The sequence below is a fragment of the Cavia porcellus genome, unplaced genomic scaffold (assembly GCF_034190915.1).
Source record: "Cavia porcellus strain 051 isolate PalLab524CR breed Dunkin Hartley unplaced genomic scaffold, mCavPor4.1 scaffold_11, whole genome shotgun sequence".
NCBI lineage: Eukaryota > Metazoa > Chordata > Mammalia > Rodentia > Caviidae > Cavia > Cavia porcellus.
The window spans coordinates 45,391,237-45,513,132 of NW_026947494.1; the positions used below are offsets into that span (position 1 = coordinate 45,391,237).

At 37.4% G+C, this 121,896-nt stretch overlaps 1 protein-coding gene and 1 non-coding gene across 7 annotated transcripts; both read left to right on the top strand.

Annotated features, from left to right (window-relative positions):
• The first annotated feature begins 24,110 nt into the window (after positions 1–24,110).
• LOC111756998 (small nucleolar RNA SNORA2/SNORA34 family) lies at positions 24,111–24,247 on the top strand. The gene has a single exon (XR_002791384.1). It is a non-coding gene; the product is annotated as a small nucleolar RNA SNORA2/SNORA34 family (small nucleolar RNA).
• A 25,271-nt stretch (positions 24,248–49,518) lies between these two features.
• On the top strand, positions 49,519–117,678 carry Map3k1 (mitogen-activated protein kinase kinase kinase 1). Of its 6 annotated transcripts, none has more exons than XM_063258188.1 (20): positions 49,519–49,659; positions 88,820–88,970; positions 90,680–90,880; positions 93,690–93,890; positions 94,244–94,360; positions 94,605–94,753; positions 99,938–100,059; positions 100,664–100,745; positions 100,855–101,038; positions 102,326–102,604; positions 103,959–104,080; positions 106,065–106,156; positions 107,231–107,420; positions 107,732–109,013; positions 109,371–109,523; positions 110,146–110,308; positions 111,083–111,214; positions 112,086–112,228; positions 112,824–112,955; positions 115,102–117,678. In XM_063258188.1, exons 2-20 carry the CDS (start codon positions 88,827–88,829, stop codon positions 115,249–115,251), a joined length of 4,038 nt encoding a protein of 1,345 aa, XP_063114258.1. In that variant the 5' UTR covers positions 49,519–49,659; positions 88,820–88,826; the 3' UTR covers positions 115,252–117,678. The 6 variants fall into 6 exon arrangements, 5 of the variants coding, with proteins under 5 accessions (XP_063114258.1, XP_063114257.1, XP_063114254.1 ...); XM_063258187.1 differs by having other exon boundaries at positions 49,578–49,728; XM_063258184.1 differs by lacking the exon at positions 49,519–49,659 and adding an exon at positions 50,287–50,807.
• The last annotated feature ends 4,218 nt before the right edge of the window (positions 117,679–121,896 follow it).

A 121,896-nucleotide genomic window follows, 5' to 3' on the forward strand; every position in this document is an offset into this window, starting at 1 on the left:
AGTACATAATACAACAACCCCATATCCTTTATCGTGTCATTGAACCGTTGATCTGATCCCTAAAATAACCCTGAATTCAGATTTTTGTTTTATGTATGACATGTCCCTTTTTATGTGGGTATTCTGATTTGCAGCAGAAAGCATGCTTACGAGGATTATGCAACATCTTTGTTTAACATAAAAAGAAACTGAGACTCATAGTAAGGAAGTAACTTTTTCAACATGCAGAGAGATTACATGACAAAACCACAACTCAAATGCTGGTGCTCTGATTCTTGAGCTGAAGCACTTCCCACCAAATCTTAGAGAATGTACTAAGTGTAATCAAAAGGAAATAGAACTAGAGAGAGGCCTGGTAGGCTTTGCAGGGAAGCCACTGCAAACCCTCAGAAAAGAGAACTCCTGCTAGTGACTCCTGACTAACAGGATAAGATCCCAGCCAACTGTGAATGATTCTTTGGCCTTTGTTCCTGACTTCTAAGGAAGTCTCCCTCGTGTCCCCAGAAAGCCAGTTAAAACTAAGCATTGACCATGTCACTGTCCTTGTTACACAAAAATAACATTACTGTACATGACCAAAAGTGAACCAGATTCTCTGCATTTTTTTCCAACTTCCAAAAATAGTTAGGACTCACTGCCAAAGAGTGTGGAGCTTGAATTCCCATGAAAAAAACATCAGTCCATGGCATTTGCTCCAGTGTAGAAATAATTAAATACACACTAAAAAACAGAATTCTCAATGCTCTCTTACCCATCAACCTGTTTTCTGATAACTTAAAAAATGTTTTTCCATCATGTGGCACCATATTGTAGTAAAGAATGCACTAGACTTGGAGTCAGAAAAACTGGATTCTAATCTATAGGAAACATTTGCTATTCTTTTTAGTTACACTATCTGGCTTTTTTTTCTTCTTCTTCTTCTGTTTTGAGGAGTCCATCTTAAGACACAAAACCTATTTCTTTTTGGATAAGCTCAAAAGAGTAGATGCTTACTTTGCAGACACTTTTGAAGCTAGAGTTTGGGCACTTGACCTAAATTTTACTGCAATAGATAATTGCATGTGTGCTGTAGTCAGGAGTTGAAATGAAAAAAGATTTAATGCAGGGCACACAATTTATAGAATTATAATACTCACTCAAAGAGTCAAATGCAAATGAGTGAGAAATCTGTCTACACACTAGAGAACCAAAGAATCCAGCTGAGGGCATGGATCCTACGGTAATGTCCTGCACCAGTCCATCTAAAGACTTAGAGCCCATGGCCATGTCCTCCACAAGTCCAGTTGGAGGCCTAGAGCCCACGACAATGTCTTATCAAGGATCTACACTGGGAAGGCCCAAAGGTCAATGGTGGGAAACTAGAAAGTCTGTGCCAGTGGGGTGAATGATCTGCCAGCAGGCTGAGGAGTCTGCACAGGAGCCAGGAAACAGCACTCAAAAGGCCATAGCTCCCCGTAAAAGAGCCATCGCCATCCTCAGCAACAGTGAAGTCTCAAGATCCTCTGGTGACGAGACAGCCAGCTTCATATCAGGAAATCCAGTGCAACAAGCTCCTCTAGGACAATCAATAGCATGGCATCTTCCTCTCCAGTTCTCCTTCCATGCTGTTGGTTACAGTCCTCAAGTGGGCCTTCCACACCCAGAACCACACTGATTCAGTTCAGTTAGGGGCTAAAAGTTAACCCTTGTTGTCAGTGTACCATAATGTGCCAATGACTTGCACACAGGATACACAGATATTTAGTTAAACATTCTGAATGTGAGTGTGTCTGTGGGGCTATTTATAGAAGAGATGAACATTTGAGTCAGTAGACTGACTAAAGGTGCTTGCCCTCCCTGATGTGATAGGATTCATCCAATTCTCCAAGGTTTGAATAGAACAAAAAGATGAGAAAGAGAATTTTCTTTGTGGCTGACTTTATACCAATATATCAGTCTTTTCCTGTCTTCCAACTGTAACTAAAACATACACCATTCATTAGCTCTCCTGATTTTCGAGCTATCTGACAGACTATTATCAATAGTTTTCATGTGTCCGGTTTATCAAGGATAAATCCTGACACATCTCAGCCTCTGTAACCATGTGAGCCAATTCCTTATTTACATATTCCTTCTCCGTAGGTCCCATGCCATTCTCTATTTCTCTGAAAAACCCTAATATATTCACCTCTCCAAAGTATCACCTTCAAGCTTTCAACAAAGTGCCAATGGCAAAGAAGGATGCAGACAAAGATGTTGCCCAAGAGGGAAAGGGAAAGAGACTGGACTATATAGTATCAGATGAGATTTGACCTGGAATTACAGGAAACAATCCTGAAGCGAAACAGAAAAGGCAAAATTGTAGAGCTTCTCTCTCAGTGTTGAGGCACTGTACACCATTGATTCACAAGTTAAGGTTTGACTCTTGGCCAGATAGGAAGGTGCATGAGGAGAAAAACAACTGTACCACCACTGTATCCCTGGCACTGCCCAGTCACTGTCTTGGCACTGTATGGTATTAACTGAAACAACTTTCACAAATCTCTATGACATATGTCACCAACATCATGTCCATTTTACAGATGACCAAGGGAAGTAACTTGCCTAAGTTGAAGCTAGAGATGGAGTAATAAAGTGCCTAGAGATCTTCTTAACAATATCCATTGCATGAATAAAATCTGCTCCTGATGGGAACCTATGGGCCATTTCTTGAAAATAGAAGGGTTTTGTTTTAAGAATTTTTTAATTCTTCTCAAACCATGACTTAATTGGTATAAGAATTCTAAAGAAATTTCAGGCAAATAGGAGTTTGATAATAACCAAAGAGGTTTGGTTGGGGACTGACCTTCAGATTTGACTTTGCAAAGAGGTACAATATTGAATATCTCTCTAGTGATAAAGAACTAAATGACTGGTCCCTTGGTTGGAAGAATGCCCTCCGCCAACCCTCTGATTTCCATACCTCAAGCCACAATAAGCTGATAGAAATGGTGACCAACCAGGCACTTAGCAATGGCTCTGCTCTCTTGCCAGACTTGCTTGTGACACTGTGCTTTTGACATTAGAGGGTGAACAGATGAGCAAGAAAACACGCAATCCCCTTGTTGCAATTTAGCTTCTGATCTTTATTTTCTGGATGTGCCCATTATGCAACAAGAAAGCTTTAGTTGAAAAAGCAGTAGAAGTCTAAAAGTTAGACTTGAGCAAAATTGAAAAAGCAGCTTAGTTTACCAGAATCCTACTTCCTCAGGCCAGCTTGTGGGTATTTCATTAAAAAAAAAGAAGAAGAAGAAGAAGAAGAATAGGCACAAACAGGTGCTCAGCAGCCTTTTACTGGCCCAGAAACTTTTTCTGAGTATCCTAACAGGCTTCATCAGACAAAAACTAATACCTCTAAGTATGTGTTATATCTCAGTCCCTGTCTAACTACTTTATAGGTATTAACTGAAATAATCCTCACAAATCTCTATGACATGCATCATCATCATTATACCCATTTTACCAATGACCCAGGAAGGCTTACTTACCCAAGTTAAATTAAGAATAGAGAAATAAAGTCAGTACTCTTAACTATTACCCAATATGAATACAAACTACTGCTTCCCAGTATAGGTCACATGGCCTTTACAGCCAAAAGAGGAACCAGTGCTAAGAATCAGTGAAGAAAAAAGGAGCTAGGATAGAGGGCAAATTTAAGGGCTTTAAAATAAAACACAAAAAATTATTTCATTGTTATTAATTTTTGATTATAAAATTTTATGATTATTAGAGAAAATATGAGAAACATTAACCGTGTATATGAAAAAGAAAATAAACACCTCTAAATCTCACTTAAATCTTTTACCTCTCTATCTAGAGGTCTCATTCATTCATTTGTTCATCTCTGTAACATTTCTGTATATACTTGCCAAGTGCTATGCATAGCACTGTGGAACAAACAAAATCATGCAGGTCATATCAACTCAATTTTAGTTTAGAAGAAAAAATGAAATGTTTTATTATGTAAAATTTGAGGCAAGTTGTGATTAAAAGTTATATATGTGGAGCACAAAGAATATTTAGAGAGGTATAACTATTCTGTATGATACTCTAACAGAAGATACATGTGATTATATATTATTCTAAACCGAATAGACAACCTCAAGAGTGAATCTCAGTATAAACTTTGGACTTAAGATGATACAATGTGACAATGTAGGTTAGTTGACTGTAACAAATATATCACTAAGGTACAGAATTCTGATAGGTAGGCTGTGCATATATATATCTAAATAGATAGACAGATAGACAGATAGATAGATCAGGGTCAAGGGACAGAGAGCATGCAAAATTCTATATTTTCTGCATTTTTTCTGTGAACTAAAACTACACTAAAACAAGTTTTATTTAAAACTCAAAATACATCAGTTTTTGTAAAAAGTGATAGAAAGTTAAAAAATGTAAGTATATATTGTAGCCCATAAATGGTCATAAGAAACTCTAGATGAATTAATGCTTTCATTTCTCCACACTACCAAATGAAATGAGTCCGTCTTTAAGTGCTTATGTTATAAATAAGAGCATCAAGGTTCAGAGAAGTTAAGTAATTTATAAAAATCACTAGCTAATAAAGTAGAGCTCAAATTTAATCTGAGTAGTAAGCATCAAATACCATCCTGCTAGTCATTTTGAGCTCTGCCCCTGTGGAGGTTCGGCCAGGTGGACAGTGGGCCAACTTCCAGCCAGGCAAAGGATTGGTGGGGAATGGGAAGAAAGAGTGGCATGAAGAGGCAGGAGAGTCCTGGGGAAGGTAAAGAATGAGCAGTAGTATTCCTTTTTCTGTTCTTGAAATAATACAGAGCTGGGTTAATACCCTAGAGTTTCTTTGGAGTAGGATGCTCTATTTCTGGTTGTTATGCCATTTTAGAAAGAAAAGTAATATAATGGCTGGCACATGCTCAATACTCCCAAGCACCACAGATACCTGTATCTCTAGGGTGGAGTTGGAGATGTTTGTTGCACCTTGCCTGGCACCTTCCATCTTCCATCCTCTCACAGTCCTATCTCAAATCAACCATCCCCAGCAATAGTTTCTCTCAGCTTTTCTCCCGCTAGGGCTGCCACAGCATTCTCCACACCCTCCACCCTGGTCCTTCCATTCTTTCTGTGGTTGGCCCTTGTGGTCTGAATGGGACAAGTTCAGCCTGAGATAAACCTCAGGGAGGGGTAAAGTTAAATGTTGGCCTGACACATGACAAGTCGTTCAGCAGTAACTGTTGCTTTGAAGCCTTTTATGTTGTAAGTGACCTTCTCATGGAACACAGGCTGGGTAGGAGGGCCAACCCCAATAGGCCTAGTTTTCTCCCTATCTCAACAGGAATTAAATGCAAGATTCCTTTCTGACAGAAATTTTTGTATAACTGAGTAAACATTAGGCCACTTCACAAGTTTGTCTAAGACTCTGTCTCAATACATTTTCACAAATGATCTGTGGTAGCTGGGCTTGAAAGATGGCTGCCATCCACTGCTGCCTGCACTGCAAGCACAAGCCATTTCTCCATGGACAGGTAGGTAGAGTGCATTGCTCCTCATCCTTGAAAGTAGGCTGGCCTGCGCCTGTTCTCAACAATAAACTATAGTGAAAGTGACATTAAGCCACTTATAGATGCTGGTCTTTAAGAGAACTGGAAGAAATCCACTTTACTGGAAAGAGTTCATAGGGAACATGAAGCCATCTCGAACCTGTGCATGAAAAAGCCATGTATAATGTCCAGTTCCAAGCACTGCAGTGGCACCAGCTCCAGACTCCCATGTAAGAACCACTGAGCTCAACCCATTCAATCCACAGAGCCATGAAAGGTGATAATAAATTACTGTTTTAAGTCATAAAATTTTGTACTGCTTGATTACATAGCAACAGATAACTAAGTTATGATCACCCAGTAATTTTAGGAAGGCATAAAATAATCTGAAAATGTAGATTAAAATTAATGAAAAGGATGCTTAATATGTCACTGATAATCATTACTTAAAAAAAGACAAAAGCAGAACAATAATTAAATTTTATGTGTGACCTATTACATAGCATTTAAGATGATTTTCAATTTCATAAAATGTTTCTTTAAAAAGGAAAGAAATGGAGTCAACAAATTATCAATACTGCACTTTGTGACTACTGTATATAGTATATACACATTTATGGATGGCTGAAAGTAAATTTGCCAAAATGTTATCAGCATTTTTAACAGATGATGGGAATGGGATGGTTGCTTTTTGCTTCTTTTTCTAAGTTTTCCACATTGGAATTGTGGTTTTAGATTTCTTATAAAATTAACTCATGCCCATTATTAGGAAAAAATTACAAAGTGCAAAAGACCAGAAAGAAAAATTGATAATCAACCCAGGATTACCTTTTAGGAATACTTCTTTCAACATTTTAAAGTTAGTATTTGGATTTTTTTCTCTTTATATATTTCCTTGTATAAATATGTCTTTTAAGAAAGCTAGGATGCTGTGCAATATTTGTTATTTTCTGTTTTGCTTTTTGAACCAATTTATAATAAGAAAATAAATCTTAAAATATAAAAAATATAATTTTTCTCAATGTCTCTGTGTTATCTTTCCTCTTATATACATATGTGCAAATACAGACAAATAATAAAATTATTGGAGCATGTATACTATACTCTAAAGTAACGGTGTAAGAATTGTTCCACTGAGTAACAACTCACATATTAGTAAAGTTGACCTTTAGCAAATTAGAGGAAAAGGCACCCATCCTGGGCACAATAGATACAAGCAGGCTATGCCCAGCCAGCCCACCTTAGTTAGAATTCCTCATCCTTCACCTCATACTGGCTCTCTGACCTTGGGAAAATAACTACTTCTGAAAGCTCCCATTTCCTTATTTAAAAGCAGGTGCTTTTTATTAATGTTGTACAGAGTGAATTAAGTCATCCATGTGATGAATCTAGCAGATTCAGTTAATACCTAAGTGTGATGACGCAATTCTTCTTTAGTCCTGTATAGAAAGGACAATTGCATTTGATTTTACCTGAACCCTACCCAGCAACCAGCATGATCCTTGCATGTATTCTGCCCATTTCATATTTTGAAAGATTTTAGTTTAAGAAAAGGGAAAAATTCAGCAGGTAGTAGGAATTATACACTTAGGTGCATAGAACATATATCATAAAAAGGAATAATGTTGATATCTCCTAATGGGGTCTGTTAATATCCCATGATGGTATTAACAAAGAGTTTGGAAGTGAGGAAAAGATGAATGCTGAAGTTGTTACACTGTGTCAGGACTTAGATATAATAACAGCAGGAGGAAGGAGGATGGAAAAGAAGGGCAGCTACAGTATTTCCACACTTTGCCATGCCAAGCAGTATGATCAGGAAAGTTACAGAACTAATCATCCCTAGAAGTACCATTATCCATGTTTGGAAGACTGGGTGCATAGCTCAGGCATATGGCCCTGGTTTTGATTTTTAGTACCACAAACAACAACACAATGATATAAATGAAGAAACTAAGATTCAAGGAAATTAAATAACTTGCATACATATGGTAATGGTAAATGACTGAACCACAGTCTGAACACACTACTTGAGCCTAAGCCTCTGAACTCAACCCCAAGGACGACCTTCCCACCAATTCCATGAAGTAAGCATCACCTTCAGTATTACCAGAGTTGGTATCTGTGGTGGTCAGGGTGAAGTGCCAGCTCCATTGTTTCTGCTGGTTGCTGGTCACACCCTGGGTGTCTGGGTGGGTCATGATGGCCGTGGAGGACTACGTCTGGCTGCTACCTCTTCCTCACTGTTCCTCTGCTCTGCTTCCCAACCAGCAGGAATAAGCAGCTTTGCTCTGCCACATCCTTCCTCCATGATGCTCCTGTCTTGCAGCCAGCCCGCGAGGGACTGAATCCAAATTAACTGAGAGTCACACCTTTCCTCCTTCAAGTTATGAACATCGGGTACTATGTCCCACTAACAAGAGTGCTGATTAATACAGGCCCTCAGAGAGTTCCATGCTGGAATTATCAAAATTGTTCTGGAATGTGTACTTACTCAGACCCCACATAGATTATTTCCCTGCTCAAAATCTGATTTCATTATAATTACCGGCACACTGAAATTACCTAAAGGGGCATTTTATTGTACTATTTCCCTTTGCAGAGATTCTAATGCACTAACTCTAAGTGAACCCAGCAATAAGCTAACAAGAAGCAGTACTGATCTTCATGGTGCCAAGGCAACTACTGTTTCTGAAGGGACTCAAATGATTTCCTCTCCCCCTCAGGTCCCCAGTGATTTTCGCTCTGTCCACAAACACTTGCAGTTCTTGACTTGAGTTTTCACTTTTTTCTCTCTCTCTCTGCCTATGCGAGTAAGTATGTTTCTCTGTTCTGTTTCCAATCTTCTTAAATGATTTCTTGACTAATCCACCTTTCTTCTCTTTTCAAAGTTTCCTTGAAACTTTGGGAAACAACTCTTCCTTTGGTTACAACAAGAGAAAATAAAGGATCCTCAAAAGCATCAAACTTCTAGGAACCTGTCCTATCAGGGATTTTAGGAATGAAGAAAGAAGACTTACCCAGTCCCTGACCCCCAAAACTGCCTGGCAGATGTCTGTCTGGCCTTTTAACATGGGCTTCTTGGGGAGGGAGCATCACTCCATGTTGGGACTTGGCTAAATCTGGGGAGCTGGAGCTTTTGTTTAGTAAATGTTATATTTTCCATGGTTCATGGAAGACTTATATTATGTGGTTCAGTTCTTAAAATCTCTAGCATTCTAACCCTAGAAAGGAAAACCTAACTGATTTATTCATTAGTAAAATCACATTAAAATATAACCCCAAACTGATGTTTCTATAATTTGTTATTGTTTCTTAAAATGATGTATCATTATCAGTTTTTTGACTGTTCACATCTTCAAGTTTTATATTCACATACAAAAGCAATTTGGAGAATGTTAATTTCTTTAACCTATCTGGGGCCTTATCATCCCATTTTCATTGTTTATCTCCCCTTCCAGTAGCTCACAGAGGCCTCAGTCACTGTAGAACTTTTAATACTTTTCACTGATAAACCCACAGAAAGAGGCTTTTATTTGAGATGAATTAACATTTCTCTCTTCCCATCTTTGACAGTGTAACATCTATGTGACCACAAGGAAAGCTTTAAATAGCTCAAACTCCAGTCTGCCTCTGGTGGGAACCAGGAAAAAGAATGATTATTTTGTCTGAACAACCTGAAACAGATTCCAGCCTCCACAGAATATTTTTACAGATTTGCACCCCAGAAGGACTCACCACTTAGAGCTGAAGGTTAGAACTGAAGCCAGGAATTGCTACACAGCTTCTTCCTCTTGAAAGGGCTTGGGCTCACTTCATCTATCATTATTAGTAATTTACCTTTTGATACAATGGAGACCAAAACAGAAGTCCCAAGGGACCAGGTCTCCCCAAGAGGTCCTGAGCAAAAGAATAGAGTTTACCTGTATCTCCAGAAAACAGAGCCATATCAGTAACAATTAAAGACAAACTCTTTGGGCAGCCCAAGGCTATTTTTCTTCTAAACTGGCTCAAATAAAAATATGGCTTTATGTTAAACAGTGTTTCAAAAAGTTTTACTAAATGAAGCAAAAGCATTGGCAATTAGAAAAGTAGCCACTTAGGCATAACATACTGATTTGAAAAACAAAAGACAGTTGAGAATTCTGAAATCCTCACTTACAAATTATGTAACTTCTTAATAACTTTTGAAAGTCACAGATAAAAGTATATTTATTGTAGTCATTTATTGTAGACAATAAAACAAATGTGGTACACGTGAAACAGAATAAATTGATATCAAATCTGTAAAGCAGGAGACAAACATGTAGCATTTAAAGATATTTGTTTCACATTATCTCACAGGTATGCAAATACCTATCTGTGTGTGTACATGCACAATTTTTTTCTGGATTGATAATTATGAATAAAGTTATATTCACATTTTACTTTATATTCAAGTTAAAGCTGTTCAAGTGAGCTTATTAATCATATGCAAAAAAGTTTCTTTGTCATTAATGAGTGTTATTTGTGTGAGAATAACATCATTTTACATTTTTCTCTGTATTTTTTATTCTTTTAAAAATGTAATGCATTATTCTAAAATTAAATATCATTACTCATTCCATTTTTTCAAAATTGGGATAGAGAACAAAGTCACCACACAAAAATTAAGAGTTAGTAGAAAAATATTATGCAAGGGATTCTATAGGCATCTATACAGATTTTTCCCATTAGCATTTTTATTTCACTGACCATCCATGACCAGTAGATTCTAGTTTTGCTAACATTTCATGTTCTATTTGGGGAAAAAAGTTATGAAACAAAGTACCTCAAGATCCTTTAACATGGAAATTTTTCTGAATACCAAGTTAATATGTGATTACATTTTAAGTGGAGGTATAGTAAAAAAAAAAAATGTTACATGACTTCTACAGTCAATTTTAAAAATAGTGGATTTTAAGCAAAGTATTGCTTTAGCATCCAGAGCTGTTCCTCATAGCTATGAGCACTTTTTTTACTTCTCTATTGCTCACAAAGTATCATTGTCTATTTCTCCCATTGTCTTGCCCTCAGGACCCTTGGCTGAAGAACCAGCAGCCTGTGCCTTCCGAGTCTGAACTCTCCATCGACGTGCAGGGTAACTTCAGCCTCAGCCAGAGGACAAGCAAGGCAATGTGTGTCCAGTGAATGGCTGAACCCGCTCTGCTCCAGAAGAAACACCCCAATTGTCCTTCCTAAGCAAAAATTGCCACCATTCCCCATAAACAATCAGTTGTCCATTGACTGCTATAAATAGACTTTAATACACAACCAGCTGTCTGAAAGGGAGTTTATAACTGTTGACCAAAGACACAGTAGGGAAGGGAAATGAGAGATTTCCTCATGGCAGGAGAATGGCTGGTCTGCAGTCTGCAGTAAATAAGGTTGCACACAAAATTCTCATTTAAACACGTCAGCATGCCTGGATTCAAGCTAAAATTATGGGGATCACACAATGAGCTTCGTGTGGGAGGCTTTTGCAACAGATACTGTATTATTCTCCCTCCTGGGCATCCTTCAATTCAAGATTGTAAAATAAATGGCAATTGCCAGCAGATATCTTGTAAAGTGATGGTCACAAGAGATGTCTCGGATAATGCAGAGCAAGATGCACTAGTCTGGCTGTGATAAGAACGAACTCTTGCCCCATCCCGTCCCCATTTCCTGTTCTGCTTTCCTTTATCTTTCCCCAGATGACTCTTCTTTTTCTTTTCTTTCACAACCTCTCTAATTGATAGCCACTTTCTAGAAGAGTGTTCTGAGTAGTTTACTTTAACCAGGTCCAGTTTCTGGGGCAAGATGATGTCTCCAAAATCTGATCAGGTGTGACAGAGAACAGGGCCTGGAGCAGCCAGCCATGGGCACATGACTTTCCGTCCTGCAGCGTGTCCCACCCCTGGCTGTTCCGAGTTCTGACCAGCCACCCAGAGACACTGCCTGTGGCTGAAGCTGAAGGTGGATGGGTGGGTTGTTGCGAAACTCAGTAAAACCAAGCAGGGAATAACTAAAATGCCTGAGAGAAACGAGTAGGAAAATAAAGGCAAAGGGCACAAATGAAGACACAGGAGTTCTAGAAAGACTTGGACTATTTCTTCAGTCAGTAGAATAAAGAAAGGTAAAGAAGAAATAAAGAGGTGCTGTTTTAGTAGAAAAGGGTATATCTTGTGCATTTTTAAATGGATCTTTTCTGAAATATTAGTGTGAAAGATGTGTTGAGACATTGAGTTTTCCAAACATTTTCAATTTTTACCCTTAAAAAATATAAAAACTACTACAATTTTTCAAAAATTCACGTAAATGATAAAAGCCTATCATAACTGCTTTAGTATCCAGAGTTAGCAACAATCTTATGATCTTAACTTACACTTAAATTAACATGAGAAAATGTATTAGTATTATTAGAGGACGTTTTTCCTTCTGTTTCAAAGATACACAGTTTAATGCCAGAACCTAGTTTTAAAAATCAGAAGTATTTCTATTGAAAAGTTAAAAAAAAACTTAAACTCAGAATATAAAGAAGTATCCACCTTGGAAATGTAAATAGAAATAATTTAGAAATCCCCTGCTACAAAGGTATAGCTGTCTAAGCTTTGTCTCGGTAAAACTCAGTCCCTGTTCTGTGAAATAGCACAAGATTAAATGAGTGCAGCATAAGGGATTAAGTGAGTTATTAGAAAAATGTCTTGCTCTAGCACACAATATTATAACTCATTACAAATTCCAGTAACTCCTTTAATACTAACCATTGCTTTCTTCTCTTTTTCTTCCAGGATAGTTTTGTATTAAAGTATAATGCACATGCAGAAACACGTCAGTAAACCAGTTCATGAAGTTTTACAAACTGAATCCATGCAAAAGTCTCTATCAGAATTAAGAATCCGAAATATATTCAACACCTTAAGAGCTCCCCTTTTTTTCCTTTCAGTTACTATGGTCCCACTTCACACGATTATGCTTACAATATTAATTTTGTTCTTTCTAAGCTGTATATTAATTGTGGCAATTCACAAAAAATTTACCCCCCACCTTTCTTTTTTGGTACTGAAGGGTCAATCTAGGGCCTTTATACATATCCCTATTTCTTTTTTAATTTTGATACAGAGATATCCTAAGTCTCTAAATTGCCCAAGGTAAGCCTGAAGTTGCAGTCTTTCACCTCAGCCTGCCAGAGTGCTGGGACTGCAGGTGTGCAACCCCATCTCTGATCTGTCTTAACCATTTTTAAGTGTACAGTTCAGTGGCATTTAAGTATGATGACACTCTTGTGCAACCATCCCCACCATTCATATACAAAATTGCTTTCATCTTGCAAAAATGAAACTCCATATCATTAAACAATATTTCCTCACTTGCCTCTTCTAGCCTCAGGCAACCATCATTTTGCTTTCTGTCTCCAAGTAGTTGATGATTCTAGATATGGGTGCTACTTTATTTAACTTATACCCCCTTTCTACTTGGTTTGATAACTGCCCCTCACATAGATCTCAGCTCCTTTGAGAAGCTGCCCCCAAAGCACAAAAGCACGCCTTGTTGGAATGTGTGTAATGGTAATAGAACTGGATTTTCCCAATCGGAACACAGGTCTGAGGATGAGGTTCTGACATTCTGCTTTGGGGAACCCCTTCGCTGGAACTCTAGTACAAGCTGAGCAGCATGGGGGTCAGAGGGACATCAGCATCAGACCCATAGTTGTATCAAGGAAACCCCCAAGAAGGGAGCTGCATCAAAACAGAGAAGCCAGTAATGTCATAGGAACTGAGTTCCTGTGGGGAAAGAAGAGAAGGTTCAGGAGGCTACTATCACAGAGAGTCCACAGAGAAAGCTTACCATATACCACCTCCCATCCAGCTGCTTAGTCCCTCCTACTCAGCCTTGCAGGACAGACAGTGACTTAGCAAACTCAGCTGTGTTCACCCACCCACCAAACAAGCCAGCTGTAGATTTTACAACAATCAGGATGGAGCTTTTTCTACACCCATCACCTCCCACCCCACCCCCAGTGGAATTCCAAGAATGACAATCGTAGGACTGACAACCTTCCAAGTCTCCATGATCTAGGACAACTCATTTGCCCTATCATGTCTTCTCACACTCTCTAATTGCCCAACTGTGTGCTCCATACTTAGAACATCCTTGCACACAGAACGTTAGGTCATTCTACTCTCCAGACCTACAGAGGTGAAACTAGAAAACAGATTCATCTGCCAGACCAGTTGGGTATTGCTGCCTCTCACTGCTTACTCTGTCCCCATGGGACCCAAATATCTGTGATTACTTACATTCCTCACCCCTAATAACCCCCAAGGAATGCTACTAGGCAACACCTGGATCATTCCCTCTCTGGCAGCAACCAAACTTCTAGCTACTTACCTTTACACCTGAGGGTAAAGCCACTTTGTCTGGCACAAAAAAAAAAAATCTCATTCACAGGAAAAGGCAGAATCAGAGTGGAGTAGTCCAGTAGTTCCACCCTACCAAAGTAGATGAACCAAAGACTGAGAGCTGGAAGCTGACCCTCCTGCTGCTATTGCTCTTCAATGTGCCACTTTCAGATGTTGGGCTGCTCATTTTTCTGTCTTTAAATACCCATCCTTTAGTGTGGGCTCTGAGCTAACTCCTACAGGTTGGGACCTATCACGAATCCAGGAAAAACTGAATTCAAGTGAGACAACCTGCCACTCCCAGAATAACTTCAGCACCTACACTTGCTTATGGAGAGGACATGCAAAGAATGATAATATATAATATTTCTCAAACTAAACTTCAAAAGCACAAGTGCATAAGTAGTAGACAGATGCATTTATACAGAAGATGTGCCCTGACAGAACATGTTGGTCCAGGGGCAGACAACAAAGACAGGTAAGGACAGTTTACAACTTACAAACACTGTAACATAACTTGTATGCTCCAGTGTCTGCATCAGCATCACCTGGTGTTTGTTCAGATCTGTGAACTCCATTTCCAAAGCTTCTCATCAGTCAGTGTGATCTGAGAATTTACCTCTCCAGCAAGTTCCTCCAGACAATGTGGATGCTCTGAGGAGATCACACTTTGAGAACTACTGATTCAGTTTATTTATCCCATGACTGATATGCAGAAGGTGCTCAAAAGTGTATGTTAATTCATTAATAAAAAAAACCTAGTGTGTTTGCAGCTCTAAAATTCTTTTTAAAATATCCTTTACATTACCCACATAAGGAAAGTAGCATTTTGGATTCATGCTCCCAACATTCTTTTGTTTTGTTGAAGGAGAGAGAAAACACACATCTTCAGTAATTAAAAATAGGAAAACTATAAGAAGCCAAAACAGTCCTCTTCACACTTTACAACACTTACAAGTGATTATCATGAGCATGATATATATACATATGTACACACACATACATATATATATATATATATACAGACACATATATGTGACTAGTGTAGAAATAATGTCAAACATATGACATTAAACATACTTCATTAACAAATTGACCTGCATTTCACAATATTTGTATTTCTTAAAAGTCCAAATCACATAATGTGTACACAATCAAAAGAAGAGAAATTTAAGGTTTATTTATTCTCACTAAAAAATTTAAGCATGTGTATGTCCCAAATTATGTAAATAGCATGAGTAATGATATTCAATACATTCCATCTTTATATATGCTTCACTAACATAACCTAATGAACCTACACAGCAAATTTTAAAATAAGCACTATTACCCTTGTTTGCTGGCCAGGGAAGCCGAAGAAGAAGATAATGACTTGCCCAAGGCAGAACTCAGTCAGCTCCCTGTACAGAGTAGAGTCCTTGTTAAGGCAGTGTCTTACAGTTTCTGTCTCTTAAAAATCACAAGATACAAAACAAAAGCAAAGGAAATAGACAACTCAATTTAGAAAAAAAAAACTTTAGTAAAACAATAGGTAGTTTTTCAATCTAAGGACAGAATTTCAAAAGCTAATAATTTGTATATCCCCTAGGTTCCCGCTAATTCTCATACCTCCTTTATGTTATTTTTCTAGTCAGTGAAAGGCTTATGATAACTTTTTTTGAACTTATATTCTTTGGTCTTTAATGAGCAGGTTGTTAGGGAACCCTAACTAAATATGTAGAGAGCTTATGGAGTTTCTAGTAAATATAAATCAGCACCAAGCTATAATAGCTAACCCTTAAAAAGTGATCTCCTGGTTTGAAACTAGAAAAACTTCAAGACACTTTGACTCACACCCACACTCTAATAAAATGTGTGTGACTTTCACAGTAATTACTTCTGTATGTAGCTTAAGGTATAAAAACTTCTGAATAAAAACAGTGACTATGGAATTCTCTAATAAGTCGCATTACCTATTTATTGTAATGTAATGAGTTCCATCGCGTACCATATAATTTTGTCTGTTTTCTATTGCTTTATATTCTTTCCAATGAAAGATAGTTTTATAGAAGTTGAATTCTGGACTGTCTTTCTTATAATCATATTTGACTATGACTATTTATGTTTAGGCTGATTGGTGTTGCTCTTTGGGATTCTGTCAGTCATCAGATAAAATTCCTATTGTTTTGTACCATTGCCTACCAAGCTGATCTCACTCTGGGAACTGTGGTTGTCTAGTCTTTATTTCCCTTTCTTCAGAATTATTATTACCAGTGTCCAAAAATTGTTACTGAATTGCATCACTATTGGAATACTTAGCAAAGCTAGCAGTTTTCAAAAATACTATTTATTTTAATGCATAGAGATAGGAGCAGGGCTTAGAAACTTAAAATGTGAATAAGTTGACCCTCAAAGTAGCATCAAATCGTCTAAGAGCATCTTAGAAATGTAGAATCTCAGAATTCTCAGACTTCACTGTACATTTAAGCTAACAGAGGCTCTTAAAAAGATTTTCCTTCAGCAAGCCTTGGAAAGGGCCTGGAGACTGCAGTTTAGGAGCTTCACAGGTGACACCTACGCAACTAATCCTCAGGCCACTCTGAGTAACAAGGCCTGAGGAAAGAGCCCTGATAATTTTGCACCTGCAGTTTCTTCTGCTACAGAGATGTATTGGGAAAAGTCAATGGTTGATAATAAACATTTGCTTAGCACACTGTTTGTGACAAGCCCTTTCTTTTATGATTGAGTTATTTGATGTTGGGCAGACCATGGTATTTCTCTTCTTATTATTAAATAAAACTAGTTCTTCAGTTTATGTTCTGATAATTTTTACATTTTATACATTCTTCGTTAATATTATACTCATTTTATACACTCTGTGTTAATATTGTACTCACTTTATACATTAAAACCAGTCAACAGTCATTTGAAATAGTTCTTCGTAAGAGACACAGACTCAAAAAAAAAAAAAGACATAGACTCAAAGACATAAATATATGATTCCCAAGGAAAATAAAGCACTTGTCTGTTAAAAATGATTTAAATCTTGTTATGATTTACTATTAATTAAGTCAAAACCAAGTTTTAAAAAAAATTCTGATGGTCTTCATTTCTAACTTGTTAGTACAAACCTTGGAAAATCACCTGATTTCCTCACCATCATCTATAAAGTTAAAAATCAAGTTTCCTCAATACAAGGTTGCCAAAAGATGCTAACAAAATACGTTGGTCCCTTTATACAAATGGCGCCTAGGGTAAGCACTCTAGGCATCCCGTGGGAACTTGTTAGAGAAAATCTCAGACCCCACTTAACCTACTAAAAACCCAGGGCAAGACCCAAAAATCTTTACTTTTAGCAATTTATATTTTTAACAAGCCCCCAGATTGTTTTGCTACACGGTAAAAACCTCTGCTTTCTCTATAAAGTGTAATTACAATAATTCTCAATCAGATTTCTCCAAATTTTAAAGGACTTTTCTGTTCAGTTACATTAGTTTCTTAGGATTGTGTGGTACAAAGAATTTTTCAACAGTATTAATGTCCACTAATTCCCAGGACAGGAAGGACTGAGGCACTGTAGAATCTCCTAGTACAAATACATTAATACAAAATGAGGTTCCAAGGAATAATAGAAAGTCTCAAGATGCAACAAATGACATGGCAAACAGACAAAACAGTAAGCAAGGGTGGACAGTATGTCCCAGTGACTGGGGTTAATGCTCACATGGAAACAAGAGATCTGACCTGGGCAACACGAGACAGAGAACTAAAAGCAAGATTCTCCTCTGAGTACAGGGTTCCTTGGTAAAAGAAGAATTAGATAAACTCTCTGCCCAAGGAATCTGGTCTTTTCCTCAAGTTCTGAATAGATAAAAAAAGAAGGATCCTGAGGAATATTTCAATCCTCAGTTGAGCCACGTATGAATGTGGAATCTGATTTAACACACTATAGGATGTAGAGATCCCAAAGGGAAATCCTGAAAGGTCCTGGCACCAGCAGAATACCTCTCTACAGAGAGGTGTCACAGATGATCTCAGAAGACAGAAAAGCTAAAGGAAGTGTGCAAAAGGACATTTTCAAACCAAGACTCTACCATGGAAAACACTTCGGCCAAGGGACCTACTGTACATTGTACCTTAATCCAAAGGAAATTGAATCTGGGAGGAATTTTTTTATAATAATAAAAATCAGGTTATAATTTTACTTGACCTAAAAATGAGCATAAGGTAGGAGAGAGGTTACTCCAAAGATAAGTAAATGATCAATAAGCACGTAAAAAGATACTCAACATCATTAGTTATTGGAAAAATACAAACAAAATCACAATAAAATACTACTTTGTGCCCATTAAGATGGACAAAACTGACTGTCAAAAACACTGACAGCAATAAATGTTAGGCTGTAGAGGATGTGAAACTGCCCCTATGAATGTGAATGATGCAGCCATTTTGGAAGATACTGGCAAGACCTCAAAATGTAAAACATAGAGTTATCATATGACCCAGCAATTCTTCTCCGACATATAAACCTGTGAGAGCAGAAAACATACAGTCACACAAGACTTCTTCATGAATGTTCATGGCAGCATTATTCATAATAGTCCAAAAATGTAAATGGCTCAATTAATGAATAGAAAAAGCGGACTTCCGGGAGAACATGGCGGACAGATAACAGCAACTACCAGAGGCTCTCTGAAAGACTCGGCTCAGAAGCCAGGAATGGTGCGGACTAAGGAGACATAAGCAGGTGGAGATATGCTCTGCTGACTCAGGAACGAACTGGGCTGAGAGAAGCCAACTTAGAATGCAGTCCTGGTGCTAAAACAGGAACAGAAAAGACTCGGTGTGGAGGCTGGAACCGCGCCATTGTAAGCCGCGATTTGGGTTTCCCGCCGCGCGGCGGCTGGCTGCCTCTACAGTGGCTCGGCAAGGAGAGAGACGCGCAGAAGCTCTGAGAACGGCAATCTGCGAACGGCAGGGAGGCGTGCACTGACTTGTGGTGAGGTGAGTGAGAGAAACTGACACTCTACCACAGTTTGACTCCAGCAGAGGACTTTCTGGGCCCGAGCAGTCCTGCGGGAGCAGGGCGCGGTGGCGACTCCTGCCACACATCCCCCTCTCGGGCGGGATTGGTGAAAAGTGCCTGGCCTGCCTGACGCTGCCGGCGGACCTGGTAGGCTGTCCCAACCCAGATCCCAGAGCCTGACGGTGGCCGGGAGGGGAGACGCGTAGGCTGCCTGGTCCATAACTCCCTGGTGCGCAGCGGTGAGCGGGAACACCTAGCTGGCGCAATTCGATCAGGCTGTGGCTGACTGGGAGAGAAGCTGGGCCTCTTATATAAGCTTGCATATATAAGGAACAGAGAAGAAGAGGCAGAATGGGAAGAGGCAGCAACAAGAAAGGCTCCTCGGCCCCCAATTCTGAGAAACAGGCAATAGCAGACACCGCACCAATACACATAAGGCACCATATAGAGAGCCTCATAGACCAATTCAGGAATGAAGTTATCAATGACCTGAAGCTAGAAGTATGCAGAATAGTTAGAGAAATGCTAAGTACCACCCAAGAAAAAACAGGTGGTGGAATGGAAGAACAGAAAAAAAGGGGAGAATTGTTTGATGGAGAAAACAGAGAAAGCATAGAATACGTGAAGCAGGTTCAAAGGGACTACCAAGATACTAAGAAGTCTATAGAAGACTGGCATAACAGCTTGAAAGAAACTAAGGACAGACTATCTGAACTGGAGGGCAGACTTGTAATATGGGAGAATGAAATGAAAAACTTCTTAAAAATAACAAAGAAACAAATAGCAATAATACAAAGACAAGAAGATGATAAGAGGATCCATAACTTAAGGATTAAGAACATAAAAGAAGAAGTAGGGACACAAACAAGTGAACTACAAAAGCTATTCACAGAAATAATCCAGGAGAATTTTCCTAATTTAGCAAAGGGTAAAGATACTCAGATGTATGAGGCATACAGGACCCCAGCTACCTACAACCCAAACAGAGAAACACCCAGGCATATAATAATAAAAATTCCAGAAATTCAATACAAGAACAGAATATTAAAAGCTGTAAGAGACAAGAAACAGACCACTTACAAGGGAACACCCATCAGAATTACAGCAGATTTCTCTGCACAAACCATCAAATCACGAAGAGCGTGGGGGGAAATAATTCAAGCATTGAAAGATAATAATCTCCAGCCAAGATTGAGATATCCTGCACAACTGTCCCTGGAAATTGATGGAAAAACAAGGTGCTTCCAGGATAAAGAGGAACTGGGGGAATTTGCAACCACCAATTCAACTCTACAGAGAGTATTGCAGGATATTCTAAAAAAAGAAAAATACAAAGAATCCAGAAATAATGGCAGAGAGGCCACAGCGAATGGAGCAGAGAACAAAATGAAGAAGACAAACTGACAGCTACTGACAGAAAAAGAGCTTAACAGAAATGAGGCAGAGAAGATTGGATGATAGGAACAGCTATTTTGGAGAAAAATGACATCTTAATAGGTAATACTGATTTAGTATCATCTTGTTTTGAAGTCTCATCTAGCTTTTGTCCTTCTGTCTCCAATGGTCTAAATAGGCTGTATCTTATTGGATTTTATTATGTATGATAGTATAAGCAAAAACCTTTTAAAGACAAGGAGATTATACAGAAACCATTGTTCATTTTCTGTTAGTCGATTCTAAATACTCTGTAATGCTGTCATTCTCTTGAATGGTTTTACATTGTTTTGATATACTTAATGCTACAGTATACGAAGTTGTACTCAAGGATTTCAAAGAAAGAAACAATATGGTAACTACTTTTAGGTTAGGATTATCTGGTGGTGAAACACTATTCTGCTTAAATGGTTATGCTTTGATCTGCGCTGTTTCGTTGTTATGCCCTCTTTTATCTCAATCTCCACTCCATTATTTACTTTTTTATCTTTATCCTTTTAATTAAAGAAAAAAAATAGCAGGATATATTATAGTAACCCACTTTGACTTTTCATTACCTTGATTTAAAGCCCTGTATTACTCTCACCATCTGGTTTTTAACTGATGTTCCCCTATTCGGTTTTGCTGGATAGTATCAGGTTCGAAAGTTTAGGCATCAGCTGTGAAGATAATGAGATTCATTATGACGCCCATTCTTGTTGACTTTTATCTACTTTTGAAGACCTACAATGTCTCCAATGTTTTGGTTTTGTCGGTTTTATTCTTTACTGTTTTGTTCAATTGTATTATAACTAATGATATAGGCAATTCTATTAGAGATAGCAGGAGGCATTATGGTAACCATTGTTGATCACCTTGTATTATGTTTTTACATTATCTATAATGTCCACCCTTTTGACTTGACCGATTCTGTTCTGTTATGTCACATTTGGTTTTACTCTCTTCCAAAAAAGTAATAAGAACCGTGGGAGCAATGAAACCCAAAATGTGTAATAGTCATGGTACAAAACAGAGGAAAAGAAAGTGCTCCAAACTATATAACTGCATGTATATTTAAGTGTATAAGATAGAAAATGATATCACAGAGTTTTATTGGATCAATGAACAGAACTGTTTGCAGTATCATTGATGGAATGTCCACTTTACAAGCTTTAATTTTGTGACTTGAACAATTATTTCTAAGATGACAATATGTAATCCATTAACTAGTGATTTCCTACTGTTCATTTTTTTTCTGTAAATCTGTATAACTTGTACCCTTTCCCTGCTTTTTTTTCTTTTCTCCTTAAATAAAATTAAAAAAAAAAAAAGAAAAACAAACAAACAAAAAAAATGAATAGAAAAAGCAAAATACAGTATGTTAAACCCATATGATGAATCATTATTCAGCCATAAAAAGAAATAAAGTACTGATTCAGGTTATAACATGGATAAATCTGGAAAACATGCTAAGTGAGAGAAGCTAGTCATAAAGTCATGTATTACATAATTACATTTACCTGAAATACCCAGAATAGACAAACCTATACAGAAACAAAGCAGATTACTAGTCAAACAGAAATGAAAACAGACTCCTAATGTGTATGGGGTTAGTATGACAGTGATGAAAATATCGTAAAATTAGTGGTTATGGCCGCATGATTCTGTCAATATATTAAAAATCAGTGAATTTTATATTTTTAAACAGTGATTTTGGTCTGGAGTATAGCTCAGTGATAGAGTACGTGAGGCCTTGAGTTCAATCCCCAACATCATACACTTACTACAATGCACGTGTACACATCACACACACAGAGGATGAATTTTATGGCATATGGAGAATTAGATATCAAAAAAATTGTTTCATTTACACATACTGACTCCACACAAGAAATGTAAACATTATCTATTATAAACATGTACCAAAAAAAGAAAAGAATAAAGAATAGGTGGAAGGGAACAAAGAGAAGGAAAAGAGGATGAAAAACAAAAAGAATTAAGATATAACATGTACATTTATCTACCAATTCCCCGTGAGAAATGTAAACATCTTACAGATATGTACTAATAAAGAAATAAATTTTGATTGTGTCCAACTTTTTAAAAAGTTATCATAAAATAATACAGAATAAGAAAAATAAGAGGATACAAATCAGTAGACTCTAAAGGGAAATACATGTATTAGAAAAATAAAAATTAATCAACTAGTTTTCAACTCAAGAAATAAAAGAGTGACACAATAAACCAATAAAAGTTGAAGAAAAAAATAATTTAGGAAGAACAAAAATTAACAATAAAAAACAAAAGTGCCAAAACCAACTCTGGGTCTTTGAAAGTTCTTGCAAAGACAATTAAAATAAACAAGGGCCTGCTATTATTGACCAAAAAAAGCCCAAATCAACATTAAGAATGAGAAAAAAATTTCACTACTGATAAAATATAGATGGTATGAGAATTACAATACCTACTTTAAACTACTAGAAAACTGGTAATTTTGCTAGAAAAAAAAGTGTCTAACCTGCATAGAGGAAATTATGTACATTTATTCAAGGAAAAAAAGAACACAGATAGTTGAAGGAAATCTCTTTATATTTTCCTTAGTAACTTTCCTCACAGTAAAAATGTAAGTCCTTTTTCCTATTCCTTAGGTGAGATTTTGGAGATTTGTTTGTTTCTTTGGTTGGTTTTTGTTTTTCCATAGAAAGGTGATATACATCTGAATTCCATGTGTCTCATTTTCTCCATTGGGTGGAGATAACATACTGAATTCCTTAAGCACTCCTTCTTGTCCCTTTTAACTTTAGCAAACATGAATTGCCTATTTTGCAAGACAAACTTTATCTACATTTCAATGTATTCTAACTGAACAGAGAAAACATTAATGTCAGCAAACCATGGTTTCAAACATCTACTCATTTTTGTCAATAATAAAAGTGGTATTTTGATCACCATTTACCCATCTTCTATTGAGCAATTTGGAGGCTAAAATGAGTAGTTAAGTAATGTTCTCCTAAAATCGAAAAACTACATAATAACTAAACTTCAGTGCTTATTATATCAATGTACTAGTATAAATATATTTTGTTAATTAATATTCTTAATTCCAAAAAAAATCCCTGAGATAAGTATTATTATACATGAGAAGAGTAAATGAAGGGATCTATGGTTTCATGGTTTAGAAGACCAAATAAGTAAATAGTAAATAAACAAGTCAATTAGCTCTATGTAATCTATAAACTCTATAAATTCTAATCAAGATCCCAACAGGTATTTTCACTGAACCTGATGGTAGATCCTAAAATACATGCAGAAGTCAGGAGAAATAAGAAGAGACAGCAAGATGTTGACTAAGAACAAAGAGGGTACTCCCTCCTACTAGATATGAAACTTAATAAGATAAATGAGTGTGGCAGATAAGTAGATCAGTGGAAGAGATTAACAAGTCTGAAAAGAAAACCAGGGCCTGTAAAATTCTGTGCATGAGACAAAAGAAGCCCCTGAAATTGATGAAAGAAAAGGTGGTCTATTCTAATTAGCTACCCATACAGAACAGTAAGTCAAGCCTTGTTAAACTGGATACAGTAAATTAGGCTTAATCTCACAATATTATAGATTTAGCTTATTCTGATCAAAGATATGTATTAAGGTATAGAAAATAAAGCTTGAAAAAATGGATTGCATTAAAATTAGATGTCTAAGCAAGAAGATGCACACAAATTAAAAAGCAAAGCACATATTAAGAGAAGATACCTGGCCCTGAATCAAGGCTGACAGCTTCCTGACGCTGTTGGTTTCAAGCAGGAGCCTAAAGAGATGTCTTTCTATGGTCTGTTGGTCGTTTCAGAACTTGGGCAGTGAAATGGTCAATTCATTAGAAAGAAATCGCTTGAAGCAACCCCTTCCTGCCCCCGTGAGTGGCTGTGAGCGTGGCAGGCTGCGGTGGCCCAGGACGGGAGCCACTGGCGTTTACTGAGACCCGAGCCATGCTGGGACCTGGAGCACCAGAAAACCAAGCAACCCCTCCCCCTCTGCCTGTTTTGTTTTGTGTTGGGAGCCGCGGCCGACACCGGTCGCTTTACTTGGCGGACGTGAGGCCTGTAGGAAGGAGCAAGGCCTGAGCTAAATTACCCCTCCCATCGAGTGAGCCAAGTTGGCGCCTGCTTCCTGCCCCCTGATTGCCCTGGCGACTTAAACAACCCGCTCTGTAAGATAGTCTGCCTAGCAACAACTGATGTTAGCCAATCAGCCCGCATCGCGCGCTTTGAACTGATTGGCCACTGTTACCCTATAAAAGTAAATGCCTCTCCCGCCACGAGAGAGAAGCACGGAAAAGAGAAAGAGAAAGTCCACCGGTGAGAAAGGACTGGTGACAGAGCAGAGGCCTCGCGGGGCCCACGCAGAGACAAATAAAGGCAAGATTACACACCGTCAAAATCTGTCGCGTGTTCTTCCTGCCGGCCGGGAGCGACACCGACAGTTTTGTTGAACTTCAATATACATGAAAGTATGGACAGCTATTTTGAAGAGAATGAAAGACTACAACAGCCATTAGTGACTTTCCTATTGTCTGGTTTTGAAGACCTAAAATGCCTCCTCATTCTGTTCAGATCAGTTTTATACTATGTTGTTTTATATGAATTCTCTGTATGTGAAGACATGGACAACTGTTTGGAAGAAAATAAGAGACAATATGATAGATAGTGAAGATCTCAGGTTGTCTAGCTTTGAAATTTATATCTCTTATGTCCTATTTTGTTCTGTTATGTTGTGTTTAATTTTACCCCCTTTAAAATTAAAGAGAGAGAGAGGGAGATAAGATGCAAGCCACTGTAAGCTTTAGGATTCAGTATCCCTGGTAAATTTCTTGGAATCCTATAACTTAAAGACATTTAGCCATGTTTTTAAATCAGTGAAAACAGATAATTAATACATGAATGGCCAGTAAATATGTGAAAAGATTCTCTTTCTCATCAACATCCAGGGAAATGCAAATTAATATGACATAAAATAACACTTCATACTTAATTAATGTGATCATTATCTATATATAAGTAATAAACTTAATTAAAAAATGATTGCCCAAAGAAAGTCTAATAATATAAACAACTGAGGAATGTGTGCTAAAATGAGCAGCCTCAGTCAGTGTAAATTGCATAATACAGCAATATCTAGTAGATTTGAAAATATACATACCCTGAAAACTGGAGATTCCATGTCTAGGAAAATAATCTCAAGTCCTTTTCCCAAATCTTCATACATAATGAATACAAAGATATTTTCAATAGCATCCTTGTCTACGGGGAAAATTGGAATAATCTAAATGTTCATGGATATATCAAAAATTATTTACACAGTGAAACAGTATATCTTAAAACATGAGATAGTTCTACTTGCATCAACATGATCAAATCTCAGCTTTTCAAGGCAGATTTATGTTGTGTTTATGGATACAAACATATGTAGTAAGAACTAAAAATTTTGTCAAGAAGAGTATATACCAGACTCAGGATGATGATTATCTTTGGGGCTCAGGGAAGAGAACAGGACAACGTGGACGTCATCTATCTCTATTACATTTTATTTATTTAAAAGATATTTGAAGTCAGAATAACAAAATATTATTGCATTAAAACTATTTGTACCTGCTCTCTACTACTGCCACCCAATTTTATAATTTTATATAGTTTAATATTTTTAAAAAGAAAATAAGTGCCACTCATTTCCATGTCCCAAAATTTTCTAAGTAAAATTGTCAGTTAAATTTCATTTCCTTGAGTACATATGAAAAGAAGTATTTATTAAAAACTAAAGAGTAGAAAGCTTTCCCAATTGTCAGTATGATACAAAAGGTCTATAAAATAATAAGAAAAGGAAGACATCAGTAAACAAAAGACAATGTATGAACAAGATCTTTTTAGTTGTTTATCAAGTAAGGTAAACAACCAAGCAATTTTCTATATCCTTTTCCTATATAGAAATGGACTTATAACTATAAAAAAAACAAAAGAAGACCTTATCTTCTTCCTATGAAGACAGAAATGGTTGTACAGTTCTTGGGGGCACTTTTGTTTTGTTTTGGTTTTGTTTTGTTTGTTTTTTGAGACAGGATCTCACTATGTACTTCAGTCTGACCTCAGACTCACAGTGATCCTCCTGTCTCAGCCTCCTGGTGCTGGAATTACAGGCATGTGTCACTATGCTTGTCCTATTTTTTAAAGAAGACGTGAGTGACTTAGATATTTAAAACAGGATAATGAGATTTGGGGGCACACTATTAGTAGACTGCTCAATGCCCCTCTTGTTATTGATTTAAATTCTTTTACTTATCCCTTGTTATCCCTGTTTCATGCCCTGACCCCTTTTCCTGTCATGTTTAATGTATATCGAGGTGTTCTCATGTGTTCTTAAAAAATAAATTATTGTTTTGTCTGTGTATTTTTGTAGCAGCTTCATAGAGTTAATTATATATATAGTTAATTAATATATAATACAATTCACCTACAATTGGAGTTTTAGTATAGTCACAGACTTTTACAACCATCTCAATCATTTTTTAATATTTACATCATCCCCAAAAGAAAATCTGTTATTATTAAAGGGTCACTAACTATTCCTTTTTGCCCAAACTCTGGCAACTACTAGTCTACATTTAGGCTTTACAGACTTGCCTATTATAAGTATTTCATAAAGTCAAATCCTAAAATATTTTCCCATCTGTGTCTGGCTTCTTTCACTTAGCATACTTTCATGTTTGTATTTCAGCATAAATCAGTACTTCACTCATGTTTGTGGATGAATGGTATGTGATTGCATGGTTTTACAATATTTTGGTTTATCCATTCATTGATCGGTATACATCTGAGTTGTTTTGACTTTTAGACTATTATGAATAACTCTGCTATAACACATTCATGACTCAGGTTTCATGCAGAAATATGCTAGCAATTCTCTTGGAGATATACATAGGACTAGAATTACTGAGTCTTTAAATATTTTGAAGATCTGCCAAACTGTTTTTCAGTGGCTGCATGATTTACATTTTTCAACAGTAAGTTCTCCATAATATGGGCAACACTTGTTATTATGTCTTTTCATATTAAAACCATTATAGTGGCTATGAAATGTGTGTGTGTGTGTGTGTGTGTGTGTGTGTGTGTGTGTGTGTGTGTGTGTTACTGGAGATTGAACACAGGGCTTCCCACTGAGCTACAAACCCAGCCTTTTCTTATTTTTTTATTTTTATTTTCAGACAGGGTCTCACTAAATTGCTAAATTGTCCAGGCTGGACTCAAACTTATGAACCTCTGTCTCAGCCTCTCAGGTTGCTGAAGTTATTATGGGCATGTGCTTCCATGCCCTGCTGTGGCTTTAACTCACACTTGCCTGATGGTTAATTGTGATAGGTCTTTTCATATGCTTAATGGCCACTAGTATATTTCCCTAATTATTTTTTTGCCCTTTTATTATTGAGTTTCAGGAATTCTTTATATGCTTTAGATTCAAGTCCTTATCAAAGTTATCTTTTCAATTTCCTGACAGTGTCCTTTGAAACACAAAAGGTTTTAACCTTAATGTAGTCCAGTTTATCATTTTTTTCTTTCTTGTTTCTGTGCTTTTGATGTCATATCCAAGAAAGCATAACTAAATCCAATATCATGATTTCTTCTAAGACTTTGGTAGTTTTATCTTTACATTTAGGTGTTTGATCCATTAAGAGTCATTTTTTTGCATATACTATGAAGGAGGGACCTAATTTCATTCTTTTGTAGGTAAGTTGATAGTTGTCCCAAATCCATTTATGAAAAATACTATTCCTTCTCCCATTGATTTTCTTAGCAACCTTGTCAAAAATCAATTGACTCTAAATATAAAGATTTAACACTCACTTCAGAAGCCCAGATTTATTTCTGGTTTCTCAATTCACTCCTTTTATCTACGTGTCTAACCTTATTTCAGTAGCACATTATCTTGATTACAGGTGTTTTTGTGGAAACATTTGAAATCAGTAAGTGTGAGTCTTTCAACTTCATTCTTTTTCAAGATTGTTTAGTGAACATAATTTTTATAATATATTTTATTTCTTACATATCCTTTCTATTGTTGATTCCCTCAAACAAAGTCTTACTGGTAATTTAATGTAAAAAAAAAATCATCTGTTTCTCTTTGTGAAGATAGCCCAGTTGTATCTTTTTTTGGGGTTGACATAAAAAACAAGACTTCCCTTACTGGAACTGATCAAGGTAACTCTCTTGAACAAAGACTTTTCTGTGATTGTGGCAAATCTTCCTCCTTCCTCAAAGTCTGTTCTTAGATCAAGCCTCTTCTATTTGCTTTATTTTTTTAAACTCTTGGGACCTTTAAGACAATTGTTCTACCTCTGATACTTCCAATTGAACTGCTCAAACTGAAACTGAGCACATATTTCAATAATAGGCTTTCATGGAATAATTTTTAAGTTGTGTGTATATAAAACATGTACACAGAGACAAGCACAAACAAAAGTGGTACAGCTGTACACCTAAATATAAGTATATGTCTAAAACTACCTATATATTTAATTTACACAAATGACATGTTGTGAGATACATGAACATACAAATATGTACGTATGTATTTTTTTACTTTTTGCCATATAAGTTTCTACATACAACTCCTTTCTTAATTGGCAAAATGTGAATTTGGTTTCAATCTCTGCAAAAAAACCATATCTTTTCAGATTTTAGGTTACCCCTATAAGGTTTTGTATGTGGAAGAGCACAGGTTCCTTGGTGCCTCTGCTCTGGCTGTACCACTAACCCTGAGACTAAGGTTGTCTGATATTGTCTCCAACTGCTAGTAAATATTCTGACAGTAAATCCTTGGGACCAGAGATCATATTATTTCCAAAATTTTAAGTCATTTAATATATTTCTCAAGAAACTTTTTTTAAAAAATAGCAACCAAAATAAAGTCTTTCCAAAAAGCTAATGACTAAAAAAAATCATAATAAAGATCACTGTACGTACAACTAAGATAGCATGTTATTTATATACATACTTTGCTTTATACCACTTTGAATTTTACAAAAAAATTGAAGTATTCAATTCTTATTAGTATAACATTGCTTTTTCTACATACTAACTCGACATTCTGAACTAGCCTAGTGACCCCACAAATTTCAGGCAAGGACAACTGTGGTGGATTAAAAACTGGTCGTCAACTTAACACCAGCAGAACTGAATCAGTGTGGTGCTGAGTGTAGATGGTATACCTAGGGACTGTTGCCAGCATAAAAAGGAGAAATGGAAAGGAAGAGAGTAGCATTGTGGATTCTCCTGAGCACTGCTGTTGTTTGGAGCTGTTGGTTCTCCTGGAGGAGCTTGTCATGATGACTTCCCTGATGTGAGCTCCACTATTATAGTCGGAGGAGCTTGGGACCTTGTCACTGAGAATGGCTGTGGTTCACTTTGGCGAAGCTCTGGTCCTTACTTTGAGCATCGCTTCCTGGCTCTAATGCAGAACAAACAATCTTCCGACATAATCCTTCTAGTACAGACTTTCTAGTTTCCATCACTGACCGTTGGGCCTTCCCAGCGCACATCAATAAGACAGACTTCCATGAGTCATTGTAGTGGGCTCTAGGTCTCCAGCTGGACTTGTGGGAGGCATTTTCTTGGGCTCTAGGTTTTCAGTTGAACTCATGAAGGTTATTGCCATGGGATCCAGGCCCTCAGCTGAACTCTTTAGGTCTTTAATGTTGTGGACAGATTTCCTGCTTTCTTGTATTTAATTCTGGATAACTATTATAAATAATATTAAATTATGTGTCCTTAATTATATAATATATATAATATAAATGTGTCCTTAATTATATAATTATATAATAATTATGTAATTATTCTCCTTGCAAACATGGACTACAACAGCAATCTTTAGTAAAACAAATTTTTCATCTCCCATCAGAGAAATTGGGAAAAGGTCTGAAGAGAGGTTTGATGGGGAGTTGATGAGAACTTAAGCAGATGGTCAGAAGGTGGCCACAGTGTTGCATCATGGGATAATAAGTTCACTACAGTTTGGGTGTTGGGTGTCTCCCAAAGGCCCACGGGTTAAAGGTTCGGGCTCCAGAGCAGCCCTGTTGGGAGATGATGCAAACTTTAGGAGATGCGGTCTAAAGGAATGTCTTTAGGTTGGGGGGACTGTGACCTTGAAGCATCTTTCTCTTTTGCTTTCTGTCAGTTTGCTCCTCCATATACTCTTCAGCATTCATCCACTACCTCCACCAGGGGCTTAAAAGTAATGGATTTGCCAAATAAACTTTTCATCTTCATAAACTAGTTATCTAAGGTATTTTGTTATGGTAACAGAAATTGGACTAACCAAAGTTGTTGAGAGCAGAACTAGCATGTTTGTGGAAAGGACCAACACAAGCACATTCCATGGAGTATTATGAAAGCAGTTTCATTGCTAACCTTGTAGTAAATGTATCAGTAGGTTTCACCTATGAACAAAGATGGAAATTTGCAGATATAGCAATGCCAATGCATGAGTGAAGTTGTTTCTTTACTTGACCCATTGACATACTCTTTGGCACTAAACATTTGAAAGGGAATGTTAGAGGGATAATCTTGATGAATACACTTATTCCTGCTGTGTATGTAGGGGTTAGGAAAAACCTTCAACTTCTAAATAGTGAATTAATCACTATTCCTGAGAAGCAGGACTGCACTAAGACATTTAGAAACATGGACCACTACAGTCTAATAACACTGACTTCAGGGAAAATAATAATTGATTTCATCGATTAACTATGAATGGTGACCATAATCACAGAAACACTGATTTCTTACATACATTTACAACTTAACTCTAAAAGCAGGTAGGCAATGTATGATGAGAAGGGAGGGAGGAAAAAAGACCAAATCATCTTTTTGTAGTAGAAAAATAACAGAGAATGCCTGGAATGAAATGATCAAGATGTGGCAATGCCACATGCTAAAAAACACATAGAGATAAACATGAAAACAAGTAGCTAGAAGGGATGCTCGTGGTTACCTCGGGGCAAGGCGGACGTGGAAAGGCAAGCAGAGAACTACTGTTTTCTGTAACAAAATTTATGGAGCTATTTGTGTCTTGTAACTATTTTTATTGATAAAATTTTTAAAAGAGAAAAGAGGCTGAGAGAATGGAGGTGGGCCATAAGTTATTAAACTACCGTAATACTTAATGAATAACTAAACTTTGTCAGAAAGGATGGAAATGGGAGACAACTGAGAAGTTTCTCAGGAAATCAGAAGGGGCTCAATGCCTGAATGTAGACGAGAGACCCTGAGATGGCTAAAATCTCAAACCATTTAACTGGAAGGATAAGAGATATTCAGAGAAAACAATAAGCTAACATTATTTGACTCATGTTATTCACCTCACACAATTAGCACAATAATTTATATACTGTGGGGTTTTTCTAATTATGTGATTAGACTTTATCACATATTTTTTCAAGGATACCATATTCACAAAATGCTTCATGTCCAGTTCATTATTTTAGCCACGATATAAACAATCTTTGCTTAGCATTATTTTTTTTCAGTAGTATGGATTAAACACAGGGCCTTGCACATGGTAAGCAAGCACTTCATCACTGAGATACAACTACATTCTTTTTATTTTATCTTGAGACAGGATCTCTCTAAATTGTTAAGACTAGTCTCAACCTTACAGTCCTCCTGCCTCAGCCTCCTATGTAGCAACAGACATATCCTGGCACTCCCGGTTTGATATTACTTTTGATTGCCCTCATAGTTCCAAATGGGAATATAATAGATTGTCTATAGTCCATCCATAGCTTACTGATGACTGTAAAAAAAAAAAAGTAGTAAGTGATTTCTAGAGTTACTTTACAAATACTTTAAGTATATGACTCCATGGAGAAGTTTAATGACTAACATATTTGCATTTCCTATGTTCCAGGCATCGTTTTAAGTGCTTCGCATATTTTAACTCATTCACTCTTCATTCAGACTTAAAAGTAGGTACTTTTATAGTCCTATATTCATATTTTACAGATGAAGAAACTGATACACAGAGAGATTTTGTTCAAAGTTCCATGACAACCTATGCAAAGCAGAGTCAAGATTTAAACTCAGGCAGTATGCCTACAAAGTTTGTACTCATATATATCACATTTTTGTATGAACATGGTCTCATTCCATTATGTCGTATCAGAAATAAAAAATAACATAGCATATGATAACATACATTGTGGCTCAAAGAGAGAATGTGAAAAATATTAGAGAAGAGAGAGGCCATTATAAATGGAATTGGTGGGAAAGAATTTCCCAAGGAGAGAGGATATGAGCAGCCATCTGTTATGAGTGGATTTATCAATCAGTCAATTCGCCAGATGAAAAATTTACTGAAACTTGTCAGAAAACTTGATCCACAGCTCTGTCATTGTGAGAGACATCAGCATAGCCAGCGGAAGAAAGGGACAGAGGTATCTAAACCATGAGATTGACAGCCTAGCTACAGGACAAATCTCTAGCTCCCAAGAAACTAAAATGTGGGAAAACTCTACAGTAAGGCAACAAACTGATGCTTCAGAAAATGGATCATTTGTGGAAATAAGTGGCAAATTGACTGTCAGTGAATCAATATGTGCCACATGGGCTGCTTCAACATTCAGAATATGAATGTAGAAACTTTGGTTCAATACTAAAATCAGTGACCATAAATCTCAAGTCCTTTTCCCTGTAACCTGTGTAAAGGATACACATATCAGTGTGACAGCACACACACACACACACACACACACACACACACACACACACACACATGATTCACATTGTCCCTTATTCAGGTAATACATTTGATATTTCATATAGCATTTCTTTTTTTATTTTTAAATAACTGGTTATAACCCAATTAACACCATTTCCTAATCATTGAATTAGTATGACTTACGATGCAGAAAACCTTCTAACAGACGGATGTACCAATCCCCTTGACTAACCATGACACTTTGTATAAAAGTATTGAAATTTCACACTATAGTTATGAATATGTATCAAGTTAAATTATAAACATATATATTTTTAAGAGAAAATAATTACAAAAAACTTTAACTTTGATTATATAAAAAAGGGCAAAATTTCTGTGGAACTAAAGGGATATATTTAAAACTACTTTGGAGAAAATAATCTTTACAGTTCTAGCTCACTGTTATGGAGGACAGCCCTCCAAAGCAGTGAAACCATACTGCTCCGATCCTGAGGATCTCCTGGCTCCTGATGAATGGGTTGGGTGCCGTAGCCTGATGGGTAGCCTAGGAGCCATTTTTAAGGAGCTGGAAGAAAAATGCTTTGATTGTAAGATATCTCCAAAATTGTCCCATTCTTTTTCTTCTCTCACACATACCTATTTTAATTTCCATGCTGGGCCCTTCTATCTCCTCTGACTTGCTCCATTGTTATGCTTGTTCTACTAATAAACCAAGCACCATCTTAAGCTTTTCACTTCCTCTCCTATTCCTGAATCAAGTCACCAAACTTCTGAGGTATTTTAAGGGGATATAACAATGACAGTAAGAAGTTACTAATAGAACAAAAACTTATGGCTTATATTTGCCTTATTCCTTTTTTTAAAAATCCCCATCAGGCTTCAAAAAAAGGACAGAATTACGCATAGATTCTTATGGTGGTGCTTTAAATGCAGTAAAGTTGAGTAATCATTGTTTCAAGAAAAACCAGACATGAGTTGTACTAACAGCTTTCAGGCATTTGGCTAAATTAATTATTTTACTATGTTATTCCTAATTCTACATGTAAGTATTGGAAGAAAAATGATAAAAGCCCTTGCCACGTGCTATTATATAAAGTCTCTTCATTTCACAAAGCATTCAAACCAATTGGATACTGATTATACTTCAGTGCTGAGGGTCTATTTTGCACTTATAAATTCAATTAAGTTTTTGATTACTTATAAATGGAAGCACACCAGAAAGGAGAGATGACTCTTGCTCATGGACTTCTCTAAAGTTAAGAGTTAAAGTATAATGAGATTTTTATCTATGATTGTTCACCGATAATGACTCAAAGCTTTTTATGAGTTCATTTTGTTCCCATACTTTTAGTTTTGTCCATCTCCATTTGTCCCTTTCCAATGGCCTTATATTGACCCTCCTGGAGGCTAATAACTGAGATTAGCATCAAAGGCAGAGAACAAGTGAAACTCCACCTGTTTTCAGGTAGCCCAGTCTTTGCAGCTGGAGTTTGCCATATTGGAGTCAGCCCAACATTTAATTTAGGGAGAAAGTTTCATTAACATTCTTTTAGTTAGGAGGGCTTTATAAAGCAAAGTGTTTTCTTGGCAGTTTTTTTTTTTTTTCTTATACATGCAAGTATATTTAGAAGGGCAAATTTCAAAACTGCTTTACTGAAAGGGTGAGCATGAAGTACTCAGTTCTCAAAGTTTGGAAAGTAAAAGTGAAAGTATTACATCAGTATTTGTGTATCTTAAAGGCCTGTTATGCATGTTGGCTAATGAAATGGGTACAAACTTGTATTGAAATTCCAGCCCCACATTATGGCAGGATGTTAATGAAGGAGATGGCAGATAAAGTTCTTGTCTGAGTTACTCAGCACCATTCAAAGAAATTCTGTTACTTTTTGGCAATGACTAAATTTCTAACCCCAGAAAACTGCTGGGAAATATTGTACCACTACTCAAAATAGAGCTAAAGACCATTAGTGATTACTACACTGTCAAAAACTGTCCATTTCATGTACCAATAGTACCTGATAAATTTTTATTTATTAAGAGAATTGTTATGCAAAGGTTATACATTTATTTTTTGCCTGAAAGTAATGGTGTATAGTGAGAAGAATACTAAATTTGAAGTTAAAAGACTATCATGCCAATTTGCCAGCTGAGTGATTTGAGAGGGGTTATTAAACAGTCCTAAGGCTCCATTTCCAAGACTGTAAAATGGCAAGAAGTATGTCTACATTACAGAGGAGCTGTTGGTCAGATGTGGTGGCACACACTAGTAATACCAGCACTAAGCAGGCTGGTAGAAAAGGATGGTAAGTTTGAAGCAAAATTGGGCTTTGCAGTGAGTTCAACACCAGCCTGGAATACATAGCAAGACCTTGTCTCAAAAGTTTGAAATACAAAAAGAGAAGTTGTGGGCTGATTAAATCGGCCGACAGTCTGAAAAATGCTCCCCACCTCACAGAAGGCCCTTAGTGAATGTTAGTTGAATTGAATAAGTTACTATTGTCAGAAAAGAGTTTTTCCCTGCTAGTCATTTAGCTAAAAAATTCTCATATATCTGTTATATATATCTCATATATCTGTATCTCATATATCTGGATTATCTAGTAATCCTCCTCCCTTCAAAATAATACACTCATTTTTTGTAAAGTACAAAAACAAGTAAAAATAAAAGGACTTTTAAATACTGCAATGATAAGAAAAGGATTAAAATCTTCTTTGATTTATGAATAAGTCCACAGAACAGTTTATGCTCCTGAGTGTACTTGGTAAAAGAGAAAAAGAAATCAATGTCATATTCCCCAGAGAAGAGCCATGTCTTAGCTACTTTTCTCTAGGTGCTGGGACAAAATACCCAACACCCAAAATGAATGAAGGAAAGATTTATTTAGCTCCCTGTTTGTGGAGGTTTCAATTCATAATCAGCTGGCTCCAAGGCAGGGTGGCATGGCAGAGGGGCAACATTTCAAGGCAGCAGCCAGAGAAAAAGCGGGTAGAGCAAGCCTCTTTTCCTGCTTATATTGTACACAGGCCACCCTCCCCATCAGGGGCCCATGTAGCACTCACAAAATCTCCTCACCCTCCGAGGAGATTTACAAAGTAAGAAACATGGCTCCCTGCTAAGTCTCTTAGTTAAACTTCTAAACTCTTAAGTTGACAAAATGTATCAACCATAACAGGCCATTGCAGATTTTCACAGAGAATCCAGTGGGTTATAATTTTGTGCCATTCTTTTTCCGCAAATGAGCTCCCAAGTTAGTTTCCCGGCTAACATTATTATCATCCTTTATAACATTAATTTGAAAGTTATGACAGATGCTGAGATACTCCCCTTCAAATAAAAGCAAACTACAACCAAGGAAGAACAGGGGAGATTCATGTGAAGGGCCCAATCATCGGGTGCCGTGGAAGGAGTGACTCTAAACAGATGCTCAGTTTCTCAGTAGACCAGCAGCAGCTCCAGGAGGTGACTAGCCATAGTCTGAGAGCTGCTGTTTCCTTTCTACTTGACCAGTGATGATCAGCAGGCAACACATGAATAAAAGAGCTGAGACTACACCTGAAATTTCAGTGAGAAACATAAGTTCCAGTCAACCATTCTGTAAAGCATTTGGAGAATAGAAAGCACAAGTATCCTGGAACTTCTCTGCAACCACTTTGGAATCTATAGACTGGACTGCTTCAAGAAGTTAAGAAAATGATACCAATTTTTAAACCAGCCTAGAATTCTTCTTATATTTTAAGAGGTTTTGATTTCCAATGGTATTCCTATGTAATTTTCATCTTTGAATATTTTTGTAAATTTGAAAAATTTACAAAGCTACATCATCCTCAAATTAGACTCAACTCATCTTGTCAATGTCCTATTTCTAAAGAAGTACCATTTTTGTTTTGGTTTTGTTTGGTTTTTGGTGGTAGTATGGGAATTAAATCCAGGACATTTGCATTGAGCTACATTGCTTGTTTTATAGTTTTTATTTTTGAGGCAAGGACTCACCAACTCAATAAGCTGCCTAGTTGGCTGGACTCACATTTGTAATCTTCCTGCCTCATCATCCCAGAGAGTTGGGGATACACATGTGCACCACCACACCCAGGTGAATCTTTAAAACAAAATTTTCAGAATTTCTGAAACATCAAAAGTGATCTAAAGTAGCATGAAAAAGAAGTCTATGATCTTATTCTGCTTAGTTCATTGTTTTAACTTTAAAATTAGTTGACATTTCTATATTTTCCTATGCATCAATAAGCTAAAATATTAATCAAGGATTTTATACCAATCTGTTTATTGGCAAAGAAAAGTCTTATGATTTCTCCAGCATTGTGAAGACTTCTCAAAAAAAAGGTGGGGGGGAGCCAGCTTCATTCACTTTTCCTCTCTTAGACTAGGAGGATATGAATTGCCTTGTCATCCATAAAACAGAGGCAAATACATACTTTTGTTTTTTGATTAAATTTTCACGCATTTCCATATTCTATTGCAGAGTAACCCCATGGATTCACCTGAAGTAACAAAATATATCCCACAATTGTCGAGAAATATGTGTGCTGCAGATGCTCAGTGACAACGCTTGTGTCTTAGAGGCACTGCATTGCTACAACAGTGCATTTTTTTTGTCTTAGCAATTTGTCTTAGAAATTATTGTAATTTAATTAGGCGTGGGAGTTAATAATAGGCATCTTCTTAGAAAATGCAAACTGGTACTAAACTAAATCCAAAAGTCAAGACTTTTTTCTTCCATCTCATGAGTTGCATTTTACCTTCAGTTTGTTTTTTGAACTTAGCATCTTATGTCTTCACAGCTTACCTTTCACTTTCACTATTGCTGCAGCCCTGTTGGCAGCTATCTGGGGCACTTTGCTCCAGTCTCACCTCTTCTTCTCTCCCTTCCAGCCCAGGAGGAAGATGTCTGTAGCCACCGTTACCAAAGTGCAAACTCTGAAATATGGCAGATAAACATCTGACACAATGTTTGTTCAATAAAGACAAGAAATGGCAGGAAACCTGCCCTCCGCTTGCCTATTCCTCAGGTAAACCCCAACACTGCTGCTCACAATCGTGCCCCATCATCCACCCAGAACCGAGGAGATCAGCTGGAGCAGGCAGGCTCTTCTTGACTGATCTTTCCCTTGCTGGTCCCTGTTCCCTGTCTTTATTTATTTATTTATTTATTTTTGTCCTTTTCATTTTTATCGGTATCGGGGATCGAACTCACGACCACCTGCTTGCAAGGCAGATGCTTATGCCACTGAGCTAAATCCCCAGCCCCTCCCCCCCATTCCCTGTCTTAAGCTCTACTTTCTGTGGGATACAGATTTAAACTTCTAGCAATGCTTATCCTAAGTAGCACCCAAACATCTTCCTTTGTGAACACTGTAATTATGATGAGGAATAAACCTCACTGTTTTAACTTGCATGTGTGAAAAATCACAAAGTAAAGCACAATAAAAAATCATAACCTAAAATTAAATCCTTAGCCACACATTCTGTTATAACACAAGATTATATCAGCAAAAATCAACAAAGGGGATTGCATTAAACTTAAACACTTCTGCACAAAAAAAGAAAAGTGAAGCCCAGCTTGTAGAGTAAGAAAATTTTCACCAGCTACTCTTCTGACTGAAAATTAATGTCCAGAATATACAAAGAACTCAAAAATTACCAACAGAACAACAAATAGCCCCAGCTATAAATGGGTAAATGAACAGGACAGACATTTCTCAAAAGAAGATAAATGGCCCAAAAGTACATGAGAGAGTATTCAATACCTTTAGAAATCAAGGAAATACAAATAAAAACTAAAACAATTTCATCCCAGTCAGAGGGCTATCATCAAGACTACAAAATATGAAATGCTGACAAGGATGGGGTGCGGGGCTCTTCTACACTGGTGATGAGAATGCAAATAAGTATAGCTATTATGGAAACAAAATTTCCTGAAAATAGGGTTAGCATTAGATTCAGTATACTTCTCAGTATAGTCCCAAAGTCCTTAAACTCACCAAATCATAGAGACACCTGCACACTCATATTGATTGCAGAACAATTCACAAAACTAAGCTAATGGAAATAACCTAGATGCCATCACCAGATGAATAGATAAAGAAAAATGCAATATAGATGTATATATATAGATATATAGATGTTATAGATATAATGAAATGCTACACAGTAATAAAAAGAATGGAATCATGTCATTCGCAGGAAAATGGATAGAACCGGAGACCATCATTTTCAGTGAAATAAGTCAGAGTCCGAATGTCGAATACCATGGTTTCTCATCTATAAGGAATCTAGAAAAAGTATATTTAAAAAGAGAGATGGCAGAAAAATATACGGGAGACAGAAAAATATTAGAGAAGAGGAAGATGAAGGAGAGGACAATGGGAAGGAATAATTGGGAAGAGGAATGGCAAAGTATGTAAAATTATGCCAAAATGAAATACATTGTTCCATATAAAAAATAAGCATTAATCAAAAAAGAAACATTTTGTTGCTTATTCTTATTCTATGGAGAAAGACATTATTTTCTGTTTTTTTTTTTTTTTTACTCAGAATAAATGACATCAAGAAATTTGAGAGCAGAACCTAAAGTTGTTTCCTGCTCTTGAATAGCCCTTGACATATTAAGCCAAGACTGGCAAATGTTAGCTATATAATTTGAATTTGACCTTTTCTATGTGTGACAGAGTTTCATAAAGTGATAGAGCTGGAATAGATGTTAAATGTCATCTAGTTTGGTATCCTCACTTTGAAAACGAAGACACAGAGGCCGGTGAAGAGAGGTAACTGATTGACTCACACCAGCTTCTGAGAGGTTGCCCCAATTTAAGACTCCTAACTCTTGATTTGGTGTTTTTCCTACTGTACCATGCTGCTATACCATGCTGCTCATTCTCTAGAACTGACAGACTTCCCCAACCATCCAAGCTCCTAGTGCCTAATAACACCCTGTGTTGGTCACTTTTCCATTGTTGTGACAAAATATCTGAGATATTCAATTCAATAAGGGGAAGTGTTTATGCTGGCTCACAGTTTCAGGAGTTTCAGTCCACGGCTGAGTAATTTGTTGCTTTGGGCTTGCAATGGCACAGTACACCATGGCAAGGATACCTGACAAGGGAGGACTATGCAATTCATGAGGAATTAAGGGAAGGAGTCAGGTTCCCAATATCCTCTTCTAGGGATACCCCTAAATAATCTGAACAGGCCTCACCTCTGAAATGTTCTATCACCTTCCAATAGTGCTACATGCTGGTAACCCAATCATTGAACACTTGGCCATTGGGGGAACATCCAAGAGACAATCTATTGCAGACCTAATACTGAGCTACAGTAAGGTATGTGATGTTAAAATTTTACCAAAAAGGCATCACAACAAAGGATTGTTTTTAAAAAAAAAAAAAAATAACCAGGTCGCAGCAGCCCCAGGGGGAGAACTGCTAGTGTCTCCTGAGATCCGTACCATGTTGGAACTTAGAACACTGGGAAGCCAAGCAATCAGCCTGCCTCCCTTTTAAACAATAATGAGCCTACCAGTGCACGGGCTTAGAGTCAGATACACCACTTCCCCTGGTCTCCTTTAACAAATGGGAACTAGAGATCTGAGCATCTCTTGGGAGACTGACCATATGTAATATAGCAAATGAGGGGGATTTCCTTCTACCATCTTTTTGAAGGCAAATATTTTTAATACTATCTTGCTTTATTCTGATTAATGGTACTGCTCTATTCAATATTCTGTTTTGATAAGTTTTATAATGTTCTGTGCTTCATTCTACTTTGCTATACGTGATTGAAAGAACAACTAATGTGATGATAATGAGATATACCGTGATATCTATTGCTGTTATCCTGGCAACCTGCTGTGAAGTTCTGTACCAGTTTCACTACACTGTCTCAATTGGCTTTGCTCTGTCTTGTTCTGTTGTATTTTGCTACCTTCAAAATAATAATAATAATAATAATAATAATAATAAATAACCAGAGAGGCTGTGTCTTTGTAAGAAAACCCTTGTAATTATGAGCTTTTGAGAAAGATTTTTATGGGTTCAAATCTGTAGTTAATTACTAGAATACTGGGGTTTGGCACATACCACTGTTCAAAAACAATGGAAAAGGAGGTCAACACAAGTACCTAAAGTAAATAACAAAACTAAATTAGGAGTTGCTTACACAAAATCATGATCAATAAACAGAATCTGTCAGAGACTATATTTATTAACAAAAGGGACTTTGGAGATGTACAAATATACTTCTTTTTACATGTATCCTGTTCATTTATGATAAAATTATATATAAAATAATGAAAGCTAAAAGTCAATGGAAACAATTCATACATTTAGAACAGCTCAGTTTTAAATGCACAATTTTAATTCCTACTATGGTTAATTAACCTGTAATAACTCTGCTAAGTTATCTTATTCCAACATAAAAGTGAGCTTGTATTTGTAGAGCACCTCATAAGTGCTCATGCACCGTCTATAAATTCAACTTTGTTGTTATCCTTTGTTCTTAAGGTTTCCCCAAATGTAATTCTTGAAACAGGATTCTAGCTAACTGGGAGGTGATGGAAATACTGACAGAGTAAAAAAGTAAGACAGGGAGGCAGGCAATAAAGATTGTATTCCAAGCTGCCTTCCACTGTGGGTGATTGAAGTTTAATCCTATGGAAAAAATCTAAAAAGCATTGTAAAACATAGCCCTGAATTATCCATCTCAAAGGTAACAGAGCTGATACATTGGTCAGTGTTTAACAACAGCTCTGAAGAGGATGGCAAATTTCTGATTTGTACCATTCATCAATTTGTGTGATGTAAATATTCCCATCATAGTCAACTGCAAGCTACTAGTATATCAGTGAACTTGGAGTTGGGAAGAAGTGTGCATTCTAGGCTCTTACAAGTTGATGCAGGCTACTCTGAGACACCACGTCAAGCTCATCATTGGCTGGTCACCGCCCAGGAACAAAGGGTGGAGCCCACTTCTGGTCTGTCCTGTAGTCAGCAAAGCAAGCTTCAGAGGCCAGAGATACAGGTGTTGCCATAGAAATCTGTTTTGTGTACACGAAAGGACTGGTAAGGACAAGAGGAAAAGGGCGAGGTACCAAAGGTGACTATTATACCCCTATTCTAATGATGACTAAAATGTGTATGGCATGCCAAAGGTCACATAGCTAGTCATGGAAAAGCTAACACTGAAGCACAGGGTTGGCTGATAACAAATCCTTCTTGACTCTATGTCATGTTACTTCTTCCACAGAAAGCTTTAAGTCTCGCAACACATTACTGAACAAAGAAAAGTATAGTGTGTAACTTAGGGTAAAGTAAGCTGCTATACCAAATAAATGGCTCAAGACCACAGTGTCTTATTCCTAGAAAGTATGTCCACCATCCAGACTTTTAGGGACCTTCCCATTCTACTGCTCTGTCACTGCACCATTATAGTCATCTAGTTGTACCATTTTTTGTAAAGTTGTATGATTTCTTTAAAGTCCTGGTTTACATATCTGGATATAAACGTGTTGGAATGCATAGTCGTAGGCTAGGCCATTGCTTCCCTGCTACAACTGCACAGTAATGCATAAGGAGAAGGAATTTCGTAGGTAGCTATCTCTACAACACTGTTGCGTAGACCATTTAAACTATCATTTTCAATTTCTTTGTATAATGAATTTTAAGGCCAATAGTTATTCAAGGGTTAATGCTTATGTGTAGTCTACAAGAAATTTTCAAGTAAGAAATTTGGTACAACTTGGAAAGATAATTTAAAAAAGATACTGTAGTATCCCTTTCCCCCAATTAAGGGGATACTTCAGTGAAGCTCCTCATGGTATAATTTTAACTTGAGTTTAAGTTATTAGGGAGTAATATGGATTGACTACCATCCTTTTTTTTTTTTTTGAAGTCCAGTGAGGTCCTCAGTGTAGATTTTATTGTTTTATTCTGTATTGTTTTGATTGGTTCTATTATACCTGATGATATAGACAACTCTGTTTGAAAATAGCAAGAGGCACAATGGTAACCACTTTGATCACCTGGTATTCTATTTTTGCATCACGTGCTATGCCCACCCTTCTGTTCTAACTGACTCTGTTTTGCTTAGTCACATATTTGTTTTTATTCTCTTCAAAGAAGTAATAAGAACCATGAGAGTAATAAAACACTAAAAGTCTAATTGTTACTGTAAAAAAGAGAGGAAAGTAAGGTGGACTAAGGGATATAACCGCAGGTATGTTCAAGAGTATAGGACAGAAAACCATATAACTGAGCTTTTGTTGGATCATTGAACGTAACTGTGTCCAATTCCACTGTATGAATGTTCACTTTATATGCTTTAATATAGTGATAGGGACAACTGTTTCTGGGAAGATAATGTGTAGCCTGTTAACTGGTGATTTCGTACTGTATATATTTTTTTCTGGAAATACTGTATTATTTGTACCCTTTTACTGCATTTTTTTAATGTCCTTTCTTATTTTTTTTTCTTCTCTCTTTAAAAAAAAGTTATTAGGGAGTAAAAGTTGCATTGATGCAAGAATTCTGAAAGATCTCATGAATATTTTATTTTCACTATGAAGATAATAACAGCTAACTACAGAATAACAACTAACTACAGAAAAACCAGGAAGTCATTTTACATATGCTAATAGTAATGAATTTACATTGCAGTTATCAGGTTAAAATAATTGGCTGTGGAGCCAGGGCAACTTCAAATCTTGCCTGTGCTGCTTCCTGGCTGAATACCCTTGGCTAAGCTACTTAGCCTGTCTGCATTTCAGTTTCTTCATCTACAAAGTGGAGATGATAGCATCCACCTCACAGGGTTTTATATATATACATATTATATATATAATAAATTAATGAGCCTGAAGTACTTTCACTATACTGGCACATAGTAAATAATAACTTTATGACCATAGTTAACAATAATTTATAGCACCCTTGTCTCTCTAGAAAATTCCAGGATCCTTTCCCTAAACCTTTCATATTTTTTTTCTGTGTTGCAGATGATACTCACCAAGAGACATTGTCCTCTCTTTTTCTGGTTTTCCATTCTAAATGAGTTTCTTTCTCTTTATGGGTTTCCATTCTCGAAGCTTTTGACTTTATGATGCTCAGCACTATTTTGACTTCAACCCACTTCTGGAGTTTCCACCCTAACTCCTTCTCCCAACAATCCTCGCAACGGTCCGTAAGTACAGTTTTATGCCTGAGTTTACCACCCTTCATCTTCCTTAAACTTTCCTGAGGTGTCATTGCAAAACCTTCTATTCTTTTTCACTATCCTCTTCTGCTTTTGTAGATTTCCACTTCCCCAGATCTCTCCCTGCCTTCCCACTAGCCCCAACAGGAGACAATTAATGTATATATAAGAATATATTCTTCGTCTTTTTTTTTCTAAAGCAAACACACAGTTAAATTTTTAAATGAAACAGTCTTGTGTCAAATAAAGGGAATTCCATGTTAGGGAGAGAGTGTTACAATTAGAGACCTAACCCTAAGAACTCTTAACAGTTGGTATTTTGTAACAACCTAAATCACCTCCTATTTATTGAGCTACTACTAGCCCAACACCCCAAGAAGGTGAGGATGACAGAGAGTTAGTGGTTCCCACTCTGGGGTCTCATGGGTGGTAGAAAAGTGGACACAGACACAAGTGGCTCTGATACAGGCAGGTTCTTGAAGTTCCCTGAGGAAAGGGCTATTGTCTCATTTTTCTCAGCCCTCACCACCTAGAATAGGGCCTGGTCTCCCTCAGACTTGGTCAAGGACGATACTCTGCCCTACCTCTGTGTGTCAGAGTGCACCATGTGTTATAAATTTAGAAAAATAAACTGGCTAAAGGACACAGTTGCCTGGGTGAGTCAGTGCTGGAGCACAGTTGTGGATCAGTATAATCTGTAGCCCTGAACATTTGCTCTAGTGCCTCACCTGCCCGCCCTGTGACCTCCAAGGGTTCAGGTTAGGAGGTATACTGCTGCTGACGTTGGAGAACAACAATACTTTGTTGTCAGGTAGGCTCTGATTTGAAGAAGTGTTTAGTAGGAAAAGAGACAAAGGACTAATTTGTCAAATCCATCCTCTCAATAACAGAAATGAGCCAGGCATGGTGATGCCACCTATATTCTCAGAATTCTGGGAGGCTGAGGCAGGAGGATTGCAAGCCCACTCTAGATCCCTTAGAGATGTAACAAAAATCTGTCTTAAAACTGAAAAACAAAAAAGGGTTGTTGAGAATGTCATTAAGTACAAAAGACATGGGTTAAGTCACCAGTATCACAAAGACAAAAAAACACATCCAATGAATTTCTAAATAACAAGATAGCCATTGGTCAGTCATCTGAGTGTCTACGCTCGTGTTTTCTTTCAAGGTCCATCTCGTGGATTCAGAACTACTTGTATACAAGAGCAATATCCACATTTACATACAAATACTAAGGAATATTCTTCAGTATTAACAAATGCGTAACAAATCTGTATTTGGTAGATTTAGGCAAAACATATGAAGTATTTTGCTATTCTATACATTGACAACTATATGGTACAATTATATGCTAGTTACAAATAGCTTTATTTTAGTATAATATTTAATAATATCTAAATTTTCCAGATGTTTTGAAAATTTGCCTTGTTCAATATTTAAAATTTTGATATTCATCAAATTTGTTCTTTAAATTGATTGTTTCTTCTCTTTCCTGAGCATATTCATGGGGATTTTTTTTTCTCATACAATAAGATTACCTAATCAGGCATTTCACAATCCATAAATTTATATACTTCAAGTATGATAATTGTAAGACTGTATTATCCAACAGTTTCTGCTATTTGTGGCTTTAGATCACTTGAATTTGGCAAATCTCAATTAAGATGTTTGAAATGTTCAATATATGTAAAACACACACCATATTTGAAAAATCTAGTATAAAAGATAAAATATTATACGAGTAATATTTTATATATTATGGTATTGAAATACCTTGAATATGTTGTCAAAATACAATATATTATTGAAACTAATTTTATCTGTTTTTAAATATTATTACTAGAAAATTAAAAATTAAATATGTGGCTGGTATTCATAGCTTACATTATATTTTACTGGTCAGCATTCACATGGATGCCAATTTTGTATACTTTCTTAGCATCTTTGACCCCAAAATAATGCAAAGTGAAGGTATAAATGCTGTAGAAGTAGATGACACTGATGCAAGAAGTACTGAACTACTCAGGTCACCTGCAGAGCCTTCCCAATGCAGGATTCAGCAGAGCTGCAGGAGTGAACCACAAAAGAAGAAAATCAACAAGGACATTAATCCAAAAAAATTGAATATTGTAAGAGGATCTTGGGAAAATAAATGAACTCTTCAAATATTTTTTGAATGGTGAGCATGACTAAGTTACAAAACATTTCAGGAAAAAAGATACCATGACATACATCAAAAAGCAACAACCAATATGGCTCAAAGATTCAGGGCAGGCTTGTAGAGTGTGTAGATTTACTAACTGTGAGACAGATTAAATATAACAAACTGTATTTTTATTCAAAATTTAAAATTTCCATTGATTGCTTTTTGAAATTTATTGTAAAAGTTCCTGATTTTAAGTACACGTAAATACAAGAAAAATGTGGAGATGATACATAAAGAAAAGGGAATTACACACATATATTTTAAGAATTTAACTTAGATTATACAAATAATAGAAGTTTGTAGTGATTGGTTTAGAGTTTGGGGGTCAGTATTTGGCTGTAGGCCCTTGATTAGTTTTCTGTTTCTGTCTCACATTTCACCTCATCTACAATGTTCAGGTGCAGTTTCTTTGAAACAAAGTGAATAATGACAGACTTGCCAAATGAATTCTTCTAGACTGTAATGCCTTCTTCCCAATCTTCTCCAGTAGTAATTCCTACAACTAATTTAAGAGATTTTTTAATGTTTTGCCTTTATTTTTTCAAAACAGGTTGGGAACAAGTTCAGTGGATTTTCATGGGACCCATAACTGATCTGGTGGGGATATGAGTATGCAGGCGCCCACAGCTCTGGTCATGAGCGTAAATCATGCTGGAGAAGCCCCCTGCATGTTGTATACCACACCAGTGACAACTGTTATGTGTTACTGTTAAGGGGAGGCTGGTTAGGAGACTTGCCTCTATACTTTTGTAAGTGGGAGTTTTATAGGGGGTCTTGTAGGGGGCCAATTATTCTACAGATAATTTATTCCCTAATTTAGAACATCTGGAAACACCTGGGAAGTATGGCATCTGGAAAGAGGACAGACAAATCAAATTTTAGCCCCACCTCTCTTGGATGTTAATCAGTTTTTATAAGCCTAAGAAAACAGCTATTGGCCTATTCTCAAAGTGGTGTTCCTACCCTTCATGTGTACCTAAGATGTAGGTCTCAAAAACAGAGAAATGACGTGAATATAGTCACATAACAATGGATCTCAAATTCTGACAGCCTGATAAATATCCACTGATAAAAATATTTGTAGATGGAGTATTTCGCTTTTGCAGATGTGACTACAACAAACACTATTCCTCAGAAGGGAGAAAATTTCTTGCATGTACCCACTAGGTGCTTTATTAACATATATATATGTACATATATATGTATGATACAAAGCTGAAATGTTCCTGCCAGTGTGTCTTTTCATTTCAATTTCGGTGATATTTACGCACAAGGAAGTGTTCAATGTTTAACTGGATCCTCTACATGAACTTGGTGTAGGAGATGAAGTGTAACTTTGGCAATTCCCAGCAGAGCTATGTGGATGCAGTGATCTGTAAAGCACTTGCATAAAGATTACTGAAACAGTCACGGTATACTGGAAATTACTGCGAGGTTTATATTCAGTGAGAACAGAAATAAAGAGCTTGGAAATAGTAACTAGAGTTTTCAGCTTAGAAGTAACCTCGGAAGAAATGCATGTTTCCTGTATGCCATTAAAGAAATCAAATTAACGCAGTTCAGAGTCTATGGTGACTTGATATTTGACATGGGCCTCTGTGTAGTGATATAAAGCAGAATCCAAACAGCACCAAAACCAGAGCTAGAGGCTTAATTGTGCTGAAGAGTCAGGAAATGGGGTAGGAATCCATACAGTTAAATGCTCCTCAAAGACTGTATTAATGTAGGGCACCGGGAGGACATCTTATTTAGCCCCGAGTATTTCTCTTAAAATCAGTGTGCCCATGTGCGAATGCATGACAGTCAGAATATTTACATAAAAGACTAAAGCAAAAATGAGTCAAAACCAAAAACTACAAAGACCAGCACTTAGGTTTCTCTGTGGTGGTGTGTGGTGAATACAGGAAGTTAGTGAACCGTAGCTACTCCATAGTGCTGCATATAGTATCCCTCCTACTTTGATCCCAATATCAATCACTATACAAAGTGACAAAGTCAACCTTGTGCTGGAATCCTGTTTTTATTTTGCTACCCAGGCCAAACTTCAAAATTAGTCCAAATTCGGAACACTTTTGAAAGGCTAAAGGCTTTCGTTGATTTTTCTCACAGGTGCACAAGTACACATGTGCAAATTTAGAGGTTTTAAAAGATCTAAATGGGAACAGAGGAAAGTTTATCCCTTTCAATTTAGGATTTGATGGGTGTGGCAATCTGGGAAGACCTGGGAAATAAGTACCATTTGGTTTGGATAATATGCTTGACTACCATTATAAAAGCATATAATTATAGCCTAAATGTAGACCTAAAATTTTAAGATTTATCTGAACTTCAAAATTCGTACTGCTGGATCTGTTGTAGCATTATTCAAAACACTGAACTAGTATAAAGCCAGGGCCCTTTTAAAAACCCTTATCACCCTACTCTTCTCCAGGTAATCTTATACCTGAGAAGGAGGGTTTCCCTTGATTTATTCTGGAGAAGTCAAAAATTATTTTGTACATAGTTCAGGTTTTTGTCTAACTGCATGAAGATTGACAGGATAACTCTCTGCCTTCTTTGCGTAAGAAACACGTCACTCCTCTCCCCCTTCCCTATGTCTTAGTGTTTTAGAACATAAATCTAAAGAAGCTACTACAGAGATTCCCGGAGATTTCTCATCCTATACAAACCGGTTTGAGGAACCTAAGGGAAAGTACACGTGACATAGCAGCTCAACTAGGTTGAAAACGACCGAAAATCACTGACCCGTAAACAGTGCTTTCCCACTCCAAAGCGCCAGACTCCAGCTACGGGAGGGTTCCGAGCGCCGAGCACCGCGACGGGGGGACCTGGCCACTGCAGGGCGGGGACTGGGAACCGGCCTGTCACCTGACTGCCGGGAAGAGGGACGTGCAGCTAGAAGCATCAGATCTGGAGAGCGCCAAGACCTGACCGAAGATGATATGATGGAGTACTTCCTGGCATAGCGCTGGCTCCTTCCCCTAACGTGTTCTCGGTGGCTCTGCACACGTCTGCCTTTCCCAAGACAGCAGGGAGAACATGGTCAAGCTTTGCTGGGAGCTGGGCCCTGGCTGTCGCTGTCTAGCCAGTAGACGGGAGGGAGGGCACACCGGCTGATTCAGGACGTGAGCAAGGTATTACAGGAAATCCTGGAAGTTTGCATTTTTGTAGTACGAGGGGTGGAATGAGAGACAAAAGAAAAGGTATGTTTTCTTCACAACAAAACTTTGTATATACACTTTTTGGTCCACGGGAGCACCTCTGCTAAACGTCAGCCTTCTTTCGGTTTGCAGCAGGCGGCAGTGCCGGTCGCCACCTGCGCGCTGCAGCGGGCTGGGTGGGACCGGACCGCGCCTGGAACCCCAGTCCGCCCACGCGGCTGCGAAAGGCAGAGCGGGGCTACGTCCCTGACCTTCCAGCTGCGAAACCTCAGGTCCGAACTCCCTGTGGGCGGGCTCGCAGCGAGCTGGGTCGAGGTCTTTCCCCTCGGGCGGCGCGGCCCGGACTACCTGGCTGCAACCACAGCAGTGCGCAGAGCCGTCCACGCCGCCCGCGCAGCCGAGACGCTCCAGGGCGCAGCCCGCGTCTCCCACCTGCACGCCGCCCCCGCGCCGTCCCCGCCCCCGCGCCCCCCGCGGTCTTCTCCGCCCGGCCGGGCGCCGCAGCCGCGCTCACGCCGTTAGCGCAGGCGGTCCTACGCTGGCGGCGCAGCGCCCGCCCGCCCGTCCGCCCGCCCCCTGCGCTCTCCCCGCCCCCTCCCTCCCTCGCAGGGGCCGAGCGAATGTAGCCCGCGAGAGAAAATGGCGGCGGCGGCGGGGAATCGCGCCTCGTCGTCGGGATTCCCGGGCGCCGCGGCGGCGAGCCCCGAGGCAGGAGGCGGCGGAGGGCCCCTCAAGGCGAGCAGCGCGCCCGCCGCAGCCGCAGGGCTTCTGCGGGAGACGGGTAGCGGGCCCCGCGAGCGGGGGGACTGGAGGCGGCGGCAGCTGCGCAAAGTGCGGAGTGTGGAGCTGGACCAGCTGCCCGAGCCGGCGCTCTTCCTCGCTTCCTCGCCGCAGTCCTCCTCCACTTCGCCGTCGCCGGAGCCCGCGGACGCGGCGGCGGGCGGGAGCAGTCTGCCGCTCCCGGTGGTGCCGCCGCCCCACGGAGCGGCGAGCCGCGCTGCCGGCGTCCACCCTGCCGAGCCGGCGGCCGAGTCGGACAGCGGCGCCCCAAGTCCCACGGGGGCCGAATCCGGAACGCGGGCGCCCACCGCCGAGCCGCCTCCTGCAGCGGCCCCCGCCGGGTGAGCAGTGCAGCCGGGCGCGGCGGGTCGGGGCGGGCGAAGGGCAATGAATGAACCGGCACCGCGCGCTGCGTCCTGAGTCTCGGCGCAGTGGGCCCAGCGCTGCTCGCGGGACCCGCGCCCCTGGGGACCACTGAGTTCTCCAAGGTCGGGCGGTGCCCAGCACCAGCCCAAGGATGGGATGGGGACTTGCTGAGGAGTTTGTTATTGTTTGCAGACATGTGACAGGCGTGCGAGCCGCGCTGCGGAGACCCGTTGCGGAAGGGTGTAGGGCTCCCTAGTTCAGAGCTTTCCGAGAATGTAGGTCCGAACAGCCCAGTGGCGACTCCCGGGACTGTGGTCACCAGAGCTGGAGTCCCGGGGGGCGAGGCTGAGCGAGGGCGGGCGCAGGTCGGAAAGGGGGCGGGGTGGGTGGGGAAGCCCAAGGTCGGGAGAGGGGCACCGAGGGCCGAGGCAGTGGCAGCGGGCTAGGCGCGTGACAGGCGGAGCCCGGAGGGCCGCCGGCAGGTACCGGGTGCAGCTCAGGCAGGCGGCGTGCGCCCCAAGCGCCGACTGCGGGGCCCGGGGTGGACTGCCGGGGACGCCTGTCAAAGCGGCTCGGTGGGCCGCTGCGGACTTTCATGGCTTGCAGTCTCCTTGGTGTGCGGTTTGTCTAACACGTCCCCCAAGGGGCGCCTGTTGTGCCTGGGAATTTGAACTGCAACGCTAAAGCTCCAGTGCCTTCTGCTTGGAGTTTGAATTTGGCCTGTGAAGTTTGCTTTTGGCGGAGGAGTGTGGGAGCCAGGACCGGATGTGTCAGCCATTCAGTTTCAAAGCGACAGGGCTGCGGAGCGCGGTGCGGTGCTGCGTGCTCCGTGCAGCTGTGCGGTCCGCCGAATTCCAGGGGCCGCGGGCAGTGGGCTTCGGCCTGGATAGAGTCTGGTGCGGTGAAGTAGGAGGTGTGTAAGGTAATTCAAACCGACGGCTCTGTGGCCTCGCCCTTTTGAAACTCTAATTGGTGTATGCAAAAGCACAAAGTCTTGGTGGCTATTTAGAGTTGTTGGCGATGTTTTATGGTAATCACTGGTTGTCCTGTAGAATTCCTTGACATTTATTATGGGAATAAACTGTCCTGCATTGTGATAACGAATTTGATGGTAGGAACCCTTGCTTTCGATTAAAGAGTTGACTCTTTCTTGTGCCGTTAGTTATTTGTTTAAAGTCATAGACTATTACTTGGATGCCCCCCTCCCCAGGAAGTACTAAAAGAGCACCGTGGTATAGCATTATTGTAGTTTTCTGTGTGCACTTGTAAATATAACTTAGTCTTACAACAGATGCGTTCCTGTATGGTTTCCTGTTTCTGTGCAGATTGGATTAAACCTTAACTACGATAATTCATAGAAGACAACTGTTCCTACAAATGAACCACAGATTAAGAAAAATATTAACTTCAAATTGGAGAAATTAAGTTTATCTATTCTCATGAGACCTAATTGTTTGGGTCTAATAAGTAATTTAGCAAATGTCAGCGTTCTAGACATCATAATGTCCTAGTACAAGAGCAGTCACTGTAAAAATATAAAAATGTAGTGTTGCCTCTTGACACAAAGTAAGAGGACTAAGATAGAAGCAGGTAGAATTCAAGAATTTAGTAATCCATGCTTTAATGCTTGCATTTTTTCTTTGTTTAACCCCATGTGGATTATAATTGCACAGCCCAGTATATGCAACAATGAGTTAGTAAGCATAGTTCTTTAAATATTTTTAATAAGCCAGAAGACCATGTAATATGTAAAGACTTCATTTGTAGTAAAATGTCTTTTTGAAATATATTGGGGTTTTTGTTTTTACAATTTTCTTGGTAATGGAATTGGAATTAATTTGAATCTCCTGGTATAGAATTTTGGTTATGGAGAAAAGATGTGTAAAATTATTTTAATGTGTTTTATGTTGCTTCTTCAAATACTTTTTTGTTTGCCGTTTAAAGTCTTAGAAAAACATTATAAGCAGTTCTTTAGAACTCACTTGAAAAAAAACCTCACTTGGCCTGTAATTTTCCTTTTTTGACAGTAGCTATGCTCATACTTTCAAGAGGAAAATCTTAATATGAAATATTGAAATAGGTTTTTATTTTTTAGAAGAATTCTAAAGACCTATGTGTTGTAGTAAAGAAAATTTTGTGATTTTGTTTTTTTAGACTTCAAAATTTCCTTCAATTTTCTGGTCTTTGGGTATAGAAATTGAAAGGATAGAAAATGCAAATGAAAATGTTATATAAGTAATATTCATTAAAAGATTTATGTCTGTCATCTTAATGGTAATAATTGAAATAAATGAAAGTTTTGTGCCTGTTAAGTGATATCCAAAGGTTTGGAAGTTTTCCTTATACTATATTACAGAATTAAGGGCTTTTTCTTCCTATTTACAGTCTTTAAAGAAAAATTACAGTGTTACTCTCCATTGAAGAGACTATTGTGTGTTTGTTAGATATAATTACTCTATCCTATTTTTGTAACTTAAAAAAACCAAACTATCAATTTGCTGGTCCCATGAAAGAACAAGATATGCTGTAGTTATTGATGTTCATTTTTGTTTAAAATTGAAGGTATTTTATAGGCTGCTTTTATAGCCTTGTATAGCCCTCAGTTTCACTTCCTTTTAGAAGTTAATGGACTAAAAATACAATTTAATGACCTTTTGATAAAGAGGAGGTATGAGAACATTATCACGTAAAAATATATCTTTTTTAAAAATTAATTCTATATAAAACAATCAGGGTAATCACATAAGTTAGTCTTTCCTGAATTTGTGTTTTGCAGTTGGGAATTTTCTCCAAGTTCCATTTTTAAGTCACCTAAGAAAACTAATACATTCTTCAAAGATTAAGCTTATTAAATCTAATTCTGGAAGAGAAATATTGGAGCTAGAATTGTTACCAACTTTTGTTTTCTTTTCATATCTGATCTTGGCAAAGATGACTGGTTAACCAACATTCCTTAATACATGATTTCCAATACATTATAATAACTCCATTTTGTCAGGAAAAACAGGAAGTAACCCCGTTCATTGATACTATTTCACATCTTCTATGTCTTATGTAGTACCTCAATCATAATATATTGCTTGTTTTAGATATGGTCAGTGACTTGTCAACTTGATTTCAAAATGTAGGAAGAAAGGTGTGTTCTTTTGGTTTTAGCAAGAGCAGAGACCAGCTGCAGCTTGCCTAGGCTGGGTCTGCTAATCAGTCCTTGACACTGGTTGTGCATTCCAAAGAGAAATGATGGGGTGACAAGTAGTTGGGAGGAGTGGATTAGGAGGAAAAATGAGGGACATTCTGAAGTGCTCTAAATTAGAAAGCACTGCTTTTGCATGCTGTACCCCAGTCATTTTCTTCTGCTTAGGGGTATCTCTTGATAGGGAAAGTGATGGGGAACATGGAATGGAGTTCCCTTGAGAACTCCGTAAGGACACTCTAACCTTTGCAGTGCTTTGCTTGTTTCAGATACCATGTCTATTCCTCAGACTTGGTTATTTTCCTTAGTTCTGGCCTTCTTTTATGTCTGTGTCAAAAGTTAGAGCTGCTTAAAATGTAAAATGTAATGCAGGCTAAGGACATAACTTAGTGGTAGAATGCTTACCTAGGATGCACAAGGTCCTGGGTTCCGTGACCAGCACTGAAAGATAAAAAATGGGAAGACTATTAATACGGACAAAGGGTACAGTGTTAGGAATAACCTAAAATGCCTATAAGAAATAATTTTAAGGAGCCAGCTGTGTGGCACACATCTGTAATTCCAGCATTCGGAATGCTGAGACAAGAGGATCCCTCTTTGAGACCAGTGACCAACCTGGGCTACATAATAGAGGCCTTGTCTTAAAAATCCAAAAAAAAAAAAACAATTTAAGGACATTTTTAATCATGAAAGAAATCACAACCAGAATTAAGTGATTCATTGCAAAGCTATGACACTAGTAATTACTCTTTTTTAATTGTAAAAATATAAGAGGATTTTTACCTGGGACTTAAAGCATGTTCATTGAGCATGTCAGCAGGGATAAATAGCTTTTTAAGAAATTATCTTTTGAGGTAAGAAATAAAACAAGGCCAGAGCTGAGGAAAATAACGTACGTCTGAGGAGGGTACATCTAAGCCTTGCAAGGTTAGAGGTGTCATGGTGTTTTTAGCCTCCGTATGATCACCTTCCTTGCCTTTGTGTGACAGGCAAGTGGTATGTAGTATCTTATTTAATCATCTCTGCACCTCGCTAAAACATTATAATTTCTGTTTTCAAGAGAGGAAGATTCACTAGAGATGTTAAAGCTGTATGATAAAACAACTAGAACAGCTAGAATTCAACAAGACAGCCTGACTGCATAGTTCTTTTCATTACTCTGTGCTGCCTCCATTTTCTTTTTCAAATTAACCGTCATCAAATTAACTTATTTTTAAAGAGGAATCTTCTCTGCAGGAGTCCTTATAGACCACCTACCTTGGTCTCTACCCAGTGCTACATTTATCTGCTAGCATGTATCTGGTGTGTACCATATTGTAACTTGGCTTCATGTGCATAGTACAAGTAAGAGTATTTGTATTTCCCCATCTCATTGGGCACAAGACAAATTACTAGTGTTGTTTCTTAGATATATTGATTTGTACTGCCTTAAATCATAAGTGAAAAGATAAGCAGGAATTAGTATCACTCATTCACCTTGATTGTCACACAGGAAACAGCTATTACTGGGCCTAGCCCCGTGTTACTGTTTTAATGTCATTCATTCAGTATTTATGAACCTCTGCAAAGTGATGTCTGGGTGGTAGAGGGAAAAAGGGTCATCAGCATGCAGCTTTTCTTTCAGGTTGCAGTGTCTGTTTCATAGTACCCTGTTAAATGCTGTAAAAAGAATGGGGACACAGAGGAGCTCCAGGTTAAAATCTGACTGATGCGCAGCATTCCATACTATGTCTGCAGTGACTCAGTGGTACCTTCCTTCATAAGGAATTAAGTGACCTTCCAAGTAAGTAGTTAGAGTGGTTTTATCCTACCTTCTATTTGTATATTTGGCCTCTGAGTTTTTGCCCTTTTCCTTTTGTGAGGATAGACATGCTGCAGGTTCAGGTCACAGTAATGGAAAAAGGAATCAAGACACACATGAGTTTCAGATTATTTTTGAAGAGTAATGTGGTGCTGCAGGTTCAGGCATGATTCCTTTTTTCTTGCAAGAGAAAATTAAAATGAGGGTATGGAGAGCAAGAAATTCAGTATCTGCTAATGCTAGTTTTAACGTTCAGTCTTTATTATTAGTAACAGCAACTCTGCTAGTTAAGGAAACAATGCAGAGAAATACAAATCATGCTGTAGGGTGTAAGATGATTCAGTAAAATATTCTTGTCTTCAGCTACTCTCCGGCATGTCTTGATTGATTTAGTTCTGTGCAGTGTAGAAGGGAATTCTGTATTGCTAGTGACTGAATCCTCTGCCATGACAGGCTGGTTATTTTGATGTGATTGAGATGTTGTAGAATGCTGTAGAGAATTAAAATCCACCACTTGTCTGTTTCCAAAAGTACATGTCTGTCACCTGGGAATTATTAATGTGGCCATTAGAGACTTCTTGAAGACTGGAGGAAGTCCTGGAGCCATGTGGTATAACACTGACTAAGGTTATCACATGCAAGCATAATGATGAGGGTGTGGAGTGGGGAGAGGGAGACCCAGAGCTTTGCTCTTGACAGATGTATTGCCTAAGTAATCATTTAACTGATAATGTTATCACATGCTTCAAACTGGACTTACAGCATTCTGAATACTACTAAATATCAAATTGTTAACAGACAAGGAATTCTTATTCTTCTTAGCATCTCCTAGCATGTTTTTGAATTTTGTTCATTACTTTGTATTTAGTAGTACTGTTGTTTGTATTTAGCAAACGACATTTGATAATTTTGACTAATTTAATATAAAATTTACAATAATTACTATGTTTCAGTGACTAAGTATGGTTACACAGTAATTGGGACTGTACTCAAAAACTGTCAAATATTAAGAAAATTTAGTTCCTGTATTTGAAAGCATCTGGGTAACTTGGTTAATGGGTAAATCTTCCTGATGTTCTCTGTCACCTCAGGAGTTCTTCCATGGTAGTAAATCTTTATCCTCCAAAAGTCTCTACCTATAATTGTATAGGTAGAAAGAGTTGGCTATTTGTATGTGCAAGTGTGTCTTCTTTACTTACTAGGGAGTTAAGAATGTTTATCTATAAATAGGCACAGAAGAGCCCCATATGTTAACTATTCTTTTTTTCAAGTTCTCAGGATGTTGTCTAAATTTAATATACCATTTTCAGGATTTTTTCTTGAAAACCCTGCTTCATGCAAAATTGATTTGATAAGCCAGCTTGAGATAATAGAAGTTCACATTTGCATTAAAGAAAAGATTTACTAGACAAGTACTATATGAGATTTCAGGAGCCAAGAACTCATGTAACAGAAACCTTCCTGGTGGTAACTAAACCCAGCAGCCTCTCTTATCTAGAACGTGATTTAGCACTAAGAAGTAAAGGGGAGAAAAAAAGGCTCTGAGCAGCCAAAGGGTCTGTAACAAAATCTTTGCTTTGAAGTCCTTTGATTTTTCAGTTAGAAGAGTTCCCAGGGCATTTTCTCGGGATTGGCACTTTTTTTAGGTGTTGTCCTTGCAATCTTGTTCATTTAGAGTCCCTAAAGTGGGAGGGATGGCACTATGAGCACTGTGGAGGCAGCTTCCCTTCAGACAGCAGTGCTGGCAGACCTGCCCGTGCAGGGGAGAAAGGCAGAAGAGCACATGAGAAGCAGGGCTGTGGGGGCCACCTGGTGTTGGTACAGTTACTTCCACCTGAGGAGCCTCTGAGATTAGCACAGAGTACACTGTTCAGCATAATTTTTTGGACCTTAGTTTTTTAACTTCTAAAATGAGTGTGATATAAACTATACAAGATTCTTTTTAACAGTGACTGTTGCTCATTATCAAAAAATTGTCATGTTTCAATGCTTCAGTGAATTAAAGGAAATTTTCTACCCAAGATTGTTGTACAAACTGTTTTGATTCTTAAAGTGATAAACCTCTCAATTAACTGGAAGACATGGTCCTGGCAGCCTTCATGATACTAAATAGATGACATGGCCTTTAGCATTCTGTAAAGTTGAATACTACTCATTAGCAGTGTCTTGTGGAATGTCTGTGTGGAAAGGCCTTTTACTTTATTTGTTGGTCTGATTGTTTATCCCCTGCAGTCTCTTTGAAATACTTTAATAAGTATTTAGCTACCACCAATATATTCTGACCTTTTTTTAGTTCGATTTCGAGGAATTGGGTGCTAAGCTCCAGCTTTGTAGCATTGACCAAGTTACTGGTAGGTTTTTGGTTTAATGAGATGGTTGCTTATGAAAGCATTCTGAATGTCTACATGTTCTAAGGTGATGTTTACTTGTTTTCAAACTGTGTTTCAGTTTCTTATACACCCCAGTGTACCATAAATTGCGACCTTTTCTGGCACTGGCTTCTGTTTGGTATGCTAAATGTATTTTTACTGAGCCTTTAGGGGGAAAAATGTGACAGGTTGATACAAATGTTAACATTCCTGAAAAAAAAGTTTTTTTAAAAATTTATTTTGAATTTTCAAAATACATTCCATGTATGCTTGTACAGTGGCTGTTATGTAACAAGGTCCTAATGGTATTCAGAATTTGTAGACTAACCAGACATGGTGGCGCATACCTGTAAACCTGTAATCTCAGCACTCAGGAGGCTGAGGCAGGAGGTTGGCCTAGACTTTAAGTAGTCTCTGGACTACATAGTGTGACCCTGTCTCAAAAACAACACCCCCCCCAAAATAAATTTGTGCAATAAATTTTATCAATAAAATAATTGGACAGTTCTTTTCAAAACACTTTAAAAATTTTTCAGACATGGAATTGCTGAGTCAATAGTATAGATATTTAAAATTTTAATCATATAACCAAATTGCCATGTTAAACATCATGCTGGCATACATTTAGCTCAGTATATGAGAATTTCGCTTTACATTTTTGTTAACATCACATATCAACAGTCTTCCACTTTTGCCAATCTCCTGGATAAAAGATTTCTCACTTTATTTTTCTCAGCTTTTTAGGGTCATTGTATGTCTCACATCTTTTGACAATTTCATGCTGCTTTTGTGAATTTCCTTTTATATCTGGGATAAAATTGCTTTTTTATTATTAACGTATAAGCACTCTTTATATATAGTAATATCAGTCCTGTCATACATTATAATTGTTTTCCTCAATTTTTGTTATGACTTTGATTATAGTGTTTTTCCATTAATAAGTTTTAAATTTTTGCTTTCAAATTTTTGTTCTTAATTTGAAGACTTCTGTATTTAGGTTATACCAGAAAAGCCTTGTGGGGAGGCAGTGCTATATAGCGAGAAGAGAACAAAAATCATGGTACTAGCCAGGGGTTCACCACTAGCAAGTATTGTAATTTCTTTGCTCACCTATAAAATGAAGATGGTATTGATACATGCATTTCCGACAGAATGCATTCATGTTTCCATTGTTTATTGAAAAATTTTTCATAAATTGTAAATATTGTATACATAGTAGATATTCTCTACTGTAAGATTTTTATGAGGTCTTTATGGGTTTTTAAAAATACTTTAAGCTTAATAAGTGACTTAGGACTCAAACTTTTATTTTCTTCATATTTTTCGATAAGGCATCCTAGGACTTACTATCTTAAAAATACTCCGTGTCTTATACTACATTGTTTATATACTTAGAAATCCTCAAATACACTTATTTCAAATCTGTTTCTTGCTTCAAGGATCTACATTCCTAAATAACAATTATCAAGTTTTATAGAAAGATTAAAAGAAAATCAATCTTCCTGACTATTACTTGCTGGTCTCAGAGCATTGGGGGCAGTATACTATGCGTTTCAGGGAGTGACAGCAGACCTGGTCGCAAGGACCTGAGTCCCTGTCTATTTCAGGCACCAGCCTCTTTTGGTGCCTGCCATGTGGCAGGCACGGTCTTGTCCCCTGGGCCTCACAAATGAAAAAAAAAAGAAAAAAGGAAAAAAAGAAAATCAATCACTGCATAAAAAGTAAGGTTCTATAAGGAGATTATCTTTGCAGACTTACTGATATTTTGGTGCCTGAAATGTCTTTGCTTTGGTTGTAGAACTTTGCATTCAACTATTACCTGGATAGTTCTTCAAGAGGGGGACAACTTCACTGTGTACTGCAAATATCATGCATCCAGACTGAACGCCATCCTTGCCATCCTTGCCATCCTTGCCCCTAGATCTCCTTACCCTTTTGGTGTCGATGTCCGCTCCCGGCCGGCAGGAAGGACACACGACATAGTCTGGTAGTGGACAACCTTTTCTTTTTATTTTCCTTTCTCCGTACAGCCTGCCCTGGGTTCTCCCAGCTGAAGCCTCCTTTGGTCCGCTCTCCGCGGCTCCTCTTGTGCTTCAGTCTGCCCCGAAGCCTCTATCGGTCCGCTCTCCGCAGCTCCTTCTGGGCTTCTACTTCCGGGCTTCTACCTGGCTTCTACTTCCTCCCAGGGGTGGCACCAGTATATATACGGGTACAGTGTCCAATCATGTTAAAGTAAGCAAGGCAAGCTGATTGGCTAACATCATCAGTTGCCAGGCAGACTATATTGTTGAGCGGGTTGTTTACGCGGTAAGCAGGAAACTAGCATATTCGATGGGAGGGGTAATCTACCTCAGGCCTCACTCTTTACTACAGGCCTCACGTCCGCCAAGTGAGGCGACCGGGCTCGGGGCTGCGGCTCCCAACATCTCCCCCTTTTTTATTTTTTATGAATGTGCGCATCGTAGCCCTTCCTGGACTGGGTGCAGAGGCTTATGCCCTATGCGTAGGCCCACCGTAGGTCCTTGGCTTAGACCCTGGTCGGCCGTCCCATGGTCTGCCAAGGCCCTGAGGCCCTCGTCCTTTTTCTAGGGCCAGGCACAAACTGGACGGAACCTGGATGCACACAAGCTTGCACTCATTTCCTCTCCGTAAAGAAATCCCCTCGGAGAGAAATTTAGACCTGGGCAGCATCTAACAGTCCAGCGGCTTACGTGCAGGATGGGGTAGGGCCTGGCTTAGGTCGAGTCGTGCTGGGGAGGCACGCTCTTACCCGTCATTGACTCATCTACCCTGCTGTGTATTGTCACCTTATGGAGGAGAATGAGGGATGCCCGCCATATCTAGACTCGGTCGTGGGCCAATCGAGCAAGCCATGCATATGTCTGAGGATCTTCTTGTCCATTTCGAGCTACCGCTATTTCTATTCATCTTGTTGGTTGGTCTGTGATGGATCTCCGGTAGGGCAGGTCTGATCTTCAGTCGAGGGCTTTGTTGTCCGTGTCAGTCTCTCCGGTATCCACAGTGGTTCTCGTCCCGGTTCCTGTGGGAAAACACAAACCGCGCCTCGGTTCCAGCTGATTACCGGATCCGGGCCCATCCATTGTCCTGTCAGGACATCTTTCCACTTCACCCACCCTTTATGGTTGGGGGAAGGGTTGCAGTGCTCCACAGCTGGGGAGCGATTATCATTATTTAAATTTAAAAAATTGTGTGTGAATAGTGCCATGGATAATCGTGCCTTTGGGGCCAGGCCTTGGCCTACTCCCCCTTTTTGTTTTTGTAAAATTTCTTTGAGGCTTCTATGAGCCCTCTCAATGATTCCTTGACCTTGGGGATTGTATGGGATACCATGTTTTAATTGAACCTCCATCATTTTGCAGAACTCATTGAAAGCTTTGCCTATATAGGCTGGTCCATTATCAGTTTTTAATATTTTTGGTTTGCCCCATGCGGCCCAAGCCGCCAGGCAATGATTGATCACATTAGACACTTTTTCACCTGTTTCTGCTGTTGCAAATATGACGCGAGAACAGGTGTCTGTGGAAACATGAACATATTTAAGAGTCCCAAACTCCTGTATATGTGTGATGTCCATCTGCCAAACATCACCAGGGATCAAACCTCGAGGGTTTACTCCCCCTTTTTGTTTTTTATTTTTTATTTTTATCTTTTTCGTTTTTTTTTTTTTTTTTTTTTTTTTTTTTTTTTAGTGGTACCAGGGATCGAACTAACAACTGCACACTTGCAAGGCAGGCGCTTAAGCCGCTGAGCTAAATCCCCAGCCCCTTTTTCCTCGACCGGCGTTTTTCTCAGCCTGCTCGGCAGAGTAGCCGCCCATGAAAATACCGTCTGCCCAGCGGCGCGACGTCATAAGACTGCGGTCGCGACAGAGTGAAACGGGGCGTCACTTCCTGTGCCGGCTGAGGGAAGGGAGGGTTTCCTGTGGCGGCCTCTCGGCGGGGAGCCGCTTTTAGAAAAGAGCTCCAGGGCGGAGCGGATGGCTCTCTATCTCCTCCCCGCCAGAGAGCGCCGGGGAACCGAGTCTGACCATCAGCGCGCCGACCCTCTCCCACAAGCATTCTCTTGTTCCACCCCCGGTCTCCCCGATTGGCGTTTCTCTCAGCCTGCTCTGCAGAGGACTCTGCATACCAGGCTCGCCAATCCAGGTAACCACCCGAGGGCAGACACGCCCCCGCCAGCTGAATCCAGTCCGCGGGGGTGAGGGGCCCAGAATACAGATTCTCCAGCATGGCAATGGTGTAAGGCGCAGTCGGCCCAAAAGTTGTAACTGTATTTTTAAGTTCTCTAATCTGCTTTATCTCAAAAGGCTCCCATACATTGCGTCCCTGGCCCATAGCTACTTGTACAGGAAATATCTCGTAGGGGTCACTATCCATCCCAGGTGGTGGATGTACCTCATGAAACAAGCGTCTCCCCTGCCAAAGCCACCTGTGAAAATACCGATCCGCCGGCGGCGGAGCATAAAACAACGGCCGTGATTGGGCGGAAAATGGGGGCCCGTGCATCACTTCCTGTTCTGGCGAAGAGGAAGGGAGCTCCCGGGCGGCCGCCCCGCGGCGAGGGATCGCCTCCGGAAACGGCCCCCAAGGTGGGGCGGAAGGCTTCGCCTCCCTCTCGCGCCGGGGCGCACTCAGGAGCTCTCTACTCTTCCGCAGACCCGACTCCTTATGGAGCGACTTAGGCTCCTGACAGCTAGTCTCTTTGGCCTCCCTGCCATTCAACTTTCCCTCGTCCTCGGAGTCAGACGACTCCGAGGCTAGAGCCCCGTCCTCCTCCTTAGCATCCTTGTTCCCCTTGACAGACCCCTCTCGGGAGCTCCCTGACTGGGCCTGCTCAGATACCCTGCATACTTTTGTAAGCTCTTGAGAGCTTTCTCCACAACCACCCTCGCTCTTAGTGCCGCTACCTAGCATGTTTCCCATTTTTTAATATGTTACTCACCGCGTGAGGCCCAAAAATCCGCCACTTACGCGTGAGCCTGAGGGGAGTCTAAAAGCCCTGTAGGTGCGCGCCACCCAGAGCCCAGGCTTATCCCCAACTCACCTGTCTCGCAGCTCTGTACTGGAGCGTTGTCCACTTCCACGTCTCGGGGGTGATCAGTCCCCGTACGGGCCACCAAATGTCGATGTCCGCTCCCGGCCGGCAGGAAGGACACACGACATAGTCTGGTAGTGGACAACCTTTTCTTTTTATTTTCCTTTCTCCGTACAGCCTGCCCTGGGTTCTCCCAGCTGAAGCCTCCTTTGGTCCGCTCTCCGCGGCTCCTCTTGTGCTTCAGTCTGCCCCGAAGCCTCTATCGGTCCGCTCTCCGCAGCTCCTTCTGGGCTTCTACTTCCGGGCTTCTACCTGGCTTCTACTTCCTCCCAGGGGTGGCACCAGTATATATACGGGTACAGTGTCCAATCATGTTAAAGTAAGCAAGGCAAGCTGATTGGCTAACATCATCAGTTGCCAGGCAGACTATATTGTTGAGCGGGTTGTTTACGCGGTAAGCAGGAAACTAGCATATTCGATGGGAGGGGTAATCTACCTCAGGCCTCACTCTTTACTACAGGCCTCACGTCCGCCAAGTGAGGCGACCGGGCTCGGGGCTGCGGCTCCCAACATTTTGGGTGCCTGCTGCTGTCTCCCTAGTTGCTCTGCTCTTACTCCTCTGGCTTCCTCAGCCATTCAGCAAGTCAGCAGTTCTGTTCTACTTACCTGCCAGATTCAGCCCACTTTTCTCCATTATCATGGCTGCTAATCCAGGGTCATGCCATTGTCAACCTTTTCTTTATCTTCAAAATGAAGTCTGGGGGCCAGGGATTTAGCTCAGTAGTGTAAGTGCCAGCCTGGCAAGTGGTGAGGTCGTGAGTTCAATCCCTGGTTAAAAAAAAAGTCTGGACTCCATGATGTCACTTACAGGTCCCTAGAGGTTGAATCTCTTCGTACCTTCTTCCACAACACTTGTACAGTCATTTAGTACCGTGTTCTTATGTTTATTTTCCTGCTGATTCTGTCTTCTGTGTGAGGTATTTATGGTTTTTATTCTCTAAATTCTCTCTGAAGAATTATTGGTAGTGTACTAAAAATAAACGTGGCTATTTGTAGAAATCAGTACTGTACTGTGAATTCTGCTGAACTTTTCAGTTTCATGTTTGCTCAATATCATGCAAATTTGTCACTCATAAACCTTTCTAAAAGGTTTTACCCTTCTTAGCCGGGCGGGCGTGGTGGCTTGCGGGTAACCCCAGCACTCAGAAGACTGAGGCAGGGGTCTCAATGCGAGTTCGAGACCAGCCGAGGCTACAAAGTGAGCTTAAGGCCAGCCTGAACTGCATAGCGCGACCCTGTCTCAAAAAGACCAAAAAAAAAGTTTTACCCTTCTTACCATACATGTAGTCGTAACTTCTGAATAACAGTACCTATAAAGAAATGTTGTTTGTAAAGCACAAATTATTGTAAAATGAATCAAATTTTTCTGTGTGTGTTAAAATTTTTGAAGGACAATCTGTGAGAAAGCATGTGTGCCAAGGATAGCCAAAACTATCCTTGAGAATCATTCAAGGCCATCAAAGGTCAGAGAATAAATACACTTACATGCTTTAAGTATAGAGTTTGACTAGGGCATGGGCATGTCCATCACAAAGTTTATATCAGCTGCCAGGCTTCCCCAGGCAAAGTCCCAGCAAGCTGACAGGTTGGAGGTAAACAAGCACATCAGATGTGAGCCCGTCCACACCTCCTTTTGTTCGTCTCTGGATGTTCTTTCTAGAGAAATGAAAGGGCCTAAGTAGTAAGTACACCAGCATGAGCACCTCTCATCACTTCTGCTACCATTCCTGATGAGAGGACTTTACCACCTCTAGTGAATCTGAATGACTGTCATGAGCCAAAGTGCTGAGACTCAGAGGGGAGGAAGTCTTCATCCTGCTGTTACTGTGGAGAGTTTACCTGATGACAAGGATTGGCTGGCCTAACCTAGTGGGTATGGGCAGGTGTTGAGAGAGTTTCCCAGGAAATAGCAAGGTGAGAATGCCAGATCCTAAGGAATGTGAAGGAGTAAGAGGCAAAGCGGGCTTCCAGGTAGGTACCATCGTAGCCCGGGAAGAGTGAAGGACACAGACCCAGAAATCAGCAGTCATAAGATGATATGAAAAGCATCCAGTATAGTTCAGATAACGTGGTATAGGTGGTGACAGGGTACAGATAAAGTTGAGGGTCTAAGCCGGGCACAGGATTGCAGGCCGGGCCCGAGAGAGAACCAGGCAGAGCTCTCTGCCTTGTTACTGCTCCACTGGTTAGTCCTTAGATCTCAGTGCTTGGGACAGAATAAAAAGCCTTTGTAATTGGACAGGTAACCACAGTGCACAAGAAAGTGGGTCAGGAGGCCCAAAGGAGTTGCACCAGACCAGGGGCAGAACAGTCTGAGGTCATGAGTCTGGGAGCCATGGCTCTTGCACCTCTAATAGCTCTCATGATTTTAGAGGTTCACAGATTGATTGGAAGTGCTCTCATACATGATAAATTTCATCTACCCTTTCTGACTTTGACTCTGGAATTGTGTATTTCCATGTCAGACAGCACAGTGTAATAATTTAGAGTTCTCAAACCTGATACTTACTGCCAATCAATAGTCACTTGACTTCCCCAAACCTCAGCTTTTTCATCTCTAAAATGGAGATAATGGTGGGTGGGTGATTAGGTGATATAAGGAAATCATTCTTCTTTAAAATTTTATTAACAATTATGCATATTAATGGGGCTCAGTGTGATGTTTCTATACACACATAGGGCAAAATAAGATTCTTTTTTTTTTTTTTTAAGTGGTACCGGGGATTGAACTCATGACCATGCGCTTGCAAGGCAGGCACTTATGCCGCTGAACTAAATCCCCAGCCCCTGATAAGATTCTTATACTGATAAATATTCAGTTAGTAGTAATTGTGGGTAGTGCCACTGCAAGTGACTGAAGAGTCATTACACTTTTATAACCATGGAGAAAAGTATAAGCCTCATTCAAGTTACCTTGCTAGTTACCATTAGTTTAACAGAGGCAGTTCATATATTTAAAATTCATTTTTCCTTACTATTTTGAAAAGATTTTCTGGAAAAATGGTAAACTGTACCTTTCATAATTCTGTGATGGGAGGTGAAGCATCTTACCACTCGTAGTAGGATCAAGGTTTTCATTATTCTGTGATCCAAGGCAGCATTTCTGGTTCTCATTTTCTCATTTGTGGGGGGAAAAAAGATTGACTTACATAATCTTAGTTCTCTAGAATTCTTGCAACTTTCCAAAAATTTAATTTGAAAACTCTTTCATATGGATAAGTTAATAATTATTGAAACAGTTGTTTTTGAACTTCTTAAGATGTTAAACCTGGATACTGACTGTAAAGGAGAAATACAAATGAACAGTGGAGGCTGAGGAAAAAGAGAAAGCATATTGATTACTGAGAAAATATATTTAAGAAAGCTGTAACTGCTTGGAGAATATTATTTTGCAAAGTAGAAAAATTAAGGTAAAGTAGATACTGTGTTTATGTTTAGCAAATATTACCTAGTTAAGCAGCAGTTTTAAAAATAGCTTAGATTTATTGTTTGATAATTGTACTGTTAACAGCTGTCTTTTTCATCTCGATTGTATAAGGAAAAGACATTCACTACAGATAATATCTAATAAGCAAAAGGATCCTTTAACTTTTTGCTGTGATTATAAAGATTTTTTCATAAATACAAGTATGTATGGATACTTTTTTAAGTTAAACTTTGAAAATGCTTTATTCAGTGACAATTACATTGTTTCCTAATGGTGAAAATTCAAAATTAATTACATTTTGGAACCTCTTTTCAAGTAACTTGAATACAGATGGCAGTTAGTGGCAAATAGGAATTTTACTATTGATCCTTTTACTTTTCTTTTTAATGTAATAATTCTGGTCTCAAGTTGTAGAAAATTATGACTTTCAGACAGATTTGGAATAAGACTGACTGATTTAATCATTGTAATTGCAAGAGGTTGGCATATAGTCAAACGTTCATATTTTTTCATACAAAGAGCTGAAGCTACTTGTAGTTCATTGCTAAACATAGGAACATCAGCAATAATTACTTTATGCCTTAGATTCCTGGTTGTGAAGGACACTTGTCCCTTTTGCTTCCAGCCAGACCCATGACAGCAGTCCTCTAGTTCATATAGTGATCATTTATTCTTATATTTATTTGAAGCACTTACAGAACTGTGTAGTACTATCACATGGTTTCCAGACAAGGCTGGGATAAGGAACAGCAAAAGTCTTTTTGAATCTTGGTTACTTTAGCACTGGTCTCCAACCTGTTGTGACCAATTGTGATAACTGAATATTATTTTGCAAAGTGAAAAGACAGGATAAAGTAAACATGTTTGTGTTTAGCAAATATTACCTATATATAGTAGTTTCATCACCAGTAAATAAGGCAGCTAGACTGTCATCTGCACAATGCAGGTTGAAATCATCCTGCAGTTTTATAAGTAGGTAGTAGAACATTCCCTCCACTGCAAGAAGATTTGCTAGGAGAGTTTTTAATAGTGCCAGAGACACATGAGAACAAAGCCTTGCCTTTTTCGGCTTTGGCCCAAAAGGCAGTTTTGGCATAAAATAGAAAAGGTTATACTCAAGAACTTACTGCTTTTTCTTCTCCCTGTGACTTCCTGGGCTAAGTTTTGGTGATAAATGTATAAAACCATTAGTGTCTGAAATCAGTTTATCTGAATCCAGCAGCTTGCCAAGAAATATACTGAGAATTACATTGTACAGTATAGTGCTGTGTTCTTATTAAAGGGTCCCCCGAAATACTGGATGCCTTCGATTTTCATTATTAAGAACAGATTTGTAGTAAGTTCTCATTTAAGTAGAGAGTATATTTGGCCATATCTTGAGCCAAAATGAAGTCGTTTTTTAAAGGTTCTGTTTCCTATTTTTTCTTCCCCTTTCTCTCTTAAAAACACAGGAAACTGCCGTATGCCATATATGTTTTGTTAAACATATATATATGTTTCGTTAAACACATACATATGTTTTGTTAAACACATATATATGTTAAACATACATATATATGTTTTGTTAAACATATTTTTTTTTGTTTGTTTTTTTTTTTTTTTTTTGGTTAAAGTGCTGCTTTTTCACTCAGTGCTGCCAAGTTGTCCCTCGGTCATGCTGTTGCTCGGTCTTTGGTGAGCTGCTTGTGAATATATGCTGTGGCAAGTTTATTAAGAGTGCCAGGGCACCTACCTTGTCCTGTGTTTTCTCTCTGTGCTAATCAAATGTTCCTGTGTGCTTTACGGTATAGATAACCTGTAATATATTGCACTGCTTGGTTAACTTCTTGACCTCATACTATTGGGTTATTTACAAATGCCCCAGGTAATTCATTTTTGTATTTACATCACATGAGCTAAGTGTTACATGGCCCAGGAAGTTTAAAATCAGTCATAAAAATTAACCCAAAGACGTAGAAAATTTTATGCTGTCAATTCCTGATTTTTTTAATGTTCTACAAATATTGCATTGATTTTTTTAAAAAATGGTAAAGCATTTACATGTTTTGTAAGATGCTTTTGCTGAAGGAATATAACAGAATTGGCTTATTCTTGCCCTATGCTTAGTGAGCCACATACGTCAAATTTTCTCAAATACATACAGTACTCAAAAGCCATTTAAAACACCTTGGAATTTTCATCTTTTCAGCATACCAACTCTGTCTTCTGTAACTATGAAAATGAGTTTAAAAATATGGTTGTTTTAGAATGATGTGTATGACTGTATTCACTGTAGAGACAGACTGACAACCGTCACTAGACTTGTGTCACCTGCAGTCCTCCAGAGCCAGGGAGAGGGTATGGTACTGTCAGCACTCTTTACTTGCTGTGACTCTTTACCTGCTGTGACTCTCACATCTTGCCCTTGGCCCAGTAGCATTTTGGAGTGTCTGTGAAACTCTGGGAAGTAAAATCATTACTGGGTGTCACCTAGGGTCCTCAGTGATTGATAGCAGCATGGGCCAAGGCCAGGTGGGCTCCCAGCACAGATTGTTCAGCTGCCTCCAGTAATTGTTCCTGCTCAGAACAGTAGTGAACTGTTGTCCTTGCTGGAGTGTAAAAGAACCAAAGGAGACTTCTGCTTCTTAAGGAGACCAAAGCAGAGGCAGGATGGGGAGAGCATAAAGGTAGGAGCAGGGATAGCTGCCCTCCATCTCGGAGCAAATGAACTACAAAACCCAAATCGGGCCTCTTTCCAGGAGTTTGGTACAGGAAGATGGACCACAAAAGTAGTAGCCCTGAATTTTTGTTTGTTTGTTTATTTATTTATTTATTTATTTACTTTTTTTTGGTCTTTTGTATGCGGTTCAGCCTGGCCTTGAGCTCACTTTGTAGCCCAGGCTGATCTTAAATTTGTGCTGATTCTCCTGCCTCAGCCTCCCGAGTGCTGGGAGTACAGGCATATGTAACCAAATAGTCCTGAATTTTTTTACTCCTTGATTTGATTTGTAGCTTAATGTGTCCTCATACTCTCACTTTGAAATTCCATGTTAATCAGACCAACTAACAATCCAGCAGTTACCCTGCCATTTCACAGATTAGCAACATGTTAACTTTTGGACTTAATAAATGATTTTCAGAATCACTGCTTTTTCAGAACTTAAAATATTAAAAGACTCAGAATTCTAATTTATTTAAGATACCTATTATTGCTCATGTAGTACTGATATGACAACTAAGAGACATAAACTCTATAATAATCTTTGACTTCTCCTTAAGCTCTTCTTTATGTGACAGTGAGAAGGTATAAGTAATACTTAGGAAACTAAAACTATTCGAATACTAAACTTCAGTTTCTTTTATTGTTTCTGCTAAAACGAAAATCATATTAAATTGAAGTTTAAGACACTAGACCTTCCTTTTTTTTTTTTTTTTTTTTTTTTTTTGTCTTTTTGTGGTTTTTATCGGTACCAGGGATTGAACTCATGACTGCCTGCTTGCAAGGCAGGCGCTTATGCCGCTGAGCTAAACCCCCAGCCCCGACACTAGACCTTCCTTATAAACATATTTGATTTTCTCTTCCCCTGTAGTATCCTTCTTTAACTAATGGAGAAGGTGTTTGTAGTTGAAAGATACTTCACCTCTATAATTATTGTGATAGACTGGTAGCATTGGCTCAAGCTTGTGAGGCCTGACCCCATTAATTCTTTAACAGCTTCTGCAAGACAGCAAGTGAATTTATTTTAACCTTTTTTGAGTTTTGATGATCTCCCTCTATAAAATAGAGCCGATACCTTTCCCACTTCCAAAACTTGAGAACATAAAATGAGATGATGAATATGGAAGTGCTTCCAGAAAGATTAAAAGAAATTACTGGGATTCTTGCTCATACTGACTCTTAAGGAATAGATATGGCATTAAAGAGTTTCAGACAAACCTCTAGGTTTATATAATTGACCAAATATGAGGTTTCCTACTTTTTAGAGTAGGCATAGACTTGAGACTGGTAAGACCTAGTTTGTCCTAGTTCTTCATTATGTTCTTACTGTACTTGTTTTATTTAAAATAACAATGATAGAGAACTCTTTCTGCTTTGAACATTGGATGCACTATAAAGATTGTCTCATTTAAGTCATACACTTCTCTATGAAGTAAGTGCAATTTTTATTCTATTTTACAAATGAGAAGGCAGAGTCAGAGAAGCAGTACTCCAGTACAGCTACAGTTAGTGATTAGCGAAACTACCACATGAACTCCAACCAGTATGTGACACTTAATACTCCAAATCTATCCTCTAAGCCAGTACAATCATTTATTTATTTACTTACTTTTTCTAAAATTAGGAACTAGGTTTGAGTTGCATCAGAACAAAAGTTTCATTGTCTTGTAAATTATTCATGTGCTTGTCTTGGTTGTATCCATTATTTCTCATGTAGCAAATGATGAAGTTAAAATCATATCAGTGATAGCTTTATCTGCTTGGGTCTCTCAAAAATATAAGAAACATCAATAAAATATTTTAACTTTTTTGTTGTTACATGCAGTTCTTATAAAATAAGGCAAGTTGTAAGCACAAATGCATTCAGATTTCATGTATTTACTGTGCCAGGTAAGGGACTAGGTATTGAGCTGCAGATTTGCTTAGATGTCCTCACTGCCCTTTTTTTTTTTTTTTTTTGGTCAGTAAGATGGAAAGTGGCTTGGATATGCCCATGTATTAAAAGTAATAATCATAAACATTTGTGAAGTACTTTTTACACTTTAACAAGAGTTTGCCACACTTCGGCTTGCAGAGGCATTATTGTTTTATGGCCAGTGGGAATCATTCAGAAAGTTAGATGGTGCTATCTTCTCTGTTTGCACCTGTGAGTCCTGCACATGCTGTTGGGGAGCTTTGTTTGATACCTAAGGCGTTTTGAAATAAATTTCTTCACAACTAGCTGTGGCTGGTAGACCTCTGTAGCAGAGAGCTTCTGCAGAGGGAGCTAGTTTTTATTTCCAGTAATTTTTAAATGTAAAGGATATGCATATTCAGGTTATCTGACCACATTTGCAGTCTAGACTGCAGACTTCGGTATTCTCCAGTTTGTGTGTTTTCAAGTACAGGGAAACCCTATTTACATTGTGTAAAGATAGTAATATTTAAGGCCAACATCCATTACAGTGATTTTTTTTTTTCTAAATGGATTTCAGTAGATATTCTCTTAATTGATGTTTGTTTTGCTCTAGGGCAGTAAGTTAACAAATGGCCACCTGTCAAGTGTGAGACTTTTATTTTTTGTTCAGCAAGCATCCTTGATAATTAAAAGAGCTTAGCAACTCTGAGAGAATTCAGTAATCGGCCTTCCCAACAAACAAAGGAGATTATCTTTGAGTTTATAGAAAGGGCACTCAGGTAAAAACTGAGATCTCCTTGAAGGCAAGGTAAATATATTTTGCCTTTGACTTGTTTCTCTGATGTTGTATTACTCTGTTTTCTTCAGTAATAATAGTAATATGCTTGCCATACCACACATCTTATGAATGAGCTGATTACAGAAACTTACTCTGTCACTTCAACTCAATGACAAACTTTATGTGTGTATGCCATTGTACCTGGAATTGAGTTTTCCCTTGGTAAAAGCTGGCGTTGAGGTTACAGTAGGGTTGAAGTCTTGTGATCTTTAACTAATGATTCATTTACAGCCAGTTTCATGAGAAACTCTTGGAAAAAAACTGAGGCATACAGTATGATAGAGGGGACAATATCTTGATGAATGAAACAGTGTAAAGTAAGACATGTTTAATTTTACATCCTATTGCATTAATAGTAATTCAATCTTCTGGATAGAAATTTCATGGAGTCTAATGTATTTCTCTCTAATACCTTTGCTCAGTTGAACTGTGGACTACTCAGAATCCAGCACAAATGCTAAGGATTGAGAAATGAATAAATGGTTCCTGCTGCAATTAGAATTCTTTAATAAGTAAGCCTAGGCTCGTACCCATACCTGTGAAAGGGTAGCAGGGAAGTATTAATTCAGAATCTTTCATGAGGAGTGTTTGTATTCCTTGAAAGAATGTGGAAAGGATTCAACAGAGAGTCCTGAGACATAACCCCATAGGAGACACGGATAAGGCAGGAACAAGGACATTCCTGAGGGCAGGTGGTCCAGAGTAGAGATGCCACTGGATGAGGGTCACAGAGGGCACATACCAGGACCCCCAGCATCCTAATGGGAGTAATGGGAGAGGGAAGAAGGGTGAAAGACAGGTGGGACAGGTCCGACTGCTCTGGAAAAACCTGGAGAGAGAGGAAAAGAAGATGTAGAAGCCAGCTGCTTTGCCAAAACAATGCATTTCGGGATTGGTTTGGTTGATTGTTTCAAGATAGGAAGAGGACAGAATTCTTACAGGCAAGAGATGGAATAAAGAAAAGAAAATTTTATCAGTTGTTAAAGTAGTAGATACGCTTTTCTGAATCACTGAAGTTTCTCTAGGAGTCTTGGAAGGAGGTTGACTGATGGTTAATAGAAAACCAGTCTGTGGTGAAAAGCTTGCCATGGTTATGAAATATGTACATAGGGGTTTTCTCATTGCTCAAATTATTATAGTTCACAATATAACAAAGCATTCATTCATTTGACAAATTTATTAATAATTGGCTATGTTGCAGGCACTGGAAGTACATCAGTGATGAAATGTAAAACACTCTTCTCTTATAGAGATTAAATAGTAGCAAAAAATGGTTGTAAGTGTCTCGGGACTCATTTGCATGGTTTCTGTTCACGTGATTTTCCCGTTTTTGTACACTTACTTTTCTAGAATATGTGACTTCTTTCAAAGGGGCTATCCCCTTTGTTCAGAGAATCGCTTTTTGTCTAGGCCCTTGGGGTACTTCTTAACACTTTTCTGCCCTCTGCCTGGTTATCCCTTTTAATTATCCCATAAAGATATTGTCCCTTGTTTGCATTCTGACCTGATCAGTGTGTGAACCAGACTGGTCACATGCTTCAATGCTGAAGTATACATTCAGGGGTGGACAGTTATTCAAGAGTGTCTTGTTGAGAATAATAAAGTATCAGAGGTTTAAAATAAGTACTTTTTTTGGTGGATATGGTGGCACACAACTATAATTCCAGTACATGAGATTGCTGTAAGTTTGAGGCCAGCTGGAATACCGTGCAAGACCCTGACTCAAATAAATAAATAAAATTACTAGTTAGAAAATAATTTATTTTGAATATCCCCCATAGATATTATATTATTCTGCTTACTGAGAAACTTTTTTGGTTGACAGGGGTGGGGACATGGCTAATACTTCAGCGCTGTGCAGTTTATCTTTTATAATGCTTACTTGGAGAAATGAACAAAATTGATTCAGGTCTCAAGGTTTACCTTAATCCATTTGAACTTTATACTTCAGTTACATTTGTATCTTTTAACTGCAGAACCTTCACTTTGCATCCCTCTTGGAAGTCTTGGAATAAAACAGACTAGAGATAGCAGCTTTATTTTTCATTCTTAGCCTGTGGTATCAGTATGTCCTGCCAGTCTATACCACTACCAAGGTAGCAGAATCCATTTTTGAAGAACGTGGAATCCACCTTCTGACACTGCGCTTGCATAGGTACACCAATTCAGCGACTGTGGAGCTAGCGTCCTTTCTCCTCCTAGTGCTTCTCTAGGAAGCTGCAGTCTCATGGCTCCTACTTCTCCCCTTCCAGGGACAAAATCAGTAGGGGTTTTATTCAAGCTTTGTATTCGCACTCACCACAGGAAAATCAACAGTCATTAACAAAATTACAGACATGGGTGGGTAAGTTTCAAAGCTGTGGGAAAGTTTTTTCACTGTTCTTAGTTTCTTTTCTGACCTTGTGTAAGTATTTGCCTGATAATGGAGCCCTTCATTTTCCCCAAGATTGGGTTCCACCTGTCTCTTCTGGGGTCCCCCCCCCTCAGCAGATACTAACAGCAATACATGACTTACCTGGTGGCCCCGGTAAATTTACGTCTCAGAGACCATTCTAATTTGGAAACTCCTCTTGGAAAGGGATTTCTTCCTCACAGCCCGCTATCAAGAGTCAGTACTGCTAAAGTGAGGAGTTTGAAAAACCTTGTTCTCAGGTAAAACAGCCTAAGGGGGAAGGTCGTTCCACACTAGATTCATCACCTGTTCATTGGCCAAGTATGTAAAGTGGAGACCCCATTTCCATCCTCAGGATCTATCCCGCTGTCACATGCTGGAGACTGTTGAGTAACAAGTCATTTTAACAGGGTGTTTTTTGGTGAGTGAAGACTCACACTGTTACAGGCACTGTGGCCAGCAGGTAACAGGTGGGGCAGTTTCTCCAACAGAGTGACTTGAAAGTTTAGCAGTGAGGTGGAACCTGAACCTGTAGGCTGTTAAGACCAAGGGATGACCTTAGGAAAACTAGGCGAATTGAAGAGGTTTTTTGTTTTGGGGTGTTCTTGTTTTATTTTTCAGACAGTTTCACTGTGCAGTTCAGGCTTGCCTTGAACTTATTATGTACCCAGGACTGTCCTTGAACTTGCAGCATCCTCCTACTTCAACCTCCCAAGTGCCAGGATTATGGGCATGTATGAGCATGCCTGGCTGAGTTTTTTTGTTTGTTTGGGTGTTTGTTGTTTCTTCTACATGCTAAGTAAATTTTACTAATATTAGCTTTATTTTTATGTTTTTTTAAAAAGTGTAATTCATTGTCAGACCCAGTGATTGTGAATCTAGCCAAAGTTGTCCTTAGTGAAAGAAATATTCATGTGAATGCTTAAAAGAGTTGTTCTCATGTTTTACATGGGAAAAATACATTTTCTATATTACAAGTCTAGTTCTTTGTTCCATTTCTGTTTGGCTTTTTTTTTTAATATCTGAAATCATTAAAATTAGAAAATGGTCTGTAAGGTGTAGCAGCACATGTTTAATCCCAGCTATTTGGGAGACTGAAGCTGGAGGCTCACAACACAAAGCCTAACAGGGCACCTTAGCTAGGTCCTCTCCAAAAAACAAAAAGGTTATCATGAAAATCGTTTGACCCACATAGCTGGCCAAATCATAAGTGGTGAAACCAAATAGACATTTATGAACAACTCCTACATCTTATTGAATTGAGGAAGATGTTAGGAAGCCAGTGATTCAAACTGTATTTAGGACAGGATAGCGTAATTAAAGGGCCCCTTTTTAAAGTGATTAGTGCAGAGGCACCTTTACTATTAATAGTTGCCTGCGTGACATTTTAAAGGAAAGAGTGCCACCTACTGAGTAATGATTTTTCCCTCCTCTTTGATTTTAAAATCTTATGTTTCACTTAGCATTTTAATTTCTCCAAATGTGTATGCACCATGGTTAACTCCAGTTGATGGCTTGTGCCAGACAGTGAGCCACCTTGCAGTGAGTTAACATGGCTGACGAGGATTCTCAGGGTGGGTATTTTGTTTTAGGATCCTGAAATGATTAAAAAAAAAAAAACTATATCATATAAGCTGTTAGAATTCATTCCACATGCTTATATTTTCAAGTCAAATACTGAAGTTTGTACTCTATATAGCAAATACCAGCAACCAAAGATTTGTCACTTTTTAAAAAAATATGTAATTTGCAGTGCTATTTATATATTACTTCAATAATGAGAATTGTCTGAATAATAAATGTTCTCTGAAAGCATTTTAATTTTCAATAATACAAAAGCAGAACTATTTCATTAGTAATTGTGTTTTCAGATTAGCATTCCAAAGATGGTATGACTCTATGACTCTTGTTAACATTATGTTCCAGCTTTTCTCCTCAAAAAAAAGAAGGTAAAAACAAACAACATTTCTGTGACTTTACACGGTAAGCATATCTGATGCCGCTATTGCAGATCTAAGTAGGCCATGCGGCTGCTGTGTGTGCTGGCCCAAAGAGTCAGAGTTGGGTTTGAGACATCAGCAGAGCCAAGACAAGTGGGGGCCCAGGGCAGCTATGCTTTCCTTCTCATCGGAGGCCACTGTTTTACATCATCTGACTCACAGAGCTTAATATGAAAAATGACTGTGTGTCTTAAGAGAAATTTGTGGCATATTGATTAAATAAAAAGAACAGAAGAGCTGGGTGTGGTGACACATACCTATAATCCCAGCACTCCGGAGGCTGAGGCAAGAGGCCAGCCTGGGCTGCATAATGAGACTGTGTCTAAAAAAGACCCCCCTCAAAAAAAACCATATATGTATGTGTGTGGGAATGTTAATGTATTGTACAATAACCTTAAAACTTACGCATTGTGCTGTCTACTTTCTTGAAGTTCCTTTTAACAGTTGTTTTGATCTTTGAGATAGCTTCAGTTGTCTCTTACACAAATATTTCTCCTAGTACTAATTAAATTGAATTATTTTTATAATAGTGAATATTGGTACTAGATCTGAAAGCAGTATTTCCTAATTTGAGTTACACCAAGGGTCTATAAAGCCACGTGGCTAGCATGTAGATGGTGATGACAGTGCTAATAAAACATTTGAAAACATGAGGAACAACTGGATTATAGAAGTGGCAAGAAATATTTTATGCAATAAAATGTTGGAAGGTACTCTAGATTTAATTAAAGAGAGTCTGTAGTTCCTCTTAAGTTTTGTAGTTTCTGATGCTCTGTCTCCCTCGCAGAAATGTAGTATCTGGTGGTGGTAATGTATGAGTGACGCTGGACGGTCCCTGTTCCCTCTCTCAGTGCCCCCAGAAGCAGCTTTGTACAAGTCTCACATCCCACATGAATGTAATCAAAAATACTGTTACCTACTGAAATCAGAAAAAGAAATAGTTGTGTTTGACTAATCATCTGTATTTCAAATAAAAATATTGTTAAATTATACCTCAGCATAATGGAGTATAAGGAGGTCAGATTTTGAAACCAGAGACCTGGTTATGAACCCAGAATTCCTTCTCATTGTAGGTAGTCAATAATGCTACTTAATCTTTCGGCAAGAGTTTGTCATCACAGTGAGGATGCTGATTCTAACCCTGTGGTCTTGATGAGACTGAGAGCCAATGTATTGGCAGCACCTAGAGTAGTACTTGTAACAGGAGGTACTCCATAAAGGGTAGCTTTAACAATAGTAATAGTAGTTGTAATTTTATTCATAATGTGCTTACGATGTACTTGACACTGTTTTAAGTGCTTTATCTCAGTTCACTTACTTTAAAACCAAAGTAAAAACTATGTGCAGAGAGCTTAGAGAACAGGACATGGCAATGGTTAATGAATCATAAATATTAGCTATTATTTTTATACCATTTTACCAAAAAGATAAATTAATGGGTGGAAGTATGTACCTCCAGGTACATATAAATACTATTCTTAGTAGCCGCTTTAAGGGCAGGTGCTTTTATCCCAAGTTTATGATGAGGAAATGGAGGCACAAAGAAGTTAAATAACTTAGACATAAATCACATAGCTAGTAAGTATCAGACCTTAGATTAGAATCCAGGCAGTCTAGCTCTGGAACTCATGTCCCAGGTCACTGAGCCACACTTCTTGAATATGTACGTGCTGTGACCTTATATACCTCATGCTAGGAACATGTCCTTGCAATTGTATGATCTCTGTTGACTAAGAAACCCTTTGGTTTTGTTATAATAACAGCTTTTCTTAAAGTATTGGAAGGAAATGTACAATGAGATCAAATTCCCCTTGCATAAATTTTTTTGTATCCTACCTTGTTAAAATGGAATGACTTTGATAGAAACTATCTGATTTTACCGAGTTGTGTAGCTGTTGCACCATCATTACATCCAGCAGTTCTTCCCAGTTATTGTGGGTAGTTAGTAATGCTTCTTAACCATTAGTTAAACTTTTCTGCAAGAGTTAGTCGTGGCAATGAAGATGTTGGTCTCCTGTCCCCATATTTCCTAAATTCACTGGGGTGTGTCTTTCATGTGCTAGTGAACAGTTGTGGTCAGTTACCTAGAAGGCGTTCTCTTAACTTCGTTAGTCTTGCCATCTCTGCCAAGTGATGATGCTGATTCTTCTCTGACCTGTTTGTCACCAACAGCGCTAAAGACACACGAGTGACCTGCTGAGCATCTTTTTTGTCCCAGGGTCTTCTGTAATGAAATGAGAGCCATTCTTTAGGCCCATTTGTAAATTTCATATTCTGGGACTTAATTTTAGTCATACAGAGATTTTCAGAGAAAACAGTCGTAACGTTTTTTTTACTCTTTGTCTTTACTCCAGACTTAAGTCCTTAGCAGAGTACAGAGTGTAGAGTACGAGTAGACTGGAACAGGGATAAATCTTTGTGACAGATTCATGCTTCTGCAAGTGTTTGGTATCTACCAGTCTCCAGTATCTGATGTCCTTTCCCATAGAGTGGGTTCATACCAGGAAGCTTTACACATCTTGTTGGATGGCTATCAATTAATCTTCTCTCCCCATGTTTTGAATTTTTGGAGACTTGGTTGCAATGAAGACATGCTACATTTTAAGATAACTTAAGTCTTATATTAAGACATTTGGCATTAGCGTCTCAGGATCTTTCTTAGAAATACTGTCTTAACCAGAGTGAGAGGTCTGTAGAGATCTAGTGCATTGTATTGCAAGGAGTGCTGCTAAAAAAAAACAAAACTCCACACTGGGTAAGTGTAAGGGATGCTGTGTGCCATCTTTTTCCCACGGAGCCTCAAATGCACATAGGTCTTCATCAGAGGCTCTGAGATGTCCTACAATAAACCTACCTAAATTCATTTCAGCTAGTGTTTCCTACCTGCAGAATCATAAAATGTTCAGTGTTATGAAATACTATTCTTTGCCAAAGTTATGTCTTCTATTTAAAGTATCTTCTTTCAACATTCACAATTCCATACCTGCCAATCCTGTTTTTTTCACTTATTTGGGTATCATCTCTGGGTTTTTCCAGCCCTTCCACAGATAAAATTCATGACGAAGTGATCCTATTACAACTATTTTATGGCACTTTAAACAGCATTGTAGCAGTATTTTTCTTCCTTCTGTTAATATCTGGAGGGATAGGCACCCAATCTTACTTGTCTTTTGTTTCATTTTTATTCTCTCATCTGGCTCAGTGCTTACACATGGTAGTTGTGCCCACATTCATTAAATGGGTTTGGCAGCATTAAAAACATAGAGAAGAAAAGCTGCATTTGTCAGGAAGTCAACCTTCATTCTGAGCATCCCAGTTAATGTGCCTGACCACCACCCAGAAGGAAGTGGCATAGTATTAGCTGTCCCACAGGACTTTGAACAAAGTCATTCTGCTAGCAGAGGCTGGAGAGAGCTTGGTATTCAAATGTACAGTATCCCCCTCTCCTCCATTAATTTCGGAACATTATAACCAAATGGGGGTGTTGTTAACTAAGAAGGTACTTGTTCAGTGCTTTTAACTTTGAGCCACTTTTCTTAAAATATGGAATGAGGGAATGTGCAATAGTAGACTACTTTCTCCATTACTATCCCTGTTTGTTTGACCATTTGGAAGAATATTCAAAGTGAATTCCACATTTCTTCAAAGATAATAGAGTAAAAATATACTCACACACCCATTTTGAGGAGATCCCAAAGAAAAACATTTACCAGAGCCTCCGCATAGCACTGACTTGAGAGCCTTTTGATGCAAACTAAAACAATGAAGGAGCAACTGTCTTTTCTGCCAAATACACATGCACTTTGCCACGTATTTTGTGCTAGTGCTTCCGGAGAGAGGGCAGGACATGGCACTTGGCTAGACTCAGGACTGCCCCACAGGAGTGGTGCAGGAAGTTCCAGTCTGCTTCTCCAGTGTTTGATCCCATTAGGTGTTTGCATCATTGTAGTGTAGACATTCCCAATCCTTTATTTTTCAAATAGCACAAAAGGGGAATTCTTGAAAGGAAATACACATTTAGCCAGATATTGTAAAAATAAATAAATAAGCATCCTTTTCCTTGCTTACTGATCTTTGTTCAACAATTAAGGAAGAGGATGCTCACAACATCCCATTTTTTTTTCTCCTAAGGTTTCTAAAGGTTCTTCATCAAATATCAAGGACACAGCAAAGAAAGAAATAAACAGTGAAATTTTTAGCAGTGAATATCAAAAGAATGCAAGCTTTGTGGATTTTTGTTAAAAAGAAGTAGAAAATGGGACCATATTGAGCTTAAACTCCTGAAAATGTCCATACAAGACTCTTAAGGAAAATTTTTATATTAAACCCAATAGGTTTTCCAGCTTCCCAAGTGAGAGGATAGAAGAATGGTAGTATTTCTGATTACTGTTGCAGAGGTGTTCGCTGTGGTTGGTGGGAAAATATTTTTTAAAAATATTTAATTTTAATAGTAAATATTGTGGAGATAGCCAGTAACTTTAGAGTTCATCTGTTTTGTCCATCATTGATAGCAAACCTGAATTGTATTTCTGACACAAGGTTTTCATGTGTTTCATAAGATGCCTTACAAAATCATCACTCACATTTCTATCTAATTCTGACTTTTTTTCCAGTTTCACTTGTCTCCATGTAATATACATGAAATTTTAGTCCACAGTTTCTAACAAGTCAGTGGATTTCACTGAACTTGAGTTGTTCGTCACTGTAGAACTGCCAGCATGTTGGTTTCACTTTAGTCTAGTTTATTTTGTTTTATCCATGCGTGCAAGGAGTTGTTAACCTCAAGAAGTGTCTACCTTCATCTCATGCTTTTTCTTCTCAATTGGTTTTAAAGGAATAACCTTTTCTCAAATTGCTATTCTTTGTAGGATTTTCATTTCCTTACTTAACCTAATTTGATTTTCTTAATATCCCTTAGTTTTCTTTAAATTCTTACCAGTTTTAAGTCATTACACATTCTTATCTCTCTGCCTCACTAGACCTGTAATTGTATCTACCTAACTATACCCATAATACCTATTTCTGATGTAAATTCTAGTTGTCTGAATTGCCTTTCCCTCCTGGCACATTGTAATTTCTGCTGCAGTTTAGTATTTTTCTCCCTGTCAATATACATGGTTGTTTTCATGACTTGACAAAGTGTACTTATTTAGTTTTATTCTTACATAAATTTGTTGACTTTTTATATTCACCTACTGACACATTTAGAAGGACGAATCATTCTTTTTCCAGATTTAGTTAAACATTTCAGTTCCATTATTGAGTTATGTCATCAGTTTTGCACATTAGAGAAATTTGATGTGATAACATTAATAACTTGAATGTGGTGACTTTTTAGAATCTTCAGCAACATTTCTGAGAGATGAGTGTACCTAGGAATAGCTTAGCCAAGTTTTTGTATGACAAGTTTATTTTCTTTTTGGGACTAGGCAACTATAAGAGATGGTCTAGAAAATCTTTCTGCATTGTTTGATTTTCTTGGTTTATTTGTATTTTAACCATAGCCCTTTTAGTTTAGTGATATTTACTTACCTATGAGTATATCTGATTGAAAGTGTAGCCTTGATGTTTTATCTTAAACGTGTTAATAACTTCTAATCCTAATTACACACATCCAAAGTATTTGTATGTACATGGATTTTAGAAGATTTACTTTTTGTTTCAAGACAATTTTAACAAATTCCTTTGAATATTCCTATAAATATTTGTCATCAAAAAAGATACCTTTTAATTTTAAAATACTCTTGAGTAGCATTCAGTAAAACTCAATTCATTAAAGAAAAACTGAAACATTTTTCTTCACTTAATAATATATTCCTCTTAATAGTACCCTAGTCTGCAATTAGCAACTTTTATGTGTACATTATTTTGTAGATTTAATGGTGTTTAAAATTTGTAGCACATAATGAGTTACTAGTAATATATAATTTATTTAGTAGTCTCTTAGAGTATATTTAGTAGTCTATACAATGTCATTTGCTCTAAATATATTTCTACATTTATAACATAGAACACACACAGAGTATGAGAGAACTAAATAGTTCAATATGAATGACTTTCTTTTTAGTCACTTTTCTTCTCTAGAAAAAAACTAGATTAGATCATAGGTAATTGCAAAAAAAAATCTGTGTAAAGTAGAATACTGTCTAGTACTTCTGTCACTTATAAAATTCTGTTACTATATTGTTACATGATTGTTAAACAAATCTTATGCAGATTATTAATTTGGAAGGAAACCTTCTAGTTCTTCGAAATTATTTGTTTGTCCCCAAAGGTACTAATTTAATGGTGGAGTTACGAGTGGTTAAGAGCAATGTATGTCCATTCTGTGTGTTACCATTTTCTGGTCTAGATTACCTAGTGAATAGGCATTTGCAGTGCGATTGTCCTATTTTGGCTTAATTTTGTACTTTTTGTTTTGGTACCTTGATACACTAAAAAAAAGAAAGAAAGAAAGAAGGAAGGAAGGAAGGAAGGAAAGAAAAGAAAAAGAAAGAAAGAAAGAAAGAAAGAAAGAAAGAAAGAAAGAAGAAAAGAAGAAAGGCAGGGTGGATCAGGAGATAATGGCCCACCGAGATGCTCTGTATAGGAAATAGAATTAACCTGAAAAGGAGTTTATGGATTGAAAATCAAATATGAGAAAAACAATGCTCTGTGTGACAGGGAACCAGAGAGAAATAGGGGCAACTCGACCAGCACCTGCAGATAGGTTGAAAAGACAGAATACTTAAGTACAATAGAGAACTACTTTGCTATAATAAAGGAAAACCTTGAGGCTTTTGTAGGTAAAGGAATACAACTTGAGATCAAGTCCAGGAGTGAGAAGGTTTGGAACCACTTAGGTAAATAGCAGGTTGCCCCCCAGTCTAAAAACTGAGGGAGTTGGTGGGACCCAAGATGCGCAGTGCACCCTGTGGGAGTGAAAGGGGAGGAATAGTCTAAAAAAAGAAGGCAGAGGATATTGTTAATAGTGTATCAGGACTTAAAACCCACATTACTCAGACTGCTCTGTTAAGATGGATTATATTCTGTTCCAGTTTATCTATTGTACCAGATTTGAGGGCACAGACATAGCAGGATATATTTCAGTAATCATCCATAATTTCCTATTAACTTAATCTGAAGCCCTGTGTAACTTACACTGTTTTATCATGACCTTAGTTGAATCTGATTTGTTAGATTGCTGTTTTGTATTGACAGATTTTATTCAAATCTGTTATGATTGATAGTATCAAGTTTGAAAGTATAGGCAACTACACTGAAAATGCCAAGATTCACTAGGATACCAGCTCTGGTTTGATTATTACCTGCTTTTGAAGTTTTATACTGTCAGCAATGTTTTGTTTTTATTAATATTGTTATATACTATTATATTCAATTATACTATGCCTGTTGATATTGCCAATTCTATTGAAGATAACAAGCGGCAACATAGTAACCATTGTAGAACACCTTATACTGTGGTTTTATATGACTTTTTCATTTCATGTTTAGGAATTTGTTTTGTTTTGTCTTGCTTTGTTTTGTTTCTCCCTCTAATACAGAAAGGATAGAAATACATGTTGAGACTCATGCATGTGTAGAACCTATAAGTAGTTTATGAGAATTGATCAGATAATACATGATGAAATGAACAACTGCTTTAAAGAAAAGAGACACTACAGTACCCAGTGCTGATTCTGTAGCATCATGATGTGAAATCCAGCAATACTATTATTCTTTGTTCAAAGTGATATTTAGCCTGTTTGGTTTTGTTTAATTTCAACATACATGAAGCTATAGATAGCTATTTTGAAGAGAATGAGAGACACTGTGACAGCCATTGTTGACTTCCCTGTTGTCTGATCTTGAACACTTAAAATGGCTTCCTCATCTTGTTCAGATCAGTTCTGTACTATCTTGTTTCATGTGAATTCACTGTATGTGAAGATACGGACAACTATTTGGAAGAAAAGAGACAATACGATAGATAGTGAAGATCTCTGATTGTCTTGCTTTGAAATTTATGTATCTTACATTGCTTTTTTATGTTCTGTTTTGTTGTGTTTAATTTTACCCTCTTTAAAATTAAAAAAAATCTAATAAAAATATAGAAATAGTGCCCCCTTTCTGATACTGCATCAACATGTTATAAAACTGATTATAGTATACCATGGCCAAATCCATAAAAAGAAATCCACGTTTCTTTGTTGTGCTAAAGAGATAATGTTTACTCCATATAAGGATAAAAGTACACCTTTTTTTCTTTGTAAACAAGTAGAAATTGTGGCATCTTTAGTTTTCAGGGTCAAGCATTATGGAGTGACTTGGAAGAAAGTCTTTTGGGAACTAACTTTCTTAATGTGAGCCATTTTTATATATTATTATTTCTTATGTAAACGTAGATATGTTGTTAGTGTTACATTATATAAAAATGAAAGGATTACCCTTAATCTCTCTTGCTCAATGATAGTATTACTCTGTGAAGAAATAATCTTACTGGAATACAGTTTGGGAGCCAGAACAACTTAAGATTCTGTCTCAAAATTTTTAAAAAAAGTGGGCGGGGGATGTGAAATCCCTGTGTTCCCCTTTAGTGCTAGAACAGGAAAAAGAAAAAATATGTATATACAAACAAGAATTGTCCCAGTACAGAGAAATTTTTGTTTCTGTTTACCTGTTTGCAGATGCTAACCTTAGGTCAGAAGGCTTCAGACTCTGGGTGTGTGTGTGTGTGTGTGTGTGTGTGTGTGTGACTCCTATCTGACTTTAAATCCTATATTTTTTACAATATGGATTCTCACCAATCTCCCTAACTTTTCTTATCCATACAGTGAGATTGTATGAGCCTTGCCCTAACTGAACTGAACTCCATGGTACTTTCCATGATAAAGGGGTATTAGCTCCATCTTGTCTTGTATGAGTCATATTTTCTCTTCCCTATAATTTGGAAACTTCCATTAGGGTCCCATCGTGGACTAGTTTTGATTTGGAAGTTAGTTCCTCCCTTGCTTCTTTTCTCTCTCCCTGGTAACAAAACTTGAGAGTTTGATAGTATGTGAATCCCTGCTGGTGTGAGAACTTCACAAGTAGCTCTGAATTGTTCCTGTCCAGATTATCCAATGTATTTTTGAAGGTTCCATGAGACTTACTTGTATCTCAAAAATCAAGATTTTCCTTTGTAGAGTTAGCCAGAATCTAGACTGTTCTGGAAACCATTATTCTAAGGTTAAATCTTGTTTTCAGAAAGATTTTATTTAGTCATTATGGTCTAAGTTGCACCTTTTATAGGGAAATGCTGCTTTAATGCTGGTAGTAAAATCATCACCATTGTGAAAAATTTTTTTTATTATTATCAGTAGATACCACGACAGATAGCGTACTAACTTGTTACAAAATTAAGGTCAGATTGGGCAGTGTGTAACCCATCTCAGCCACGAAGAGCACATGGTTTGCAGTCAGTCCAGCAGGGGTTCAGACACTAGTCCTGCTACCCACTTAGCAACTAAGTGATCCTGCTTATGGGATCCAGTCTTTCTGAGCCTCATATGCTACCAACCTTACAGGGCTGTTGGAAAGGTTAAGTAAATTAATTCATGCGAATACCTAACACCTTGTCTGGCATGTAACATTTGACCCTTTCCATTATAATACAGTCTTGCAGTTACTTCTTCCTGTCGCTAGTTGCTGGCTAACATATTTCCATGCTAAAGATAAGCCACTTAAGAAATAACTTTTAAAATGTTAGTGGACTTGTCAGCATTCTGTTTTTTTGTGTGTTACTATCTTCTGTCTCCCAGGCATTGTGCAGAACCAGTACTATAGGTTCCTTCAGGTTGCAGGGAACAGAGATGGCTTAGCTTGTATTTGCTTCCAAAGTAGTCAAATCACATATATAGACATATATATGTACAAATGTCTGATAAAAATAAAAAGCATACCTTTTCTGATCTATGAAGATTACTTTAGGATTATAGGAAAACAAGACAGATATATGAGAAAAACTTGATTTTCTTTCCAGTTTGATTTCCGTTTCAAAGACAAAAGTAGATTTGATTTCTTAAGTCGGATTTCTAATATTAAAATGTGAAAAATACATTAATGAAGAATTAATGATATGAAAAAACTAGAAAAAATACTTGCAAATATTTGCAAATTACCTTAGGAATTCTATTGAATAATATTTAAATTATAATTTTAGTTCTAATTAACTAAAGAACATAAGTAGTTATTATTTTAATCACTTTCTTTATCCCTGGTACAAAATCTCCAACTTTTAAAGAACCCACAGCTCAGCTGCTCACATTTCAAACCATAATTGGCTGGCAGGATGGTATAGTAGAGGAGCATGTAGAGAAAAAGCTGCATAGTTCATGCAGGCCAGGAAGCAGAGGCTGAAAGAAGCTGGCAAAAAAGATATATCCTTCCAAGTCATGCCCCCAGTAATCCACCTGTTATGACCAGACCCCTACCTCCTCACAGCAAGTTCACTATACTGCCCCCACAATCTAGTCACTTTCCAAAAAGCCCTGCGCTCTGAGTGTGTGAGGCTCTGGGGGATATCCAGTTAAAAATCTTAGCAGTCATTAAATTTAAAGATAGGAAGGTCCTTAGGCCTCTCAAAGATGTTAGTGGATTGTCATTCATTTAATGTATGTGTTAATACCTCTTGTGAGCCATACATGTTTAGAGGTTGAGTTGTTGACTGTAGCTGGGTAAGACTCATAGTCCCTGTCTTCGTGGAGCTTACAGTTGGTCAGGGAGGAGGGATGATTTGCAAATCTAAGCGAGCACTTTGAAGGAAAAGTGCTATAAAAGAACAGAATTGGGAATCCCTGATTGAGACTGGAAAGTCATTTGAGGAGGCTGAGGAAACCTAAACAGTAGGTTAAAAATTAATGAGGCAGAAAGTAGTGAAGAAGCCTACACAGTAGAAGCCTTCTGCAGAGTGATGCTGGTGTTCCTGAGGCAAGAAAGACGCAGAAAGGTGTGGAATGGGCCTGGACCAGGAATTGAGCTGAGAGTGTGCCAATTTTGGGTTTTAGTCAAAGCATAAGGGAAAATGCCATTGGATTTTTTTAAAAAACGTTTCCCATTTCTTATTCCTTCAATGTGACAGATTTTCTGTGTAGCAGTAATATTTTACTGTATGATTTTAATGCCTATTTGCAAGACTCAGGTCAAATGTTTTGTACTCTTTGTGTTCCTAAAACTATCTCCACTGATGGCAAACCTTTGAGCACTTGCATTTCCCCACAGTATTCATGCTTCATTGAAACCACTTAAGCATTCCCTTTCTATGCCTATTTTAATTTGATTTTTTTTGCTGGTTCTCTGAAGATAAGATTTAACTGAAAAATTCCTAGGGTAGTTTGAATTTGACTTCGTAGTAAACTTGAAGTTATCTCTGTTATTTCCTTTAATAGTTCCTTTTCCTATCAATATAGAAAAATCACTGTTCTGTAGCTTTATAGACTTCCCAAATTACTAAAGTTAGCTAAGTATTTAAAAAATAGTTCTCTGAGAGTGCAGTTGCTTGAACTTGTTTCCTTATAAATCAGGTTTGAAATGGTGTGCTGTGTGTAAGTGTGTATATATGCGTGTATGTATTGATAGTAGTATATTTTGAGATTAGTGATTTTCCTGAGAATGGTGTTTTACATTTAGACTTTGTAAGTGCTTTATTACAAATTCGTTCCAAGAAAACAAATTTAATTATTTAAGCTTTGAAAAATTATTTCAGGATCATAAAAGAGCTAGTTAAATTTCACCTAGATTATGAAATACTTATTTGGTTCATTTTTACAAAATGAGTATAGTTGCTAGATTGTAACTGTATTGACATAAATTGTTAGAAATTCTAGGATAAAGGGTATTAAAGGCTTATCAGTATTTGTCTGTTGTATATGTATGTTAGGGTGGTAGAATTAGAAACTTCAGTCTTATTGTTGAATGTATTTCTTAATGTAGTATTTAATGCTTGAGATCTATCTTAGGAACTGTCCTTTAGGAACTGTCCTAAAATCTGCATTCATAGCATGAAGAAGCCTGCAACTTCTAAATAGAACCTTTCTTTTATAACTCATCTTACCAGCAACATTCAGCACTACCTACTTAGTTCAACAAAACATTTGTACTTTACAATGTTTTTCATGCCATGCTTAAATCATTTGGAGTTTCTGTTGGAAGTGTGAAACAACCATATTGTTCTATTTCTTCTTAAAAATTATTTCTTGTATATAAATCTCTCATTTTCCTTATTTCTGCCTCCATTTTAGTCGTGAGATGGAGAGTAAAGAAACTCTTAAAGGGTTGCACAAGATGGACGACCGCCCGGAAGAACGAATGATCAGGGAGAAACTAAAGGCAACATGTATGCCAGCTTGGAAGCATGAGTGGTTGGAAAGGCGAAACAGGAGAGGCCCTGTGGTGAGTGGCTGGGGTTACCTCTCCAAGGAAGAAAGCGTAGGGACAAATGAAAAACTAAGCATAATTAGATTGCTTTGTACCTTTTCTTCTTCCTTATTTTAGCTATTCTACCCACTTGAAACAAATCAATTAAAACCATGCTCAGTAAGCAGTTTAATTATAGAAATTTAGATATTTGGTAGAAAGCTAAATGCTTGAAGCCACACTGCCCCCTACTGTCAGTATCTAAAATCCTTTTATTAAAAGTTTTATACTGTTCTTTTAAGTTCTAAAAAAAAAAAGCCATTTTTCCAATTTGTTTTAGATGTTCTAATCTGTAAGATAGAGTCCAAGAATCTTAATTCCAAAGATCTTCCATGAAAGTGAAAAAATAAATAGAACCATGCTGTTTAAGATAAATGAAAATTTTATGAGATTTGCCAAAAGAAACCCTAGATTAGATTCCTGTGCTAAGAAAGGTAGAAATGCTATGTTCCTTTCCACAAGTACTACCTCATAGTAGCACATTACTTTGTTTTTTTCTTTCACAGCAGGGATGGCAGCATAGGATTTGAACTTTGACAAGGGCATAAAGTATACCCTTGCAAAAAGATCATCTAACTCTGCATTCATCCCATGTACCTATTTGTTTAAATTTAAATTAGATAAAGTAAAAATTTAGCTCCTCAGTTGCACTAGCTGCATTTCAAACTCCAATAACCATTTGTGGCTAGTGGCTGCCTTTAGGACAATACAGTGACAACATTCCCATCAACTCTGCCATTAGAAGTCTGGCACAGCCTTTTCTCTGTTTAAGGATCCACTTAGTCTTTGAGCTCATAGCCACTGCGGCTTTGAATACCACTGCAAGCTAAACTGCAGTTTGCTATATATATCCTACCCACAGATTCTCATTTTAGCCCACAGCATGCTGCAAAGTAAATCTGATTGTCGTTTGCATACCTGCTTTTTTGGCTACTGTAGTGTCCACGGGGACTAAAGGGAGAATAGCGCGGCACAGGGTGCAGAAAGATCAGACAGAGTTGGTGACATATCAAGTGGCCATGGGACAGAAAGGTCTGCTGAGTTTCACCCATACTAAGGCTGCAGAGTTTGGCCTTCTTTGGTTCATGGCAGAATTCAGTCTGAAAATCCTAATGTTATGTTTTAAAAAAAAAGACAGATCTTATAAACTAACTGCATGTATTCTTGAGAGATTGGTGTTAAACATGTAGCTTCTTTTAGCTGTCTGAGATGCATGTCTAAACTGTTCTGAAATAACATTGTTTAAAGAAATAGCAACATAGTTTTACATTCGTCAGACTACTTGATTATTTAAAATTATTCTCAATATTTTCAAGGCCCTGCATTTTTCAGAAAAATAGGAGATTTTCAATATCATTGAATGAATTAACTGTTGAAGTTAAAAGTACTTATTTTTCACATTTGTTTAATAACTTTTGTTGATTTTGAATATTAAATGAACTAAGAGATATGTCTAAAATTTTGTATGGGATCATTTTTAACTAGTAATTAACTTTGATATTTATTAGATAAAAAATAGTTTTTAACATTAATGGCTTAGAAGTAATACCAAATGAAACATTGTTTGGTATATTTATTTAGCATTTAATAATAACTCATTAAGTTATTCTGATCTGTGATGTACAATTAATTGTTTATCTTTTATATTTTTAACTACTCAAAAATCTGGAATACTTTTTATTCAGGTGGTAAAGCCAATCCCTATCAAAGGAGATGGACCTGAAATGAGCAGCTTGGCAACCGAGTGTCAAGGAGACAGCCTGGCCAGCACTGCTTCTGCAGCCCCCAAAGGCCGGCGGAGCCCATCTCCTGGGAACTCCCCGTCAGGTCGCACAGTGAAATCAGAATCTCCAGGAGTAAGGAGAAAGAGAGTTTCCCCAGTACCCGTAAGTTAATGCTTGGACCAGTATGTTATTTGTGTCATTTTTGACTCATATGATACAAAAGATTGCTTGGCCATCTGCTAAAGCAATGATTTTCAAAGGATGATCTGTCAGTAGTAGCAAACTGTTGAGAACTTTCAAACTAATAAGCAGGTGGCTCTGATACGATTGCCATAGATCTGCCACCACTGGTCTAAATGTATAGGGTGAGAAAAAAGGGGGTTGACTGGTTCATGAGATCCTTTCTAGGAGCCCTTAAGTCAACCTAGTTTTGTAATAAAACTGATATATCAGTTCATCTTTCATTGCATTGATAATTTCAGTGGTGGCAAAGCGGCTAGTGCTTTCATCTAAAATAAGACTATTGCAGTAGAATTTGTAATCTTTGTTGCTGTATGTTAGCCATTAAAGGAAAAGGAAAGAAAAAGACAAATTATTTTCATTTAAGGGTGCTTTTCCAGGCATGGTAGTGCACACTTGTAATCCCAGCACTTAGGAGACGAGACAGGAGACGAGACAGGAGGGTCACTGCAACAAATTCAAGGCCAGCCTGAATTACAAAATAAGTTCAAGACCAACCTGAACTTCGTAGTGAGACAAAAAGGAAAAGAACACTTTTGACAAAGAAATACTGATGAATTTTTATATTAAGTTTGACATTACATGTGCTAATCCTCATTGCCCAAAGCCCAAAGTTTTATATTGTTTCAAATCTTACTGAACACTTGCCCTTGTAACATTCAGCTGTTTTCTATACTAACCCACACATCAAAGAAATCTACAAAAAGATGAGTGGTAGTATCCTGAGATTTCTAAAGGTAGAAGTGCTTGTTAAAACACTTCATCACATTGAAGAGCCAGTGAATAAATGGGAAAGCTGTAGAAATGGTGATACAAGGGGAACTTTGGTTTTCCTCAAGTCTGGAGTTGTCAAAGGACGTAAATCCTTCAAAAGGCTTATTTTTTTTTTATTTCTAACTAGTAACCATCATAGCTCATGAATTTGTAGACTGGATGGGGCTCAGCAGTGGCAGCTGATTTTTGCTTCCCATGGCGTCTGCTGATGCTAGAATATCCATTGCTGCTTTTTCACTCATGTGCATAGTTTCACCTAGACTATGAGAACAGTCGGGACCTGATGGCATCTCTTCCTGATAGCACAGAGGTTGGAGTTCAACAGAAGTGTCTGAAAGGGGCAAGTCCCAACATAAACCTCCATTGACATCACATGTGCTAATCCTCATTGCCCAAAGCCAGTTAGATGGCGTAAATCCAGTTGTGTGAAGTAGAAAGGGACACTCAAGTCTATAAATACTGGGAGGTGGTTCAGGAGGCCATCAGAGTAAAAGTGTACCAGAAGTATAAATAGAATTGCATTTTCTCATACACACAGCCCCAGCAACTCTACTTTTAAAGCAAAATAAGCAGAAGGTCATTAGCCTGAAGTTGTTTCTATACCTGGAAACCAAACTGAGTTTTGGCCAGTCACAAACAGCCAATTAGGTATGTAAGTAGGGACCACCTATCACACATGCCCAGATAAAGCAAAATCCTCATTTCAGCGTTTTTTTTTTTTTAACTGTATTTTCAACCTATGAAAGATGGCAGTTCATACTACTAAATTAGAGCTCACTGACCTTATGGTTTTGAGTGCTGCGTTATTGATGAATCATTCTTTGCTCAAATAAACTAAATTTGTTCTGTTTGAAGTTTACTTTTTAACAGCAGTATCCCCAGCCCTAGCAATCACTAATCTTTTTTTTGTTTTTGTTGTTGTTGTTTGTTTTTTCTCTATGTATTTGCCTGTTCTGGACAGTTCATGTAAATTTATGGGCAGTCTTTTGTGACTGGCTTCTTTCTCTTTGTAGTATGTTTTCAAGGTTCACACTACAGTATACATCTTCATTTTCAACTGTAGAATAATACTTTTTGTTATGGATGTGATCCACACTTTATATCAGTTGGGCTGTTTCTTCTTTTTGGCTGTTGAACCTGTTTTCATTTCTCTTGGGTTTATTCTTAGCAGTAGAATTCCTCGGTGATATGTTTTACATTTTGAGGAACTACTACAGTGTTTCTCAAAGCATTTTACACACCACCAGAAAGTTCCCTTTGCTTCATATTCTTGCCAACATTTATTATTTTTAACTATTCAGTGAGGCATTCCAAACAACCAGAATTCCACAGAATATTGAGGGAACGACCAAGCTCTATTAAAATCAGTAAAGCATAATAAAAATGATAGAGATAATAAAACTACAAGAGGTTTTGCCTCTCCATTGAGATATTTTAATCAAAGAAGAGTCTGTACATATAGTGTACCTTGAAAGGAGTTGCATGGTAATGATTATAGTGACAGTTACAGAAGGTATTTAATAAAACATTAAATAGAAGCCAAGACTATATATTTATTTTTTTTACCACTAGATACAGTCATGCTACCTGCTTGTGATGTTGACTTGTTATATGTTTTTAATTTTGGTTAATACAATACTTTTTAAAAACACCTCAAACATTTGTAGAATAATTTGTAAAATGACCGTATGGTTGTCTGTATCAACAAGAGATTTATCATAATTAGAAGAATAACTGAGATTTTTAAGTTTGCCTGAGATGAATATAGCAGACAACAGTATTTTAACTGAGTTTGTTTCATTGAGGCATTTTTTTCAGCATATAATCTGCCACATGGCTGTCTGGCATAACCTTTTATTATTACTATTATTATTCGTTCCTTATATATTATATTCCTATTATATTTATTCCTTATGGCGAAGCAAGACCCTTACCTAATGAAATACCTGTTGTGAAGTTTCAGAGCGGCAGAATCACACCACCCCGGAGAGCTCCTTCGCCAGATGGCTTCTCACCGTACAGCCCTGAGGAAACAAGCCGCCGTGTGAACAAAGTGATGCGGGCGAGACTGTACTTACTGCAGCAGATAGGACCCAACTCCTTCCTGATCGGGGGAGATAGCCCAGACAATAAGTACCGGGTGTTTATTGGGCCACAGGTAGTGCTCATCACTGTACTGTATTCTATTAATCCATCTTACTAACTCAGAGTTACATACTGTAAAGGTTCTTAAACTGAGATCAGCTAATTAACTTTAGTGAAAATAAAAGTGAGTTTAAAATGTATTTTTGGCTCATAAACATTTTTTAAATGTATTTAAGGTTTTCAGTGTAACTGAATACCTTCAAAAATTAATTCATAAAAGTATTTGTAGACATTTTTATAGGTGAGGAGAATGAAGAATATGTAGTAATAGATAAATATACTTCAAAATATTAAAATGTGATAAAGTTAGAAATTCTAATAGAACCACAGATTTATTAAGTCACGGGTTTTCTTTTAATTCTTCAGAACTGCAGCTGTGGCCGTGGAACATTTTGTATTCATCTGTTATTTGTTATGCTCCGGGTGTTTCAGCTAGAACCTTCAGACCCAATGTTGTGGAGAAAGACTTTAAAGAATTTTGAGGTGATTTTTTAAAATAAATACTTTAAAGTAAAATTGTCAAGAAATTTTTATAGTAGCTTGCTGAAATTCTTTCATGAGCACTAAATAAAAATGGTGATAATTTTGATATGTTCTTGTTTTTGAAGCTCTTAAATCAGCTTTATGAAAAACTTGCAGACACAAGATGAATAATTCAACCGCTAGAACTCTTCATATGCATAATTTTGGCACAAATATTATTATTACTGTCTTTTTCCAATGTCAGGTTGAGAGTTTGTTCCAGAAATACCACAGTAGGCGTAGCTCGAGAATCAAAGCTCCATCTCGTAACACCATCCAGAAGTTTGTTTCACGCATGTCAAATCCTCATACATTGTCATCATCTAGTACTTCTACATCTAGTTCAGAAAACAGGTTAGTACTTTTTAAGGAGTTAAACATTAACTACTGTTACTTTTTAATTTTCATATACTTGCTAAGGTGCTGTAAAATGATTTAATTATTGAATCTTGGCTTTCATGTTAAAATGTAAAGAATGTTAAAGGTCATCTGAAGATATTTTATCCCAGAGCCTGCAGTATAGAGCTTACAACGTTGCAAAATGACACATTAGTAAACAAAAATCAGGTTGCAGAGGTAAAGGAAGCACCAACTGTCTACTTGTTGTTATTTTATGCCAAGTGCCTTATATGTTGTCCCATTCAGTTCTTCTAACAGTCAAGGTAGGTTTCATCACTGTTGAACAGATAGTGGAGCTAGGGTGCTGCATGATGGAAGGAAATATTTGTAGATAAATTGTATATAAGCCATTGTTTTAAATTATATAATCTCACTATTTCTTTCATATTTTCAAAATTCTTTGTATAGTATTTTACCTGTGAAACTGTGCACATATTCCAAATTGATAGACTAACCATTTTAATTAAGAAGTACAGTAGCTGTTAATTACAGTTACTGTTTAAAAGCTACAGTGCTTCTCAAAAGTTTCCATTTCCTAGTTGCTGATAAGATGAACATGTAGCCCAAAATGACAAATGTGTAAATTTTCCAAGTCTGTAGTATTATAATAATTCATGTGAGTTTTCTTTCTATTCTGTGATTATTTTGTTAGTTTTAATAATTACTGCAAAAAGTAGAGAGGGTCCCTCCTGCATGTTTCCAAGGGACTCCTTTGCGAAGCACTGGTCTGACTAGTTAAATCCATCTTCATCCCATCAGCCATCTAAGCATTGTAACTGCCTCAGGATTGCTGAAGAATGCTGAAGTGATAATACATGACAGAGGCCCTGTGAGGGGGAGAGATAGTTTACTCAGGTCGACAGTGAGTGAGGCCAGAAGATACTGACCAAGGGCATGACCAGAACCTGTGTATCTTGACTCCCCTCTTCCAGGGCTCTTTTTCTTAGCCTTAATGTCTTTTAAATAGAATTTTTTTAAATCAAGCTTTATTTCTCAAACATCCTGTCTTAAACTTAGGCCATTCTCCTTTGGATTGATACTTTGAAGAAAAATAACAAATGTTTAAAACAAGAGAGCCAAAATTAAGACAGAGTTTCAAGATAAAGGATAACTTCTAATATGAATTGGCCATAATTTGAGGTTATTTTAGTATGTGTCTGGGCTGATATACCCATGGGGGAAAAATCACAAAGTTAAATTGTGATAAATTGATATTATACCATGAAGATTTTTGTTTCATATTATCACATATTTTTATGTCTAAAGGCTAAAGTCAAGCAAACACAAAGGACATTTAGCTAGAGATCTGATCACATAAAAATTTTCAGCATTTCAGAAACAATAAAAAATAGAATTAGAACAAACTGAAAACACTTAAAAATAATTAACAGAACTTTAGGGGGAAAAAATGGAAAGAGGAACCTAGGATCTCAGTATATAAATGAACAAAAAGAATGAAGAGAATTTTCACAAAGAATTTTAAGGTGCTAACAAACATGTTTAGTTAATCTAATAAAGGCAAAAAAAAGCTCATTTTTTAAAAAAGTTACCGTTTTTATTTATAGATTTGTTAGTTTTTTCTTAAACATCTTTTTTGATCACCCTTTACATGGAGAAACATTGGGAACAGCTTAAACTAACAGCAAAAGAATAAAGTATGCCCATGCTGTGAATGTGACTTCACTTAAATGTAGTGTTGCTCTATACTTACCAAAAGTTAGTAAATAGATAACATGTAAATGAACAACAATGATTGGGTTTCAGTAACACTTTCTTTACAAAAGTGGGGTACAAAATCAGTTGTTCCCTTTGCAGTCTGCTAGTGTCTGTACTCGAGAGATTTTTACTTCTGAAACAAACTACCAGAATGAAAATCTGAAGTGTCAAAAGAGCTGTACAAAGCTGTTTATAGTGGTGTTGCAAAATGTAAAAATAAGAAAACAGGTCAAATAGCAACATTAAGTGAATACTAGTCAGTGGAAAAGTATACTTACATTAAAAATCACATACTGAGTGGTAAAAGTAACCCAAGTGTCCATCAAAGGATAAACTATGAAATACATAAAATAGAATGTTATTCAGCCATAAAGAGAAAGGAAATTCTGATATATGATAAACGTGAATGAGCTCTGAGGACATTAGGCTCATTGAAATAAGGCAGACACAAAAAGACAAATACTACATGATTCTAGTCAGATATTTAGTCAAAGTCACAGAGACAAAATGTAGAATGGTATTGCCAGAGGGCAAGGAGAAGATGGGCTTTACTATTTAATGGTTAAATCATTTTAGTTTCACAAGATGAAAAAGAATTCTGGAGAATAGTGGTAGTGATGGTTGTACAAAGTGAATGTATTGAATTACTAAATCGTACTCTTAAAAATGATTATGATTGTAAATTGTATGTTATATATACTACTGCAAAAGAAAAAAATGTTATATGAAGCATTTAATGACAGAATTTTATAATAAAATTTTTTTCAGTGTGAAACCATCTGAATGATGTTATAAAATATGTAGATGGAAAAAACATGGGACTCAGTATGATATATATACATACATTTGTCAAAAAAGCATATAAATAATAAACACGTAACACATCTATAATCTCAGCATTCAGGAGACTGAGGCAGGAAGATCACTGTTCGAGGCTAACCTGACGGATATAGTGAGTTCAAGGCAAACCTTAATTACATTGCAAGACCCTGTCTCAAAACACACTGACCACATAAATAATTAATTGCACTTGCAATTTGACTAAACTATGGGACTATGTTTTTTGTCTTTTAAGCTAATTTTGGTGTAATTCTATTTGAAAAAAATTGGTTGACCTTGGATATTTTGTCATTGATATTTTTATACATTGTTATGTCAGTTATTTCTGTAATGTTGCTATTAATCATTTTGATCCTAATGCACACTTACTTTCACAGCTTTTCTGCACTTGTAGTAAATGCACAATGATGAACTCAGGTGGAGCAGGTTAATAGGAATGAAAAGAGATTAGTGAGCATCCTTTTGCCTCACAGTTACATGACTTTGCTGGCCTGTTCAGCTTTTGGGAAGTTTCCTGTGCACTTGAGGAATTGGTTATTTTGGTGTTAATTACTCAGCCCTATCTTTCAAAATTATGGCTTCAATTCATAGAAGTACAGTAGTGGACCTAGGAGAAAGCCTCAACTTAGCAGAGACTTTTCATTTTGCAAGAGTAGGTAGGCTATGCCATATTCTTCTCAAGTAAAAGTCTAATGATAGGTCTGTCACAGACTGACTTTATGACTTTGAGCAACTCTCAAGGGGCCTTGTGTTTAGGTTGAAATGGAATATTATTAATTCTAAAAACAAGTTCAAACAGAAACACTTATAAAATAGAAAAGTATAATCTCTAGTCTGACTACAAAAATAACTGTTGTTAACAGTGTAATGTAGCTTTTAAAAGTTACATAAAATTATGAAAACAAGGAAATAAAAATCTTCTTGCATATCGTACTTAAGCACACCCACAAATACTTCTCATCTTTTTTAAACAAATATAAAGTCATGCTACCTTCTACAGCTTGCTTTTTTGCGGCACAAGGGACTGAACACAGAGCCTTTGCACTGAGCTACACCCCCAGCTCTTTTTTCATTTTTAATTTTGAGACAATCTCACTAAGTTGTCAAGTTGACCAGACAAGCGTCAGACTTTCTTTCTGCCTCAGCCTTCTAGAAATCTAGTGCAACTTGCTTTTATTTTTACTTTATACATCAATAGCATTTTCCCAAGTCAGTACAAACACACATACCTCTTTTTTTTTTAATGGCTGTATAAGATTATTGATATACCACAGCTTTGCCATTGCCTTACTTAATGGATACTAAGTGTACCTTTAGTTTTTTGTTTGTCTATTAAATGCAATAATTTTTTTCTATTTTTGTTTGCATATTTATATTTCTGTAAGATAGCAGCCTAGAAAGTAGAATATTTTGGTCATGGGTCTATGCATTTAGTATTTTAAAGATTACTAACAAAATTACCTTCTAGAAATTTGAGGTTCTGTTCCCATCACAAATATATGAGAAAACTTGTTTTTCTACCTCATCAGGGTTGCATTAACTACACTGTTTAGTTTTTGCAAATCAGAATGTACCTCCTCCAAAATAGGGGTGATTTCATTAATTTAGTATATGTGTTGCTAAAGCAAGCACTGGTTTCATTAATTTAATAACCTATTTTCATGTTTATTAGCTATTATTTTTTTTTAATTTGTCTTTTTCCTCTTGTCCATTTCCTATTGAATTATTTGTATTTTTATGAGTTTTGAGATGCACCTTTTATATCAAGAATTTTCAAATATGTACAATAAAATTGCCCCCTTTCTATTGCAGTTGTCATATTGTGTCATAAGTGGGATCATTTTGTACTTATTAGGAATCTAGCATGTTATTTGTGGGTTTTTTCACCTTATAATATTTTGTGAACATCATTATGGATCTCTTCATTCCTTTCCCAAGATTCCTAGTTCTAGTGTACCATAATTTTTAAGTTACCTTCTGATGTACATTTGGTATTTTTTATTTTTTTCATTATATAAAATAAACTTCAGCAAACATTCACATTCATATAATTTTATTTTTATCTATTTCTAGGAGAAATTCTTGGAGAATGGTCATACACGTTTAAAATGTGTTAGGTGTTTTAGATTGTTTCTAAGAAAGTTGGACCAGTTTGTACTGCCACCAATCCAAATTTAGGATGTGGAATAATTGAATTCTAAGTTCCCAGTAGGTGAAATCTTGAAACTGGTGCCACACAGTGTGCTCATCCATAACTCACACCTTATTCAAAAGATACAGTGACACACTTTTAGGGATACATATGCTTTTTTGTAGATTTCAGTTCATGCTTTGCATTGTATTCATAGTAAGAACAGATTAACTTAGATGCACAACCTATAAATACACATGTATGTGAATCTGATTTGAAATTACTATATATTAAGAGAAATACTCCTCAAACAGTTGCTTGAAGATCTTCTTAAACAAGAATTTCTACTTAATGTATTCATATTCTAAAGAAACTTTGTAATTCTAATTAGCATATGGTATTCTGTTTTATGTTCTCTTTTTATTTAGTACTTTGCCTTTCCTTTCTTGTAGCATAAAAGATGAAGAGGAACAGATGTGTCCTATATGCTTACTGGGTATGCTTGATGAAGAAAGTCTTACAGTGTGTGAAGATGGCTGCAGGAACAAGCTGCACCACCACTGCATGTCCATCTGTAGGTGGCTCCTTTTTGCCCTGTGCTATTCAATATAGTTGCTCCATGCCTGTTTGTTTGTTTGTTTGTTTTGGAGGAAGAGTTGTAGCATGGTTTGTGAGGATATTGGTGAGAGCAGGGGACAAGTCTGTTGTGTAAGCCATATGTTTTCAACAAATTGGAGTTTGGGATCTATTAGGAGATGCTCTGTGTGAGCAAAGACAATATAGCTTAGTATGATTCACATGGAAATGAAAGGAACACACAAAGTTAGAAAGACTTCCTGCCTGGATGTATTCATGGCGAGGAGGTGAACACCTGTGCAAAGCTTTACAGAGAGGGGAGCAGCAAAGCAAGCCTGGAAGTGACCTTACTAGGTAATCAGGTGGGAAAGAACACTTAAACAGATAGTAAAGTGCATCTTATAACCAATAAAATACAGTATCGATTGAAAAAAGTACAGGCAGAAAAACTGAACATACAGTTTGTCTGCTTTCAGATAAATATCAAATTATTGTTTAAGGTTCTTCCATGTAAATGCTAACCATTGCAAGCAATTATGACATATTTGTGTTTAATGTTAAACATTTACAATTTTGTAAGATTTTTTTCTTTAATTTTACAGGGGCAGAAGAATGTAGAAGAAACAGAGAACCTTTAATATGTCCTCTTTGTAGGTCTAAGTGGAGATCCCATGATTTCTACAGGTAGTTGTTTTGAATTAATAACTTATGTGTTTAATAAAAAATAAAGATATTCTTCAAGTGTGGTTTAAATCTGTTGACATTTCTTAGCAAGTTTTGTTATTTTTCATAGTCACGAGTTGTCAAGCCCTGTAGATTCCCCATCTTCCCTGAGAGCTGCACAGCAGCAAACCACACAGCAGCAGCCTCTAGCTGGATCACAGAGAAGAAATCAAGAAAGCAACTTTAATCTTACTCATTATGGAGCTCAGCAGATCCCTCCTGCATATAAAGATTTAGCTGAGCCATGGATTCAGGTAAGTAGCTCTTTGTTCTTCACCTGTCAGACATTTGTAGACCAGTTAATGTGTCTGTCCCTTTCCTTAAATTTTTTACAATTTAAGAAAATACTTTTGCTTACCTCTATGACTTTTAGTCTATTCAAATTTTTTATTTTTGATATCAATATTTTGCTGCCTTAACATTGTAAGATCCAAAACCAAACAGTGTCTCCAGTAGACAATAATGAAGAAAAATAATTATTTTTAATAATCTGTTAAATCAGTTGAATACTATTTGTCAACAGATGTTCATTAAACTTTTGTATCATTAGAATTTGATTCCACCATTATAACCCTATAGCTTTGAGGTTTTCTCTTCTTGGTATGTTAATAACCCATTAAGAATCTAATAGAATCTATAAAACTAATAAGCATATCTTAATTCTTTTATCTCAGTCATTAATTACCTAACGTAAGTCCTCACCTGCTCGTTCAGGAGCCCTCAGAGAACTGTCAAGTTGATTTTTAGCCACTAGATACCCTTCTTTGAAGGACAGAGTTTGTCTGCTTAACCTACAGTGTAGACTGGACTATATATTCAGACCTTGGTTTTCGACTGCTTTGAAATTTACTGAGTTTAGTACTCAGTGCATTTTGATATGAAAGTTTTGTCTCAGTCATCATTTTTTGGTAGTCAAAGCACAAGCTAGAGCTTGTCAGTATCAATTGCCTGATGACTCACTACTCTTTTTAACCAGAACAGTTTGTTTTTCTTTTGTCATTGTTTGTTTTTGAGACAAGGTCTCACTGTCCAGGTTAACCTTGAACTCACTGTGTAGCCTCTAACTCTTGATAGTCCTCAGCTTCCTGATATAGGATTTAGGCATCTGCCACCACACCAGGTGTTTTCAATACATTTGGAAGCCTCCACACTCATGCCTTTTTTGACTTGGCTGTTTTTGAAATCTTGGCCCAGTTTTTTCTCAGTAAACTACCCTGATATAAATAGGAGTTCTTCACAGTTGTTTCTGGGTTGAATGGTTGTTTTCGGCAAAAATGAGGGACACAGATATAAAAAATGTATAGATTGCCATCTAGTTAGTGGAGTTTACTCTTAATTTTCCTTGAGATAATAAATGTTAATAACATTTGGTATTTACCAGACTTATATGTAAAATTCCTGCTGATGATTTTTAAGTGACTGAACATACTTGAAATCAAGTAGTAAAACTAAATGACTGGTTTTTCTATAATAATTAAACATTGTGCTCAATATACTCTGGATTTATTAATTTTTCTTCTCATTGTATTTGTTTGCTGTAGGTGTTTGGAATGGAACTCGTTGGCTGCTTATTTTCTAGAAACTGGAATGTAAGAGAGATGGCTCTCAGGCGTCTTTCCCACGATGTTAGTGGGGCCTTGCTGTTGGCAAATGGGGAGAGCACTGGAAACTCTGGGGGCAGTGGTGCAAGCAGCCCAAGTGCTGGAGCCACCAGTGGGTCCTCCCAGACCAGCATCTCAGGAGACGTGGTGGAGGCATGCTGCAGTGTCTTATCAATGGTCTGTGCTGACCCTGTCTACAAAGTATACGTTGCTGCTTTAGTAAGTAGCTTTATTCCATTAGCCATATCATTATGCGGTTTCTTTTTTATGTTTTGTTGATAGTATTTTTAAGATATAATAAAGCTGTAATTTTGGAAAGTCCAAATTTTATTCTCATTCCATAATCTCAGAAAATTGCAGTTTTCCATTTAATCATTTCAATTTTACTGACTTTCATCTGTTCGTTTTCCTATATATTATTTACTTCCCTCGAGTAGCAGTGTGATACTAGTCATGTATTTCCTTGAAAAGTACCTTACGTATGACCAAACTAAAAATGTTTTATGGGTTAGAAAAGTGATCAGTTGTTTGATTTTCTAAAATTTGATGTCAGACACTGAGGATTTATTTTTAGTAAACATTTTGCTTGATTTTTAATAAATATTGTATGGAGGAGGGTACATGACATAGACACTGAGTTGTTTTTCCAAATTAATTTGTGGGAGGTTGTTTCTCATGAGTGGGAGAAAACGGCAAAGAGGTAATTTTGGAGACTAATTAGACCTCACCAGTCTGAATGTGTATCTCTTTAGTCCATTGTTGGCAACTTTAGCACTACTGTGATAGCCCAGAAATGACTTGTTAGGGGATTGCGAGCCGCTAGGGATGCTGTTCTGTGTGCTTTAATAAGATGTTTAGCAGCATCTGTGGCTTCTATTAGATACTATTCCCAACCACCCCTGCATCCCTCTACCCACTTATTCTGAAGTCATGACAGCAAGAATGTCTGTAGACATTGCCAAATGACCCCTGAACCTCACAATTGCCCCAGTTCAAAATCACTGCTTTAAAAACTGAGTCAACAAGCTACCTCTCACTGTCTTTTTTTCAAATCTACTCAACTAGCAGTTTTGCCTAATGAATCTTCCTGCGGAAAAAAATGCAGAAAGGTTATAAATATAGGTTTAGAGTCAGAATTGAGTGATCTCATAATTTATCAAGTATTCCAACTGGAATAATGTACTAAACTAGGAGTAGTCTAGGCAAATTGAGTAAATAGTGGGTTAGATGAACCAGATTCAAATTCTAGGTTTCACATTTTTGCAGTGTGATTTTAACAAAATTACTTAACTGGTGTTAAACTTTAATTTACTGATTTACAAAATAATGATACTTACCTGTTAGTTTTGAAATAATACTGTATGAACGTCCAATTAAAATGCCTAGAACATTATAAGAACATTGAATATATACCCACTTATCATTGTTTCTTAAATACCACTATGATTAATACTACTTTAGATTATAATCCATTCTTATCATTATTTTTGATTGTTTGCATTGTCTCTGGTTGGAAATTGCCTCTAATGCTTTTTAAAGGTAATTAAACTGACCTTCAGTTTTTTCCCCTCAGAAAACATTGAGAGCCATGCTGGTATATACTCCTTGCCACAGTTTAGCAGAAAGAATCAAACTTCAGAGACTTCTCCGGCCAGTTGTAGATACCATCCTAGTTAAATGTGCAGATGCCAATAGGTAAGGCCTTATTGATACACTACTTCAAACCATCTTACATTAAAAGTTCTAGCACAAAACCTCACATCTAGTTCATACCTTTTATTAAATTTGTCTTTATTTTTTTCTCATACGAGATTCGAAATTAAAATACAGAACTTTGAGAACTTAAGGACTAGGGAAAGGAACTAATGCCAAGTAAACATCAGACTCACTAACTGCAAGGAAGAACACATAATTATATGGTACTTGATTCTCTTAAAAAACGCACTTTCTAAAGTCCAGTAGATACGAACAACAGCTAAATATCCTTAAGATATAATTTCAACATCACAACATCTATTACATCTGCTTAGGCCTTATTATCAAAAAGAACCCAATTCTCAGTGTTCTCAGTTTTACTCTAAATGTGACATTTTTAAACTTCTTTAAAGTTTTCCTATCCTGTAATGCCCTTAAAATTGATACAAAACAGTTATAGTCTTAACTGGGGAAGATAATATGAAGTAGTGAAATAAAAGATATAGCACAAACCACACTTTTGTTAGACCAGTGGTTCTCTTTTGATCTCATTCCATAAAGAAGGACGAAAAGATCATTTTACATTTAATAAGCATATCTATAGTTAATAGTTGTTTAGTAATCCCTGTCTCTTAACATTTCAGCAGATCTTTCTTGGCAAGAAACAGTGAGTCTTTGCTATTATTCTGAGCTCTCTTAAGCCAATCATTTTTTCCCTCCCTAAGCCATAAGAGTTACTTTACAGGGGCTGGGGATTTAGCTCAGCGGCATAAGCGCCTGCCTTGCAAGCAGGCAGTCGTGAGTTCGATCCCTGGTACCGATAAAAATGAAAAAGACCAAAAAAAAACAAAAAACAAAAAAAGAGTTACTTTACAAAGGCTTCGAAAACACACCTAGCTTTAACTAGTTCCTGATCTCATGAATCCTATTTTTTGCCTCTGTATTTTTTCTTTACCTGTATATTGGAGGTTTTCTAGTTATATTGAGAAAATACTGGCAACAGTTTATGAAATGTATAGGAAAAATCGTGTCACTTTTCAGTTATAGAATAGGTAATTTTCTGAAAACTTAAGTGTTTTTATGGCATTAGTTGTATCACTCACTTTCTGAAATTCCAAATTTAGATGGTTTAACCAATGGCTTGAATGATTGAAACTGTAAGAAACACTGTAAAGAGATTTTATGATATTTGGAATTCATTGTGAAGAAGTTAAGAGAATCTAAGTATTTTGGATGACAAAATTTTATTTTAAATTCAGAAGATTTTTACTAAAAGTTCAGCAATAACATCAGGATCTGCTTTTTAATTTTAATGAGATAACATTTATCTGATTTGATATTTAAATCATTACTTCTCAAGAACCAGTTTAGAAGATTCTGTGTTTTAACACCCAATGAGATAAATTTATTATATTACTTTATAATAAATATTATTCATAATGTTCTTAAGCTGTGAAAAAGTAATTCTCATTGCTGAGACAAAGGTAAAAGGAAGGGTTTTTTGTAACATAGTTTGTAGAGGTGTCAGTTCATAGTTGATAGCTCCAACTCAGGGTGGCATGGCAGGGAGGCATCACCAAGGAGAAACAGTTCATGGTGAGCAGAAGACATTAAAGCAATGCAGCAAGCGCTAACAGCAGTCTTCCTTCTGTCCTGTGTACTCCATGCAGGCTACGCACCCTTAAAGTGGGTAGCACAACCAAGCTGAGCCTTCCTGCTATCCACACCCAGAACTATGCCGAAGCACTCAGTGGACTAATTTAGTAATCACACACTCTTAATCCCAGCATCACACTCTTGGGTCCATATCTCTGAGAAGCCCCACCTATGGCCGAATGAGGCTTTAGGGAAACATCTAGATAAAACCCATAACTCCTGAAAACTTATTTTTCCACTTTCTCAAAAGACTTTATGTTTTTGCTGTGATACCAATGTATGTCTTATCCTACATCTGGAGTTAATGTTGACTTCCTTTCATTTTTAGCCGTACCAGTCAGCTGTCCATATCAACACTGTTGGAATTATGCAAAGGCCAAGCAGGAGAGTTGGCAGTTGGTAGAGAAATACTTAAAGCTGGTAATAATGTTTTACTTAAAAGTTACAAAACATATTTTGTCATTTCCCTTAGGCTACCTAGGCTCGTAATCTTTCATGGGGCAATTACAGGATTTTGAAATAATTTTGTAAATTGATTAAAGCTGTAGTTAAAAATATGAATTACTCCCATGTTAATAGCAGCATACTTTGTAATGCCATATCTTGGAAACAACCTAAGTGTCCATCAACTGAGGAATGGATAAAAAAGCTTTGTTATTTTTATACAATGAAGTACTACTCAGCTGTAAAGAATGATCACACTGATATATTTTTAAATAAATGGACGCAACTTGAGACCATACTCATAGGTGAAATAAATCAAACTCACATGTATAAATACTGTATAGTCTCCCTAGTATAAGAAATGGTAAGAGTACATAAGAGTTTATAGTAATGATGATTCCCTATTACGTTGCTCTGAAGCCTTATAATGTCTACATTCATTAGTTAGAATGGTTTTATCCTAGTTTGTTTGATTTTATTGTCTGTGATAGTATAAATAGGTATTTTAAAGAAAACAAGACATTAGAATAGCCAGTGCTGATTTAGTATCATCTTACTCTGAAGTCCTACTATGCTTTTTTTTTGTTTGTTTCCTTTGGTTCTATCCTGTTACATCTTATTGGATTTTATTACGTGTGATAGTATAAACAAATTTTCTATGGAAAATGAGATAATATAGTAGCCATTGTTCGTTCTGTGCTATTTGGTTCTGAAAGCCTTGTAATGCTTTCATTCTCTTGAATGGTTTTATACTGTTTTGTTATGCTTCATACTATGGTATATGAAGCTATGCTCAACTATTTCAAAGAAAGAGATATTATGGTAGTTACTGTTAATTATGGGTGTCTTGTGGTAAAATGCTGTGTTATTTGCATTGTTCTGATCTGGTCTGCTTTGTTTGTCTTAATCTCTTTAAAGTAAAAACAAATATGAATTACTTTAACAGAAAACGTTAAAACTAATATAATCCAGGCAATTTTTTGGCCTTGCTCATTGTATCTTGTTTTTAGATTTTATTTTTAAACCATTTATTTTACTTTTCTTTTATAGGATCCATTGGTATTGGAGGTGTGGATTATGTCTTAAATTGTATTCTTGGAAATAATATTGAGTCAAACAACTGGCAAGAACTCCTAGGTCGCCTTTGTCTTATAGACAGACTATTGTTGGAATTTCCTGCTGAATTTTATCCTCATATCATCAGTACTGATGTTTCACAAGCTGAGCCTGTTGAAATCAGGTGATTTTTTTTTTTATTCCAGAAATATATTCTTCATATCTATTCCACATCCTCCCCAAGAGTGACATGTTTTAGATTTATGAAGGATTCAAAAATTAAAGATCATAGATAAGTTAAAATACCTTAATATTTGATTGGTATAGAAACATGAAGTCTACACTATTTAATTAGAAATGTACAGATCATGCATACCAAATGCTTTTTGAAGTGCAAAACTAAAAGTTTACCTTTTTAAAATATACATACATCCTTTGATAATTTGAATTTGTCTAGTAATGGCATGTGGTTTTATTTTTTTCTTCTCTTTGCAGGTATAAAAAGCTGCTGTCCCTCTTAACCTTTGCTTTACAGTCCATTGATAATTCCCATTCAATGGTTGGTAAACTCTCTCGAAGAATATATTTGAGTTCGGCAAGAATGGTGACTGCAGTACCCCATGTGTTTTCAAAACTGCTAGAAATGCTGAGTGTTTCGAGTTCTACTCACTTCTGCAGGATGCGTCGTCGTTTGATGGCTATTGCAGATGAAGTGGAAATCGCTGAGGTGATCCAGCTGGGCATGGAAGACACTTTGGATGGCCAACAAAACAGGTTTTTACAGGAAGCTGCCCATTCTAGCTATCCAGAAGCCACAGAGGACAGGTCCCTGGAGCAAACAGTTCATTTAGACAAAACTGGAAAAAGATTATGTGCTACAAAAATGAGTGACAGCTCAGAGGACATTTCCGATAGACTGGCCAGCATTTCTGTAGGACTTCCTAGTTCAGCAACAACAGAGCAACCAAAGCCAATGGTTCAAACAAAAGGTAGACCCCACAATCAGTGTTTGAACACCTCTGTTTTATCTCATCATTCCCAACAAACATTCCCAGCCTTGTCATCCCCTTCTTCATCTGCCCCATCTGTACCAGCTGACTCTGTAACAGATGTCTCCAAGCATAGACCTCAGGGATTCGTTCCCTGCAAAATACCTTCTGCATCTCCTCAAACACAACGCAAGTTTTCTCTACAATTCCAGAGAAACTGTTCTGAAAATAAAGACTCAGACAAACTTTCCCCTATATTCACTCAGTCTAGACCCTTGCCTTCCAGCACCATACATAGGCCAAAGCCATCTCGACCTACCCCAGGTAATACAAGTAAACAGGGAGAAGCCTCAAAAAATAGCATGACACTTGATTTGAACAGTACTTCCAAATGTGATGACAGCTTTGGCAGCAGCAGCAACAGCAGTAATGCAGTTATTCCCAGTGATGAGACAGTGTTCACGCCAGTAGAGGAAAAATGCAGATTAGATGTCAATACAGAGCTCAACTCCAGTATTGAGGATCTTCTTGAAGCATCTATGCCTTCAAGTGACACAACAGTCACTTTTAAGTCAGAAGTTGCTGTTCTGTCTCCTGAAAAGGCTGAAAATGATGATACCTACAAAGATGATGTGAATCACAATCAGAAGTGCAAAGAAAAGATGGAAGCTGAAGAAGAGGAAGCTTTAGCAATTGCCATGGCAATGTCAGCATCTCAGGATGCTCTTCCCATAGTTCCTCAACTACAGGTTGAAAATGGAGAAGATATCATCATTATTCAACAGGATGTAAGTATAGTCTTTAAGAGTTAGAATTTCCTTGAACTATACTAAGATAGATATAATTCAGAAATGTTGCTTTTTCGACAGTATATTCATTGCAAACAGGTTTTTCTTGTGATTAATTATATAACAGTAATAGTTGTATCTTTTAAACTGCAATATTCCTGGCCTATTTTAAAGACCTTTCCGATTGATTCTATAATGGTGACCAACCATTGGACCAACATAGTCCTTTCAGAGTTCTAGTTTATAAGGTGGTTTGGGAAACCAGATAAAACAAGAGTAATACTTTGCCAGGCTAATTTCACAAAATCTTGCTCTTTTAATTTAACAGTAAAAAGATTGCTTTCATTTAATATGTAGACACCAGAGACTCTACCAGGACATACCAAAGCAAAACAGCCTTATAGAGAAGACACTGAGTGGCTGAAAGGCCAGCAAATAGGCCTTGGGGCATTTTCTTCTTGTTACCAAGCACAGGATGTGGGAACCGGAACTTTAATGGCTGTCAAACAGGTAAATGAATACACAAGTGAAATTATTCAAGTATAAAATGAAGCATATATAAATAAAAAGAGTAACTGATATGCCTATACACTCATACACTTTGGTTCTTTGCAAAGACTGTTTCAAAGTAGATTTTACCAGAGGAACCCCCCCCCCCCCCCCAAAAAACTACAAAAGCCTTGAAGCATGATTATTGTAAGATACAATGTCAGGAAGGGTCTATAGATGTTTGGTGTTCTTGTTTCTGCTTTTTATAGTTAGTATGGGTATGGCTTCATACTCCTTTACCAGTGTACTGGTATAGTGCATCTTGGTTTCTGTGGTTTCAAGTGATCAATATGATCATTCTTCCATGATTGGGTTTTTCTCATTTTTACTCCATCTGTAGACAAGTAGAATCATGACTGTCTCCCAATTGCTTGCCTTTTTTTTTATATTCCACAGCTACAAAAGCTGGATTTTTATTTTGTTTTGTTTTATTTTTAAATAAAATACATTGTAGGCATACACATCAATGCCATCTGTTATTAACATTTAAGCTAATTTGGATTTGTCCATTTAGGTCAGATTTTAATTATGAAAACAGAACCATCAGAACTTAAAACTTTGTGAACACATTTATTTGAAACAGGTGACATACGTCAGAAACACATCTTCTGAGCAAGAAGAAGTGGTGGAAGCATTAAGAGAAGAAATAAGAATGATGAGCCATCTAAATCATCCAAACATCATTAGGATGTTGGGAGCCACGTGTGAGAAGAGCAATTACAATCTCTTCATCGAATGGATGGCGGGTATGTTCATGCTTTAAATTACAAATAACAGGACATAAGTATGTGGGATTAACTTTCTGCTATTTCGGGGAAACAATTTAGTGAAGATTTAATTTTTAAATAGCTGTAACAGTTTGATGAAAACATTTTAAAAATGGGGTTTCTAAAAGCAGATCAAGATTTTGATGCATAGTTTTTATTACCTTTTTAAGTTCATGTATATTTTAAGAATGTTTCTGTTTATCAGTTCTTAAATATAGTATCTATTTTTGGTCTTCATAAGGATATAGACAAATTGACTATTACAAGTACTTTTAAATTGGGTTCATTTTAGTTTGTGACTTATCCCAGGGTGAAGTTAATACTTCAGGCAGGATGTGAGGCCTAACTCTAGGCCTTCCGGCTCATCTCTCAGTCTCTCTTCTGCTAAATATGTTAATGTTATTTGCTTAAGTCAATAAGAGATTTTGTATATTTTTATTGCGAACACAGAATAAAATGTACATTCAGAAATAATTCCTGTTAATTTCTAAAACTTTCTGAAATCACAACCCTCCAGTAAGCTAGTTTCATGAAGGTTTTGTAAAAACCTAATTGATAGATAGAACTAGGAAGTCTCCTAATTGATAGATTTTTGAGATGATCCAAGAAATCAAACTCACTTCTGATGTGGGCTATCTAACATTTCAGACATGAATGTGAGCTCAGGCAATGGTTAAGAAACCAAAGTATAATAAATAATTTTAATTCTGAACAGTTCATGACAGTTACTACTATTTTGCTTCTATTATATAGGAGGATCTGTGGCCCATCTGCTGAGTAAATACGGAGCTTTCAAGGAATCAGTAGTTATTAACTATACTGAACAGTTACTTCGTGGCCTTTCATATCTTCATGAAAACCAGATCATTCATAGAGATGTCAAAGGTAAAAATCTTTTAATTATTTTCTAGTGATAATAGGAAAATAAATGTAGTTTTTAAACTTAGACGTTTGTTGATAGTGTCTAACCTGAATTTTTAACTATTGAATTGTTTCTCAGAATAACTCAAATCATTAGAATATTAAAACTGAAAGGTCATTTAATCTGCCTTTTTTACTTGATAAAAAGTACATTCAATACAAGAAAAGCTATAACTTTTCCCTAGTTTTCTACTGTTTGAGAACAGAAAGTATAGAATGGGGATCTCTTGACTTTCTGTCTTGGCTTCACGATGTAGTGATGCCCGAAAGCTTATTTGGTTTTATTTCAAATAATTAGAATATCATAAACTTCTATAAGAAAAATTACTTCATATAAGTTAATAAGGGCACTTTTTGGTTTTCTGTCATGAACCTTTTAAATTAGTATTTGAAATAGTGTATCGATTATAAGATTTTTATTAAGCTGTAATTATGAAATAAGCATATACTTAGAATTAGTATAAGGCAATGTGTTGTCTTAAAATGTAAATTACACTAAAACTTGAAGAAAAGTTTTGTTTTAAAAGTGTTACACTGCTGAAGATTTTCAGTACTTATTCCTTAAAGGTTCACTAAGTTTGTGCCCTTATCTTGCTATACCTTAAGACTTTCTCACTTTCCCACTGGGGCTGTAGATTTTAATCATACTAGAGGGATCAGTGTACCTTTATCATTAATTCTGTGATGGAGGAAGAGAGTAGTCTCCTCGGAACCTCTTACATATAGTACACTCATATTTTTCATCATTAGCCAATTTCATTAGTAGAAGTTTACTGGGCTTTTAATCTGTCCTTTTGTTTTCAATATCTGAGGTCATTCACTGTTTTGTTGACAGGTGCCAATTTGCTAATTGACAGCACAGGTCAGAGACTGAGAATTGCAGATTTTGGAGCTGCAGCCAGGTTGGCGTCAAAAGGAACTGGCGCGGGAGAGTTTCAGGGACAGTTATTGGGGACAATTGCGTTTATGGCACCAGAGGTGAGAAGTAGTTTGGAATGTGATGAAAGAAAATATTTTGGAGTTCTATGTGACATTATACCAGGTTATTTCACTGTGGTATGTAGTACTTCAGAACCTTATTCTCAGCATTTTTATTTTTGTTTTAATGAAATCCCAAAAGACAAGCTTTACTAGATTTGCTTGAAGGCTATTTCTAACAACTGTTTGGTAGTTTATAGTGTGTTTCATAAGTACACCCAAAGCACGTACAATGAAAACATTAAAAATTGTGTATCTCCAGAGGACGTGAGCCTGAAGCAGGCCTTCTCAGTAGTGCTAACAAAGCATTATTCTTTAGAACTTGGCCTTTCTTCATGGCTCATGTTCATGTGTAGTGATTATTTGCTGTCTGCATAATTTTTCTAAGACCACTGGGCCTGGTTTGGAATTCTGTATTGTTTATTTTTCTGTGTGATGGAAGATGAAGCTTGTTAATGAGATCTCAAGTAGTCTTGAGTAATTGCTATTTATACCATTATTTTGCTCTGAAGTAGAAAAATTAGAATCTATAACTACAAAATGGCTTTCTCTTTTTCAAATGAAATATTTCCAAATTAATTCGGCTTTATTTTAGGTGCTAAGAGGTCAGCAGTATGGTAGGAGCTGTGATGTATGGAGTGTGGGCTGTGCTATTATAGAAATGGCTTGTGCAAAACCACCTTGGAATGCAGAAAAACACTCCAACCATCTTGCTTTGATATTTAAGGTAATTTTGAGATAAAAATTACTTTTTTGCATTAAAATTGTCAGGTGTCAAAATGCTCATAATTTCTCTTATCAATCTAACAAATATATACCTTATTTGAAATAAATATATATCTACAGGAATTTATATTGTATTGTCACTGTTGGTGGCATTTACAGTTACTTCTCACTATTTCAGGCAGTTAATGTTTATAAAGTCTACACAATGAATTAGCAAATACTGATTCCTTATTTGCAGCAAAGTATGTGTGTACGCATAGTAGATACAGCTATGCATATGTACTATATATATAATCACTTCAGAAACTTGGAGCTCTTCATATTATACAATTCATAAATTTTTTAAAAATATAATTTACTATTTTTGTATTTAAAAACTTCCCTTTAGGGCCGGGGATTTAGCTCAGCAGCATAAGTGCCTGCCTGGCAAGCACAAGGTTGTGAGTTCAATCCTTGGTACCGCAAAAAAAAAAAACTTCCCTTCAGTTTTTATTTTCTTATTTAAAAACTTCAGTTGCCAAATCCTGTCTACCTTTTTGCAAACACCAAATTCACTATCTCCAGTTCCTCCACAGACTATTGTAGTAGTCGAGACTTTTAGTTTTTGAGTAGACATGTAATAATTAATAAAAATATGGTCTTTGGAATCATATGTACCTGGTTGCAAACTCTTAGCTCTACCCTAATTGGCCAGATGAACTTAGGAAAATTACTTTCTGTATCTACTGTTTATTTTTTCATGTGCAAAGTGGATGCAACATTAGCACCTAGTTTATGGGATTGTTAGGAAGATAAGCAGAATTACCTCTGGGCATTAGTCCAGCTCTTAGCCCAGAGTTGCCTACCAGCCATCACCTTCTCTCAATGTTCCCCACATTTTTACAACTTGCTTGGGAGTCTCTTCAGGCACATTTTCCCTCTTCCTGCTTCCATGTCCCTTCTCTGTATGGCCAAAGGTCTGAAACCACTGTTGCCCTTCTTGCCTGGTGTCCCTTTCCACAAACCCCTGATGCTCCTTCACTAGACTCCCAAAGCTTTTCACTTTGCCTGTAACTAGTACTTCCATTGTTAATCTTGTATTTATGTCCCTATCCAACCCCCTTCTTTCAGACTTTAAGCCTCCAGTCTGATATAGAAGTTGCTCAATAAATGCTCATGGCTAGGTCATTTTGACACTTCGTGACTGTTTTTAGTTTTGGTGAACCCTTGGAACAAGTGAAGATTAATTTAAAATGATGCAGTACATATTTTAATAGATGTCATGCATTTTGATTGCTAAGTGGAGCTTAAAGGGAATTACACTGCAGCATTGTTTTAACTTCCAGTAAATAATTTGAGATCTGTGGAAGCACCACAAATAGGAAAACAGTTTTCACAAGCATTTTTGCACCCTATTTGTGCTTAAATTGTTGTAGCATCTTTTTTTTTAAGAGCGTAGTTTGGTGATATCTGCCAAAATTTTAAATATACTTGTTCTCTGACTCACCTGTGCCCATTGTCAGTAGTTTGTATTTGCCCAAAGAAAGTTAGCAGGTTCAAGATTATTCATTGCACCACTGATTGTGGTACACAAAACCTGAACTAATTGAAGTGTCCACCAATAAGAAAGTAACTAAATAATCTGTAATACTATATAAAAATTTAAGAGTAATATAAAAGTGTTAGTGTTGATTTAGAAAGTACTGAAATATGTGAATAAGTGAAAAGAGCAAGATATATAAAGTGATTCCTTTTGTAGGTGTTTTGTAAAGATAATCTAAGGTATCAACATATTAGCCTTTTTTTAACCTATAAAGGAAACATAAATTGTTAGTACTAAATGATTACATTTGAGTAAAAAGGGTATCACTTTTTCTTTTGTATTTTTTTCTTTTGTGTTAAGATGTGTATCAACTAAGTATATCTTGGTATAGGATCACAGACTTAATATTTTTCTTTATATCACTTTGCATTTTTAAGATTTATTCATAATCTAAGCTAGTTCTTCATAGTGTTTGATATTAAGAATTAAGATTTGTCCAGTATTGAAGAAAAAATCTATGTAGTTCATAAACACATACTGATAGAAATCATGAAATACGTGTACATGCACTTTTGTAATCAGAGCTGCATTTATGGAAAGCTTGAATTCTCTCCTTGTCCTGCAGATTGCCAGTGCAACTACTGCTCCATCAATCCCTTCACATCTGTCTCCTGGTTTACGTGATGTGGCTCTTCGTTGTTTAGAACTTCAACCTCAGGACAGACCTCCATCAAGAGAGCTACTGAAGCATCCAGTCTTCCGTACAACGTGGTAGCCGATTGTAAAATAAACTATTCTAGAGACTGGATGCTCAACAAGGAAAAAAAACTTGTTGGGAACCACACTGATCTGCTGGCCATCATGCCACTGAACAGCTATGATAAGGCCAGTAGGGAACCCTTACCTAAGTATGTGATTGACAAATCATGATTTGTACCTAAGCTCAGTATGCAAAAGTCTACACCTTGTGCAGAAACTGTAAACCGTGCCTTTCAAAGAACTGGCCCTAGGTAAACAGGAAAGCAGTGAAGTTTGCATGACTAAATAACAGAAGCATAATATTTTTGGAGCACTTTTTCAGCAATATTAGGAGCTGAGGGGCTCAGGATCTATTTTAATGTTTCAGTTATTCTTCCTTTTTTTTTTTTTAGTGATCACAAGCAGGGAGGGGGTTCTATAATTCCGTTCAGTTTTTTGGTCACTGGCTATAAAAATCAGTATCTGCCTCTTTTAGGTCAGAGTATGCTATGAGTAGCAGTAAATACATATTTTTTTAAAGGTGATGACTTCTTCATGATCCACAGTTGACCTTTATTTTTCTAATGGCGGGCAGTTGTGGTTCATTGTGCATTTTACTGTTGGCCCATTCATTTCGTTTTTGGAAATTATGGTTCTGTATTTTCATTTCACCTCCATTTTTGTTTAATATTCAGGGAAAGGTGATCTTTTCAAACTAGAAAAATAACAGTAGGTGTGAACTAAACTTTATTAAATACCTTGCTACTGCAAGAATTTTTAAATACAGGTTTAATGTTTTTTAAATTGGAATATAATAAAGTATTGCCTACATTGAATGAGTCATCTTATTGGCAGATTAAATATAAATTAACAAAATCAACTGTCTTGTGTGATACAGCTCACAACCACAGCAAGATTACCTTGAAATTCATTTAATTTTTTTCTGTTCTCAGAGCAGAGAATCAGAGTAATTCTGTTTCTTTGCTAAAGTGTAGGAGACTTCACATCATTTAGATCTTGCTCTGTGTGTAACAGTCCTCACCATTACCACTGACTATAACAAGTATTTTCCTTCTGCCATGCATCATCTTTCTACATTAGGCCTGCCTGATAGTTAAAGAAAAATCAGTGTGTTCAACTACCAATCAGCAATATTTTTAATAATAAATGTGCTTTGAACTTAGAGAATATGTTCAGAAAGAAAAATGAAATTGAGTTTCATTTTTACATCAGTTCTTTGGATGTTGCACAACTATTTAATGGCTTTAGTCTGGAGTTGAATTCAGATGCATGGAATTCCAGAGGGAAATGGTAGCTCTTTTATCCTTTTTTGTGTGTGTCTTTTAAATCAAGTACTGATTATTAAATATAATCTTCAAGATTTTTAAGTTTTAACTCTTCAGATGCCAGTGTGACATAGAATTGGTTATTCTCAAAGACTCAGGATAAAGTAAATAAGCTATATAAAGTACATTTAAAATGTACACTACAAATTGGAAGTAAAATACGTTACAAGAAAAGTTTACAGGGATATATTGCATATAATTTTTGAAAAGCAGTTTTTTATGTGATTGTGTTTCTTAGTGAAATTTTACATTCCTTTGTTTTGGAAGATTGGCAATATTCGAAGAGTTAAAAGTAGTACAGAAATGTGAAGTTTGGTAGTTCTAAATGTATTGTACTTGACCTTTGTTTGTTTACTACTTAGAATTTTCACAGTTCTAATAAGATTATTTCCAAGTCTCTCATGTGCAAGCTTTAAAGGACACACTCTTGCCATTTTATGTACTGGAAGATCACTGGTCAGATTAATACTGCATCTGACAGAAACGTAAACTGTGTAAACTGAGGAACCTCAGCTAATCAGTATTACTTTAGATCATCATGCCCACCACATTTCAAACTCAAACTGTCTCTAGATGTCAAAATCCATTGTGTTTGAGTTTGTTTGCAGTTCCCTCAGCTTGCTGGTAATTGTGGTGTTTTGTTTTTTGTTTTGTTTTCAATGCAAATGTGATGTAATATTCTTATTTTCTTTGGATCAAAGCTGGACTGAAAATTGTATTGTGTAATTATTTTTATGTTCTTAATGTTATTTGGTACTCAAGTTGTAAATATCGTCTACTGCTGTTTATTCCAGTTTCTACTACCTCAGGTGTCCTATAGATTTTTCTTCTACCAAAGTTCACTTTCACAATGAAATTATATTTGCTGTGTGACTATGATTCCTAAGACTTCCAGGGCTCAAGGGCTAACTTCTAGTAGCACCTTACTGTGTAAGCAAATGTTACAAAAAAGAAAAAAAAATCTCTGGGTTAAGAAAATTTGGCTTAAATGTATCCTTTGTTATTTTAAATATATTGAGATATTTTAATTAAAATTTTTACCCCATTGAACCAATTTTATAGTATTTGTACCTATTTTGGTGTTTTGTCTTTTTAGTAAATAAAAAATTTTGAACAAATTTGTTGCTTCTGGGTCTTTTTGACTAATTATGATTTTTTTTTTTTGTACAGGGGATCGATCTCATGTCGTTACACTTGCCAAGCAGGCACTTTTATGCCACTGAGCTAAATCCCCGGCCTCTACTTTTGGAACATTTTAAATAACTTCATACAAAAAACCTACAAGATCTTGCAAATAATTCCTACATACCCTTCACTCCAAGACTCTCAATCATGTTTCTCTAGCTGCCCAATTATGTCCTCCTTTAGCGAGAGAATCCAGACCAAGATCACATTTGTCTTTTTTTTTAATTTTTCTTTTTCTTTTTTTTTTTTTTTTTTTTTTGTCTTTTTCATTTTTATTGGTACCAGGGAACAAACTCGGGACCGCACACTTACAAGGCAGGTGCTTATGCCGCCGAGCTAAATCCCCAGCCCCAATCACGTTTGTCATAGTGTCATATTTCTTCAGTTTCTTTCAAGTCAGAGTTATTTCTTAGTTCTTCATTGATCTTCATAGCTTTAAGCTTTTTAATGCTTATATGTTGTTTAATAGAAGTTCTTCGGTTTGGATTTGTATCATGCTTCCTAATGATTAGATTCAGAGCATGCAGTTTTGGTTGAAATATCACAGAAGTAATGCTCTCCTCTTAGCACATCCTAGCTGAAAGCTAAGAGGTCTATTTGTCCCATTGCCAGTGAGACCGGGAAGGCCTGTAAAAGTACCCTTTCACTTTACAGTTAACACTCACTTCTATATAAGTATTCTAACAGTCCAGTGCTACCTCTCTGCTTTTAACTTTCTTAGCTGAATTATTATTTAAATGATTTTCAAATGATTTATTTCCTTCATTCCTTATATACGATACTGACATTTTACTATTAAGAGTGCTCATTGATTTGTCAATATCATCATGTATTTGGTCAAATTGTCATACATTTGATGAGCTTGTAAAGGTCAGGGTCCCCTTCACAAGGAACCATTATGAACAGTTGCATTCTTTCACCCCATTTTCTGCTTTGGTTCTTGAACACACTATTTTGCCCAAGAATCCTCAATCCCTTTGATGAAAAATGATTTTTAAAAAGTAAGATCAACACAATGTGTATGTGTTTAAAACGTTACATACTACCATATTATATACAATTTTATATATTAATAAATTTAGAAGTTCAATTAGAAGCAAAGAACAGAACAAACAGAAAAGGTGAAAATGTCACATCTAAATCCAATTTATGGTGGCACACACCTGTAATCGCAGCACTCAAGAGACTGAAGCAGGTTTACTGTGAGTTTGAGGCCAGCCTGGGGCACAAAATGAGTTTAAGTCCAGCCTAAACTGCATAGTGAAACCTTGTCTCAAAAATACAAAAAAGAAAATCCTACTGTCAGTGATTATATTAAATGTGAATAAATTATTCATGTAAACAATTTGAGTGTTCCATGCACTTAATTACTACTGGGTGTCTTTACTCTCAGGCCTTCTACATAGAGCTAGAATACATGTGTGAATAATTATATAGAGTTTTGCACACATACTGATATATCTAAGTTGTATACATGTGAACATACTATGATGTTTCAGTATATATATTCATTGTGTAACATTTAAATCAGGGTGTAACTATTAAAATATTTCTTTTATGGCTTGAACACACACAGATGCTTTTTTCACACACATGGCCAGAAAGGCCAGAAGTTGGCAGTCCGAGGATGGCATTAGGCCAACACTCGGCAATGTTTGCTATATTCTGTCTTTCTATTCCACAATCAGCCTGAGGCTTCTATCTTTGAGTCCACCTCTGGTCTTCAGTTTATAATCGGGGGGAGAGGGGATGAAAAAGTTGTATTTCTTTTTGGAAAGTAGAAAGCTTTAGCATATTGTTAGGCCTTGTGTCTAGATGTCCCACTAAAGCTTCATGCAGTCATAGGTGAAGCTTTTCAGAGGTGGATGAATCTAGAGTGTGATGCTGGGATTAAGGTGATTGACTCATGGAACAATGCTAGGGTTAAGGTGATCACAGCCTGGGTGTGAGTGCTACCTACCCTAAAGGCAGATAACCTGGACAGACAGACCACAAGGGCGAGAGTGGGCTGCTGGTGTTGCTGCTTGCTGCTTCACTGTTGTTTGCTACTTCACTGCTTTGTTGCCTTCTGCCCATCATGAACTGTTTCTTCTCTGCTGTGCCACCATTTTGCAGCCAGCCACCCATGACTTGAAACCTCTACAAACTGAGCTGCAATAAACCTTTCCAGTTTTAACGTTGGCCGTCAAGTATTTTGTCTCAATAATGAGAAAACTTAAGACACATTTTCACACACACATTAGCTTTCCATCATTATGACAAAAAGCCTGACACATGGGGCTGGGAATTTAGCTCAGCAGAATAAGCACCTACCTTGCAAGAGCACAGTCATGAGCTCGATCCCTGGTACCGATTAAAAAAAAATTTTTTTTTTAAAAAAAGCCTGACACAAATAACTTAAGGAAAGGTTTATATTGGCTCACAGTTTCAGAGGTTTCAGTCCACGAGGAACTGACCACTGCTTTTGGGCCTATTGTAAAGCAGAAACATGGCAGAAGGTGAAGTAAAGCTGCTCACCTTGTGGTACCCAAGAAGCAGAGAGGAAGAGTCAGAAAGGAAGGGGCAAGGATAAGATAAGGTCCCCAAGATCACATCTCTTCAAATAGGCCTCACCTTCTAAATTCCCATTATCTCTCAATACCATCAGATTATGATGTCATCAATGAGTTAATCCACTGATCATGTTAGAGTATCATGATCACCTTCTGAAAGCCCCACTCTTCAACAAGTTTAACAAGAATGAGCATCAGCAGGCAACCTCACAGCATCTACCACAGTGAGTGGCAGTGGGTAATAGTGGATAGGAATACTCAAAGTAAATATTAAGTGAGAAGAAATGACTAAGACCAGACCTTGGGTGAAGACAGATTTAAGATACAAGCAAAAAGGAAGCAGAACAGTCAATGAAAGAGACCAGAGATCACGTTTACAAAACTAGGAAAATGTGAAGTAAAATCATGATTGGAGAAAGAGTTGGTGTGATCTGGATGTGGAATGTCTCCAGAAAGCCTCATGTGCTTAGAGGTGGGGCTTTGGAAGGTGATCTGCTGATCATGGGGGCACTATAGTCATTGGTAAATGTATTCAGTGGTGAGTTATGCAGCCAAGTGTAGCTGAAAGAGGCAAGTCACCGAGGGTGTAAGCTAAAAGGTTTGATTTCTCTTGCTGGTTCCACCCTTTCCTCTCTTTGCTGGTTGCCATGGCATGAGTAGCCATTTATCCCCAAGCCCACCATGCCTGGACCTCTCTGAAACTGTTAGCCTGAATAAACCTCTAAGTGGTGAGTATTGGATATTATATACCAAGGAAAGTGACTAAGTACTGTGTAACCTGTATGACAAGGAAAGTCACTAAAACAAAAAGTAATTTTAAAAGTTGAAAACATCAAGTCAGATAAGGATTAAAAACCTCAGAAAGTGAACATCAAGGAGTATTCCTCAGTTCTTGGGACCGACTAAAAGAAGCAAGAACATACTTGGTTGAATGTAAAAGGGAGAGCTGGTATGGATACGATGTGCGTGACTTAGCCAAGGGAGTTGTCCAGGCACAAAGGCGACAGAGAGGGAACAAGAACTTGAGGAGAAAATTAGTTAGCATGGCTGACACATTCATGACTGGGTTTCTGTTCAACTCCCTGGCTTCCTGACCTGGCACTTTGTCATCACCAAGCCGCCTTCTCCACCAGTGCTATTTCCTAGAGTCTCTCTTCCCATTCCACATCCTGTCAGGACATCCCGGCCTTCTCACTCACATCCCACCTTCTTTAAGGCTGCACCTGAATTCCTCTAGGAAGTCCTCCCTCCCCAGCTGAGTAAGGTGGTTCTCTCCTATAACACCCTACCATCCAGCAGGCAGCTTGCTTTGGCCCATCCTCTGCTGCACTGCAGTGATTGGATCACTTACCTCTTACTGTGTTAGGGAGGTTTTGCAGCTACAGAAACAGAATCTTACTTATTTCTGTACCCTCTGTGATGAACGCAGAAGCTGAAACATGCTTAGCTTGGGTTCATTTAACTAAATGGCAAGGATAACCTATGTACTAAAAATTATAACATTTCTAACTTCAATAAAATATTTTAATAAGTAACTAAAGAAAATAGCTTCCTGAGTGTACACTTCTACTGAAATGTGATACTCATTTTTGTAATTGT

Bases quoted from the DNA above. Each gene is read 5' to 3' on its own strand.
- Map3k1 (XM_063258184.1), top strand. From the start codon at position 50,326: ATGGCGGCGGCGGCGGGGAATCGCGCCTCGTCGTCGGGATTCCCGGGC. The intron at 104,081-106,064 runs GTAAGGCCTTAT...TTTCATTTTTAG, and splicing joins AAATGTGCAGATGCCAATAG to CCGTACCAGTCAGCTGTCCA. The intron at 110,309-111,082 runs GTATGTTCATGC...TCTATTATATAG, and splicing joins CTTCATCGAATGGATGGCGG to GAGGATCTGTGGCCCATCTG.